We start from the raw sequence: 144,179 nt of genomic DNA, 5'->3' as shown, positions 1-144,179 counted from the left end.
TAGTCGCTGTATAATTTTTGTTTGGGAATATTTATTCTGTTAAAAGTTTGTCTACGGATATGCGTTGTAATTTAGTGGTTAGGCGTTGATGATCAGACGCTTTATGTTCTGTTATAAAATCTAGATCTGCATCTAAATATTTTCTTATGTCGATTTTAATAATCGAGTTACACAATATTGAACTGTACTGCTGATTTGTTATTAGTTTGACCGTATTGTTTAATAGTTTATTTATATATTACCCTTTTCCGTTATTTTATATATTATTAATGTCAGTGATATAGCACGGTAGTTCGATAGATTTGATTTGTTATGTATCGAGATACAAATCGCCGATTTCCATTTAGTTGGCAAACGGCTGTTGCGTGGAGACGGATTGAATAGTTTTGCTAATGATGGAGTAATCTGTGCGGAACACATCTTAAACATTATTGGGGTTATGTAATCTTGTCCAGGTGACTTGTGAGGGCTCATTACTTTTTTTTGATTAATTTCGTTTCGTCTGCCATGTGAACAAGTGGTTGAAAAGACTGTTCACGTATAGTAGAATAATGTTGTCAGTGTCCTTTGAGGTGAACGTGGTATGGCCGAGTGTTATAGTAATAATTCACACATAAAGAATTTAATAATAAAAAGCTTCTCTGAACTATTTTTCTGACGTAGAACATTTTAGTTTGAATATGAAATCTATTTGCTGTTTCATTCAACATATTTACACTACACCTCCGTCATTGTGTGTCACGCTCCCAAGAACCAGTTACAGCGAAAGTCGATTCATCTCGTCTTTGTTTACTAAGACAATTAAATGGAAGATTATCAAAGGCACAGCCGGTAAGATCTGTTGTCAAACTACGGTGGTCCATAAATACAATTGGTCTGCTATTTGAAAATCGATACTTTGCATCAGTAGACACCATTCCCATTTTCCAATTTATTTTTGTTTCAAATCCATTTCCATTTTCACTATTTTTATCCTGGTGACCTGTGACCTGTGACATGAAGCACCCAATCGTTCTTGACAGTCGTCATTCTTCTGGGTCTCAGTATGTACCACATGTAGACATTGAACAGCTAGTTCTATTCTTACATATCTGGTGAGTGCTGTGTTTGTATTTATTCATTTTCTGTTCGATGTGCTGACTGATTGATGCATATTTCGTAGTTTAATAACACATATAACTAGGTTGTGACAGGGAAAATCACTCGTACACAAATTTCAGAACAATCCCTAGTGGACATATATGTGGCGGTTTTATGCACAGTACTACAGTGATCCTGCTCACATTTATCAGTATTAACCTTAAGTACCTCTCCCTCTAACTAACCACGAGTTAAATCACATAATCGACGATTGTCATGCATAACCATGCCCCCAGTCTTGCCGTGCAACCGAGGTGTTTGGGCGCATATGAACAGGGGCTTGACGATTTAGCACGCAAGCCAAATTTTGGACGCTGTGAACTATATACGTACATGAAGTCCCTCAAACTGCCATTTGTTGAAATATTACGCATGCGATAGGTAAATAGAACTAGATCTCTATATTGGCCACAATTGTGAAATATAGTGCGGAACTAGTCTTAACTAGGGAACTGGGGGGGGGGGGGGGTTCTGACCACTCCTGGGACATGGATAAACATGGTATTTGTCATGATTATTGTTTTATCACTTTTACGTAAAAATGAAAAAGGTGAATTTTGATCAAGATTCTTACTAGACTCATACAACAGTCAATGTTTTTTTTTCTATTGCGGCCAGTTTTCAGAAATTTGATAAAACATGGTGGTGTATATTTATAAGCAAACTAATAAATTGTCAAAACTATACATCCAGGGATTGTCATAGTTAGAAAGAATTCGTGATGATTAAGTCCTATAGTTTCGATCGTGAGCAATTTTCGTGTTTTAAATTAAAAAAAAAATGTTGGTATAAAATGTTAACTTTTTATTTCAGGAATTGTCACATGGTAATGTTGGTGATATATAGTGTTGTCCTTTTTTTATTTCATGAACGCTGAAACCGACATGGTCAAAGATCCCTGGGAAAATCACTGCTGAGTGGAATACTTGCACGTTTTACTAGTTAGTTTACACTGTAAATCGTGGGAGCATTTTCATATTTTTTTATTAAAACACACTATTTTGACTGAAAGCACTCTGTTTTAATTGAAATCACACTGTTTAAATTAAAAATATCTGTTTAAGCCTCAAAACAGTAGAGTAGTATTTTTAGAAAAGTGTTTTTTGGGAGTTACTAAAACACTTTTTGATGAAAATTAAGCACATTGTAAACACACAAAAATACACTTTTTCAAAAAAACGGGGAAATAAATGTGTCAATAAAGTATGTGATTTGTTAGAAAATTTATGGATTGGTGCATCCAAATTTATGCAAGCAGTACTAACAACATTAAGTGAAACGAAAGTAAACTATAGTCTGGGATTCGAACTGGGAACTCGTATGTGAACATTATGGTATATATACCATATAACTAGACAATCGTCTAAGACGACGTGATTCAACGCACAATGAGAAGGTCATGACATCAGGAAGTAGTTTTAAATTATGTTTTATGATGTTGCGACGTTATAAAGTCCAATACTCCAATTATGGGAAAATTAATTGTATGTGTTGTATGTATCGAGACACGTGGCGAATTAATAACTCGTGGCCTGAAGGATTTTGATACTCCGTATTTGGTTAACGGTGGTTGTGGTACCAATCAAATCTGAGCATTCTCACAGGTGATTTAAACAATTTCTCCGAAAACTGTTCAATTTGAAACACTTTTACCAACGATGTGTCAACCCAAAATACCAAGATGCTATTGTATAAGGCACATTTGTGTTCATAAAAGTAACTACAACACTTTTATCCCAAATTGTGTTATCTTGAAGATTAACTAGAAAACTTTGTTTCTAAACTCTTTTATTTTGAAGCACTTCAGAAAACAATTATACATGCAATGTTTCAACCTAAAACACCCGACAATATACACATACCGTATCACTATCGTTGTGACGACACGCATTTGATTAACTTTTAATATAGTTGCGTTGTGTTTGGATTAAAACGCAACTCTATATAGTGTTGCGATTTAATTGGAGTTTAATTAAACTCAATTACAATGCAATTCAACATGGAATTGCTTTTTAATTCATGTTTAATTAAATAAAAGTAGAAATAACATCATACATCCTGTGACTTAACAAAGAAATGTTTGCGAACACTAAGCTACACAAACTTGACTTAAATTCGATTAAATATTAATATAAATTATGAAAAATAGTGACTTGATAGGTTTGTCGACACTTGGTAGGTGCAACGTCACATTGTTGATAAGACACACATAAGCGTTTATGTAAGGGATACGCACCAATAATACCCACAATGCTTATTATCGACTTTATACAGCATATTTATTCGAAAAAAATGCCCACACACGTCACCATTGTCAGCATACATACTCATGTATTTTGTGCGTGTGTATACAGTGTAACAGCCATAAGTTTAGTAACCAAAGAAATTAAACATACCCGATGCTGTTATCAAAGCTCGAGTTAGTAAGCTGCATGACGCAGCGCTAAATCTAATCATTAGATTCATTTTATTCATAACCATTTTACTATTATTTAGAAATACAATACAATATTAAAACTAATATTTAACAATAATTTAGGTTGCTACTTTTTTGGAGATACTATTATATGTTGCGTGTTCAAGTAACTAGTAACTTGTGTCCGGTGCTAGCTCATTCAATGACTGAAATACAATTTCGGGTAAGTGTTTGGGCGGGTGGCATATTCGTTAAAGAAGCAACACCCACTTATGCCGAATGATGCCTTTTAGAATTTCTGAGGAAAGAAGGAAACCGGAAGCTATCCTAAATAAAACTGAAGATATTGTTACTCTATTATGAAATGTATAGAAAGTGTTATTGACAGAGTCAGCATTGGCAGTTGTGTACTGCATTATCATTTACAGTGGCCTCCAATCATTTTGAAACATTTTTCATAGGATTTAATGTAAACACATTTTTCTAAGAATACTAGTATTCAAAAGTCTCCATTTTTTCGTGACAGTCTTATGTAGCCATCATTTATTTAGCATAGGACACCGAAAACAACTTTGAGATATGATGAAATGTTTCAGATATAGGAAATAAACTATTTGCTATAAACTGTTTTTGAGCAATTTTCGAGGTCATTTTGTGACGAGATATTTACAGAATTTTTAACGTTACAGTAACCCAATCCATCTTGCGGATTTCGGGGATCTCTGAATTTTTTAAATGGTAGCAAACTAACTTAATTAAACATTACTCAATGGATTTTGATAATATTATACTTATAATATTAAAAATCGGAGCCGAGAATATAAATTATTTTTGATTCAGTGTCTTTGTGATAATAGGCACTTTTCAATGATCCTGATGGACAAACTTTTCAAAATGTTTTTTTTTTTAGTAAAAGCACTTTCTATAGTGACATTACTATAAGCACTTTTCAATACGTGTTTCTGGTTTGTAATTGTATACTTTTTTCACCAATGACATTAAATCTAACGGGAAATAGAAATTTTGTTTTAAAGACATAATGTGAGCCACCTCGGTGTTCGTACTCGACTTTTGAACTTTCACAGAGAAGTGATTTTTAGCCCAATTATTCACTAACAGCTAACACCTTTGATGGGACTTTATTTTGTGACAAAGCATTTCAAAACCTAGACACACTCACATTTCTCAATTTCTTGTGAATCTTTAATACACTGTGGTACTAATGCAATACATTTACGGGCCAAGTGAGATATTCTTTATTCTAAGTTGAAAAATAACAGAAAAAGTACTAGCAACCACCAAACATTAATCATTTATTTTAACATTTCAGTAATATTCTTATAAATTGTACAAAAGACAGCAGTGTCTGTTTATTATTTCAAAAAAACTCATTTAGCATCCCAACAAAATGCAGAATTTACAATTTGTTATAATGATTCATATGAGATTGAAGAAAAGTTTTTATGTGTTTAGAAACATGTTAGAAAAAAGGAATTTGTCCCTTCTCGGTATTCAACATATATCTATTCTTAGATGTATTGTGTGCGTCATTGGAGAGGGGGATTTTGCTAATAAGTGACTCACGGGCAATACTGACATACCCACCATTACGCCTTCGTCTAAGTAATTGCACAACTGCACATACTTATGAAAACATTGTCATGGCAACCACGCTTTGTGGTCACATCGAGCTGTGTAATATAGAGTTGCGCTAACAAGTTATGAGCTGTTTAGCCAATCACCATGGAGACGAAATGTTGGCTTGATGTTTGTTTTTTTCGGTCGTATGCTCCGAATTTATTTTTCTATATTGCTGCAATATTATATGTACGGTGTTAAATAAGATAAATTGTCTCTGCCTTATAGTGCTTGATAAATATCAAGTTTTGGCTAGGCTAATATCTTGACAGATGTCGGATACAGTACAGACATAATTCTTGTTTCTTTGTGACACTTCCAGAAATGAACACAGTACAATTTATTTTGAAAATTGAACTTCGCTGACCCTGTCTTGTCGCTCGGTAAAATTTGCGTGACAAATCTTGTATTTATGACGCAACACGCGAAACTGTTAAAACATGTAGAATTGCCTAACACAGAAATTAATTATAAATTAGTAGTAGTTTTTTTTTCAGAAATCATGCGTCATCGGTACATGAATAAGAGTTTCATTACTTAATTATTTAATTCCTTAATGTATGAAGGTGGTATGAGTCCGATTGACGCACAGGATACAGATATAGTTTGTTCGCTTATTTCTTATTTACGCGTCCCTAAAGCACTATTGAGCAGGATTGTTCACCATATTCATATAATATGTAAACTATAATATAGTGAACACATTGCGCTTTCTAAATATCGATTATATTGAATTTAGGAATTACGTGTTTCATATTGTGTATGTACAATGTGTTTATCTTGTATTTAGTATGTTTATTTCCTTCAATTAAATTGACAAATTTCGATGACATGGGAACATGTATTATCAATTATTTTAGTTTTATAATGTGTTAAAAATTATCCATCATATGAGTTTCACACCTGCCTTATATCAGCAGTATATTAGGCTCTTAATAGCTATATATTAGTTGAATTTCAGATTTATTTATCAGTTTGATTTCTTCTTACAATCATCTATTAAATAGTCAAATAAACCCTTTCACACACACATTTATATTATTATTTTACTAGGTCTTAAACGTGCATGCATGATTTTGAGTTACAGTTGCATGGCAACCGTCAATATTTTGTTTATACTAGTGCACGGTTTTTCTTTTCTTGTGTAATCGATAACATTGCAATTGAGGGTTATAGATTTGCAGAAATAGTCCCGTGAGGCTGTCTTCTGGCATGATTTTAGTAAGGACAGTTGATCAAGAATGTTAATAGGATTGACTTTCAATTATGAATCATTATCGCATTAAATGAGTAAAATGAAAGGATTTGAGCCTTTATCCACCCTCCCACGCATGTCAAATTGACTACAAAAGCACCATGGGAACATTTGATAATATTTGAATGTTTAGTATACTATAGATGGAACCTTTCTAACACAATCATTATCACTAGTGCCACCATCACATATAACATCACGATCACCACTATTATGGTCTTTCTGTAGTGAATAACATTTGCAGTGATTTATATAAAAATCAAATCTATTTGCACATCCATGTATGTCTGTCATTCAAGCACTGGAATAGCTGAATCAACGGAACTGACATCTATATTCACCCAGCATGTCAAAAAGATCACATGATATTTTTAGTAAATTCGATTTAATTTGCTTTGGTACTTCAGGTTAACTTAACACTTTACTTCACAATTTCGTTAACGATCAAAAGAAGCGATGTTACGTGACTTAATTTGGACTGCTGGTCATTATAAAATAGCGGTATTCCTTAAAGTACATACGCTAGTTTACTTGAAACAGTCGTAATAAATGAGATCCGAGAACTTTGCCAGTGTTACCATGGCGATATTACACATTTCACCCTTCTCATGACTCATGACATATGTAAATTATAACCTTCATTGTCACAAGCTGGCATACGCAATAATTGTAAAGTACAGAAATGACTAGATGGAAATTCCAATTGGGCAAATGTGAAAGCTAACAGTACTCAAAACAACGCATTTGTTTTATTTTCTTAATTGAATATTATACACTATAGTCGTTGTATACGTGTGCGACTTGAATCGTATTTAGTGATGGGTGTTTTAATTATTTGTAAAACACCAGTAATTAATATCCAATTATAAACCTTTGATTAATGTAGACAAAACTTGTTTCATATAATTAAACATCGATAGTTCTGCGCAAAATAGGAAAGTTTCAAAGGGTATCAATGTATTCGCGAATAATATTATAATGTTGGTGTGTAAGTATGTGAAATCACACTGTTTGTTTTTTTAGTTTGCAAGCAATGATACCCGGTGCGATGTAAGGGAACGACCAATAAGGCATATTTCAAGATTTCGAAATTATATTTTCTATCATTATAAATCAGGCCATATGTGGTGTATTTAATGCATTGTGCATGTGTATTAACTATTTCACACGTGCTTGGAATATCAATTGTTGGATTTTTCGTCATTTACATATGCTGTACATGTCTCATTCATTTATGCATATAAATATTATGGTGAACCTAGCCAGTTAATACAAATATATCGTTAAATTTTCGTTAATAGAATGATTATTTAAAGTAGTCTACTTATAATTGTTAAGAACGTTACGTATAAATCTAATGCCAAGGCTCATCATTTTGGACCAGTTTCTACATTTAGTTGTTCCTTTTAAAAGTTTGTTTTTAAATAACTCAGGTTGGATGAGGTTATAACAATCAGCAAGCTGTGTGGCGATCTGCAGTGACCACACGCTTGTGTTATTACTGTAGGGTTCTGATAACCCTAGAACAGAACTGCAGTGATCATACACTCCTATGTTGGTGCTGCAGGAATCTAATAACCCTAGACCAGAACTGCAGTGGCCACACACTCCTATGTTTGTCTTGCAGGAATCTAATAACCCTAGACCAGAACTGAAGTGATCATACACTCCTATGTTGGTGCTGCACGAATCTAATAACCCTAGACCAGAACTGAAGTGATCATACACTCCTATGTTGGTGCTGCAGGAATCTAATAACCCTAGACCAGAACTGAAGTGATCATACACTCCTATGTTGGTGCTGCAGGAATCTAATAACCCTAGACCAGAACTGAAGTGATCATACACTCCTATGTTGGTGCTGCAGGAATCTAATAGCCCTAGACCTGAACTGCAGTGATCATACACTCCTATGATGGTGCTGCAGGAATCTAATAACCCTAGACCAGAACTGAAGTGATCATACACTCCTATGTTGGTGTTGCAGGAATATAATAACACTAGACCTGAACTGCAGTGATCACATACTCCTATGTTTGTCTTGCAGGAATCTAATAGCCCTTGACCTGAACTGCAGTGATCATACACTCCTATGTTGGTGCTGCAGAAATCTAATAGCCCTAGACCTGAACTGAAGTGATCACACACTCCTATGTTGGTGCTGCAGGAATCTAATAGCCCTAGCCCTAGACCTGAACTGAAGTGATCATACACTCCAATGTTGGTGCTGCAGGAATCTAATAACACTAGACCTGAACTGCAGTGATCACACACTCCTATGTTGGTGCTACAGGAATCTAATAGCCCTAGACCTGAACTGCAGTGATCACACACTCCTATGTTGGTGCTGCAGGAATCTAATAACACTAGACCTGAACTGCAGTGATCACACACTCCTATGTTGGTGCTGCTGGAATCTAATAACCCTAGACCTGAACTGAAGTGATCATACACTCCTATGTTGGTGCTGCAGGAATCTAATAACCCTAGACCAGAACTGAAGTGATCATACACTCCTATGTTGGTGGTGCAGGAATCTAATAACCCTAGCCTAGAACTGAAGTAATCATACACTCCTATGTTGGTGCTGCAGGAATCTAATAGCCCTAGACCTGAACTGCAGTGATCATACACTCCTATGTTGGTGCTGCAGGAATCTAATAGCCCTAGACCTGAACTGAAGTGATAATACACTCCTGTGTTGGTGCTGCGGGAATCTAATAACACTGGACCTGAACTGCAGTGATCATACACTCCTATGTTGGTGCTGCAGGAATCTAATAACCCTAGACCAGAACTGAAGTAATCATACACTCCTATGTTGGTGCTGCAGGAATGAAATAGCCATAGTCCTGAACTGAAATGATCATACACTCCTTTGTTGGTGCTGCAGGAATCTAATAACCCTAGACCAGAACTGAAGTGATCACACACTGTTATGTTTGTCTTGCAGGAATCTAATAACCCTAGAATAGAACTGAAGAGATCACACCCTCGTATGTTGGTATTGCAGGGTTCTAATAACCCCACACCAGAACTGCGCATGCAGTGATCACACACTTTTATGTTGGTACTGGATGGATCTAATAACCCCTGACCAGAACTGCAGTGATCACACTCTCTTATGTTGGTGCTGGAGGGATCTAATAACCCTAGGCCAGAACTGAAGTGGTCACACAATCCTAAGTTGGTACTGCAGGGTTCTAATACCTCTTGACCAGAACTGAAGTGATCACATACTCCTATGTTGGTGCTGCAGGAATCTAATAGCCCTAGCCCTAGACCTGAACTGAAGTGATCATACACTCCTATGTTGGTGCTGCAGGAATCTAATAGCCCTAGACCTGAACTGAAGTGATCATACACTCCTATGTTGGTGCTGCAGGAATCTAATAACACTAGACCTGAACTGCAGTGATCACACACTCCTATGTTGGTGCTACAGGAATCTAATAGCCCTAGACCTGAACTGCAGTGATCACACACTCCTATGTTGGTGCTGCAGGAATCTAATAACACTAGACCTGAACTGCAGTGATCACACACTCCTATGTTGGTGCTGCTGGAATCTAATAACCCTAGACCAGAACTGAAGTGATCATACACTCCTATGTTGGTGGTGCAGGAATCTAATAACCCTAGCCTAGAACTGAAGTAATCATACACTCCTATGTTGGTGCTGCAGGAATCTAATAGCCCTAGACCTGAACTGCAGTGATCATACACTCCTATGTTGGTGCTGCAGGAATCTAATAGCCCTAGACCTGAACGGAAGAGATCATACACTCCTGTGTTGGTGCTGCGGGAATCTAATAACACTGGACCTGAACTGCAGTGATCATACACTCCTATGTTGGTGCTGCAGGAATCTAATAACCCTAGACCAGAACTGAAGTGACCATACACTCCTATGTTGGTGCTGCAGGAATGAAATAGCCATAGTCCTGAACTGAAGTGATCATACACTCCTTTGTTGGTGCTGCAGGAATCTAATAACCCTAGACCAGAACTGAAGTGATCACACACTGTTATGTTTGTCTTGCAGGAATCTAATAACCCTAGAATAGAACTGAAGAGATCACACCCTCGTATGTTGGTATTGCAGGGTTCTAATAACCCCACACCAGAACTGTGCATGCAGTGATCACACACTTTTATGTTGGTACTGGATGGATCTAATAACCCCTGACCAGAACTGCAGTGATCACACTCTCTTATGTTGGTGCTGGAGGGATCTAATAACCCTAGGCCAGAACTGAAGTCGTCACACAATCCTAAGTTGGTACTGCAGGGTTCTAATACCTCTTGACGAGAACTGAAGTGATCACATACTCCTATGTTGGTCTTGTGCGAATCTAATAACCCTAGATCAGAACTGAATTGATCACATCCTCTTTTGTTGGTACTGGAGGATTCTAATATCCCCAGACCCGAACTGCAGTGATCACACACTCCTATGTTGGTGCTGCAGGAATCTAATAATCCTAGACCAGAACTGCAGTGATCACATTCTCTTATGTTGGTGCTGCAGGAATCTAATAATCCTAGGCCAGAACTGAAGTGATCATGCACTCCTATGTTGGTGCTGCAGGAATCTAATAACACTAGACCTGAACTGCAGTGATCACACACTCCTATGTTTGTCTTGCAGGAATCTAATAACCCTAGACCAGAACTACAGTGATCACACACTCCTATGTTTGTCTTGCAGGGATCTAATAGCCCTAGACCTGAACTGCAGTGATCACACACTCCTATGTTGGTGCTGCAGGAATCTAATAACCCTAGACCAGAACTGAAGTGATCATACACTCCTATGTTGGTGCTGCAGGAATCTAATAACCCTAGACCAGAACTGAAGTAATCATACACTCCTATGTTGGTGCTGCAGGAATGAAATAGCCATAGTCCTGAACTGAAATGATCATACACTCCTTTGTTGGTGCTGCAGGAATCTAATAACCCTAGACCAGAACTGAAGTGATCACACACTGTTATGTTTGTCTTGCAGGAATCTAATAACCCTAGAATAGAACTGAAGAGATCACACCCTCGTATGTTGGTATTGCAGGGTTCTAATAACCCCACACCAGAACTGCGCATGCAGTGATCACACACTTTTATGTTGGTACTGGATGGATCTAATAACCCCTGACCAGAACTGCAGTGATCACACTCTCTTATGTTGGTGCTGGAGGGATCTAATAACCCTAGGCCAGAACTGAAGTGGTCACACAATCCTAAGTTGGTACTGCAGGGTTCTAATACCTCTTGACCAGAACTGAAGTGATCACATACTCCTATGTTGGTGCTGCAGGAATCTAATAGCCCTAGCCCTAGACCTGAACTGAAGTGATCATACACTCCTATGTTGGTGCTGCAGGAATCTAATAGCCCTAGACCTGAACTGAAGTGATCATACACTCCTATGTTGGTGCTGCAGGAATCTAATAACACTAGACCTGAACTGCAGTGATCACACACTCCTATGTTGGTGCTACAGGAATCTAATAGCCCTAGACCTGAACTGCAGTGATCACACACTCCTATGTTGGTGCTGCAGGAATCTAATAACACTAGACCTGAACTGCAGTGATCACACACTCCTATGTTGGTGCTGCTGGAATCTAATAACCCTAGACCAGAACTGAAGTGATCATACACTCCTATGTTGGTGGTGCAGGAATCTAATAACCCTAGCCTAGAACTGAAGTAATCATACACTCCTATGTTGGTGCTGCAGGAATCTAATAGCCCTAGACCTGAACTGCAGTGATCATACACTCCTATGTTGGTGCTGCAGGAATCTAATAGCCCTAGACCTGAACGGAAGAGATCATACACTCCTGTGTTGGTGCTGCGGGAATCTAATAACACTGGACCTGAACTGCAGTGATCATACACTCCTATGTTGGTGCTGCAGGAATCTAATAACCCTAGACCAGAACTGAAGTGACCATACACTCCTATGTTGGTGCTGCAGGAATGAAATAGCCATAGTCCTGAACTGAAGTGATCATACACTCCTTTGTTGGTGCTGCAGGAATCTAATAACCCTAGACCAGAACTGAAGTGATCACACACTGTTATGTTTGTCTTGCAGGAATCTAATAACCCTAGAATAGAACTGAAGAGATCACACCCTCGTATGTTGGTATTGCAGGGTTCTAATAACCCCACACCAGAACTGTGCATGCAGTGATCACACACTTTTATGTTGGTACTGGATGGATCTAATAACCCCTGACCAGAACTGCAGTGATCACACTCTCTTATGTTGGTGCTGGAGGGATCTAATAACCCTAGGCCAGAACTGAAGTCGTCACACAATCCTAAGTTGGTACTGCAGGGTTCTAATACCTCTTGACGAGAACTGAAGTGATCACATACTCCTATGTTGGTCTTGTGCGAATCTAATAACCCTAGATCAGAACTGAATTGATCACATCCTCTTTTGTTGGTACTGGAGGATTCTAATATCCCCAGACCCGAACTGCAGTGATCACACACTCCTATGTTGGTGCTGCAGGAATCTAATAATCCTAGACCAGAACTGCAGTGATCACATTCTCTTATGTTGGTGCTGCAGGAATCTAATAATCCTAGGCCAGAACTGAAGTGATCATGCACTCCTATGTTGGTGCTGCAGGAATCTAATAACACTAGACCTGAACTGCAGTGATCACACACTCCTATGTTTGTCTTGCAGGAATCTAATAACCCTAGACCAGAACTACAGTGATCACACACTCCTATGTTTGTCTTGCAGGGATCTAATAGCCCTAGACCTGAACTGCAGTGATCACACACTCCTATGTTGGTGCTGCAGGAATCTAATAACCCTAGACCAGAACTGAAGTGATCATACACTCCTATGTTGGTGCTGCAGGAATCTAATAACCCTAGACCAGAACTGAAGTGATCATACACTCCTATGTTGGTGCTGCAGGAATCTAATAACCCTAGACCAGAACTTAAGTGATCATACACTCCTATGTTGGTGCTGCAGGAATCTAAATCTAATAACCCTAGACCAGAACTGAAGTGATCATACACTCCTATGTTGGTGCTACAGGAATTTAATAACCCTAGACCAGAACTGAAGTGATCATACACTCCTATGTTGGTGCTGCAGGAATCAAATAGCCCTAGACCAGAACTGAAGTGATCATACACTCCTATGCTGGTGCTGTTGGAATCTAATAACCCTAGACCAGAACTGCAGTGATCACACACTCCTATGTTGGTGCTGCAGGAATCTAATAACCCTAGACCAGAACTGAAGTGATCATACACTCCTATGTTGGTGCTTCAGGAATCTAATAACCCTAGACCAGAACTGAAGTGATCATACACGCCTATGTTGGTGCTGCAGGAATCTAATGGCCCTACACCTGAACTGCAGTGATCACACACTCCTATGCTGGTGCTGCTGGAATCTAATAACCCGAGACCAGAACTGCAGTGATCACACACTCCTATGTTGCTGCTGCAGGAATCTAATAACCCTAGACCAGAACTGAAGTGATCATACACTCCTATGTTGGTGCTGCAGGAATCTAATAACCCTAGACCAGAACTGAAGTGATCATACACTCCTATGTTGGTGCTGCAGGAATATAATAGCCCTAGACCTGAAGTGAAGTGATCATACACTCCTATATTGGTGCTGCAGGAATCTAATACCCCTTGACCAGAACTGAAGTGATCATACACTCCTGTGTTGGTGCTGCAGGAATCTAATAGCCCTAGACCTGAACTGCGGTGATCACACACTCCTATGTTGGTGCTGCAGGAATCTAATAACCCTAGACCAGAACTGAAGTGATCATACACTCCTATGTTGGTGCTGCAGGAATCTAATAACCCTAGACCAGAACTGAAGTGATCATACACTCCTATGTTGGTGCTGCAGGAATCTAATAACCCTAGACCAGAACTGAAGTGGTCACACACTCTTATGTTTGTCTTGCAGGAATCTAATAACTCTAGAATAGAACTGAAGAGATCACACTCTCGTATGTTGGTATTGCAGGGTTCTAATAACCCCAGACCTGAACTGCGCATGCAGTGATCACACACTTTTATGTTGGTACTGGATGGATCTAATAACCCCTGACCAGAACTGTAGTGATCACACTCTCTTATGTTGGTGCTGGAGGGATCTAATAACCCTAGGCCAGAACTGAAGTGATCACACAATCCTATGTTGGTACTGCAGAGTTCTAATACCCCTTGACCAGAACTGAAGTGATCACATACTCCTATGTTGGTCTTGTAGGAATCTAATAACCCTAGATCAGAACTGAATTGATCACATCCTCTTTTGTTGGTACTGCAGGATTCTAATAATCCTAGACCAGAACTGAAGTGGTCACACACTCTTATGTTTGTCTTGCAGGAATCTAATAACTCTAGAATAGAACTGAAGAGATCACACTCTCGTATGTTGGTATTGCAGGGTTCTAATAACCCCAGACCTGAACTGCGCATGCAGTGATCACACACTTTTATGTTGGTACTGGATGGATCTAATAACCCCTGACCAGAACTGTAGTGATCACACTCTCTTATGTTGGTGCTGGAGGGATCTAATAACCCTAGGCCAGAACTGAAGTGATCACACAATCCTATGTTGGTACTGCTGAGTTCTAATACCCCTTGACCAGAACTGAAGTGATCACATACTCCTATGTTGGTCTTGTAGGAATCTAATAACCCTAGATCAGAACTGAATTGATCACATCCTCTTTTGTTGGTACTGCAGGATTCTAATAATCCTAGACCAGAACTGCAGTGATCACACTCTCTTATGTTGGTGCTGCAGGAATCTAATAATCCTAGACCAGAACTGAAGTGATCACACACTCCTAAGTTGGTGCTGGATGGATCTAATAACCCTAGGCCAGAACTGCAGTGATCACACTCTCTTATGTTGGTGCTGCAGGAATCTAATAATCCTAGGCCAGAACTGAAGTGATCACACACTCCTAAGTTGGTGCTGGATGGATCTAATAACCCTAGGCCAGAACTGCAGTGATCACACTCTCTTATGTTGGTGCTGCAGGAATATAATAATCCTAGGCCAGAACTGAAGTGATCATACACTCCTATGTTGGTGCTGCAGGAATCTAATAACCCTAGACCAGAACTGAAGTGATCATACACTCCTATGTTGGTGCTGCAGGAATCTAATAGCCCTACACCTGAACTGCAGTGATCATACACTCCTATGCTGGTGCTGCTGGAATCTAATAACCCTAGAGCAGAACTGCAGTGATCACACACTCCTATGTTGCTGCTGCATGAATATAATAGCCCTAGACCTGAACTGAAGTGATCATACACTCCTATATTGGTGCTGCAGGAATCTAATAACCCTTGACCAGAACTGAAGTGATCATACACTCCTGTGTTGGTGCTGCAGGAATCTAATAGCCCTAGACCTGAACTGCGGTGATCACACACTCCTATGTTGGTGCTGCAGGAATCTAATAACCCTAGACCAGAACTGAAGTGATCATACACTCCTATGTTGGTGCTGCAGGAATCTAATAACCCTAGACCAGAACTGAAGTGATCGTACACTCCTATGTTGGTGCTGCAGGAATCTAATAACCCTAGACCAGAACTGAAGTGATCACACACTCTTATGTTTGTCTTGCAGGAATCTAATAACCCTAGATCAGAACTGAATTGATCACATTCTCTTTTGTTGGTACTGCAGGATTCTAATAATCCTAGACCAGAACTGCAGTGATCACACTCTCTTATGTTGGTGCTGCAGGAATCTAATAATCCTAGGCCAGAACTGAAGTGATCACACACTCCTAAGTTGGTGCTGGATGGATCTAATAACCCTAGGCCAGAACTGCAGTGATCACATCCTCTTTTGTTGGTACTGCAGGATTCTAATAATCCTAGACCAGAACTGCAGTGATCACATACTCCTATGTTGGTCTTGTAGGAATCTAATAACCCTAGATCAGAAGTGAATTGATCACATCCTCTTTTGTTGGTGCTGCAGGAATCTAATAATCCTAGACCAGAACTGAAGTGATCACACACTCCTAAGTTGGTGCTGGATGGATCTAATAACCCTAGGCCAGAACTGCAGTGACCACACTCTCTTATGTTGGTGCTGCAGGAATCTAATAATCCTAGGCCAGAACTGAAGTGATCACACACTCCTAAGTTGGTGCTGGATGGATCTAATAACCCTAGGCCAGAACTGCAGTGATCACACTCTCTTATGTTGGTGCTGCAGGAATATAATAATCCTAGGCCAGAACTGAAGTGATCATACACTCCTATGTTGGTGCTGCAGGAATCTAATAACCCTAGACCAGAACTGAAGTGATCATACACTCCTATGTTGGTGCTGCAGGAATATAATAGCCCTACACCTGAACTGCAGTGATCACACACTCCTATGCTGGTGCTGCTGGAATCTAATAACCCTAGACCAGAACTGCAGTGATCACACACTCCTATGTTGCTGCTGCAGGAATATAATAGCCCTAGTAGACCTGAACTGAAGTGATCATACACTCCTATATTGGTGCTGCAGGAATCTAATAACCCTTGACCAGAACTGAAGTGATCATACACTCCTGTGTTGGTGCTGCAGGAATCTAATAGTCCTATACCTGAACTGCGGTGATCACACACTCCTATGTTGGTGCTGCAGGAATCTAATAACCCTAGACCAGAACTGAAGTGATCATACACTCCTATGTTGGTGCTGCAGGAATCTAATAATCCTAGACCAGAACTGCAGTGATCACACTCTCTTATGTTGGTGCTGCAGGAATCTAATAATCCTAGGCCAGAACTGAAGTGATCACAAACTCCTAAGTTGGTGCTGGATGGATCTAATAACCCTAGGCCAGAACTGCAGTGATCACACTCTCTTATGTTGGTGCTGCAGGAATCTAATAATCCTAGGCCAGAACTGAAGTGATCACACACTCCTAAGTTGGTGCTGGATGGATCTAATAACCCTAGGCCAGAACTGCAGTGATCACACTCTCTTATGTTGGTGCTGCAGGAATATAATAATCCTAGGCCAGAACTGAAGTGATCACACACTCCTAAGTTGGTGCTGGATGGATCTAATAACCCTAGGCCAGAACTGCAGTGATCACACACTCCTATGTTGGTGCTGCAGGAATCTAATAACCCTAGACCAGAACTGAAGTGATCATACACTCCTATGTTGGTGCTGCAGGAATCTAATAACCCTAGACCAGAACTGAAGTGATCACACACTCCTAAGTTGGTGCTGCAGGAATCTAATAGCCCTAGACCTGAACTGCAGTGATCACACTCTCTTATGTTGGTGCTGCAGGAATATAATAATCCTAGGCCAGAACTGAAGTGATCATACACTCCTATGTTGGTGCTGCAGGAATCTAATAACCCTAGACCAGAACTGAAGTGATCATACACTCCTATGTTGGTGCTGCAGGAATCTAATAGCCCTACACCTGAACTGCAGTGATCACACACTCCTATGCTGGTGCTGCTGGAATCTAATAACCCTAGACCAGAACTGCAGTGATCACACACTCCTATGTTGCTGCTGCAGGAATATAATAGCCCTAGTAGACCTGAACTGAAGTGATCATACACTCCTATATTGGTGCTGCAGGAATCTAATAACCCTTGACCAGAACTGAAGTGATCATACACTCCTGTGTTGGTGCTGCAGGAATCTAATAGTCCTATACCTGAACTGCGGTGATCACACACTCCTATGTTGGTGCTGCAGGAATCTAATAACCCTAGACCAGAACTGAAGTGATCATACACTCCTATGTTGGTGCTGCAGGAATCTAATAACCCTAGACCAGAACTGAAGTGATCGTACACTCCTATGTTGGTGCTGCAGGAATCTAATAATCCTAGACCAGAACTGCAGTGATCACACTCTCTTATGTTGGTGCTGCAGGAATCTAATAATCCTAGGCCAGAACTGAAGTGATCACAAACTCCTAAGTTGGTGCTGGATGGATCTAATAACCCTAGGCCAGAACTGCAGTGATCACACTCTCTTATGTTGGTGCTGCAGGAATCTAATAATCCTAGGCCAGAACTGAAGTGATCACACACTCCTAAGTTGGTGCTGGATGGATCTAATAACCCTAGGCCAGAACTGCAGTGATCACACTCTCTTATGTTGGTGCTGCAGGAATATAATAATCCTAGGCCAGAACTGAAGTGATCACACACTCCTAAGTTGGTGCTGGATGGATCTAATAACCCTAGGCCAGAACTGCAGTGATCACACACTCCTATGTTGGTGCTGCAGGAATCTAATAACCCTAGACCAGAACTGAAGTGATCATACACTCCTATGTTGGTGCTGCAGGAATCTAATAACCCTAGACCAGAACTGAAGTGATCATAGACTCCTATGTTGGTGCTGCAGGAATCTAATAGCCCTAGACCTGAACTGCAGTGATCACACACTCCTATGCTGGTGCTGCTGGAATCTAATAACCCTAGACCAGAACTGCAGTGATCACACACTCCTATGTTGGTGCTGCAGGAATCTAATAACCCTAGACCAGAACTGAAGTGATCATACACTCCTATGTTGGTGCTGCAGGAATCTAATAACCGTAGACCAGAACTGAAGTGATCATACACTCCTATGTTGGTGCTGCAGGAATCTAAATCTAATAACCCTAGACCAGAACTGAAGTGATCATACACTCCTATGTTGGTGCTGCAGGAATCTAATAGCCCTAGACCTGAACTGAAGTGATCACACACTCCTAAGTTGGTGCTGGATGGATCTAATAACCCTAGACCAGAACTGCAGTGATCACACTTTCTTATGTTGGTGCTGCAGGGTTTTAATAACCCTAGATCAGAACTGAAGTGGCCACACTCTCCTATGTTGGTACTGGATGGATCTATTAACCCCTGACCAGAACTGCAGTGATCAAACTCTCTTATGTTGGTGCTGGATGGATCTAATACCCCTAGGCCAGAACTGCAGTGATCACACTCTCTTGTGTTGGTGCTGGAGGGATCTAATAATCCTAGGCCAGAACTGAAGTGATCATACACTCCTAAGTTGGTACTGCAAGGTTCTAATAACCCTAGAACAGAACTGAAGTGGTCACACTCTCCTATGTTTGTACTGGATGGATCTAATAACCCCTGACCAGAACTGCAGTGATCACACTCTCTTATGTTGGTGCTGGATGGATCTAATAACCCTAGGCCAGAACTGCAGTGATCACACTCTCTTATGTTGGTGCTGGGGGATCTAATAATCCTAGGCCAGAACTGCAGTGATCACACACTCCTATGTTGGTGCTGCAGAATCTAATCATCCTAATCCAGAACTGAAGTGATCACACACTCCTAAGTTTGTACTGCAAGATTCTAATAACCCTAGACCACAACTGCAGTGATCACACACTCCTAAGTTATTGCTAAAGGATTATAATTACCTTAGACCAGAACTGCAGTGGTCACACTCTCCTATGTTGGTACTGCAGGGATCTCATAACCCCAGAACAGAACTGAAGTGATTACACTCTCCAATGTCGGTACTGCAGAGATCTCATAACCCTAGTCCAGAACTGAAGTGATCATACACTCCTATGTTGGCACTGCAGGGATCTAAAATAACTCTAGACCCGAACTGCAGTGATCACACTCTCCTATGTTGGTACTGCAGGGATCTAATAAACCTAGCCCAGAACTGCAGTGACCACACACTCCATCCTATGTTAATTGTATCTTATAGCCCTGGGACAGAACGATACACGAAAATATAATAACCCTAGACCTGAACTGCAGTGACCTATAAATCTCCGTTGGTACTTCAGAAATGTCATAACCCTGTACCAGAATAGCAGTGCTTAGCGCTTTCCCATAACTACAGTGAGCACACAATTGTCCAGCGATATTGCAGTGATTTCCATAACCCACTCGTCACGCTACGTCACAAATATTTGTTTTCATACATTCATCAAATTTCTCGTGTATTTATTACTCATTCTCTACAACTGTAGTTAAAACCACGTGGTAACAAACTCGGAATTTGACCATTCTACTTGTTCATCTTTAAACAACTAACTGTGAATGCATTCCTGAATATTAAATTACACGTCATCCCCCGAAGCTGTGTGTCAATATTCCAATATGTGCCAGACATCGTTATTATAAATTTGCTGAAGGCTAAACATCATGCAATTCTAGCTCATACAGTATTCACACTGCACCCTGGTGAGAATTTCGAGTATGATTTTTTTTTTTGATATCAGAACAATCTGATTTCGATTATTATAGGATGTTCCCATGGCTACTGCGAATGAATATAAGTAAACTATGTTGTCTCTATATGTCTATGACATTATCTAAAGGTAAACATTGGCTCTATGGTATCAAACTAATTCAATTATTGTAGTAGAAACTAAACATTCTTACAATGCACACTGTTTATCAGTTTGCAATACATTTGTATAATTGAATATCTTACTGGTAATAGAATTGTTTCGGATAAAAAAGAAAGGAACTGGCAATTATGTTTCTCATTGACGGGCTATTACATCTTATCATTTTTTTTTTACATATTTGTTGGTGGACAATCGAATAAGAATTATAGAGATACATAGTAATATTCGAAATGAAAGTGTGCATTCAGTCGTTGGTTAGATTCAATTTTCGGAAATGTACTACGGAGATGAACATTAAATGAAATATAAAAACACACAAGCTTCTACGTTGAAACTTTTATAAGGTTTGCCTCTTCAATTACATCTCGAAGTCATTCGCATTTCTGCTAAAAGCAATCCAATTTCAAAGAGCAATTTTAATCTACGCTTGCAAAATTTATGCTTTTTATATTAAGAACTGACAGTTTGGTTTAGCACTGTCTCGATCACACTAAGTATCATTATAAAAGCATTTCGACGCTGGATAAAAAATACTGTTTGTAATCACGTGATGCATAATGGAGTAGACGGGCTTAAACAGTGTCCCACAATGCAATTGTTTCATGCAATATTCTCTTAAAATCCCGAGACGAGTACCCAGTATAATCAGGGCAGTGCTGCAATGGTAATCTCAAGAAACATAAATACGGTATTTAACTTCATTGCACGACTTCTCCGTGATTGCGTCACAGTCGTTAATTATACAGATTTGCACACACTCACACGTGAATATATATATGATATACAGTCGGGAGATTTAAGTGTATTAGTCTGTGTGTCTGCTGATCGTAATCTATAAATCTGACACATAATACACTCTCACTTGAATTACGTTTTCATTACTGTTCGTTCACCATACGGTAATCTTTTCCAAAACATAAACCAGACAGAAATAATAATCGTGTTTATACCGTTTGTTGCCAGACAATGATACCATATTTGAATGGGAATTTAAATGACGTATTACGATGACGTTATTTCTTTAGATATGTTTGCATCATTGCAAAACACATTTTACAACAAAAGTTTGAAATTAAGGCTTATTTTCTCCGATTGAAATAACTTCGAGATAACAATAATTCACTGTAATTTAGAATAATGAACAGTATCTATCTGTAATTACCAGCAACTCGTGTGGGTTGCATCACAGATAATACCTCCAATTCTGTTCTGTTACTAGTAGTGCACGTCCATACAGCCTCGTCCAATGAATATCTATTCTATAATACATTTAATCATCACTACACTAGTTGTTGGGAAGTTGACAACGTTGGGAAGCATTCAAAGAACGAAGCGATGTATCTGTATATTAACTAAAGTCATAAACGGCGTGTGCATATCAACGAAAGACGCAACAAGATTGCTAATTCAAAACACGTTTGTGCGAGTAATGTTTGACGACTTTAATATTAAATGAAGTTCCATAGCATGGTTTTCGACATTTATCGACATCCATATAGAATTCACATCCATCATTAAATTTAGAAGATAAAAGCTAAGCAGTGTGAACTGAGATAACTAAGACAATAGTCACGTTTGTACTTGATTAGTCGACATAGCCTGTGTATCTACATGTAACTATAGCAACGTATATATTTTCAGAGATAGTGTAAAATGACATCAAACTTGGATTCTAAAGCAAACAAATCTTGACGCCATAAATGAATGTTATGTGCCAATATGACATGTATGGTACAGTAGGTAAAATATGTTGGGAAATGTGTATTTTTCTAAAATGTTCCCCAATGAAATTTTAGTGACAGCCAGTGGATATTGGTTCAGAATTCCATGGGTTCAACGAATTCAATTTCTAAGCCACTTTCTGAATACCGCTTCCGGGATATATAAGAGATGTTCTCTTTAAATATACACAGTTAGTTCCCCAGGCAATAGCTTACTCGAACACAAAACCGTTTTAGTGGGACAGAGAATAGTATGGAATCGTTGAAAAGTGTGCTGGTGACTAATCCAAATAGCATGCAGTTCGAAAGATCACTTACGCACTTAGTGTACAATAACACGTAATTCAGTATATCAACATATATTATCATACATTAGTTGTTTTATATTTAATGATATGATTACGTATTAGACAACTCGTCAAATACGGAAAAACATTCGCTTTTTACCGCAATGTGGTTATACACCTGTCAACGGACTATGACCATTGATCGACAACTGTATATATATTGTTTTACTTCAGTCGGCTTAGAGATGCATCTATTGCGTCGATTACAATCATACAACGGCGTCGACAAAAAATGGAGCAGACAGATTTAGATTTAGTGCCCAGTGGGCAAGTTTTGATAACCTATGGTATAGAATTACAGTATCCCATGTTGATGTGTTATTGTATGTAAGTCAGTGTCCGTAGAGGGATATCAACAATAACATATTTAAACACGTGCCAAATAATAACTAGCCTACCTATCGTGTAGTATTTGTTATAAATTTGTCACCAAATGTACACCGGCAACTGAAACTAACATGAACTCTGGGATTGATAAATAATGAACATTTATTCCCAAGTCATTCATTGCGCCCGAAAGTTTATGTTTTTGCATCATCTATATCACTTTGTAAACACACACTTGAACTAATTTACGGTACCGATGGTGCTCAATATGATCAGAAATGTGTGATAGATTACAATAACATAGTGTAATGTTGAATGTAGTAAATCATTCATTCGAGGCTCTTGTGTGAACACATATAAAAAGCAAAATATTCTGTTCAACGTATACAAATACGTAAACGTTATAATCACTGTTATGACTAACACCAAATTAACGACACTGTTGTGACTGACAACAAAATACCTGTAATGCCATTTTGATGGTTGTCACTGAAATAATGTCACTATGAAATAATATGACTAACTTGTGACTGTTGTGGCCAACAGTAATTAACGTCACCGTTGTGGCTGACACCAATTAAATGACTGACAACAAAACTGTTGTCGCAGATTTCGCGTTTAGCAGAATCTCTCACGCGTCTTAACAAAACTCTGTCTCAATAATTATTAATGGGAAAATAATAATTTAGAAGAATATTAGACTTGCATGAGTATTAAAAATTAAGTATTGGCAATTTCAGTTTTTGGGCGTGACAGATCAATGGCACAGGATTTTTCTGTGTCTTGACATTTCACATAAAATTTATCAACTAAGCTCCTGTGTTGTGTCTTTGGTTAAAACACAGCGACATTGAATGAAAAACGACAGTAAATTACCTCATATTGCCTTTAACTCACTTAGGGTTAGTTAGTTAGTTCTTTGTTGATTGTATGATTGTGATTATACTTTGATGTAATTTTCTCACACAGAATAACTCATGTAGTGGTTACGGTATAAGTCGTTGTTTTCTAAACAGGCGCGTGTTAAAGCATCACCTATATGTCATTCTTAAAAGACACAATTTCCCCCAGAGAACATCACAACCATTTAGTTGATGTAGTAGAACCAAGCTGTTTATTGAAGGCGAAGTATATAATGTACACATGTCAATAGATCTACGTTAGCGCCGTCTTTTGTGCCACTACTTGTAATTTTCGATTTTAATATGAAATACATCATTCACGTGGTTGTACCCCTACATACAATGAATGTAACAGAACTCTTACAGAACTCTTGTTTTCAGGCGCATGGACTAGAGGAGTAGCAATGTCGACACAAACAGTAAAATTGGAATTTCTATCAGCTGTCCCGTCTGCAATTGGCGCTTGGGAAGCGGAAATGACTTTTTACTAATATCCGTTTCAATTTTTGTTGTCAGTTTTTTCCTGGTGGGAATAGAATACAAACTAGATTGGAGAATCTATGATGCTAATGCATGTTAACAACGTTATATTCAAAATAAGCTTACCAAACCATGTATGCGACCATATATTAGTTGGCGAACCCACGTGTCGCGTTTCCGATCTTGTTGTATGACAGACATAATGGGATGTACTGAAGCAATATGTTCCGATCAAGCACTACTGCTGACCCAATGCGTACTGTTATTTAAATTCAGCTTTATCCAAGTTTAATTTACCGTGGTACTTTTGGCTGACGTAGGATAACTAGCAAATTATTTCATATAGCGTAATTATATACAAGGTCTCAAATAATTACTAGGTTCATGACAGCCCAAGTCGTAATTACTAGGTTCATGACAGCCCAAGTCGTAATTACTAGGTTTATGACAGCCCAAGTCGTAATTACTAGGTTCATGACAGCCCAAGTCGTAATTACTAGGTTCCTGACAGCTCAAGTCGTAATTACTAGGTTCATGACAGCCCAAGTTGTAATTACTAGGTTCATGACAGCCCAAGTCGTAATTACTAGGTTCATGACAGCCCAAGTCGTAATTACTAGGTTCATGACAGCCCAAGTCGTAATTACTAGGTTCATGACAGCCCAAGTCGTAATTACTAGGTCCATGACAGCCCAAGTCGTAATTACTAGGTTCATGACAGCTCAAGTCGTAATTACTAGGTTCCCGACAGTCCAAGTCGTAATTACTAGGTTCATGACAGCCCAAGTCGTAATTACTAGGTTCATGACAGCCCAAGTCGTAATTACTAGGTTCATGACAGCCCAAGTCGTAATTACTAGGTTTATGACAGCCCAAGTCGTAATTACTAGGTTCATGACAGCCCAAGTCGTAATTACTAGGTTCATGACAGCCCAAGTCGTAATTACTAGGTTCATGACAGCCCAAGTCGTAATTACTAGGTTCATGACAGCCCAAGTCGTAATTACTAGGTTCATGACAGCCCAAGTCGTAATTACTAGGTTCATGACAGCCCAAGTCGTAATTACTAGGTTCATGACAGCCCAAGTCGTAATCACTAGGTTTATGACAGCCCAAGTCGTAATTACTAGGTTCCCGACAGCTCAAGTCGTAATTACTAGGTTCCCGACAGCCCAAGTCGTAATTACTAGGTTCATGACAGCCCAAGTCATAATTACTAGGTTCATGACAGCCCAAGTCATAATTACTAGGTTCATGACAGCCCAAGTCGTAATTACTAGGTTCATGACAGCCCAAGTCATAATTACTAGGTTCATGACAGCCCAAGTCGTAATTACTAGGTTCATGACAGCCCAAGTCGTAATTAGTAGGTTCATGACAGCCCAAGTCGTAATTACTATGTTCATGACAGCCCAAGTCGTAATTACTATGTTCATGACAGCCCAAGTCGTAATTACTAGGTTCATGACAGCCCAAGTCGTAATTACTAGGTTCATGACAGCCCAAGTCGTAATTACTAGGTTCATGAGATCCCAAGTCGTAATTACTAGGTTCATGAGAGCCCAAGTCGTAATTACTAGGTCCATGACAGCCCAAGTCGCAATTGCTAGGTTCCTGACAGCTCAAGTCGTAATTACTAGGTTCATGAGAGCCCAAGTCGTAATTACTAGGTTCATGAGAGCCCAAGTCGTAATTACTAGGTTCATGAGAGCCCAAGTCGTAATTACTAGGTTCATGACAGCCCAAGTTGTAATTACTAGGTTCATGACAGCCCAAGTCGTAATTACTAGGTTCATGACAGCCCAAGTCGTAATTACTAGGTTCCTGACAGCTCAAGTCGTAATTACTAGGTTCATGACAGCCCAAGTCGTAATTACTAGATTCATGACAGCCCAAGTCGTAATTACTAGGTTCCTGACAGCTCAAGTCGTAATTACTAGGTTCATGAGAGCCCAAGTCGTAATTACTAGGTTCATGACAGCCCAAGTTGTAATTACTAGGTTCATGACAGCCCAAGTCGTAATTACTAGGTTCATGACAGCCCAAGTCGTAATTACTAGGTTCCTGACAGCTCAAGTCGTAATTACTAGGTTCATGACAGCCCAAGTCGTAATTACTAGATTCATGACAGCCCAAGTCGTAATTACTAGGTTCCTGACAGCTCAAGTCGTAATTACTAGGTTCCTGACAGCCCAAGTCGTAATTACTAGGTTCCTGACAGCTCAAGTCGTAATTACTAGGTTCATGACAGCCCAAGTCGTAATTACTAGGTTCATGAGAGCCCAAGTCGCAATTACTAGGTTCATGAGAGCCCAAGTCGTAATTACTAGGTTCATGACAGCCCAAGTCGTAATTACTAGGTTCATGACAGCCCAAGTCGTAATTACTAGGTTCATGACAGCTCAAGTCGTAATTACTAGGTTCATGACAGCCCAAGTCGTAATTACGAGGTTCATGACATCCCAAGTCGTAATTACTAGGTTCATGACAGCTCAAGTGGTAATTACTAGGTTCCTGACAGCTCAAGTCGTAATTACTAGGTTCATGACAGCCCAAGTCGTAATTACTAGGTTCATGACAGCCCAAGTCGTAATTACTAGGTTCTTGACAGCCCAAGTCGTAATTACTAGATTCCTGACAGCTCAAGTCGTAATTACTAGGTTCATGACAGCCCAAGTCGTAATTACTAGGTTCATGACAGCCCAAGTCGTAATTACTAGGTTCATGACAGCTCAAGTCGTAATTACTAGGTTCCCGACAGTCCACGTCGTAATTACTAGGTTCATGACAGCCCAAGTCGTAATTACTAGGTTCATGACAGCTCAAGTCGTAATTACTAGGTTCCTGACAGCTCAAGTCGTAATTACTAGGTTCATGACAGCCCAAGTCGTAATTACTAGGTTCATGACAGCCCAAGTCGTAATTACTAGGTTCATGACAGCTCAAGTCGTAATTACTAGGTTCTTGACAGCTCAAGTCATAATTACTAGGTTCATGACAGCTCAAGTCGTAATTACTAGGTTCATGACAGCCCAAGTCGTAATCACTAGGTTTATGACAGCCCAAGTCGTAATCACTAGGTTCCTGACAGCTCAAGTCGTAATTACTAGGTTCATGACAGCCCAAGTCGTAATTACTAGGTTCATGACAGCACAAGTCGTAATTACTAGGTTCTTGACAGCTCAAGTCGTAATTACTAGGTTCATGACAGCCCAAGTCGTAATTACTAGGTTCATGACAGCCCAAGTCGTAATTACTAGGTTCATGACAGCTCAAGTCGTAATTACTAGGTTCTTGACAGCTCAAGTCATAATTACTAGGTTCATGACAGCTCAAGTCGTAATTACTAGGTTCATGACAGCCCAAGTCGTAATCACTAGGTTTATGACAGCCCAAGTCGTAATCACTAGGTTCCTGACAGCTCAAGTCGTAATTACTAGGTTCATGACAGCCCAAGTCGTAATTACTAGGTTCATGACAGCACAAGTCGTAATTACTAGGTTCTTGACAGCTCAAGTCGTAATTACTAGGTTCATGACAGCCCAAGTCGTAATTACTAGGTTCATGAGAGCCCAAGTCGTAATTACTAGGTTCATGACAGCCCAAGTCGTAATTACTAGGTTCATGACAGCCCAAGTCGTAATTACTAGGTTCATGATAGCTCAAGTCGTAATTACTAGGTTCCTGACAGCTCAAGTCGTAATTACTAGGTTCCTGACAGCTCAAGTCGTAATTACTAGGTTCCTGACAGCTCAAGTCGTAATTACTAGGTTCCTGACAGCTCAAGTCGTAATTACTAGGTTCATGACAGCCCAAGTCGTAATTACTAGTACTAGGTTCATGACAGCCCAACTGGAATTACTCAGTTCATTGTCTGGCCATAATCAATCGCTTTCATGTCAACCCAAGTCGTAATTATTTAGTTTCATGTCGAAATTACTTGGTGACATACCAGCCAGAATCGCAGTTACTTGGTTTTGTGCCGGCCCAGTTCAGAATTACTCGAGTTTTCAGATTTGAGAGACTGCTTAATGTCATAGCGGTCATAGTCTTGCACTGAATATACATCTCTTTAAGATTAGTATATCATCTAGAACTAGATCCTACACAGTAAAATGTAAAGAGGAATCATGTACGCACGCCAATTATTCCGGGGCTGCCGCTACATGATACTGCACAGGCAAGATATAATATGGATATGAGCCATGACGATGAGCGCCGTGCCTATACGAGTAATGAAACACAACGGTCAAGATATCACACAAAGAATGCCAGTAATGCCAGCTGTGCAATGCTGTAACGTTGCTAACGAAGCCGAGGAAAATATGAATGATCTGGGTACCAATGCTAACATGTCGTTCATGATAACGATGACGATTTTGTTATAATTTAGATTTTGTTTCTAAACTACTCTAAAAATGACTAGATTGCTTATGTTATGCCATAATAGATTACAACAAAATGATGTGATATGTTCATGTCAATGATGTGAGAGCAAATCGAGCTAACGTAAGAGATTATGACAGCCAGGTAGAAAAGACATCAGATAATGTATAAAGTACCCCTGTTTCTGGGATCGTTTTTCGTCACTCAAAACTGTGTTATAGTCTAGAAAAAAAGATACGAGTCCAATTCAATCTGATGTTTGTTTGTTTTTCTACACCGCTTTTTCTCAAAACTCGTACCTGTAATTGCCAATAGAAGAGCGCATTGGACTGTGGGAAAATCAATGTTTATCAAGACAAATATCTCACATGCGCGGTGCGACGACCACCGCCTAGTACAAAGACAGTACACTGTAAACACAAACATGATAAACAATAGTAGCTAAAACCAATAACAATTGCAAATAGTTAGTACGTAAAACACGTTTGAAAATTACTAAAATTTGGTCAAATGATTTTAAATGAGTTTATTTAATAGAGTAATCCTAGGTGTAGATGGACATTTATTTAATGAATGTAGTGATTTGTGTAACAATAATAAATGTAGAACATGTCTAAGGATTTGTAATGATTGCAAATTGAAATGTGTTTATAGAGATGAAATATCACGTGCTGACTTTTAAATGTTGCTTTTAGTGCATAACCTTGTAAATGTGTGTTGAATACGATCAATCTTCATAATTATAAATCGCTGTTAACGGCACCACACTTGTACTAATATCTGCTAAACTATCTGCTATTATCTTTATAAAGTCGTCGATTTTATTTGCAAAGTATGATTCGCATAAGTAACATGCTTTTTGGACACAATTAGTAAAGCAGTATTATGCGAGGTTTCATAGTAATGATGAAAAACATTACAATCAAATATTCTATTTATTAAGTTCAATTTAAGATTATGTGTGTTATTTGCCATGCAGATTTACAAATAACAAAGTGTTCAATGCGACTGCGTGTTATGGGTAAGGCTGTTTGTACCCGGATTTATACTACTGATTTACCAGAACCTCCCCAGTGGAAAACGAACACGTTAACTGCTGTAACATCGACCAGCTAACAAAATTATAATCTTTTCCTGATGCGACCAGAGATCGTACATGTATTACACCGGTTTGAAATTTTGAGCTAATTTGCAAGGATTGTTTTGGCCGACGATCACGGATGCCAACGTTAAATCATCTCATTAAAGTACATGCAAGTCGTATTTACGATATTCTACGAATCATGTAAAAATATAAGACTGACATGAGTATTTGAGTATGACATGTATTTAACAACAGACAACGAAGACATGGTATAGTGGATTGAATTAATAATGCCCGAGAAGGCATAGATGTCTTCTTTAATCAGATAACTGTATACATACGCATCGTATTCTTTCAATTTTCATGAAGTCAATAAACGACCCTAATTTCCACAGATAAAATCTTCCATCTGAAGGGTGTTCAAGTGTTGCCACTTCATATAGACATACATAATGTTTGATTAACTTGACCTTAATAACAACAAATTTTCATCACAAATCACATGAAGCGAATAACCCAATTACACGTCATTGTTTGAGTTTATTTCGTCAAAGGGATGGACGATATAGTAACCATTGCCACCATATATACGTTATTGCTAATCGAGTACAGATACAAGAGGGTTCATATTATGAAAACAACTCTAGTGTTAATAATCTCGAAATGAATGTGAAATGAACGAGGTGTATATAGCGAATAATAATGGTCTGTAATGCTCATCGTAGCATTAACTTCTGAAAAAAAATCATTACTGAGTACAAATGCATTACTACAGTTCTATTATGAATAACACATTATTGACAAAAATACTTTTACTTTTCACTAACATCAATATATATTGATTATTTTGGCGTCATAGAATGGACTTTAAATTAACGTAATCCGGATATGTACAGTTGACTGTTTTTGAAATCTCCTATTTTAAATTACTTTGTCGCCATGATTTGAATTGTTTCACTGGTACAAAGCACTGACATCAATTCTAACACACAGTCTGTTGTTGCACATGTCTTTATTCATTATGTGTGTATATAGACATTGCAACATTTAAATGCAGCCCACGACATATTCTCTGTATTCTATATTGGGATGAGAAACCTCTGTGTGCGAAGCAGCGTAAGTGATGCCAATGAATTCGATGTAAATAGCAATCTAAGAGTTTAAAACAGCTTCTAGTAATTAAGTCATGGAGGTGAAAAAAAATACTTTTCGTTAGGTGGGGCTCGGCGAAATTTGACAGTGGCCAAGCGTCTGAAACCCGCTGGGGTATCCAACATTCATTCAAAGGCGCTATGTAGAAGGAAAAAGTGAAGTCATCTCTAGATACCACTTTAAAAGGCTAAGTAATAGAAAGGTAATTCATTGACAGAAGAGGCGGATTGTTAAACGTCGTATCACTTGGCTTACTAATAAAGTCTCGTATCGCCGTAATGCCTCCTGTCGTAGAGGGTACAATTAGATGAAATGAAAAAGTTATGAACGGCAAGAAGTTGATCTGTCCAAATAAAGCTAGCTCTAATCTTAAAATGTGATTAACGTGTGGATATCATTTCAGGTAATGCGTCCACCCGCAAGCATGAATAGCGGTTCTACTGAAAACCCTAAAATAATCACCAGTTCTCAGTGTATAGTATTGCGCACGAGTAATTCGGTTTCTATGTCAATATCCATCCAATAAGCATGTCGTGGTTAAAAAAAACTATAGTGATTGGCTGCGGGGAATAGTAAATTTATTGTGTATGTGTCTATGTATACAATCGACGGATTATTCGAAATACATACCGTATGTTCGCAGTCGGCTGTTATAATCGTGGATGACATCACTGTATATGGGCACATTTCGCATACTTTCGACTGTATCTTTACACACAGTAGTATACAAATATTATTCCATACAATTCGGGGAAGTTCAACTAGAATAGTGTAAGTCCTTTTATTATAATGAAGTACCGCAAGAGCTGAACTATTCTGCATATTCACTAGATAATTTGAATACCGGAATTATTTCCCTCGTGTTTCGATTACACATAGGTCAAATAAGATGACGTCAAACACTCAAGTAGATTGTATAGCATACAATACAGTAATATTGTTGCCATTACTAATAAATTATGATCACGCTGTGTCCACCGTAAATATAACACACCCATTAAATATAGCAAGTCGAAATTACATAACTACGCAGAAACGCTCATAAAACAATTGAAATATTGCTGTCAGAAAGAAAGTTCCTTTGTCATTATGTATGACACAACCCTAGCCTACGTCCACATTGGCATTATCGATTCAAGAACGTTCTAAGTACTGGACGTGCAGTCCAGAATGTAAAGACTGTGCAAGTAATTTTCAAGTTGCCAAGGTGATTGCCATGATATGAGAAATGCACATCCAAATGTGAAATTAAATGCAAACGAGAAGCCACGAAAATGAGAGACGTCTTAATAATACCAACAACTAATAACCTAAGCTAGCTACACTAAGGCGTTTATGTACAGTCGATTGAGCTGAATGAAATAGCCCGCTGAGTGGCATTACTACATGGATGGTTTGAAGTCCATGCTTCGTTGGAAGACAATATGAACAGTCATTTGAAAACATCACGCCAGCAGGCAAAGGGACAAAGGAAAACACGGTTCAATCAAAATATTAAATTTCTGGGACTGTCATGCCTTTTGTGTGGTGAATATCGCAAACGCATGGTCGTTGTGCTCTCCTTGTATACCTTAATAATATTTGTTCACATTCATTTGAATAATAAAATAGCTAATAATTAACGCAATGCTAATTTAAATTAGCAAATAGAACCTGGCCTTTTGATAGTCTAATATCACATGACATTGTTATACCTTGCCATGGAAATGTCAGCACCAATGACACACCTTCTAAATAGAAATACAACCAATTAACGCAATATATCTTTATTCTTACTGTACGTTTGCAACAATCAGTGTCACCTCAATTTTCCACCGACCTGCGTCATATAGTTTGATTGGCAGTTACTGTGCTGTTAACGCCCTCTACTGGGATCCACGATGTTTGTACAAGACAGGTCTCTATGTTGGAATCGCTCTCACTCATACAAAGTAGGCGTTGACTGTTGGGCGAAGAGTTAGTTTATATTCTGGGGATGTTCACCAATCTGCAGTCACCGAAAAAGCTCTGTATCTGAAATTCCTGTACTCTTGTCCTGCACACAGTGTGTATTTGTACAGGTATGAAGATTAATCGAACTAGTTGGTTTTTCGTTAATGAAACCGTGTTGCCATTTTTCAACATCTCCAGCTTTAATGCCACAAGGAATGGAACTGGTAATTACATCGATGGTTACTTGCCTTTATATGGACCCCTGGCTTTTTACTCCATATTAGCAGTGCTTTCAACTATTGTCCTGATCACCGTCGTGTCAAATTCGCTCATCATTCTATCATTTATATACAACAAGAAACTTAGGAAATTGACAAACTATTTTTACATGAGTTTGGCCATTTCCGATTTATTGGCCGGACTGTTTGACATGCCGTTAGGGGTTTGGGAGGTGTTGATGGGATACGAAGACTGGCGATTCGGTAAAACTTTATGCACAGCTTGGATGGTGTTGGACTACTGGATCTATACTGCTTCGACGTACACTATGCTGGCAATCTGCATTGACCGATATTTCGCTATTTTACACGGTTTACGCTACAGAAGAATGCGTACAAATAGACTGATTAATGGTATGATCATATCATGCTGGGTTACTGCATTCCTGGTAGAGGTTCCCGGATTGGTGTTATGGGAACCCCTGTCAGGTGTGAGTATCGTCGACTATTCGTATTATTGTGATGTAGAATGGGCGGAGAATGAGACGTATGCTACAATAAACACACTACTCACGATGTTCATACCATTCTCTTTCATACTAATACTGTCATTTGCTATTTGGATCGCTCTACGGCATCGATCTAAAGCATTAAAGGGAAAAGACGGTGTGAATTTATTGGGTATAAGTGCAGCTTCGAGTATTTCAAAAAAATGCACAGATACGCAAATCAAAGTACGTACCATCGACGTCGGTGTGCAGACATCTGAGTGTGAGCAGTTCGAACGTAGCAACAGGATTCAGTATTGTGACAAGTCGGTGTCAACTGCAGATCTAGAAACATTGTGTTTCACTCAAGAGCTGGGCTTAGGAAATGGCAATGTAAAGGGAATTGAAAACACTGGGTTCGTATTTGAACACGAGTTGATCGAGGGTGAAATACTCCCAACGGACTTTTCTCCTGAGCAAAGTACACCGTCTTCAAACGTGGAGTGCATCAAAGTCATTCGTATTCACGGCGAAATGAATGGTAATGACGAAACTACCAGAGAGGTTGAAGCAGACCAAGACAGAACCTCACACGCGCAAACACGTAAGAAATACGAAGACGTTTTGGGTTCAAAGCAGGCGAGCACAAAGCATCTTGAAAGACTGAACACTTTGAAGACAACATACCAGTCGAAGAACAGACGCGGCGCCGATATGAGTCGTCTTGCTGGTGATAAACGGGCTGTCATGTCCTTTGCCATTCTGCTGGGTACGTTTCTAGTGCTGTGGACGCCTTGGTTCGTCATCGCAACTCTAGAATCAGTTTGTGAGGAAACGTGTGTAATGGGAGATACGCTGTATTACATTGCATCATGGTTGATCTATGTTAACTCAATGATCAATCCTTTTATATACGTGTTTAGGGACGCCGAATTTAAACGTACTATATCTGCTATTTTGTTGTGCTTCTGCTGCCGGAAAAAAAAAATTTAGCGTGTTTTCAATAATACTACATTATTAGTTTCACGGTATATTACATACAATCTGGTAAACATAATGCATATTCAAGAAACAATCCAATGTAGAAACCATACGGGTAAGGGTTAAACTGTCGCTCATGTGTTTTTAATATTTAATTACATATGTACTCACCGTAGAGAGAAAAATCAAATACATTCTCGTGTTAGTCATTGTTGTAACCTTCCTCCATTGGCGTAGCTGTGAATGTGCTCGTGATCGCAAGCAGTGCGTTAATCGAGAATATAGCCATGTTTGAATTCACTAAAACAATTACGTAGTATATTGTTTATATTCATATTGAATATTTAACATTACAAACTTTAACATCACATTTGGAGCATTAATGTATAATTTTACTTAGTATCTACACTCATTCATCAAACTATTATATAACTGAATCCCATTTGATAACCGCTTTCTTTTATTTGTGGTCAAATTAATTCTTTTTCATTTCGTCATATTTAATATACCCTAACCATTATAAACAGATTTAAGCAGTTACAAATATAATAATTGAGTTTGTTGTTCTTACACTATAAACACTCAATATGACGGTTTGCTCGAAAGGTAATACGACTTATCTGCCTCAGTCTGTTATCAGTCTAGAAACAGATATGCATACGCTCAGGAAAGCTATTGGGACTACTTTAGCGTTTAAAAAAAATAGTGTTTAAATAATTAAGTGTGTAATTATGTATTTGCGTGGTTGGTTGGTTGTAAATTGCCATTTTCGCATGGGAATAGACAAACAAACGAGCGCTATATATATACACAGCGTGTGCTCCATTAGTTTGTAATAATCTGTTTGCATAACGGATTGTACGTAATCTACCATGCACGTAACACCTGTACAGTCTGGCCTCAGGACACTGTTTTGTTTTGCTTGTACTGTCTATATATCTTACAAGTCACGGTTTCTATAGTATTATTAGTCGTGTTTCAGTCACGGTAATACTCCACTACGCCAGTACTCACTTCAGCGTGGTATCTGCGTACACTCGTTAAACTTCTAACGAGCTCTTGTCGATGGCAGACATAGTTGTTATTACAATATCAATATTGTATGTATGTATTTGTTACCCTGGCTTCAATTGTAGTTTTAAAAACAATCAAACAGTTTATATTAATTCTCTTGATGAATTTTAAATCCACTGTCTTTTGGTCACATGTAACAACAAATCAATAATATAAAATAGATTAATTAATCTAGTAACGAGACAATAAAAAAAGGATCCTCGATCGATGGTTTGACTGTGTAAACAGGTCTTGCCGTTGCTATTATTGGCAATGCCTTTAGCCCTTCGTCAAATGTGAAAGTAAATTACAATGAGTATTGAAATATTGTGTACCTCAGTTGAATTTGAATCGAGATTGATTAGTTTTTTGTTATATATACTCGCGGCGGTTAGTAATTGGGGTCGCAGATGGCAACGATTAAAACATACATTGTTGCAATATACTTTCCCAGTACTATGAAAACAATGTTGGATTTCAGTTTCCAGTGAATTTGCAGGTACATGTAGATTAATGTGGTTCTATAACTAACTTTATTTGCAAATTCGTCGATACCGTTAGTTTGGCGAATCTGCTTCACAGCGCACCTATTTTAAGCAGTACACACATTCGCATTCATTGAATGAATAAGGCATTACGCGAGTTTAGCATCTACATATCAGGCACCGGAATTCAATGCAATTCGAGTCAGTAAGTTTATCTTTTTAATAAAAATAAAAATCCTCGAAGGGTTTCCGTTATCTGAGGATTTGGCAGCTGTTCAATCGCAATACAATACATTCATATTGACATGACGTTTTTTTTTATTATCGCTGAATATATTTTTTGTAGATTTTATCTCCACAGTCCATTTTAGGTATTGCTGCATAATGTGTATATAATTCTCTGAGTTCTACATTCTAATGTATATACGGTATTTATTGAATACATGCTTTCGGTCGAGTTTGTTCGTGACACGGTCGATGTGTTGGGATTGAAGATGAGAAACTCTCCCAGGGATGGGGAAAACATGTGTAGTTTATCATTTTCTTCACTTTTTGCACTGTAACACTTTGTTTTGTTATTAATAAAACAGTTTCTTATACCATTGTCCTTGTAGTATATTATGTACACTGATTTCTTTCTTACCTTTTTCTTCATATTCATATTCATCGCATCAATTTCAATATTTTCTAACGACCAGCCCCTTATATGCCCACTTTACTATTGGATTCATGACTTGAAACTTTTCCGTGGTCAATTTCTCATGTTACCCCGAGCGCACCTCATGTGAAAGACACACTGGCATAAAAGAAGATTCGCCAGCGCGGTCTGACGACGAGTGAACAAACCCGCTGGTTGTATCTATATTTGTTTTGACAATAGTATTATAAACTGGATAACAATCAGACAACTAGGGGCGTTTACATTTGATGTTAACGTGTGAAACCATACATTGAAAGCACGATATCACGAGATGCGTTGGTCGTTCTGCTCCTCTCCATGGTTACCTTACATTACCTGACAGCTTTGCTTTGCTCGACATCTTTTATTTGTATTTATTGTCATATGTCAATCTATAGAATTATACTTATATTAAAAAAATCAATTTACATAGTCTTATACATAAAAATGTTACAAATGTAAATGCTTGTTGCCAGAGTCTTTGTCGTCCCGTGGTGGCGTTGGGACAAATCTTACACTCTCTATGGCGACTCTTTGGTGTGGTCTTTTAAGTAGTCCCAAAGATGGCAAACATTTTTCAAGTACTGTCGGCTTCCCGATTACACCAAAATCACTACTTTTGTCACGTGAAACCACAACTTTCGAACGTTTTCTTATTGCCGTTTTTACTTTTAGTACAGGTAAAAATGTTTGTTTTGTGGAAACTCTCGGAATAGTGTCAACAATATTGACAACTGGTTTTCTCCGACGCACAAAACGTTTCGATCGTTCGGCCATTGGAGGCGGGTGTGGCAAATGGTAGTACACCTTAGTGGGCGGGGGTTCAAGATTCGTTTTATTGATATGTTGAGAGGATCTCTGAGAATAACTAAAAATTGACACGGGGGATTTTGGGAGTTTTAATGCGGGAGCACCGATTACTATAAGGTCCCTGTATGGACTGGCAGTTAGCCGAGAATCTGATACAGAAACATTATCACTTGGAGAGTATTGCAATGTTAGTTCTTGAATATCCATATGGTGTTGAGATGAGAGAGATGACGCATTGCTCTCAGTTGATTGGCAACTTTTGATACTGCTTTGTGAAGTATACAATGCTTCGATATTGATTGATCCCAAACTTACGTCACTGTTATCGCTAAGGCGGTCTTCAAAGTCAGAATTACCTTCCAAGAATGTTAAGTGCTTGCGTATCATATCCCGCAGCTCGATCAGCGCCGGTAAATGGTCTGCAACGTCGCCAACTAAAGAGGATACGGCCGGACGACTACCTAACTCGTTATCCGAGATTTCTTCAATCACGCGAATTAAATGAATAGCCTGGTCTTTGGGCAAATGATACATCCATCCTGTCTTGAGGTTTTCCCTTACGCACCCTTGAAGCTACATCGGGGACATAAACATGAAGTGATTAGTCGTATCAGTATATGAAACATGTCACAATGTGACAAAACTAAAGTTATGTCAGTTTCACTTTTGACTGAATTGGAAAGAATAGGTTTAATTCTGAGTATGTCTGTATGTCTTATCGTGAATGACCACGGACGTAAACATGCCAAGCAAATACGAGTCTCAAGATAATTGCGTTGCGTCCCTAATAAACTTGGCTATTAATAAACATGGTAATCGAATACACAAATGGCGAACAGCACTGATATTCTGTTACAAGATAACTCTGCTCAAAAGATGGATAAAATGTAATCTCTGTTTACCCTGTATGGTGTGTCGTGCTCATGCTGATGTTTCGATCCAGTAATTACATCACATTTCAATAAGAGAATTACACTTCCTTCCCGTTCCTTGTGAAACCGCAAAGTTTTGTTATTACCGCATCGATGGCATCTGAAAACGCTGCTCGACTGTAATGGACCCGGTGTTCTGCTGATTCCTGGTGAAAGCTGTGTGACAGAAAGGTCGTCGGGGTTATTGAAGCATACGTGAATCTAATAGGATATTATGAGACATGATTTGACTACTATAACATTCCATTTTTCGTATAAAATTTGAAAGGATAAGATGCAAAGATAATTTTGTTCCATGTATGTTTCGTTCTGATCGTTGATTAGACCTATTGAGGTGGTCTGAACCTTATATCAATAATATCTTCAGCCATGTCGTACTTTTTTTATTTATGCAAATGTGTTCGTTTTCAATAACACTGAGTACAATACGTGTTGTGATAAAATACATTTTGCCGAGCATTGGTGGCATAAATCGCTCTCTTGGCAACTGCCGTTGCTAGGATTGGTGATTTGCTGTTCTAGGAATGGAGTGATTACTGGTTTCTACCAAGAGGGATGACGTCATCCTCCTTTTCTTGTATGACGTGACCCACCGCCTCTTCATATGACAATTTAATTTACCTGTGAGTAGTTCGTGGCATGTTTGCGTAATGATTTGGTATCTTTCTGTTGAACATGAATTTTCGTCATAAAAGTCAGCTTCTGTGGTTCGTCTTCGGCAGACCAGCCAAAATCTTCTTTCCAGAACCAGTCATCAGAGAATCCTTCATAGTATTCGGCAGCGTACCCGCCTTTCATCTCGTTTCTGTGGTAACCATTCCAGTAGTAATAATGCTTCTCTTTTTCTCCTTTACTCTTCTTTGCTTTCTTGGTTGACCCTCCCCCTGTTAATGAAACAAAATGAACTCCTTAGAATAATTATGACACTATCGGGGCACAATAACCATACTATGGAAATTACCATACATATTACTTTGATATGCGGAGCTCTTTATCAGTAAATAGAATTAGCAAACACGTTGAAATATAACTACTCCGTAAATCGCTGAGTTCAAATCTCCGTCTATCTCTTCGGAACTATTTACTGGATTTATCCTATGTCCAATTGAGCTGACCTCAGATATGAACTGTCTATATCCCTTACAATAAACCGGACGCAGTGCGGCGTTTGTGTGTATGAACTTGACAAACAGTGATTGAATTTAGATATCATCTCTGTAAATTGGCAGCACAATACATGCAAATTGAATTGCAATAATATCGTTTCATGTACTTCAATATACTTTGATTTAATTGTGAATGAACTGCAGTTGATGAAATTATCTTAGTAGTACATACACATAATCACTGTGTATTTTGTCGGTCGAAACTGGAGTATTGCATTGCTCTGTTTTGAGAATATATTTACATACTGGCTAATTTGATAAGTACTTAATCATATGTTATCCGTAAGACTGTAGAGGTGACGAGTAATCAGTATATGCACGGTATTCGCTGGAGATAACAAACAAACCCTGTAGTGTAATATCGGGGGATCTTTACTCACTTTTATATCTGGATTTATGATGTATTTCCTTGTACGCCGGGTATGTCGTCTTCTCCCGACCATAGAACACATCGTAAACAAGTTCTGCTACAACCTCACCACTAACAACTGAAAATATGTCATTTTTGTCTTCAACCGTCGACGGGCTTCCTTTCAAATTATTACATTGCTTTTTACGATTGCGTCGATGGTTCGGCTTCTTTCTGAGGTCATCTTTGAAAGAGTATTTACGTGATGCTGGTATTTTTATTGCTTTGTCTGTGTGGGTTTCGGAAATTTGTATGCAGTCTGCCTTCTCTCTTAACAACTCAGTGGTTTCGTGCTCGATCAAAGTAACTTTCACATCGTCCACTGAATGTAGATCGAAGTCTCTCACGCAAGAAGCGAACTCTCTGATTTTTTGCTGTGAGCAAATATATTGCTGTAATATCTCAGAGAGTAACCACCTTTTTTTCTTATTTAAACTGAATTTCAAATAGCCACCGTATTGTTGTTGATCACTCAAAAGTTGTGTATTACCTGGCAGGGGAAAAGACGTCAGTTAATATAATTGAATTAGGGTAATCTGAGATGGTAGTGATTATCTTGGGGCAGTAAAAATAGAAAAACTGAACACACACATGCAACTTTTAAGAGGCATTAAAGTCAATACCATAACAACTTATGTTCCAAGCACAATGGGACATACCGAAGCCTCGTGAAAGCCTCAATAAGTAAACTTGTCAATTGGCATTTATTGTGTCAGTGTGGTACGTACAACTAATGGGTTGTATTGACAACTGCATGCACTGACTATACATCACAGATCTCTTCACCAACAAGACAATGAAGAGGTACGCTAACGACCACAGAAAGCATGTAATTAGGAATCACATTAGTTTGCCATCTGAATCAAATAAATGTGCAACAATTCGCGCACCATTAGTTACGCGTCTATCTTCGCACGCGTCTATATTTGTTGTGGAAACGAGTGTGAAATTCATGTTGCCATTGTCCCGTTGTCCCTTCTCTCAGTCTTGTAAAATGTATTGTTTGTACCTGTGTGACATGCGAAAAGCTGGAGATTTCCATCCTCAACTGGATAACCATCTTGTAGATCTTGGATGAGACTCTTTTCCTGCCAGGCAGTGCAGTGACTTGACAGCTTCACGTACTTCGTCACAGAAAATAGACATCGACGGTGAACGGTTGGACAGCATCGTTTTAGCGTTCGGTTTGTCTCAATGCCAAATCTCGCGTTTCTTTGCACCATAATACCAATATATATCTGAGAATATAAATGTATTTAAGCTGTCGTGTTATAAACATATATGTACCACAAAACTCATTGAACACTTATTATATGTCAGTGTTAAAGACAGATGCGTTAGGCAGAGATGATATTTTCCTAGATACGTGTTATAATTCAAAAGATATTGACCACAGTCATCAACTCCGTAACATGTCTTCGCGTAACAATGATTTTAAGACCAATCGTAACGATTTCTAATTTAATATTTCACGATACAGTAAGATATATTTACAAATCTAACCAAATGACATTGTTAAACTACCCCTACAAGTTTGATATGAGATTCTTTGCAGGCAATCGGCTAAGTATATGTCGTTTACTGTGAGCGCTAAAAGCAACCCAACCAGAAATACTGCAATATATCTCACTGTTTGCAAAATAGCAATATTGATAGTTCAATAATATTTTGCAGCGATAAGCTAATATCAATATGGCCACTTCGTTAGTTAGACTGTGAGCTATTTTGCAATACAACTGGTTGGTTTGCCTTTTCGTCCAAAGCAATGCTGAAATGATGAAACAGTGTTGATTCATATTTTTTTTTGGAATGTATCATAATGTCTCCGCTCTTTGTTACATATACTGTTACGTTCGATTTTCTATTTTATGATGACTTGAAATGCACGTGTCTTTACTTTCACTGAGCGGCTGTCTGTTTCTTCAAACATCATTTCTAATTTCGAGATGGATAATATATTTAAGTAGATGTTATGACTAACGTTTGCCGCAGGGTTTTGTAAAAATGACAAATTTAATTACAATAACATTATCTCACCACACGTTCATGTAAAATATGATTCGATAAATGGCTAAGTACGAAATATGCATAACGTGGCTCTTTCTGAGATTACATCGGTGTGTATATATAATGTGAATTTCTGTGAAAAGTATGTGTATTTGTTAACGTCAATAACGTTTCTTATAAATTAATGAGAAAGTAATTCGCCGTCGGCGTTTATTAAGAACTCTGTGGGTGCTCTGTGAAAGCCGAACATAAGGTTTCTTCAGTGCCATGAATTAAAAATGAGGCCATATAGACCAATGTCGGTAAATTAAAAACTCTGTGATACGAACAAATTACCCCTTTGTATTCAGCAAATGGAAACGGGGGCAAATATTCAGGTCAGTGAATGAAATGATATTTTCACCGGCGATGGTTTGTCAAGGAAATGGCGATTCGCTGTAATTAATACGCGTAGGTGAAGTGTATTAGAGGGGTCACCGACCAAATTATCCAATTATAATTTATTGGATGGTCGCACAATGAATTAGTAGTCGATGTATGGTGGCGGTAATAACATGGAGCGACTGCAGTAAGCTTAACTAAGACGGCAATAAATTATTGAAGAGACTCACTACGCACCGGTCACTTTCTGTTCAGACAACGACTTCGTCGTCCGTCTGCTCCATTCTAAGTTCTATCCAGAACAAACGATCCACGCTGTCCACAAGTCTTCGCTACATGCTGGTGTGGTTGTTATAGTCGGTGGTTTTATGGAATGGGAGTATGGTTTCAAACATACAATGTGTATTCTATGTGACGCCTTTATTTATTTACAAATGGTATCCATGACTGTGAATTGTCTTATCGACCTTTGGGTCAAACGGCCTGACGCCCTCAGTGGCGTGACACCCTAGTAAATTATCACGTTCTTTTGCAAACCAAATGAAACTTTTTGGAACTACTTGTGTGAAAAAATTACACCGTGATTCGAGTAACAATTAGTTTGCTTGACGGGACATATTATTTGATGATATCGCGCGTACATACATACATACAGACATACTCACAGCGAACATTCATTTCCCTTTAACAATGCTACATTAATCTCAATATCCCAATATAGAATACAATTACATTAATTGTAGTATATCCACTGGCAGATCCAGAAACTCGGTAAGGGGGCGCTCCTATTGACGTGGGCTGGATTTGTCAGTTGATTTGTCATATTTTTTTGCTGGCTGAAGGGAGAGGGGCGCCTGGCGCGCCTCCTCCTAAATCCTCGCGTGATATCTAAAAAAAGTTTGGTGGGAAAATATTGGCCAACATTTTGGCGGTAAAAGTTCCTAAATTTGTTTGGCGGGAAGTATTATTTATACTACATAATGAGAACTTGAATAACGCAGCATTTTACAACACTATATAATAATTGAACAGTTTTGGAAACAGCTGGTTTGGTCAGTCTTAATTCTGTGCTCTTATTCCTTATTGTCTAGATGTTCTAGCAAAATGTTAAGTACATATATGATAGTCATACCGAAATTGACCAATAGAGAAAAGAAAAATGTTTCCCTCATATATCGTAAGGGCAAGGTAGAAGCACGTGTTAAAACACATGGGTTTTCAATCAAAACAGTTATAGTATTATCAGGGGGAAAATTCTCTTCTCTCGGGTTCTCCACACTTGTCAGGGGGGGGGGAAACTCGTCTCGTCTCTCTATCTCGTCCCCTTGAGGTACGGGATCGGGAAAGTCACTTTAACTTTACAGTCAAATAAGGCACACACAACGAAATACGTTTCAACTCTCGTCTTAGTCGATCTTTTGGAGCACTCTATAAGACACAGCGCCCTGGGGAAAAGTCCCCAAGACTCTCACAAAGCTGAACCAAGACTCGCCCAAGACTGGACTGCCTCAAGGCTCGCCCCTGGACTGGACTCTCGACTGCCCAGGACTGCACTCTCTCTCTACTGCGTCTATCGTGCTGTGCTCCCCAAGACCAACTCAAACTCTCTTTATTCATTTTCACAACTCTAACCAATTACAAAGCAGTAAAAAGACTCTAGGGCGTAACCTTCAATCATAAAGCCAATCACACTAAGTACTGAATACGTCATATCTTTTGATTAATCGTTCACTACATTAATAACTATGGATGTAAACTGTCAGAATGAGTAGTCTAAAAAGCGGCGGTTATCTGGTAATTAGTTCCAAATCACTGAGCTAAGTTCCGTCCAAAACTTCAAATAGACCCGAACGATGACAGACATAACACAGCAATTCAGCTAATAATCAACTAATTAAGTCGGTCAACAGATACGCGAAAACAAATTCATGACAGTATTTTGAAAAAGCGTTCGTATTACGACAACGGATAAGGGCAACTACTTAGCATGTTCCTAATGAGTGGCGGCGGCAAGGGGGGATGTTTGGGACGTTGCTCCTCCAAAAACAAGCTGAAAACCCTTGTGTCACCAAAGTTTGCCACTCAAAATGTAAGGGTGAGCATGCCCCCGGACCCCCTAGGTCGACGCAGATCTTACCCACCCATGCACAATTTCGTGCCGCCGCATCTGGTGATTGCTGCTATATTTCTGATTCAACTCAACTTTGCTTTGAAAATATTTTATATTTTGAAAATGAATTCCAAGTTTTAGTGTATTTTCAAAATAAATTTGCAATTCCAAGTTTACTTACAATACACGTATAATATGATCGAGTCATCAATCCTCAAGCTAGTAATTTGGCTACACAGAAGGTACGTTCCCATGACCTAATAAATAAACTCTTTTTTCTCATAGCGGATATTTTATTGTCGGAGTCTTAATCTCGAATGCCAGATAATATGATGATTGTCACACGCCTTTGTGAAATTGAATGTAATCTTAACTACATGTCGTGATTATAAAAACTCAAAAAACGTTCCAATCAAGTCATTGACAAAAAGTGTTATGCAGATTTTTTTAAACACCAAAAGGACAAAATGTTTCATTTTAACTTGAAAATTAGGTGTTTTTTTAATCACAACAATTGATGTGATTTTATAATGGGGAAAAGATATTTTAAAACAATTGGATGTAGGGTGTGTCGGAATGCTGTAGGTGCTGGAACAATTCAGTAATGTTGTTATACGTAGTTATTTGCCCCGTGTCTCACGAACAATACAATAACTATCGATAATGTTAATTTGTATGCCCGAAGTCTAAGATTACGTGCGTTCTACTCGCCAATTAATTATGTATACATACATTATTACATCGTCCCCGAAAGACGTGACTTCGAGTTGCATTATTTTTTTTCAATACTGTAAAGAAATCCCCACTGGGGGGTCTCGTTTAGGCTACGTTCCACCGATGCTGATATATCATAATCCACTCAAAACAAGTGTTGGTCTAGGATATCAGTTGTAATCAGTTGTTTGTGTAATTAAAGCAGAAGGGTCATCACCTGCGCACGCGCGGGAATTGAGTCCCAAGCGACGATAACAACACACGCTAAAAACGCAAAGGCTCATGGGTAGATGCTTGTTTGTTAGCAATGACACGCTATGGCCATCTGACGCATGCCCAGGTGACGACTCCCCCGCTTTAATATAACATAATGATTGAGTTTCACATTTCAGTCAGATTTTCGACAAATTGTGTTTGTCATATACCTCGTGATCAGCTACAATACAACAACACTCTGATGCGAAGGAAACAAATGGCGTACCAATGTCATGATATAGCATCTGCAAATCATTATTAAGATTGCGATAATAGACAGCCCGTGGCTATTCAAGATTTCAGGTTCATTGGATTCTGGGATTGCTTCTTTTTCAATTAGATGATATTACGTGGATATGTAAACTTTCATGCGTATACGTAGTGTTTACGTCAGGGAACGGATAAAAATGCATTCACATACGTTTAATTAGAAAATGTCAAGAAACATATGAACTGCACGTCTCCCGATTTGTGATATGCTGGACGGTCATAAAACTGCAGAAAGTAGCATCCGACTACATCCTAGTCATAGTGAGCATCACGTCCATTGCCTTTTTTTCTAGATAAAAAAAATTCCTACGCATACACGTATTCCCATAATGCAATGCGCCAAGATGACACACGCCGCCAATCAAAAATATTCAATCCCTGGTCATTAGACATACGAAAGAGTGATTGTAGTTCTAATTCTACACAACAAGGTCCACCAAACAATCGGTGATTAAAGTATCAAATCTGATAGCGTAAGAATATTTATTACCCAGTATTACCTAATGTGTATATAATAAAGAATAACCGCTCAGAGTAAGCCACTCAACAAACGTGATGTAACTCGCCTACTACACTATATACCCGGATGCAGTGTGGAGGAATGTGTATCATTCACTCGTCTTCAGGACACGCATTCTATTCCGTGGGGCCTGCTCTATATTCTATTAGTTACTTAACTATGCCCGTCACACGTCTCAGTCGGATTTAGCATGTTTTAAACTAAATCCCTTATATTATCAAGTGGGAAAGCTATTTCACGGTGTACAGTCCAGTAACACATCGAAGCGATAATCTAATTGTTATATTAGTATGGCTTGTAAATAAGCTTTGTCAATCACGAATTCACACAAAAGTGTTATAATACAGATTTGCGAAAATCGCTAAAAAAAATGGCGTATTGCACTCTGTTGTTGATATGAGTAAAGATGGTAGTCACTGTCGGGTAGCGCTTTCAAATTCCTTGTTTTTTTGCGCATCGCTCGGGATTTATATTAAACGCAACGCGACGCGACGCATAAGACTCATATCAAACACGACGCGTCGCATGGGACTCGTATCGAAAGTAACGCGTCCTATGGGTTCTATATGGAACACAACGCGTCCTATGGGTGCCATATCGAACACAACGCATCCTATGGGTGCCATATCGAACACAACGCGTCCTATGGGTGCCATATCGAACACAACGCGTCCCATGGGTGCCATATCGAACACAACGCATCCTATGGATGCCATATCGAACACAACGCGTTCTACGGGGGCCATATCGAATACAACGCGTCCTATATGTGCCATATCGAAAACAACGCGTCCTATGGGTGCCATATCGAACACAACGCGTCCTATGGGTGCCATATCGAACACAACACGTCCTGTGGGTTCTGTATCGAACACAACGCGTCATATGGGTGCTACATCGAACACAACGCGATATATGGGTGCCATATCGAACACAACGCATCCTATGGGTGCCATATCAAACACAACGCGTCCTATGTATGCCATATCTAACGCAACGCGTCCTATGGGTGCCATGTCGAACACAACGCGTCCTATGGGTGCCATATCGAACACAACGCGTCCTATGGATGCCATATCGAATACAACGCGTCCTATGGGAGCCATATCGAACACAACGCGTCCTATGGATGCCATATCGAACACAACGCGTCCTATGGGTGCCATATCGAAAACAACGCGTGATATGGGTGCCATATCGAAAACAACGCGTCCTATGGGTGCCATATCGAACACAACGCGTCCTATGGGTGCCACATCGAACACAACACGTCCTATGGGTGCCATATCAAACACAACGCGTTCTACGGGGGCCATATCGAAAACAACGCGTCCTATGGGTGCCATGTCGAACACAACGCGTCCTATGGGTGCCATATCGAACACAACACGTCCTGTGGGTTTTGTATCGAACACAACGCGTCATATGGGTGCTACATCGAACACAACGCGATATACGGGTCCCATATCAGAGACAAACAAATATCTGATAATATAGAGGTTCGGACCGATCTGAAGATTATATGTCATCCTTTGTTTATTGTTTTTCTTTTAATGGGATAGTATCGTTAGGATGCCGAAAATGAGTAACCTGACAATGTTTTAAGAACAGAATCTGGAATCGCACTGAGATTCAAACACGGCCAGGGTATGTGTCTATATGTGGGAATGGTGTCAGTTCGGAACGCCACAACGCTGTACAAGATGAAGAGCCGACCACTTGTGGATGTATGTTGAGAACCAACGAATTTAGGAATCAGCGACAACCAGTGTATGTAGATGAAGTGTATTAACAATTTAATAGTTCAAGTGTAACCTCCAAATGTATTGCGTACAACTAATATCTCCATTATAGATTTTCAATATTGTATGCAACGGTTGGAAATTTAAGTTCATAAAGTTCTGACTTCACCTCCACTAAAATAAGAAGTGAACTCCACAATAAGCCATCAACATTAATCAGTCTGATTGTAATCGAAATGTTTTATTCAGTGGGGCGTACTGTGAGATTGATCATGACCTCACTGCTCGCGCAGGCAATTCAAGAATAATAACATAATTATATTCTTTACACTTGTCGAGAATGTGTATACTTCACAGGTGCAATATAATATTCAGTTGTCAAATGTCAGACCATTCAGGAAAGCGTACATCATTATCATCCCCACAACTAAGATATTCATCCTGTGTTAATGAACACATGACCTATTTACATATTATTTTCGTTCCAGTGCATCATTGACGTGAACACGTACAAACTATGTATACATTTTACATGGGTGTGAGAGAGATCTCCCCGTGGATCATATGATTGGATTTTACAGTAAATGATTTATAAATCTGAATATCAAGTGATCCTCAGGGTTTGTTTTTTTTCGAGTATGTTTTCGCGAATGTGATATTTAGAATTGTTTCACGTTACCCGCGCGGTAGTAAAATGTCATGTTTTAATATATTAATGACATTAATATTAATATTTATTTGCGAAGTTTCAGAGCATTGGTGTGTGATATCACTAATATAATAACACATTTTAACATCATAATCATATATTAATAACTTCAACATTGTTAATATTACAACAAACACATCTACTATAATATAAAAAACTACTACGCGCGGCATACTTAATATAATACTTGCGTTTAAACTAGATATACTGTGTGGCAAAACAAACCACTCTTTTTTTAATATTCAGTACTCGATTCTAAGTATTGATGAACCTTCTTGATCAGGGTCTATTTTAATTAGTTTAAAGCTAGAGTAAGACAGTGATTAAGACGAGGGAAATTTCAATTGAGTTACATTCAAGTTTACAATTCATAGTGAACTGTAATCCAAATCACATTTCCCATTAGCAGGGAACTAATAGAGTGAGGAGGCCACAGCGGAGACAGAGCATTGTGGAGGGGATGTCGGTTTCCCACTGTTTGTAACTTTATTGTACCATGTACAATGTATGATTCCATTTCTACCTTATAAATAGTACAACCCCACTTTAAATATAACGAGTTTTTTTTAAATGTTTATATTTCATGAAAGTGATGGGTCACGTTTCTATTCCAAATTAATTCCAAAATGGGTACAATTACGATAACTGAAACAAATGAACAATCATTTTGTGGTTGGACAAAAAAAAAAGATTGTGAAATGGTTGAAGTTACCTATTCATAATACAAGCCGGGGATGTGTGCCCGGTATAACGTATTCGCCACACATCAAGGAATAACATGTGGCGTTATTAGAAAGATATGTATTCTCACAATTCATTGTATACAACATCTGGTATTATATTCTCAATATCTCCAATGAAAAATGAACGTGAAAAAATGACAAACAATACCTGCGTCGAACACTCAAAACACTTATTTTCACTCAAAATACTACAACAGTGTAGTGTATAATAACAATGTCGGCTGTAACCATGGTAACCAAACATTGGTTTTCTCCCGGTCTTCCGAGATTTAACACCAGTGTGAAACATTTCGTTCAACCACGCAAGATTCCGTGGCAAGGTTTGAACAGCTGCCAGATGAGTTTTGTATTCTTTTGCGAATGGATCGATATCGATAAGTAGATCTGTTTTCAATAGGTTTGTACTCGTACGCCAGTGCATATGGCGTGGTTACCTGTAAAGTAGCTATACCCTTAACTGTGTCAAACTTTGATAAGTTAAACATACTACCGTGATCAAAGTAATAAGAAATGGTGATCATAGAGGGATATTGCTTCGTGAGATAACGTTGAACTAAGACTGTACACGATATTTAAGGGTCGCTAATACCATATTAACCCGCGCAGTTCCCCCCCCCCCAAAGGCACAGGCCTTTACAGTTTATTATTATCCTACATCGTGGAGAATTTGTCATGCATCATGTTGCTGCTATAGCAACAACGTTCAGGTCGTTTCTCGTAGCTCGTACGAGAAAATAACAAACATAACGATATATCAAGTTATTCAGAAACAAATCATTACAGACAGATATTTCATGCAAGTTGAATGCAGGGAGTTTTGTTGCTGTTGCGCAACTCGATATCTGATATAATTATGCTCCGCTTATACGTAAATTTGAAGCGCATTGCTACGTATCAAGTAACATGGCGTAATCGGGGGCCATGTGCTGCTTTGGTATTATCATTTCCGATACTGAACTGAGACAACACTAATAATGAGCAATATTTTAGCTATACTTACTCGGAATTGAGACTGCGAAAGGTCAAATAAGTGTAAATTATGCACAAATTAAAATGTTGTTGGATATATTTCTTCGTTGGCAAGAAATTTGACTCAGACGTTGGGTTAACTTTTTCGTCAGAAACGACATTTAATTTGTTTGTGGTTATATTTTGGCTAGGCAATTTTGTACAAACTTGACAGGTACTACCTACACCTGCAGATAGGTGGAAACATTTGAAAAAAATCTTATTCTACCGTTGCCGTGACAACGTCCAAAAACCTGATTATGTAGACGTGACTTTGGACAAAATAAATGTCAGATGTCAGTGCATACACTTGGTCAGTAATACACGTATATGCATTACACCAAATTTTCAAATGACAAGATATCTCAACATTTAGTTTAACAGGCGTTCAAATGTTCAAGTCTATAAAGCATTCAGCTTTACCTTGTCATGGAGTTCATTAAACGTTCAAGTCCATTAGGTGTTCATTGACAAGTCCATTAGGTGTTCAAGTCCATTAGGTGTTCAAGTCCATTAGGTGTTCAAGTCTAACAAACGAGTTCATTAAGTAATGTTCTGAAGACGTTCTAACTTTTTAACTTTTTCCGGAGATGTTTTTGCCCTTTTTAGGCTCGTCACACCTGCACTCTTGTTAAGTAACAAGATTTGTCAAAAAATCTGTCCTACATATGTCATGGCAAGGGCATAAAACAAATGTACGATGTACTCCAATCGAAAGCGAGGATGGTTAGATTAAAGCGCCACGGTACTACGCGGTGTGTCTTGTTTGATGTTTGAAAATGTGTTTGTTTGTTTGCAGGGAAAACACGGTGAGCAACGTTTTTAAAGTGTCAGATTAAATCCTGGCTGCAAAATTAATCAGTGAAAGCTTAGACAGAACTCCCGTGTGCTGTGAGTATTTGAGACACAATAAAAAATAATTCTAAATTACCTGTATCTGAGATATTGATGGAAAAGCTGAAAACTAATTATGCAAATCAGAAAATTAATATGAACAGATTTGAGTGTAAAACTAATAAGGTCTGTGCAATGTAACATACCATCTACATGTATGTACCAAGTTTCATTGAAATACGATTAGAAAAAAAATTATGAATTATTATGCTAATTGGAGAATTAACATGAACAGATTTTAACTTGAAACTAATTAGATTTGTACATTGTCCTAAAGAATCTTTGTAGCAAGTTACATTGAAATGAAATAATTAGTACTTTAGATATCAGTGTGAAAGCTTACAATTGGTTAATCATGCAAATTATGTAATTAATATGTACAGATTTCAACCCAAAGTTAATCAGGTCTGTCTATTCTACTAGAACATCTATGTACAAAGTTTCATTGAAATGTGAAGATTAGTGCTTGGGATATTAGTGTGAAAGTTGAAAATTGATTAATTATGCAAATTATGTGATTAATATGCATAAATATATACCAAAAACTAGTTGGGTCTCTGCATAATCCTAGATTCATTGAAATGTTATGATTAGTACTCGAGATATCAGTGGAAAAGCTTAAAATTCAATTAATATGCATGGATTTCTACCAAAACCTAATCAAATCTGCGCATTGGCCCAGAACATATATGCACCAACTTTCATCAAAAGACAATGTATGGTTCTTGAGATATCAGTGGAACGGATAGATATACTCACACACACACACATACAGACACACTAACTGCAAAGACTTCTATTGTGTGCTTCGCCCACGGGAGTCAAACATGACCCATTTCAGTCTTTTCAGCCAGAAAATCAGCCCCTTTTAGACTTGCGCTGAGTGAGTGTTTTTTTTTAAATCCCCACTTATCAGTTTTCACAGACATGAGATTTTTTAACGAAATATCTTTGCCCCTCGAAATTTAGAACGCCCATGCGCATCTCCTAACTAGCTATGTGCCCTACTCAGAACAGCTATGTCAACATATTCCGTAGTTTTGAAGCATTTTGTAGATATAGAATGACTTCGTTCCGTTATCATTGAGAGTGCTGATGGGCCGCCGTGACGGTTGACATGCAATCTATTTCTCGAAAAGTTGATACAGCTAAGGCACAGATGTACAACACTGAGATAAGTCACGAAGCGACAGTTAGAGTCCATAAACAATTATGCAGCACCAGCTAAATTAAGTTGACACGACACGACGAATCAGATAAAAGTAATCCGGTATATGAGAACTTCGCTAATGAACTGTCAAAACTAAACGGATAACCAACGGTTTAAACTGCGAAATAAAAAACAAATAAAGAAAGAATTGAATCAATCAGGATAATTAGATACCTCCCGGTGGAAATTAGTGACACGTTCGTAAACAAGCAAAATAAACGAGGCAAGCTTCACATCGTGCAATTTATATGCCAATATTGGGGTATAATTTAAGATGTATTAAGTATTGTGGTGTTTAATGAAGCACTTAATTTAATCTAACATACATATATATGGTCACGTGACAATACGTCAATTGTGGTTTGGATGGTACTCAGAAATCTATTTGCAGATTAATTCTCTCATGACAATTGCAAACAGTATGCGTTGATGAGTGACACAGTTTATTCCCCGTGAATATCATATATGTTAGCATGACAGAAAATAATTTGTCAAGACGCCTCAATTAAGAGCGAGAAGTGCAAACCGCGAGAGTGGACTCATTTGATGGGATGATGAGATAATATCGCGTCCGCGTCATTGCAGTTCACCCAACAAACCGTTTATATATAGTGGTTCACTGAAAGTAGTTGTTTCAACACCGTGTACATTGACAAGGTTGACTGAAAGGTGTCAGCTTCATCTGATCCTAGTCTTAACAAGATAAAATTCCCGAGAATTGAAAGCTATCCCCATGTGTGTTTAAATCTCTGTATTTCAAGACGAAACATAACCTCGAATTTCAATAATAAAGAGAGCGATCAATGGTCTAGGTGAAGTAGTTTAAAGCTTCGGTCGCACTGATCATGTTAAGCGTACCACTTTTAAAGAAAGCGCTGAAATGACTGTCCTTTAGAAACACGGTCCGTATAACTTGGATAATCAGGCAAATATATCAGTGCGACTTGTTATAAATGTCACATATATGTGTTTTTAGTCGTGTAGGAGTTTGAATTATGTCGAAAAGGCATTTTTTTCGAAAGATACATTTGAATATGAGCTTTGATTTCTGCTTAATTACTTCGTGGGATCATGGCGAATATACCACAAACTTTGCACGAAAGCAGTATGGTGCTCGTATCGACCGGAAAGAGTGTTAAAAAAAGAGTATATAGCACCGACGTTGATTGACCTGTCTGTTCGCGTGTTAGTAAATAAATTATCACTTAAACTGGGAAAATCGCAGTCACAATGTCTTTGGACAACCGTGTGCGTCTAGATTCAGTTCAGATTGCCTTTGTGCTTAGCTAAAACGCTGTATATTATACAAATAATGACACAAGTGCCGAGATCAACATTCTCATTTGCCTGCACTGGTAGCTACTGCATTAATTTAAAACAATCCACAATCCAGTTGAATCTATCAATGTACCACTGTATCAAATCATATGAAAGTCTACAATATGACTATTATTTTACTCATTTGCTCTTAAATAGATAGCTGTCGACTATGTATATACTGGTACTATATATGGACAACATCGGACCTGCAGTGGACAACATCGGGCCTGCAGTGGACAACATCGGGCCTGCAGTGAACAACATCGGACCTGCAGTGGACAACATCGGGCCTGCAGTGGACAACATCGGGCCTGCAGTGGACAACATCGGGCCTGCAGTGGACAACATTAGGCCTGCAGTGGACAACATCGGGCCTGCAGTGGACAACATCGGTGTTTTGGCCAGCGCGTTGCTTTAGATCGTCTGTCTTTAGACGACAGCGACATATAAAACATTTACATGTGTGGTAAGGAATATTTTTGAAGACGGGTAAGTCAATAACTCCAAATAATCCCATTCGAGGCATTATACATTTTTCATGAATCAGCGGTCGGCAGTGGACATGAGGTGTAATAATGTGTTTATATTGCCTTCAGTGAACTTAATAATGTGTCGCACAGCATCTCGCAAGATTTAATCATATACGTCATCCCACGTAACATCGTGCATTTTGAGAATTGAAGAGAGTGAAACTATCTCACGTGGATAAATAGCATTAATTACCACGAATAAATTAAAAGTCGAATTCCGAGGTGAAAAGTTGAAACTAACGAGAGGAAACTGCGCAGCTATACGCAGGTATGTTTGCGTGATGACGCAGTACAAAAAAAAAAAAAAAAACATGCCACAAGGTTTCACAGTACTGAATACAAATGATGTTATTAACTTTAGGTTGTTCAGCACCGTGGGGGTTTACTGACACGTCGTGTCGTTAAAGATTTAAACACGCCATACTTGATATCAATACATCGGTAAGGTAGCTGAGACTCGATCGGTGCAAAATATCATACATTCCCCTGCAACAATCACATGTACAAGTCTCCACATAACCACCATCGTGAAATATTAATCATCACAGATACACATATTTTACGAGCACGGGAAAGTGGGGTATTTTCATCGGAAAGATTGTGTAAAGCGAGAAAATGCAGATGAGTTTTTAAGAAGTGTTATTTTGATTTAAAACACAGTCACGCAAAACGCACATCTCGGTTATTTAAATATAGTAGGAGAGAGTTTTAAAGTGCTTAGAAATAGAGATCTATTATACACGTGTGAAGTGCATCTAGTGCTGTCTGTTAATGCAGTCGTTACAAAGTTCTCGAAAGGATCTAACAACAACAAATATGCATACAACCTGGTGCCAGGTGATAGCTAATGGATTTTCTATCCGCTGACAATTACTTTATCTTTCGTTTTATGTTTGTTGTATCGGTTTTCAGAAATCGGCAAAGGCTGTTGCAATATTCCACAAATAATCTTACTAAGGCTCTATACTCCATTAAAGCCTCTGACCGTGACGGTGACTAAATAACGTGTCCGCCATTTCAGAACCATTGTATATTCTTCTACATAGTTCATTTCATCTTTTCGAGTAATCACAGCTCATGGTGTATTTCTCAGTATGTCAATAGTTTCGTTTGAGTAGAAAATAGTAAAATATTACCAGTTTATTTGAAGTTGTTTATTATGTTCCAGGTAATGCCGCTACGTCATAATATAATGGAAAGTGTACACTATATAATGCAATTACGTCATTATAAAAGAAACTTCCCCGTTATATAATGAAGCTACGTCGTAATATAACGAGAACTCGTCACTACATGATGAAGTTACGCCATATTATCATGAATATTGTTAATGAATAAGTACACTGTATAATGCAATTACGTCACAATATAATGAAGTTTCACCATAATATAATTAAAACTCATTATAACAAAATGGTGTTAGTCTATAATTCAATGAATATTTGCCATTGTATAATGAATTTACGTCATAATAAATGAATAATGTACATAATATAAAGGATACTACCACATAAGGCTCTTCCATACAAGTGTGCTACGATGCGTCTATTTTATAACAACTTCCTATTAACAATAAAGTCCCACGAGGATTACGGGGAAAGTTTTAATATATATTCTAGAATGAATCCTATATTCAGATGACACAGCATATATTGAAGTTATCAATGTTATTGTGAAGTTAACACTGTCATTGGTGTATAAATTGAGCTAATGGAGGTATGTCCACTGGGACTAGTTATATGCGTGTCCATGAGATACGGACAGATTAAATGCAATACAGAAAATAATAGGAGTGTAAACTTCTACGATCTTCATGGATTTAGAGTAATTACTGATTGTTAAATCCAAGTTCACGGATCACATCCTACAGCGCCGTGCAGCTTCGGTTTCAAGGTTTCAACATAAAGATGATTACTCAGTTCACTTCTCCTGAGACTAAAGCTAAGCGTCAGCCCCGCTGTCAACGTAATTGAATTTCCATTTCGCCTAAGGTATTCATTCGTATGAGACATTTAAAACAAGGCCACTTCGCAAGTTCACTTCGATACAATACATTTTGTCCAGTCTTGAACCCATATTTAAAGGTGAGCAATTATGAGGCATCAGACGCGTTATTTATACATCTCTCTTCTATCACAGTCCTTCTATAGAGTGAATGTGCTTCGATATATACCAAACCCGAGATAGCACCCAGATGAAGGTCAAGTTAACTTTCATGGCATATTTTATTAACATTATGTCATTGAGGATGATTAATTAGTGATGAAATATATAATAATATAATGATGTGTAAAATCTCTGCATAATCCGGAGAAGGAAAGCTTTACAGAATGTATAAAAAGATGTCGAACCCAGTCTCTTTTTTCGTAAATCGAGTTCTTTCTAACAGCGCCTCCAAGTGGTGGAATCAGTATACACCGTAGGTGGCGTAGTCTGTCATGGACAAATTCAGTCCGGCGATTATTTTGTTTACAATATAAATAAGCAAAAAAGTGAAGTAATTCTTAACTACGTCGTCATTTTTCACTTTCACTAATTTTCATTTATTTTTGGTAAAACAACAACAATTAATAAATGGAGGGCGGAAGGGGGAGAGTCTTTTCAAAAGTTTTAGTTTTCTCTAACAATAATAATAATAATAATAGAAAATATAAACAAATAAGAATAAACTTTTCTTTGATGCAATCAATTGTACTGTATATTGCTGAACGTCACAACTGCGAATGATGGTCACGTGACTTTATTTATATATTTTTCTAATAGTTTTCAAAAAAACAACAACAATAAAACCAGTTGCCTTCTTTAAAAATTGCTTTGAAAATCTATCATTCTACACCAAAAAATGGACACTAACAGTCAACACGAAGAAATAATAAGTAATAATATATTTTTCTGAGGAAAAAAGGGAAACATTTAAAATCTTAAATTATTGAGAATAGTTTCGAGTGTAAATGAAAAAATCAATGGAAGTCCTGAAGGTTTTGCGAATAGCGCATTGTGGTAAGGGGACTCAGGCGAGTGTGCAAATAACTGTAGAGGTACTAGTGTCGTACCCAAAGGAAATCACATTAGTTCATTACAGATAGTCCAGCTTTATTCATCTGAAGTGACGCCTCGCTGTTCCCTTCTCTTCTTAGCTCTTACAAAATCTTACAAACTCCCAAATAAACGGCATGACAGAGTAGTAAACATGCGTTCATTCATTGGCACGAACACGTGATTACAAAGGATGGAATTATATAGTAGCATGTCTTGTAATTAAAATGTAATTAAAGACAGTAAGTTTATTTGACATTACGAACTTTACTAATCTAAAATAAACTTAAATTTATAATGATAATGAAAATTATAACACAGGTGTACTCATTGTACTGGCTAAACTCCTAAAAAATAATATGCAAGCAACACCTCGCAATTTGAGTTCCCCTCATGTCAAGTTCTGGATGGACAATCGTTTCATTTATTTATTTACAAGACTTAAAACTTTTTAATAACAGCTATTGGAACTGCTTTATATATCACTTTCGTTAGTGGATATTTGCTTGTCTAGTGTGATTGAATTTTATTCTCCTTGATTTTAAGTTTCTTGGGGTGTTGATTAGTCATTTTCGGTTAAAGGTCGGTGGTCGTCGCGTCATGCGTGCTCGAGATATGGGTCTCATATAAACAAAGATGGCGACTTTGACTGTTGTGTACACCAACGAGTAGAAATTGAACAGTTATCAAGCTTTAATTAGGCTATTTGTTGGTGATTTTAATACATCAAATAAGTTGCCGGTAATTAGTGCAAGTGACACCCAAGTCAAAACTCGTACTCGTGATTTCATTAGAATTGGATTGTGGGAAAATTATTTATATCAACACAAATGTCGCAAAGGTCAATTGAATGTATTTCGGTCATGCTGTTTTCTTGTCCTTCAATTAAAGGGCGGTAGTCGTCGCGCCACGCATGCGCGAGATATATGGGTCTCATACGCACACATATGGCTGTTGCGCAGATCAAAGGGTACAACCCGAGACGTTACCAATCTTTAAGTGAATATTTTTAGGTGATTGGAAGGTATCGAAAGAGTCACGGTAGTAATTAATGCAAGTCGCACCCAGGTCAAACCTAATATTAGAAGAGCGCATCGAGTTGTGGGAAATCAATGCTTATCAACACAAATGTAGCACATGCGCGGCGCGACGACTACCGCCCTTTAAACTGTTAGTGTTACGTAGATAATGTAACCCTTTCCGTCAGTTTTTTTGTACCGTTGAATTGTACGCGTTTCAACACAGGGAGCCCAAGAACTATGATCAACTGTACGCACTCCCTATGAGCGGGGGGGGAGGTATTGGCTGGTATCTAGTGTAAGAAATAGTCTAGACATCATCAATCACCCAGTGCCACCCAATCAGCATCCAGTATGCAGAGAAACATCTAAATCATTTGGATGGAAGAAAGGTTTGTCAGTTATTGCTTTTTGAGAAAAAGATTTTATTACAAACAACAACTCTAATGTGCAGAAATTTTATTTTCTACACAGGATTGTTTTTTACTTATTTTCAAAATTGATGCACTTTCAATAACCTGACCTTGCTTGAGTTTGCATGCCCAACTAGAACTTGACTATTTTAAGGAGTTCTTCCTGTGTCTAGTTGGACATGCTGCTGGACCAAAATGGCAATTTGTACAATAGTTCCCAATAACAGTATGGGGCTGCATCACAGCAGCATTGTGTTGACAATAATTTGTTATAAGATTAATTTTTACAAATATTATAAAATAAAAAGTTATTCCAACATACCTACTCTATTTCTTCTTACATTACCAAAAACACACTTATTTCTTATCTATTTAATTGAGCTTATACCAACATTTATTATCATCTGTGACCATAACGACAAAAACACCATATGTACAATTAAAGCAGAACAGTAGCTGTGTTATGTTGTTTGATATTGGTCCTAAGTGGCATTACATGTACCTCTATATTGTTTGTTTACTGTAAAATGACTAATTTTCACTGGATTTACCATTTCAGGCATATTCACTGGGTTTAAATTTCACGGTTTTATCATCTAGATAATGTGTTCTATGCTAAAAATTACATATTCACTGGGTTTTAATTTAGCGCATTTTCCAGTGAGCCAAATAAGCAAAATTAAAACCCAGTGAATAATTAATCCTTTTACAGTAAATAAAATTTGAATGTGTGCTACATGGTGACTGTTACAATTTGAAACATCCCCAGCTGCAAGTCTCCACAGATAGCCAGAATAAAAGTGATGTGTCAGGAGAGTAGAACCACAGATAGTAGGTAAACAATGGTAGTAATGGAGTATAATTTGTATGTTCCTGTTTTTACTTTTACAGACTTTGCTTATTGTCACAAATCAGCATGCAAATCAAAGAGCGAAAAAGTTCACAACTATATGTATTGGCATGGACATAGCATTAATGAATTGAAGACCATGCGTAAGGAGCACATTGATGACCACATAGATTATGACGTTTATATAGATACTAAAAATTCCTGCCAGAAACCAGACATGCCGAGCATCAGCAGTATTATGCATAATGCCCTACAAAGAGATGAACTTGTGAATAACCCTGCAATTACATTACAGCATAGAAAACTGATTGAACATTTACCAAACAATACTAATATGGCAACATCTACTCCCATAAAAATGCACCACAAAGGATCTACTGTATTTTTTGAAGAGAGAGAAGTTGAAACAAATATCCAAGAAAGTAAAGATGAAGTTCAAGATCTAAGCATTATTGTGCCACCAAAACAAAGTGATGCTGCCATTAACATTGATAAACCTAGTATTGTTCTAAAGGCTCACTCAGAAAGTCTCAACCTGAAAGAAGTAATTAATGGATTTGGTGATAGTTACTTAGAAGGATTCTCAGTTCCTCATAAATTCAGCGTTGATATCACTTCATCTGTTATTGCTTCTATGTATGACAGAGGGGAGACTAAGTTGGCAAAACAGTTACAGGATTTTGGAGATCCATTATATACAGTGTTTGATGAAACAGGAATGAGAGATGATGACGATGACATCAAGAGAATAAGGTACATATAAAAATGTTTTTATTGTTGTTAATAATATCATTTACTTTGTGTTTTAAAAAAATATAATTTTATATTCTAATTATTCTTGTATTATGTTTTTGTTTATACAGGGTTTCTTTATTTGGTTGTAAACATTCTTTCCACGATCATTTACAAACTATGTTGGATAGTTATTACAAGGTCAATCATGTGTATACTATAATTGAGATGATGTTGAATGTGATTGAGTCATCACCAGTACAAAGGTAGGATATTTTCAATTTATGTACAATTTGTAAGAAGCTATATCAAACCTAGGAATGCAAACATTTGTTGCTTTTCACAAAATAATCATAATTTTGTCAAAACCTATTGCCAAATTGTTCAAACTAGATAAAAATGTACCAAATCTTATTAAGATTGCCAGTGTATTTTTATTTGGAAAGAATATGAATTTCTCTTGTTTGTTTTTTTTAGTTAATCTTGATAAATTTAGTTCAATAAATGAACTGACTGTCATTTTGTCATGTCTTACAGTATCATTGTGAATTATGGCCCAGTTAAAAGAATTCCCAGTAACTTGGCTGATACAAATCTTATTAAGATTGCTAGTGTAATTTTATTTGGAAAGAATATGCATTTTACTTGGGGTTTTTTTTTTTTAAGTTAATCTTGATAAATTAATTCATTAAATGAATTGACTCATATTGTCATGTTTTACAGTATCATGGTGAATTATGGCACAGTTAGAAAAATTCCCAGTAATTTGGCTTCCAGCTGTATAACATTTGATAGGTTAAGATCAGTTGCTGGATGGCACACAGAATCATTAACTACCTACCAAGCATATCAAGATAATATAAAAGCTTCTGCTAATGAGGTGAGTTTTTGAAAAAATCAATTTTTGAATAAATTAGAAAAATTCAGCATTCTACAGTGAGAAACAAAATGTAACTGTTAGGCAATTACTTAATTCCTGCGCATACGCAGATGACGACCCTCTCGAAAGAAAGAAAGAATTGCATTTATTTACATGTACGTCTGATTTAGTGCAACAGTCTTTGCACCATTTCTTTCTGTATAAGACTCCCATATGACACATAAAAATCATGTAAAATACATTTTCTATTTACATAAAATTTAATCGTTGGTGCTCTAGGGTTCGTATTTAATCACAATGGCATATGAAATAAATGATTTTGAAATTCCTTTCAGAATGAACACCAGAATATAATCAATGTAGACATAACAACTCAACAAGAATACTGTGCTATTTGTTATGATGATATCAGTGACCATGATGGTACTTGCCTGATGAGATGCCGACATTGGTTCTGTAATACATGCTGGAAAATGCATCTTGCTTCTAGAGTCAGACAGGGGGATATGAAAATCATGTGTCCCGTAAGTATGACCCCCTGTATTAGGTGTATATCTATAACTGACAATTGAATGTGAGCTAAAATATGGTATTTTAAGATCATCAAACTTGAATCATTTGACTACATTCTGATACATCAAATATAAGCCTTCAAGTAATTCATGAGTCAAGACTGAAGTTACATGTCAATAAATTTTGTGTGAAATATTAAATGTTTAAGTTTCTCTTCTTAAAATTGTTTATGGTTTGATTTTATCAACAGGAATACAAGTGTGGTGAAGTTGTTGACAGAGTAACCTTGATGTCTTTGATGTCAGTCCACCAATACAACTCGTACATCAGACAACAGAATGAAGCTTATCTAAATAGTAATGATAAATACCAGTGGTGTCCATCTCAAACCTGTGGTAGAATAGTCAAGGTGGATTGTACATCTACAGCTGCTGTGCCTGTCAACTGTGTATGTGGCAGAGCCTGGTGCTCTAAATGTAAAGAAGAACCACACTGGCCAGCAACATGTCAACAGGCATTTGAATATTTAGAGCTGAGAAAGGATAAAGGTAAGTGGAATTCCCAGTCTTGATCTTAGAACAAATCATATACCGGTATATCAGGGACTTTTTTAAACAAGGGAACAGAGGGCGCAGCACCCTCATGCCATTGCCATGCGCCCACTTACCCTGGGGAGCAGATCCTCTGGCAACCATAAAAGGAAGCCATAGAATGGTCTATTTTAACTTAGAATTATCAAAAACTCTACACCCTGGTAGGGAGAACCCTATCTCCGCCACTTGGTGGCATCGATGAATTGCAGTGCTCCCTTTTGCAGTGCTTTTCTAGAAAAAAGTCCTGTATATTACATGTATCAATTGCTACATATGAACTGTATGTTTAATTCTATTTACACAGGTGACGATAATACATTTACTACTCGTGTCATCAATTATGTTAGAGTAAAAAAATGCCCGTTTTGTAAACTGCAAATGGAGAAGAATGGTGGCTGTCCGCAAATGAGTTGTCGCTGTGGAGAGTCCTTCTGCTGGTCATGCCTAGCTGCATGGTCGAAACACTATGGTCGTGGTGGTTGGAAGTGTCCTGTATCGTCACATGACAATTTTGAGGTATGTACATGTAATATACAAATATTCATGCATATGTATGATTTACAACCAAAAAATGAGTATCTAAAAATGAGCTAACACAATGTTTTCCATGTTCATAAAATATCTGAGTGCTTCATGGAGAGAACATATTTATGTATCATTATTGTTTATTAATTGATTTAAGAGACAATTTGGGAGCTAGTTATTCTCAAGTCCATAATGTATTTGTCCAATAGAAGCATAGAATTGAACATGAAGTAAAAATTTCATTTATTGTATACTGGAGCATTAAAATTCAATTAATTTTATCATCATTACATCTCTGTAATTTACCGAAGCACATAATATTTGCATATTACTTATACAGAAAATATGGTTTGTGTCATTATTGATTATGATTAGGGTAAAATCCACATGGATCAGCAATCAGCTTTTGTTGACCAAGAATAGATAGATTTATAAGTTACAGTGAATATTTAAATAAGAGACACACATACTAACCTTTTCACCACCAGACCTTCTAGCCCAAATTTTCCTACACTTCAATATTTCTGGAAATGAACCATAATTTTGGACCCAACGGACAAAATTTGAGTAAATTTTTTAGGTTTTACTCAAAAAATTTGGCTATATTTGTCCCAATATTCTGAAGAAAAGTGCAGACTATAAACAGTATTATTATTTTGTGAATTTGTGATGAAAAGAAGGAACTGGTGGTTAAAAAGGCTAAAGTGCAAACAATAATAACAATATTTGTATTTACATTACGATTCAATTTTACAGACTGTCTACCTTGTTGATGCTACTAATGTAAGGTTCTGTGTTGAGTTTTATAATATTTCAATTCGACATCATAAAGCCAGGAGGTATGATAAGCTGAGAAAATTTAAAGTCGCCGCACGTAGTCTTTGCTCAATTTTGGTGAGTATAGCGAGAATATTTTATAATAACTCAGATTGAAAATGCTATTGTATTTTACATATATTCGTATATGAAAGTACACTGCAAGCAAGCTGTAGTTTCACAGAATCGTTTTTATTTGGTCTTTATAATCTGAAAATGTGGTAATCATTGTTATTTTATTATCTGCACTAGAAACTGTCTTAGCAAGGTGCATGAGAAATATCATTCAAATATCATTCAAACAGTATATGGTTTCCCATATCCTTATACCTTACAATAGTCAAGTAGTCTAGTTTGTTTTATGTAATTACGTTATTACTGTTTTCTTCTTCATAGCAATCTAAGAAAACAAAAGCTTCCAGAAAACTAAGTAGGAAGGTGTACCCATCATTTGGATCTGTTTCTGATGTAAGCAGTGATACATCAGGATATAGTTCATCTTCTGATGATGAAGAGTTGGGTGACTACAAACAACTGGCTACTAAGATTTGTAAATTATATTCTGAGGTAAGAAACTGAATTGGTTTTATCATGTTTTATAATTCAATCAATAATTAATGTTGCTCACTGTTAATAGATTACCGGTAGTTTGTGAACTTGGGAAATGTGTTGGTGTTAACCAACAAACCAGAAATACAGACATCCGTCATCCAGTCATTGTGTGCGAGTATTAAACTAGTGAGAGTCATGTGACAGCTGTCATAGCAGTATAAGTTTATGTAAATTTTAACTAAATTTCACAACACTGTAACATGTTGCATAGTAGTCTTCATACATATCATTTATAAACAGATGATGCAGTGTAACCTGTATCTAAACTTGATGAGTACTAGAGTCTAATAATCAATTCAAATACAATTATGAATAAAAGACATGTATATTACAAAGTCGTACTCGCTGTATATTGCAAAACTCTTGGCATCTTCATCTAAGTCATTTAGACATGTGGTTATATAGCAGAAAGATATTAATTGGATGTATTATTTTTTTACAGATGGTCTACTTAGCAGAGCACATTGCTGTTCTATGTGGTAATTGCTCTAATAGGATGAGAAGTAGCTCTGTATTACTGATGATGTGGGAAGTGGAATTTATTATCACTAGACTCACCCAGGTGTGTTGAATGTTTTGAATTATTTTTAAGTACAAATAATTAAGGGCTGTTCTAGACCCTCAACAAAAGCTAGAAAACCCATACCTCAGATATGAATTATCTCTTCCATTGTGACAGACTTTACAAAGACTTAACCTTGCTTCATCTTGAGCATTTGTTAGGTTCAAAAAATGTGTAACTGTGAATTACCAGCATGAAATTAATAGAAGAAAACCTGCCTTCAGAGCTGATGGCACAGTATGATTTGTCATACACTGATAAGATTGTGTAAATTTACGTTGACACTGCTGGGACATTCTCTATGTGGTTTCCTAAATTTGTGTAATTTTCTTGAAAACTAGTATGTTGTTTACCAGCTTTTTTGTTGTGAATACGTTTGGAAAGTTATTGAAAAATTTAATATTGTTGTTTCAGAATTTATTGTTATCACTATTAATTTCATATTGTGTTTTATTATTGGATATTTCTTTAATTCTGTTGTTTACATATTATCTAACATAAATGTTAAGCTGAATGTAACATATTTTGTCAATGTTTCAAGATTATAATTACATATAATTGAATTCTATCACATTTTTAATCTAAACCGTCACATTTTTGTGATTATTTAAAATTTGGAATAAAAAGTTGTGAAATTAGTTTTTTTGATTGAAAACAGTCATAAATATAAATACGGCAAATATCAAAATCTGTCTAGTTATTTGTTAGAGGTGAGGTATCAATTCATCTTGTAAAACAATTGATGAAACAATTTGATATGTAGCAATAAATGTTTAGATTTGGATATGTTTTGGATATATAACTAGGAGAAATAACACATTAACCACAACATTTTGTGATATGTTCAATACATGAGACAATCACATACTTTCTTCATTTAGGAAGAGAAGAGGGGTGAACAGAGGAGGGAGGGCTGAAAGCCAATCATTTCATGAAAGGTATAATGAAAATATCACAGTAGTAATGAATTCATTTGTTGTTTTTTTACAGATTGTCACTGATGGAGAGGGTAAAACAATGGACAATTTACACCTGACATTGAACAACTTGTGTAGGATGAGTGAAAAAGTTATAAAAACATTGTTAAATTCTGTACCATACATACATGATAGATTGGGCAAATTAAACCAAAAACCTAAATCCATTTCTAAGTAAAACATGAAATGTTCACCAATTTATGAAGTGCAATATTCCCGCTAAGGAATGATACTATTAAAGTAAATTTTTATTACTATATTTATACCTTTTGTATTCTTTCCAGCAATCCATATGAGAAAAACTTACAGTTATACTTTTCAGATGGCATCATGTAAGGTATGATTGGAAAAACCAACAATGCAAAAAACAATTGTCTGTTTTTACTTTTGTATTAGAAAGTCTTTTCTTCTTGGATTAATAGGCATTTAATTTTTAGTTACATTCATATCTATAGTACTGGTATTTGGCTTATTGTGCTCACAGTAAAATAAGCTGGCACACTCAAACAATATCATTTGATACTTCCAAATGTTTTCTGGTAAATACTAACTATTCTAAGCTGTTGGAAATGTGTGTGATTTTTTTTTTATATTATTTATTTGAACTAAATCTCACAAAAGCAATTTTATGTCTGAATAATCCATTTTTTTTACGTGATTTTGTTACCTCTTGAAACATTAAGTAGTTAACAGTAGTGGCATTTAATGATTTTCGCAAAAGATTTCTGACTTTTCATTCATGTACTGTGTACTTTTAGCTTTCATTTGTAAGAAAACATATGGTGTTAGTAAAGTTAGGATAAGTGTTGTAATGGTTTCAGCATGTATTGAGTTGTTTGGTATGAGTGTGACAAATTTCTTTTTAACAGACTAGTTTAAATCTCAGTAAATGTTTTGCAAACTAGGTTGCATCATAGTGTATCTGGCGGTGACAGGCTAGTTTTGTATTTGCAGAAATGCGTAATATATCATCATCCGACACTGAAAAACAGGTTTTGATGCTGTCTTTTTTTTTATTACCTTCCATTTTATCTGACTTTCAATACTTGTTATTAATGGTATACATTTGTAAAACATACATTTGTACTAAAGGCATATCTGTCATTCTTGAAAGTAAATGACTGCAAGATACAAGCTTTTGCTAATAAACTTTATAGTAAAATAACATTTGTGTATTTATTGATGTGTGTCTGAAAGTTATGAAAAATATGTTATTACTGCAATAATGTTGCCAATGCCTAACCATAAACCAGATGCAATGAACCAGAAAATCAACTAAATGATTTGTCTTTCCTTTTTCTGTCAATGTACCTGTACTGTCAAGGTAAAGCTTTATACAAAAATTTATAGTGAAATTGAATGCTCTTCAGGCAGAAATGCAAAGAGCGCCCTCTTGAGATCTATGTAGAAAAAACAAAGTAAAAAGTCACAGAGGGCGCAACATCTGAAAGGTACAGTTTTTTAATTTGAAAATAAAACACTAATGGGTTTGGCCTGTGTTAAAGCTGACAATGTTAAATGTGCAACAAAATTAAAACTGGACAAAAAACCATGGAAAGCAACTGGGGTTTATGGTGCAATTGCCAATTGTACCCGTTGTCCCTATATTGTTATATACCCTATTGAATGGTGAACACATGCATTTATAAATAAACTGTAGTTTGCGAGGTTATTTGACCACGAGCATCAAGACGTAGAAACTAAGTAATCTGTCAATGGCCTAGATATTGTAATTGGAGTTGAAGTTGCAAGGAAGAGGAGGTCCAAGGAAGTTGGAGATTATTTCACACAATAAATATGGAGCAAATATAATTGTAAGATGTCTATTAGGAAGACAAAAAAGACAAATTGTACACATCACAAAAGATGGCTATACAAATCATTTGGAAGTACTCTGAAGGTTCACAGAAAATCGTTATTATTATTGATTCATCAGAAATACATGACAGAAACTGGAAAACTAAACTCAACTACATATCAACAAATTTGTTTATCTATATATAGATTGTTTATGATAAAAACAGTACATGAATAAATATTAGATAATGACACAAAGCTATTTAAAATAAATAATGTAGTTCTCGATCTCTAATTTTGGGAATGCATGAGTATTGAATGGTTGCATTTCGAAAAAAATATCAATTTGAACAAATAAATGTCACCAGTTTTTTTTTTTTTCAAATAAATTGTAATACTAAGTTATTATGAGCACAGATTAATGTGCACTTTAAAGGATACATTATGAATATATGCTCACTTACAATTCTGCCCAAACTTCTAGTAGTTTTATTGCGTTGATACTGTTTTGTCATTGGTTTCCGACGGCGCACGCGTGCCGATAGCGCGCCGAGCATAACCTTATCACTGTTAGGTCAAAGTTCATTGACCTGTGCGGAACTTCACTTTTCAGAGCACGAGTTGTCAGACTGGCAAGCATGGCTGACAAAGAGGGGCGTGTGAGTAACGGTGGAGCGGCTGCTCCAGCACGAAAGAAGAGACAGGGTAAACGCAAAAAAAGAGGGAAGACGGATCCTGGTACGTATTTTGTTTTAAATAATATGTACATGATTTCAAGAGTTTTAATAGCGAGAAGGAGAATGTTATGTCAAAAACGATGTCCCCGGCCTTGGCGTTTCGGAATTCATTGACATTGCTGTAAAATCGGGGCTATGATGAGTATTAAATCTTGTATGAAGATGACCCGTTTATTTGATTTTCCAGGCTTTTCACATGGTCGTATACGCGATTTGATGGAGCAACCAGACTTTGTTTCTGGAGCAGGTAAAACGTGTGTCGTTTTGCATGGATGGCATGCACACATAACCCGGTCATCTTCTCGGCACCAGGTGCACAACTAAACTTGAAAAACGTCATAAATATTGTAAAAAATTGTCACAAAACTTTATTATCATGGCTGTCGTACGTTAATAATTGAACTGCATCAACCATGTTGTACATTTCCCGTATTTTCTAACGTGTCACACCGGCTGTGATGTTGTGGAGATGTCATTACAGCTGCTATAGTCGTTTGTTTTGTCATCCATTGAATATATGTATATGTTTGCTATGATATATATATATGATGGGTGAGAGAGACGACTCCAAATAACAGAATTTCTAAAAATCTGACATAAATCACTATATACACAAAATACATCAAAATAAAACTTAATTTAGATACTATACTGATACCATACATTTAAAAATGGACTTAACTTTTGACCTTGGTGTTGTAAAGAAACCCCCAACCAACACAAACTAATGTCACATTTTTTTGTTATTATTGGTTTGGTACAAAGCTGCTGTGCATGTTGTGTAGATTTATACTTAATGACAAATGTATTGTCCCACCTATGCAGGGAAATCCTCAATCCTCATGGCTGTCTTAAATTGGCCAATGAACATTCAACAGTTGTCATGGTGTTAATATGTTATGCTGACATGGTGCACAAGATCAAAGTATTACAACACTTCCAAAATGAAAATTAATTGAATGCAGGATGGAACACTCCATAGTTTGTGCCAATTGTGATACATGTCCACAGGGTCGCACTCTTGATTATATGATTAACCACCATGTGACCATTGTTTTTACCGGTATACACATATTCGTTCCATACCATTGTCCAAGTTTATAGGGCTTGTGCACTGTCGTAGTTGCAGCTTATTTGTAGAAAACAATTGTTATGAAATAAATAAAATCTGCCCAAATAACTTAATTACTTAGAATCATGTAGTATGAATGCATTATTAGATGTTAGCATTTATGTAGTGTTATATTAATACACTGAACATACCAATACACATGTAATTTAATACACTGCTTCTTTGGTATGTGAGATAGCATTTATTTCAAGCTGTCTGTAGTTTATCACATTAAGTAAGAACTAAAAACTTGTATCAAGTAACTAGAATTTATTAAAGATTGGTAACTATAATTTACTAAATATAAGTAATTGGAAATAAATCCATCCAATTTCATTTTTAAGCTTTTAAATTAGAAAACAAGCAATTGGTTAGATAATCTAAATTCCTATTACTGAAATACAAGGACCTACATCTACTGTTTAATATTTGTGTATTCATATACAGTTTATTTTTATTCTAGTTGGGGGCCAGAGTAAGGAGATTTCTACATCATTGGACAATGATCTCCATAAAGAAAGCCTGTATAGTAAAGCACATGGTGAAGGTGATGCAGCAAACTTAGTGTCCCCAAAGGTAAATGCACTTTATAGTAACTTGCATAGCATTGTCGCCATGGATATTGTATTATGCTTCTATTACAGGTATTATTTCTATTTGGTTTGTTTCATAATGCAAATCATAAAAACACATTTCTGAATGAGTGAGTGAGTGAGTGAATAAGTACATGGTTTCATGATGGCATGAAATTTTTTTTTAAATATAATATATTTCTAAATTTCAAATGACGATTGAGAACAAGTTGATCAATTACAACACCTTAACAAATAAATACCACCCAATATATACAATATCTTTCGCGTACATGGCAGTAAATCGACCAAAGATTGAAAGATATTTGCAAAGGCTCATGGGTAGTGGAAGTTAACCAAATGGCTTCTTTAGAAATTAATGAAGTGTGAGCATCTTCAAGGGAAAATGTTCCCATAAATAATTTATAAACTTCTATAGAAGTATTGATGCCTTCATGAAACCGAGTGCAATAAATAAATTTATTTATTTATTGTTACAGCTCTAGTAATAAAATATAGAATAAAATATCATTCAAAGACAAGACTTTCCTTGTATTGATAATACTAATAGCCGGATAGACTCCCTTGACTTACTCACTTTATTTAAAATATCATGCCTCAATATCATGTAGACCATAACATCTCATTGTTATTCCAACCAATTTATAGCGATTTTGAGAATTATATGGACAGTCAGTTAACAAGGTAACTTTCAACTTTGCATATTAAACTTGTATTTTTTTTGTTCAATCAAGCTTGACGGTGCATTTCAATTATTGCGTGCATAGTTCAGATCATTCATTATCGTACTAAACAATGGTAAATCAGTTTTTTCTAAATGACTATCGTTCGCTAGAATACATGAACAGGTTATTTTGATTTGTTTTAACAGTCCTGAGTCACATACAATTGTAGATACTCAAGAAATTAAGGATAGTTATTGAATACATACACTGTTGATAATCCCCCATAGTAAATCCCACACTGTTGATAATCCCCATAGTGAATCCCACACTGTTGATAATCCCCATAGTGAATCCCACACTGTTGATAATCCCCATAGTGAATCCCACACTGTTGATAATCCCCATAGTGAATCCCACACTGTTGATAATCCCCCATAGTGAATCCCACACTGTTGATAATCCCCATAGTGAATCCCACACTGTTGATAATCCCCATAGTGAATCCCACACTGTTGATAATCCCCCATAGTGAATCCCACACTGTTGATAATCCCCATAGTGAATCCCACACTGTTGATAATCCCCATAGTGAATCCCACACTGTTGATAATCCCCATAGTGAATCCCACACTGTTGATAATCCCCATAGTGAATCCCACACTGTTGATAATCCCCATAGTGAATCCCACACTGTTGATAATCCCCATAGTGAATCCCACACTGTTGATAATCCCCATAGTGAATCCCACACTGTTGATAATCCCCATAGTGAATCCCACACTGTTGATAATCCCCATAGTGAATCCCACACTGTTGATAATCCCCATAGTGAATCCCACACTGTTGATAATCCCCATAGTGAATCCCACACTGTTGATAATCCCCCATAGTGAATCCCACACTGTTGATAATCCCCATAGTGAATCCCACACTGTTGATAATCCCCATAGTGAATCCCACACTGTTGATAATCCCCATAGTGAATCCCACACTGTTGATAATCCCCCATAGTGAATCCCACACTGTTGATAATCCCCCATAGTGAATCCCACACTGTTGATAATCCCCCATAGTGAATCCCACACTGTTGATAATCCCCATAGTGAATCCCACACTGTTGATAATCCCCCATAGTGAATCCCACACTGTTGATAATCCCCCATAGTGAATCCCACACTGTTGATAATCCCCATAGTGAATCCCACACTGTTGATAATCCCCATAGTGAATCCCACACTGTTGATAATCCCCATAGTGAATCCCACACTGTTGATAATCCCCATAGTGAATCCCACACTGTTGATAATCCCCATAGTGAATCCCACACTGTTGATAATCCCCATAGTGAATCCCACACTGTTGATAATCCCCATAGTGAATCCCACACTGTTGATAATCCCCATAGTGAATCCCACACTGTTGATAATCCCCATAGTGAATCCCACACTGTTGATAATCCCCATAGTGAATCCCACACTGTTGATAATCCCCATAGTGAATCCCACACCACACTCAAGAAAAAAACAGTGTTTCGCAAAGTTGCTGACTTGACTTATAATTCTCATGATTCTCAGAACCACTGTAGATGCTCGTTGACTGTAACTGTTTTTAAATTCATAATTTTGCCTTTGTTTGTAAAGCAATTTAGGGAAGTGACCGAAATCAAACTGGGCGGTTTCCCGCGGTGCTCCGACAACACCTGGGAAGTCAGCAGAAGCTCCTTGACCGGCCGAGAGTTCCCGTCAACACTGGCACATTTCCGGGGTTAGCCGGCGCTCATTGTTCATGTGAATATTCGACCCGGTTCCTAGTCAAAATAAAATAAACCACCCGCGTACGCTAAATATTTGCAATTTGACCCGGATCCAAAATACTTAATCTTCGCGGATGAAATATACAAGTGTGTCGTATCTTGTCAGCAGTAAATGTAAATACATACACATGTATGATGGGCATTTACTGGAAGCGCCAAGTCAGAGTTTGATAAATTTCGGCATGTAACTGTTTGAAACGGCAAGCGGCGGGAGGTTCGACGCTTGTATAAAACTAAGAAACTGGGCGTCTTCATTATTTGCCGGTGAAGGAGAGGGTAATCCAGTTTGTTTTAAAAATGACATCGCTCTCTCGGCTTGAATGGGATACATGTTGCAGTGGTCCCATTCAGGGTATTCACACTTTGTAAATATAATCGTTCCTCGCTTCATAAATTTTCATTCCCTTAAATATGTCGGCGTTTTCTGGTTGATTTAGTTTTCTCGCGCTGGCCTTCTGTGTGAGGTCATGAACTCGTTTGTAGTCGCCATATAAACGCTGGTTAGCACTATAACACTGTTCAAAGCTTGGCAGTTTCATATAGTAAAAACTTTGTTCATGTTGTCGCATGATATAACCACGCAAGAATCACTATATTTTGCAGAAAACTCCATGCAATGTTTAACATGCGAAAAATAATAATGTGCATTCTTGTCTTCTTTTCTAAAATTGTTAGCTGATCCACGTACAAGTTTTGCGTCTATCTCACCAGTATAACACTTCGCTGCCTTGAACTTTTTGTTTAGGGCAACCATCCACCTTGAAATAGTTGACAATCCAACTTTTCGTTGTTCCAACGAGGGGTCATTCTTGTACAGAGCCTGTCGTATTTGTTGTCTCGTCACACCACTGCTACCAGTTGTTGTTCTTCGCCTACGATGTGCTTCAAAACCATTTTCTTCAATAAATGAATGTAGTCACAGCGTCGGGGTATAGCTGTTACAAGCTTGGTTGCTCAGCGCCTGGTCGGTTGCCACCTCTCGTAAGACTTTTCTTGCACGTACGTGCAGTTGTTGACGTCAGGGCATTTTCGACTTCTTCACAGTCTGGGCCGTCTAAAAAAACAGTATTTTCCGAACAATCTTCAAACATCCAGTCATACTCCATTTTAAGAAAGTTGAAATGTAGTTTACCAATCAAGCACAAGGCAAGAATAAAGCAGGAAACCTTAATGACATGAACTTGAATATATACATTTAAAAACGTTCATTAGCATATTTTTTTAGACAGTCACAAATTTGAATATACCACAGAGGGACTGTGAATAGACATTGTTTCATAAATAAAGTTTTATTATCACTACATAATAATGTATTTGCTACATTACACCAACTAATTTCCCTTGATGTACATTTCTGTTGTTATAAAATGCATTCCTCATATTTTTGTACGGGGAACCGCCGGTCTTGCCGGCGAACTGACGCACATACGAGACCTGTGAACAATTGACACCTCAAATTAAGTGTGAATCACTACTCTTGGGGAAGCTCCGGTTCGGGAAAACTACGGTATTTCCGTGCCATGCCGTGTCGGTTCAGGCATTAGCGGAGTCCCGCAGCAAACTGCCCAGTTTGATTTTGGTTTCTTCCCTTAGTTAAAGGTTGGTTGGTGTATGGCATGTTTGAATTTCATGCAATGTATTTTACATATGTTGTATTCGTCAAATAAGACAAACACTGTGTGCCATGACCGCTGCCGTTTAATTACAAAAAAAACCATTAATATCAAAACATACTGTACCGCTCTATTAGTAGCACTATGTTCAAAATAATTAATGTTACAATGATTTAATATACAGTCAATGCAATTTCAGGTTTATATATGATTCTATGGGAGTGCTTCCAAATACTAATAGAGCAAATACGGTATATAAAAACATTTTAAAATAATTCAAAATTGTTACAGGTGGTGAACTTTGATTCTCTTCTCACTTAATTTGTTCCTATTTCTGTTTCTTCTTTCTTCTCTCTCTCTCTCTCAAAACTAATTACTCAAGAAAAAAAGATCTAAACGTAAGGAAATCTTTAATAATCCTTTGTCAGAAGCAAAAAGTTTTGATAGTCTTGACTTCAGTGGTAAGGGAGTTAATTCAAAGGAAGTGTTGAAACGTAAAGAAGAAATTGAAAAACTCAAGGAGAGAGTGGCTGAAAAAGAGAAATTGTCTATTGGAAAGACTTTTAAATTAGAGGAGAGACATCGGAAATTTGAACGTCAGCGGCGTCTCATGAAAGAGAAGGAAGTCTTGGAACGAAAAATACTAGCAGATAAAATGGCAGAAAAAGAAAAATTAGAACAACAAATTCTCAAGAAGATGGAAGAAATTACTAGTCGCAAAATTGAAGCTGATGCCAAAAAAAAGGAAAGACTAGCTAAGTTAGAAGTCTTGCAGGTAGAATTAGAAAATGCTCGTGAAAAAGCTGAATATGCGAATGGAGCAGAGTTGATTGGCTTACAAGATGAAATGGGGCAGATTCTAGCTGAGTTAGATAAATTAAAAAAGGCTGTTAAAATTGACCGCAAAACTCAGCCTGACCTTATTAAATCAGTAAACCAAAGCATAGAACAGAATTTATCACAGGAGCATTTAGTTGAGCAGTCTAGCATGGAAAAGACTGTCAGGAGTGAGGATGAAGACAAAATAGAAGTTTGTGAACTTGGAAACAATGAGTTTGAAACTGCCACTCATGAGCAAAATAGGGAATTTAAGGATAACATTATAGACAGTAATACTGATGACGACAAATCTGGTACTAGTGAGAATAGTAATAATGCTGAGTACCAACGTTTTGATGACTCTGAGGATGGGAACGGGGAAGAGGAAGTGAGAAAATATGACAGTGATGCATATGATGAAGTCTCGGCTGGTGCTGCTGCTGCTGTTGGATTTACTATTGGCACTCCCCAAACTCTTGGCTTTACGGACTGTGATTATGTACAGCAAATGAATGCTGAATGGTATCAACAGGTACAGTGTGTAATGCATGTGATAAACTGCCATGCACTGATTTGGATAACCTAAAACATGACTGTATGCTGCAGTACAGTGTGTAATGCATGTGATAAACTGCCATGCACTGATTGGATAACCTAAAACATGACTGTATGCTGCAGTACAGTGTGTAATGCATGTGATAGACTGTCATGCACTGATTGGATAACCTAAAACATGACTGTATGCTGCAGTACAGTGTGTAATGCATGTGATAAACTGTCATGCACTGATTGGATAACCTAAAACATGACTGTATGCTGCAGTACAGTGTGTAATGCATGTGATAAACTGTCATGCACTGATTGGATAACCTAAAACATGACTGTATGCTGCAGTACAGTGTGTAATGCATGTGATAGACTGCCATGCACTGATTGGATAACTTAAAACATGACTATGCTGCAGTACAGTGTGTTATGCATGTGATAAACTGCCATGCACTGATTGGATAACCTAAAACATGACTGTATGCTGCAGTACAGTGTGTAATGCATGTGATAGACTGTCATGCACTGATTGGATAACCTAAAACATGACTGTATGCTGCAGTACAGTGTGTAATGCATGTGATAAACTGTCATGCACTGATTGGATAACCTAAAACATGACTATGCTGCAGTACAGTGTGTAATGCATGTGATAAACTGTCATGCACTGATTGGATAACCTAAAACGTGACTGTATGCTGCAGTACAGTGTGTAATGCATATGGTAAACTGTCATGCACTGATTGGATAACCTAAAACGTGACTGTATGCTGCAGTACAGTGTGTAATGCATATGGTAAACTGTCATGCACTGATTGGATAACCTAAAACGTGACTGTATGCTGCAGTACAGTGTGTAATGCATGTGATAAACTGCCATGCACTGATTGGATAACCTAAAACGTGACTGTATGCTGCAGTACAGTGTGTAATGCATATGGTAAACTGTCATGCACTGATTGGATAACCTAAAACGCGACAGTATGCTGCAGTACAGTGTGTAATGCATATGGTAAACTGTCATGCACTGATTGGATAACCTAAAACGTGACTGTATGCTGCAGTACAGTGTGTAATGCTTATGGTAAACTGTCATGCACTGATTGGATAACCTAAAACGTGACTGTATGCTGCAGTACAGTGTGTAATGCATATGGTAAACTGTCATGCACTGATTGGATAACCTAAAACGTGACTGTATGCTGCAGTACAGTGTGTAATGCATATGGTAAACTGTCATGCACTGATTGGATAACCTAAAACGTGACTGTATGCTGCAGTACAGTGTGTAATGCATGTGATAGACTGCCATGCACTGATTGGATAACCTAAAACGTGACTGTATGCTGCAGTACAGTGTGTAATGCATGTGATAGACTGCCATGCACTGATTGGATAACCTAAAACATGACTGTATGCTGCAGTACAGTGTGTAATGCATATGGTAAACTGTCATGCACTGATTGGATAACCTAAAACGTGACTGTATGCTGCAGTACAGTGTGTAATGCATATGGTAAACTGTCATGCACTGATTGGATAACCTAAAACATGACTATGCTGCAGTATAGTGTGTAATGCATATGGTAAACTGTCGTGCACTGATTGGATAACCTAAAACATGACTATGCTGCAGTACAGTGTGTAATGCATGTGATAGACTGCCATGCACTGATTGGATAACCTAAAACATGACTGTATGCTGCAGTACAGTGTGTAATGCATATGGTAAACTGTCATGCACTGATTGGATAACCTAAAACGTGACTGTATGCTGCAGTACAGTGTGTAATGCATATGGTAAACTGTCATGCACTGATTGGATAACCTAAAACGTGACTGTATGCTGCAGTACAGTGTGTAATGCATATGGTAAACTGTCATGCACTGATTGGATAACCTAAAACATGACTATGCTGCAGTATAGTGTGTAATGCATATGGTAAACTGTCGTGCACTGATTGGATAACCTAAAACATGACTATGCTGCAGTACAGTGTGTAATGCATGTGATAGACTGCCATGCACTGATTGGATAACCTAAAACATGACTGTATGCTGCAGTACAGTGTGTAATGCATATGGTAAACTGTCATGCACTGATTGGATAACCTAAAACGTGACTGTATGCTGCAGTACAGTGTGTAATGCATGTGATATACTGCCATGCACTGATTGGATAACCTAAAACTTGACTGTATGCTGCAGTACAGTGTGTAATGCATGTGATAAACTGTCATGCACTCATTGGATAACATAACCATTTGCTGCAGTACTATTCTCGTATAGAATATTAGGTGTATATTAATAATGCATTTCCCCTCCTCCAGCAGTTCAATGCATTAATAACATATATAAGCTACAGCCTGTTAACTCAACACAGTGACTTTATTTTACTGCCTATAAAGCTGCTTATTTACTTTGGTGATATTGGGTAATTGGTGCTGCTGGTATATTATTGCAAAAAAACTACAAGATTATTGTCTGATACAATATTCGCCACATTCCAAATTTTTTCTTTTGTAGGAAGTTGTTGTTCATACTTTAAAATTTACTTGCAGAAACAGTGTTGATTTGTTAATTTATCTATCGTCTAGCTTCAAACTTGGCCATTGTTTTCATATACCGGTAGCTATACATTGATTAAGAAAAATGTATAGAACTGGAACAGGTGGTTTGAACTAGATATACTGAATGTGTAATTACATGGCCAGTTATTAGATTATATTGTTAAAGCATGGTGTTGTTAGTAACATTAATTTTTTTTTTATTGGATTATAAGGACAGATTAGTTGTTTAAACAACAAAAAACGATAGTATCCCATGATTCCATGGTGCAATACCCAGGATTGAGGAGCCCACACTAGTTAAATTGGTCATTGCATATGAATACAATAAAGATGATTCCACAAACAGACAAATTCTTGTGTGTGATTGAAGTTGTCCAATATTGTGCCTAATATGGAATTATTTATTATGTGTTTTTTGTGCATGATTGTTTTAGCTGCATGGGTCAACTTGTATATTCATCAGTTGTTTCTATACAGTAATATGTATGTAATATGTTTTTCTAATAGGTAAGCCTTGAGTCTGTTCAACCGCTTATTACTGTCACTGGAACAACTGAGATTAAAGAACATGGCAATAATCACCACCCTGTTGAAGAAGTTGGTGCAGGTGGTCTTGTCACCATGGGTACGAATGCAACTGATGAAGAAAAAGACAAGGGCATAGTTGAAAAGAATGTCATGAAAATAGAGAATAATACTTCAATAGATGAAGTAAGTTCTGTTGATGATGTTGCTATGGTTACTACCAATGGATGTGATGTTAGAGCAGTCAGCGATGCACAGCAAGTGAGATGTGGGCATGATGATCAAGTGGTTCCAGTTGTGGTTGAGGTGCCACCCACACCTGATGAAGTGAGTGAGGATATTCCAAGTGATGGTATAACAGATTTACATTCACAGCCGTTAGATATGGTTTCCCCCGTTATAAAAGACACTAGCGACCTTGAAGACCCTATGAATCTGATGTGTGCCACAGACAAATTATTGGAAGAAGCCGGAATACGCCAAATTGTTGGTGACTCGATGTCGCCTCTACCGGTTCATCTACAAGATAGAATAGCTGCTTTCCCGGTTTCACCATTATCCGCTGATCTCCTGGAAGAAGCAGGTGTCCTCACTGAAAATACTTCTGCAGAGACCATGCTTGCTACTCCAAAGGCAAGAAAATGTATGATGGACATCGAAGCTGAGAACAAATGGTCCAAGACAACATTGCTGTTTGAAAGTGAACAATCCAATATGGCCAGGGAGGGGGTGATATTTGATGGAAGCATAGAAGTTGAAGTGATGCCTAATACAGAGTACACAGAATCTGCTATGAAGAGTACTCCACCAGAAGTTGCCATGCCAACAGATAGCGAGAAAACCTCAAATTTGACGCATCAAGTACTGGCTGAAGAGCAGACAGTTTCTCACTCGCCCCCCATGATGGATGTATCACCACAGCCTTTTCTTGAAAGCACGTCATCAGTGTCCTCTAACATCCCAGTAGATGCTTTGCAACCAACGTTGACCCCAGTCTTGCAAGCCACGGTCGGAAGATACAAGACCCCTGAACATTTACTTGAGGATGGCCCAGCTACACCTGCCGTCATTGATCACATTATACTTCAGAAGGATGGCTACAATGCTGAAGTTGTTTTGACAACTCCTAACACAGAAATTAAAATAAATGAGAAGTCGCCATTGGTAACTACAGATAAACCGGTTGAATTTCTACAAGAAGTGATAGCAGAGTCAGACCAAGAAGACCAAGAGAAGTTGATCCAACCAAATAAGATGAATTATGATGATGATGATGAGGTGACTTTCAAACCTGATAGATCGAGAGAGGTGAAGTCCGAGGATAAAACCCCAATTTCAGTTACAGAAGCAAGAGCCTCCGAGCAAGCACCACTCTTGGGAGCAGAAAATCAAATTACTGATGAAAATAAATTAGGTCCATCATCGGGATGCTGTAGTGGGTGTGCCATATTGTAAATTCATGTAGGATTTTATTACCCAATCAATTAGACACATTGTTCCTAGTAATATTATATTCCATACAAACTCGTATTAATTCCCACGTATTTTCGTCTGATTGGTTAATTAACACAATACTAATTATCATACTTATAAGTACGAACCATTAAGTATTATGCAACTTTCAAACATCTTTAGGGTTGATCTGATATTTCACATAGTATCATTTTTTTCTTTTTTGTAAAATATGTTTAGTATTGAGGGTACTGTAAATGCATTAATTAATCACTGGGTTTTAATTTTGCTATTTTCACAGATAAGTAAAATCAGATAAAATTAAATGTGTGTGAACATTAAGAAAAACAACAGAACTCATTGTTACTCAGCCAAGTTCACAAACTTAAAACCTGTGAAATTGTTGATAACACCAAAATAGTGAAATTAGATGCCAGTGAAAATAAATGGTTTTACAGTATGGTTTAATTCAGTTGTTGCAGTGTAAATATTATGAATGATTTGATAATATTAGAATTTATTCAATTTAAAAATGCTCCACCTTGTTATAGTGGTACGAAATATGGAATGTGGTTTTGCTAGACTTTCTGAATGCATTTACTAGTACTATGAGGTTATTACAAAGATACCTCAAAGTATGCACGAAGACAGTACAGCGGCAGTATCGACCGACACGCAGCAGAGGTCAATGCGCAGCGTACTATCTGAGTGCATACTTTGAGGTATCTTCGTAATAACCTTATTATTATACATCTTTTATTTATAACTTTGTCTTCAGTGAAAATATGCATTATACATTAACTTTGCAGATTTGCAAGACAACTTTTGTTGGTTGCTTGCTGAGACTTGATGGTCTTCTTTTGTTGCATGCTTGGTAACTTAGAACTTGATCTTCTTAGTGTGCGACTCCGGTGGCTTATGTTTTGTCAGTCAGATTGTCGTTTTGGCTCATAACATATTTTGTCAGTCATAATGTCGTTTTGCATATTAACTCACTACAATTCACTGCCAGTTTTGTATCATACAATTTACACTGCCTTGTTATTTCTTTCAGACCCCCTAGTGTGTATTTATTTCTACTTTGTATTTTGGGAGAGTGACCATGTTTTGTTTTGTTTTGCATTTGTTATTCATACTCCAATCCTAGTGGCAAAAATTCCCCCCCCAAAAAAGAGAAAATTATATAAAAAATATATTGTGGCAGTGTTTCCCTCTTTTATTTTTTGTGATATTAGTCATTTGAATAATAGATTCACAATGGCATAGCTTGGCTTATAGAAAGTGAGTGCATTTTAGTAGTAATTCTAGTATGCAAGTTAAATAGTAAGTCACTTTTAGCAAAAGCTATTCAGCAAATGGGTGAGGGAAACGATACGACTTTGCAGATATTAATTCATATTGAAGGTATTGTACACCATTGAAATGGTCATTGAAGTGTACTATCTCATGGATAACATGAAAAAAAAAAAAATGGTCTCGTGTGCTGTATAAATGCCATTGTGTGAGAAATTCCATCCAAGTACGGTACATATAAGTTTAGTATAAATTATCTGAGAATTCTGTTTCTGAATTATATTTATACTTTGTACAAATAAAATTTTTCTGCTCCTAATTGTATTCATTTACGTTGATTGGGTGTATGATTGCTTTGAGATTGTTTGGTAGCGCTTGTTTGAGAACTCTCCAGTCGGTGCCCCTCCCCCTCAATATTCACTGTGGTAGAAAAATTTGTTCATTGATTCACACAAACATTTGAACTTTTTTTTTCAAGATCTTTTATTTAATTTTTTTTTGCAGCAAAATTGTTAACACCTTCCCAAGGGTCAAAGGAGTGATACATTTGTTTTTGCCCTGAATAGAACAAATATTACATTTCTGAGATCAACTACAAAATTTAACCAATCCCACTCTTGGCCAACACAAACATGTCCATGGTAAAAATTAATAGTGTAGAAGATATTGTCAACCATGCACTTATGGTAACCTACTGTGATCAACCAACATAAGGTGACACTGTAATCGTGCATCATTGTTTGTATTTAAACTTGTTATTCCAACCTAAATTTAGTAGAGTGTAAATTTTCATTCAAGCTTGGTTAAAATATAGCAGAAAAGTAGCAATTTGCTAAAATGCACTTCAACTAAAACTTGTATTATATTGGAACCTCTTGTGTACCGTGTTGCAAGTAATCTACACTCTGTGGTATAATACTACTGGTAATATGCACTGAAGAAAACCTTTCATTGTACAATATATGATCACAGCAGCTGGTTATTTCCCTATGTCATATTTTAACAGACTAGCGTGTGTAAAAACATGCTTGGTTGTACACTGCATCATGAGGATGGGCTACCGACCTGCATAGTTAGGTCATTGATACCCAAATTAACAAAATGCCCCGATTGTGAAATTAATTTGAATCGAAATGGTCTATAACTTGTGCCAATTGATAAGAATCATTGGGTGGAAATATTCAACTACGAGTGAGCTTTGTGCACATTTCTACACCCAGTTTCTGGCAATGCTAGAGCTCTGATTTACTCGATTCACATGGGGATAAAAACCATTTGCCAAGATTAAACACTGAAGGTTTACTCTGCAGCCAATATGCACATTGTGTATCAGAATGGGACAAAACAATTACAGTCTACATTTTCTCATTGGCCATGAATTTGAAATAAATTGCATTGGGGGAGGTTCACTGGTTTATTGCCCATTCCTTTATTAACACTAAGATAGTATGCAGGAGATCTCAATCAAGTGCTGAGCAGTTAGAAGTGGAATTATAATGAAATTCAATATAAAAAGACCCTTGGAAATTTTCAACATTATTTAAAATAGAGTACTGTTTGACAAAAAGCATTCATTCAACAAATTTATATGTACATAGAAACTATGACGAGGGATAAATAATCACTAACTCAAACAATAAGTACAGTAAAATCTGTATTAAAAACCGCAGCTTCTAATAAAATGGTACAATGCAACAGAGGGGATGCAACTTCTATTAGAGCATCTACACATATGAGAAATGGTGTATTTTTTTTGTTCTAAATTGTTCAAAAAGAATGGGTGCAGCTTCTATTAAGGATGCCGCTTCTAATACAGATTTTACAGTAACATTTAAAGATATAGTGCCCTCTGTTGTGGGGAGGGGGGGGGTTATGATAATTTGTGATCTCCTGTTAAGGCGTTGCAATGAAGACTGTTCAGTTCAATAAAATGCAATGAACCAAATGATGTAGTCTACAATCTGCCAACTTTGCTATACCCTGCAAGATGCATGATTTTTCATTTGGTTGAGTTTACCAGCAGTGTCCAAGTATGAAAAATAACATTTCGCTGAAGACTGCCCTCTGCAAAAATTGTATTAAAATAAGCTTGCTGCAAGTACAATGTGTGGGGTTGTATAAATTACAATGAGTTGTGGAAAACTAATATTCTAATATAAGAACACTTTACAATTAAAAAAAAAGTCATTAAAACATGGAATGCTTTGCAATGGAATTATAATAGCAAAAATGCTTTATTATATTGCTGCGTAATACAGAGCAGTGTGACTGCATTCTCATGTCGGGAAGTTTGAAATGAAAGCATTGAGTTGAAATCACCAAAATGGTATGCAGTTATTTCAGTGTTTTACCAGTAATAAAGTCGAATATTTTCACTGTAGGGCAAAATCAGCGACAATAAAATCCAGTGAAAATGTTCATTTCCCTATGGTCTTCATGTAGTTTATGACAAATTGGTGAAAATAGAATTGCATGTGTCAATCCAATTACTAGTAGCAGTTTTCAGAGAAAATAAATTCCAACTCAAATAAAGTAAAGTATTCACAATATTTTCAATTTATCATGATTTTACATATCACTTTCCATTCCAGTCTTCTTTTCCATGAATAACACCCAACAGACCTAATTTAGAAATGGCCGCCGAGATCTCATCGAGAGTGAGAGTGTCACACAAGTTGTTTTTGCCCCATAAAATAGTGTTCATCCTCTATCGTCATTGTCTCCACTGTTACACGTAGCTATAGCATCCATGGTACTGTATTTGCTCAATTAGAAGTGTGTATGAACTCAATAATAAGATTGGCTGTATACTGAATCATTGAAATATTACTTATTTCAACCATAGAAATACTTAATCTACAATTTACCTAAACATATACGCCACTAATAGAGCAGATTTCTGAAACAGTGCACGTGATAGTAACAGAGAATATTATTTATTAACATTATTTAGGGGCAAAAATAAGTCATGTGACTTTCTCACTCAACAAAATAATAGTGGTCATTTATCAATATGGTTTATTATTATCTACAAAATTACCTAAAACCTGAGCAATAATGTTTTTATATCGGTAATCGCAGCTGGATGTACAGGTGGCAACAATTAGCAATTAATTATAACAAGTAAAATCAAATTAATATATACATTTACACTTATAATATTCATCTAAATTGAAACATTAAAAAAATAATGCACCATATATATCTACAGTGATGTTGTTTGTCATGTTTTGATTGGTACATTAAGTAGACTGGGAGTTGACTGTGTCTTGGTGTCTGGGAATAATGTTTGCTCTGCTTTAGTAGTCCAAAATTCAAACAATTTCAACTATGAAAAGTAAGAATTTGAGATCTTGATTATTTCAGTGTCTGAGTGAAATTTGAATAGTGAAGCCAGAAAACTTATTTGATTATTGGTAAAAGCAGATTTGGTTTCACAAAATTGAGTTTGAATTTTTCATTTTCATGTGACACTGCACCAAAATGACATAACAATAAGATTCTCACTATGCAGATATTATATGGAAATTACCATGTGTACAGAGAAATACAACACTGGACATTATGAATAATGTATGCAAACAAATTCAAACAGTAAACAAAGTTTGCTAGTATGAGTACAAAGTTAAAAAATATACTTGAATCAGTGTTTCAAAAGTGCACAGAATTGCTGTACTGTACTCACATGGCAAAAAAGAAATACACACATATATATATATACTACAAAACACCACAATCTGTCTTGAAGACAGGAATGAGAAAATGATCAAAAATACAAATTATCTTAATTTACACACACACAAAAAAAAATATTTTATTGCTAAATTATTTTTCACTGAAGGTGACACCAGGTACATGTATGTCTTATCGTCATAGTAACATCCAAGTGATGTATACTGACATGATGTTGTTATCGTCAGAGCCTTTAGAATGACGTTCATATAATATTGGCAGACATGGTTGCTAAATGACGCTTAAAAACATCACCTATCACATGTACATAAAAGAATTTATACTAAAGAACACCAATGCTATAAAAACAAAAGTACTGACATTAGTTGACACTGAGGGCAGTCCACACAATATACATTTAGTAAATAACTTCTATCTCTTCATATATATTTTTATTTCTTTTGTGAATGAAGGGAGGACTATCAATCAAGGTGGGTTTGTTGTGACGTGCAAGATACTTAATACTGATTCAAAACAAATTATAGCAGTAAATAATCACTGCAAACTCAATATTGAAAGCGACATGCATGATGAAATTTCACACTGTGGGTCATAGTGAGTATTCTCAATTTGTTGAAGTTCGACATAATATGTTTGGAGGGGCAAAAAGGGGTTTTGTGTAGCTGACAAAATATAATTTTTGTGGTCGCATTTTTATTTAAATTATAAAATGTTAATGTCAAAAATTTTGTGTATTTAAGCTGTGTAGCTGACAAAATTCAATTTTTGTGGTAACATTTTCATTTAAATAAAAAATTGTTGATGACAAAACTTTTATTGTGTATTAAAGCCTAGTGCATTAAACATTTCAACCAAGCGAAGAAAATATTGTTTGAGTTTGGATCCTAATATGAAACATACATTTTAAATTTAAAGTTACCGATACCCCATTATTATATGAGAAAGGAGAACAATGTCTGGTTCTACATGAAATATCTTTTGTTTTTGATGTACATTGACAAATTGAGAAGACCCCTTATGTAAAGGACTGCAGCATACACAAACAACTTGCTCATTAACTATCCACACTTCAAGATTCACAATTATTTAGAAACTCAAGACTGCCAGTAATACTGAAACTTAACCCTCACACCAACTACACAACTGTACATGTATTTCAGATCAATTTAAATATCCGTTAGAGAGCCAGATTTATATTCGGTCAATGTAGCAAAACCAGCATGCACTTAAAAATAAAGTCTGTCACAGATGAGGTTACACATGGCCTAACACCTTTGGTAACACATCATCATGGCATCTATATGTGATATAATAAAAGCTGTAATCTAATCAGTTTTCAATCCATATAATCTGACCCTAATCTGACCCCCATCATGGCAGTTTTTCTGTTTTAAAAACTTGATATATATATATACACATTGGTACATCTCACCATTTAAAATTGATCACCTGAAATGTCAATAACAAGCAGATAAATACTACCAGTCCTACTGACATACAGGAATTCATGCAACAGGTCATTTTACAAGATTATAAATGGTTTTGGTAGATGTCATTTTCTTCCTTCAAAAGCATAGTGTGTCTGATGCGCTGAAACAAATTTAAAAATAAAAATGTATTTAAAACTTCATTTTTCATAAACTATGTAGAGATCACAGTCACAGAAATGCTTACTGCAACAGAATTAGTTAAAACAGAGATATAGTAGTATAGTCAAAATGTGAGATTGCAGGCAGTCAACCATCTTTGATTCGATTGTGACACTAATTGTCATGGACATGTATCCTGGTAAATAGTATTGAACAAATCATGGCACGTTTATTTTTTCCCCGAGCCAAACTTGAAAAATAAATACAATTTGATTTGATATCTAGATTCCAAAACCTAGCTAGTTTTGGATAAAATCACTTAGTCAATTTGGTTTTCCATATTATGAGGAAGCATTTCTCCCCATGGCACAAACATGTGAAATATTACACTGCACATATCAAAGCTTGTTTCTAGCCCCACCCTCGTAAACTAAAAAATTAATATAATTTGATCATACCTAAGAAAAATCTTCCATAATCTAAAGCTAACTTTTTGTAAAATCACTCAAATTCAATTTGTTTTTCCATATTTCTTATGATTGATCAATGATTATACTCACATTTATAGAAAACTGTAATAAACCTGACTTTAGGAAGTAGTTCTTTGACTTTATCCATGACAGTAGCATCATTAGATACTGTAGCATTGACATTCCAGATTTGTACAATATCATCCCTCTCTCGGATACTCACACTAAGTCCACATATATCATCACCTGCAAAAAGTATACAATAAACACATTTCAGACATAGCAGTGTCACAAGTTGTTAGAATTTATAAATCACTTTACTTTTGAGAGAGAAATCTTGCAAATTGTGTGAGTATAGGAACATTTTTGCAGGCAATTTTTCACTGCGGTCCTTAAGACGCTCAGTGACTTTCATTTTGGTATTAAAGACAGTTAATGACTTTCATCGAGGTCCTTAAAACACTAAATAACTTTCACTAAGGTATTAAGACACTCAATGACTTTCACTGGGGTATTAAGACAGTCAATGACTTTCACTGGGGGTATTAAGACAGTCAATGACTTTCACTGGGGTATTAAGCCAGTCAATGACTTTCACTGGGGTATTAAGACAGTCAATGACTTTTACAAAATTGTTCCCTCACCAGTTGATATGACGTTAGTGACACACAGTAATTTCTCATGATAAAACTTACTAAGCTCATTCCCTGGCACACCAATGGTGCAACAAAAAATCATACATTGACGTAGTACACACCTTACAAGCATTAAAACAAAGGAAATCAAGTGCCTTTGTTAATTCGTGCATTCAGAAGTTTGTACAGCCACAAATATGTACAACATTTTTTTCTTGAATATCTCCCACCCTAGAGGTCACCAAGGTGACCTCAACTTCATTTTTTAAATTCTATTGTGACTCTAGACCCTGTTAGAATGAACACTGACCCTCATAACCATCCTTACCATCAAATCATGAAAATTTCCCAGCAGTGAAAATTAACCGCACACACACCAATGCATACCAAAAGTGAATAAATGACAACATTGTAGACTGAAACATGCTTTGGAAACCCTCCAATAAAATATTATAGGTGTAAGTTACACATTTCATAAACAACATTGTTGAAATGTTTATTTGACAGCATTATACCTTGGGGATGTCATAGAACTGAGTCACTGAAGTTTTCAAATAATATAGAGGAGAAAAGGTCAGCTTGTGTTGTCCACCTTATAGTCATTTAATCACAATTATTACGTTAATACTAGCGTTAGTGGAATTCATTGATCATTGAAATTTATGAACTGTTCATGATTTCAATGTAGGCACACAATCTGAATAAAGCACCAATAATAAGTACCGTAATTTGTACAATGACTGCTGTGAATTTGCCAATTCTAGAATCCCCAAGTATATGCACTGTTATAACCTGGTTATGACATGGTGCATAAGATCAAAGTACTAACAAATATGCGACATGTTAAGCTACGCATATTTACAACAATATTTCAATATTGGTTGAAACTCCACAATTCAGTACAGCTGTGGTAAAAATTAGATAAATCATGGTCACGTGATGATTACAGAGCATACAACCATCGTAATCATCATCTGACCCTGATTTAACTAGTATATAGACATTTAACGTTCAATGTTCCCTATTATGCAGTTACAACATGACTTGTCCTATGCATAGATTCGATGTCAGCAAATTACTACCCCCTCCCCAAATAACATTAGTCAATGAAAAGAAGCTTATGACACAGATATCTATCGAACATTCGCATTTGGTATATGATGCAGATTACAACATAAATCAAGGGCTTTCAATTCATTATAATACAATACAATTTTAAAAGATGCATTGGGTATATATGTATTTCTGAAAAACTAATGTTTTTAAAATAAGATTTGAGTGGCTTCAATATGATTCCTGCAGGATAGTCACTTCTTGTTCTTACAGAACTTCAACAGGATACAGGTATTCCAATTTAAACATGTTCTAAAATCATAAAGGAGATGGATTCTTATTGGAATCCAATATAATCATTTTGTATAACTAAAAATTCATTGACTTAGCTGAATTCACGGGGAATTCAGAAGATATTCAGTTTGGATCAATACTTACAATGTAGCTGTTTGACCAATGTCTAAATTATACTTTTTAGAACATTCTATGCAAAACTAGAATGCTAAAGTGACAGCAATTACACATGGTTAACTTAAGAGTTCCACATTCAACACACTGTTACATATTTAATATTGTTTGTTTATTTACTTACCGGGTAGTATAACAATACTTACTTATTTCATTATTCATTTAATTATATTTATTCACTAACTCATTTATTTAATAATTAATCATCTCCCCAAGCCATTATGGAGTATTGAAGTAAAGTAGATGTGTACATGTATTACGAGGGGTGTTCAATAAGTAATGCCCCTGACCTACTTCCAGTTGTCTGATCTAGATGAAATTTTGCATGTGTAATGATTTACATCTCTATGGGTCACTGTAAAATATGTTGAAAAAGTTATCAGTTATCACCTCCGTAAAAAGAAAAACTGTCAAGTGTAATTTGATTCTGATTCATCAGAGATTTGAAAAAGCCCATATCGTTGCTGCGTTACATCTAGAACATTGACCTTTCATATTGGGACTCAAAGATTTCCGTAATAATATATCAGTATCACTTCATTTATTTATTTTCATTGAAATAATGACTACAATTAATATTTTTATTTTTTTGTGTTAATTTACTTTTCAACAAGTCATTGAAAATGACACAGTCCCTGTTAAATTTTTGAAAGTTCTCTCTGTGCTCATCATATTAAAAGGGGAGGGGTTGTCGCCAGCGTGTCCTTGAAACTTGAGTCCCAATTGGCGTATACAACAGAATCTTTATTTACATCAACTTCGAACACGTGTTGCGTGACGACCCCTCCGGTTTAAGACATAGCAAAGAAAAACATAGATCACAAGTGAAAGCAAGTTATCACATTTTAAACAAACAAGATGGCCACCAGTCGGCCATATCTGATCAAATTGCAAATTGAATTGACATGTGCATGTATCCTTTTATAACATAATAAATATCAATGAAAATGATACATGGGTGACAGATATATAGTAATATGGCCAAAAATAAAAACAGCCGTTATTCGGGCATCTTTGATCTGATTATGAAACTTGACATGTATGATGTATGTGCCAAATATGAATGAAAATGCTACATAAATCTTGGAAATACAGTAGTAAGGCCAAAAATTCAGATGGCTGTCAATCAGCCATCCTTGATCCGATTTTGAAACAAATTGTCATGGACATGTATAACATGTATAATCTATGTACGGTACTAAATTTGAATGAAAACTGACAAAGCATGTCCAAAATACGACATTTAAAAAAAAACAAGATGGCTGCCAGTCGGCCATTTTGAATCAAATCGCTAAACCACTGCATGTGCATATGTCCCACATAAAGTACTAGGCACATGCAAAGAATGAACAAAATCGATCCAAAGGATTCTGAAATATGACTCCGGACGGACGGAGACCAAATTATAAGTCCCCGTTCGGACGACTAATAAAATGTATTTACCAGGGTATCATGTCAGTACCTTTTTTTTGTGTTGTTTACAAAATGTGTGTCTGGAGAAAAAGACGTTTTGGGGTCGCCATTTTTAATTTATAATGAAGTCATTAGCTACATCTTAAATTAGCGAATTAGTTCTCTTGCTAAATTTGCTAAAAAGACATGCTCGCGAAAAAGACATGTTTTACAGTATGTTGCAAAAAACAGCTCTGCACTAATTGTTGTTTCTGATTTACAGGTGTTGGAACTGAGTCAGGTGTGAAATGGAGCCAGTTGAGTGTCGCGCAGTGATCTGTTTTTTGTATTTGAAAGGACGCACGCCAAAAGAAACTTTTGATGAAATGAAAGAAACTTATGGTGATGATGCCCCATCATATGATGCTGGCATCTAGAATTCAAACATGGCTGGAAGTCTGTGGAAACAGCTTCCGGACCTGGTCATCCCTCTTCAGCCATTGATGAGGCATCTGTCCGTAAGTTGAGGCAGCCATTTTTGAAGATCAACGCATTACTGTTCGCCAAATAGACCAAGAGGTCAAGATTAGCACAGGGTCTGTGGAAACTATCATTCATGACCATTTGCATATGCATAAGGTGTCTGCCAGATGGATTTCCAGGTTGCCCACACCTTTCCAGAAGCAAGAACGTGACTGCTCGAGGATGAATTTGGAGCTGTGCCAAGAAGATGAGTCTAAGTTTTTCAAAAGACTGATTACACAGGATGCAACTTGGGCCTATCACTATGATCCAGAGACCAAAGCCCAGTCAATGCAGTGGAAGCACTTGGACTCGCCTCCTCCAAAAAAGGCAAGGGTGCAGCCCTCCGCTGGCAAGGTCATGCTCACAGTCTTCTGGGACAAAGACGGAGTAGTGATGACAGATTTCCTGGCAAATGGTACCACTATCAAGCTATCAAAATCAAGAGGCGGGGAAAGATCAGCAAAGGTATTCTCCTCCTGCAGGACAACGCTCCGGTTCACAACTCACATCTCGCCAGATCAGAAGCACGGGCGCGTGTGGCTATGAAATCCTCCCCCATCCCCCTTACTCTCCTGACCTTGCATCCTCTGACTATCAACTCTTCCCAGCGATGAAGTTGTTTTTAAAAGGAAAGCATTTCCCAAATGATGCAGCCTTGAAGTTACGACGTGGTTGGAGGACCAACCTGGGGTGTTCTAGAGAAATGGTGTCCAGAGCTGCATCAAACGATGGAAAAAATGCATAACTCTGGATAGTTCCTACATTGTATGTAGAGAAAGACTAATAACTGTGCCAAGTTTCATTAATCTCCTGCTATGGGAAATGGGTCAGGGGCATTACTTATTGAATCTCTCGTACACTAGAACTGTAAGTTTAATTTTCACTGCTAGAAATGTTTATGATTTCAAGATTGTTCATTTGTAAATACAACAATTTGTGAAAGTCACTAAGACTCAAGAGAAATTTTCCCTGCTACAAAATTTTCCAAAATTGTTTCTTGGTAAATTAAAGTCATTTACAGAAGAAACTTAGTTTCACACTCTTACACAATGAGATTGACAGACCATATTAGATTCAAGAGCAATTTTGTATTTTTTATATTGAAAAGTTGGTTAATTGTTGAGTTATTCACCCTAGAGTTAGAATACTTTCTGATACAGTTGTTTCTGGCTACTTTAAAAGCTGGAAATATCAACCCATTATGCATTTCATCATCTGGATCACCTAGCATACACAGAGGACGAGTACCGGTACTATAAGAATGAGTTATCTGAAATCTGCTCTCACAGACTGGTAATTAGTGACACAACGATATCTGATACACATGTTTCCATGCCCAATGCTTTTATAATCCTGTTTTAAATATTCTAATTATACTAGTTTATTTGTCAATATATATTGTGTAGCCTATATTCTATATCATATGATAGCTTTTTATTAAATTTATCCTCATTAAATGGTGATGCTTTTCTGAAAGATAAAACAGTATTTCAGCTACCAACCTGTTCCAACATGATCAGAAAACTGTTCACCAATAGAAGCCAATAAAAGCTCTTTCCAAACAGTGGACTAAACAAAAAAAAAAAAAAAAAAAATCAGTCAGTTGAGCATACTAGTGAAAATTTTGTGAAATCTATGAATATTATACATTCAAATTGTGCAAATAGAAAAGAGCCTTTTACATAGAGATAGACTATTAATTTATGAATGAAAAAGAATGTCTTTGTTTAATTGTGGGGCAATTTGTCGATATTACTTGAAGATGGCAATAAATGATTGTTTTGCACCTTCACTACATCGAAAACACTAAACATACAATCATTGTGCAAATGAGTACCAAAATGGTATCCTCAGATGCTGACATCAGAAGTACACATGTAACTGTCATTTGACAAGGTTGAGACAATAGAATCACTTACAGAACAGTAAATATATTCCTACAACTTGCAAGGTAAATGAGATTGACCTTGATGTGCAAAGCATGTAGCCATGCAGCTGAAACTGACAACTTGGTCATATTTAATACAGTCTACAACTCAACTGTCTGATTCAATCCTTCTCAATTGTATTCAATGAGGCAGAATTACAATGCTAAGTCAACTCTTGTCATCACTCGTGAAATAAACCTGCACAATTTTTGTTATGTCCATTTGCCCTAAAATTGCCTTCTGTCAATATGTCATACACGTTTAGAAATCAAAAAAATCAACACAAATAAATCTAGTCAGAAATGCTAGCAAATTCTAATAACACAGATAGAGTATATAAAATGTACTGGTACGTCCTGAAATTTCAAAAATTATAGAAGACAAGATCATATAGCTTCATGATACAAACTAAGGACCACATGTATTTTCAGTATATTCTTATTGAGTTCCATACAGATACATGTCGGTATATAATAACTATTCAGATGTTTGCATAACCTGAAAATCCTAACACTAATTTTGTTATTTGGTATAATTATGTTTTTTATTTAGTTTTGGGTACAATATTCAAAGTTGTCATTTGATAGGTGTACGTATGTATATATTACAGTGTCTTCCTTGCCACATTTCATCTTCCAGTATCCACCATTTGCATTCACAGATTCTTCCCTGCAAATAACAAATACAAAATCTAATACATTGAACAGTGTAGGTTGAAGTATCACCATCGACTAATAGAACACGGAATAGTAATACCTGTTTTGATCTTAGTGCAATAATATTGATGGGACCCGATTTGTGATTTCTTATTCCAAAACAAAACAATACTAAATCTACCAAGTAAATTACTTGTATGCTACAGTATTCTACTGAAAATTGGTTCAAACTGAACTGAACTGAATGTTTATAATTTATATATATTTATGTATGAGGTAATCAAAATATGTTCTGTACTATCATTATATAACAGATAGAATGAAAGAGATCTTAATTAGTTCCAGTATAAATAAAAAAAATGTAAATGTGCATGTATTCATCTGTCTGGACTTGAATAAACATCTTGAATAAGCCTGCATTGATTATTTTCAAACTCCACATGTAAATGTGCACAGTATATCACAGATACCAGCATTGCTTTCTTGGTATGTCAACGAGTGTCAATTTAGCATGAAAACATGCACCCAAACCTAGCATTTTTACTTATACTACCGGGTACTTTGGAACTAATTCTCAAGCATGCATAAGTGAAATTCACACCAATACTCAATGTAGCTGTATGTATCCCCAATATGTTTGCTCCCATGAATTATATTTGGATGTAGATTCCTATCATGGAATATCAATCATTGCAGAACCAATCTAATAATCCAGCTTTTGAGCCATAAATACTTAAATACATGATTCTCCAGTACACTGATGTTTTTATCCGAGATGACGTACCATAGCGGCTTTCTTTCATCTCTCATTAAATGGTAACTGTATCTGACAGGTACTTCCTGGATATCAGGAATATTATTATACACACTCCAAAAACTCTGCAAAAAATTACAAAAAGTTATTGTTGTTGTTGCTACAATGATTAGTATAGGGTTGGTGTTAAGGGCAACAATAAATGGCTGGAGATTTAACTGCATGGTCAGTATGAGACTAGTGTGGCTGCTGTGATCAGTATGAGACTAATGTGGCTGCTGTGGTCAGTATGGACTAGTGTGCCTGCAGTGGTGAGTATGGGACTAGTGTGGCTGCTGTTGTCAGTATGAGACTAGTGTAGCTGCTGTGGTCAGTATGGGACTAGTGTGGCTGCTGTGGTCAGTATGGGGCTAGTGTGGCTGCTATTGTCAGCATGGGACTAGTGTGGCTGCTGTGGTGAGTATGGGGCTAGTGTGGTTGCTGTTGTCAGTATGGGACTAGTGTGGCTGCTATTGTCAGTATGGGACTAGTGTGGCTGCTGTGATCAGTATGGGACTAATGTGGCTGCTGTGGTCAGTATGGACTAGTGTGCCTGCAGTGGTGAGTATGGAACTAGTGTGGCTGCTGTTGTCAGTATGAGACTAGTGTAGCTGCTGTGGTCAGTATGGGGCTAGTGTGGCTGCTATTGTCAGCATGGGACTAGTGTGGCTGCTGTGGTGAGTATAGGGTTGGTGTTAAGGGCAACAATAAATGGCTGGAGATTTAACAGCATGGTCAGTATGAGACTATTGTGGCTGCTGTGATCAGTAAGAGAACAGTGTGGCTGCTGTGATCAGTATGGGACTAATGTGGCTGCTGTGGTCAGTATGGACTAGTGTGCCTGCAGTGGTGAGTATGGAACTAGTGTGGCTGCTGTTGTCAGTATGAGACTAGTGTAGCTGCTGTGGTCAGTATGGGGCTAGTGTGGCTGCTATTGTCAGCATGGGACTAGTGTGGCTGCTGTGGTGAGTATAGGGTTGGTGTTAAGGGCAACAATAAATGGCTGGAGATTTAACAGCATGGTCAGTATGAGACTATTGTGGCTGCTGTGATCAGTAAGAGAACAGTGTGGCTGCTGTGATCAGTATGGGACTAATGTGGCTGCTGTGGTCAGTATGGACTAGTGTGCCTGCAGTGGTGAGTATGGGACTAGTGTGGCTGCTGTTGTCAGTATGAGACTAGTGTAGCTGCTATGGTCAGTATGGGGCTAGTGTGGCTGCTATTGTCAGCATGGGACTAGTGTGGCTGCTGTTGTCAGTATGGGACTAGTGTGGCTGCTGTGGTCATCATGGAACGAGTGTGACTGCTGTTGTCAGTATTGGACTAGTATGGCTGCTATTGTCAGTATGGGACTAATGTGGCTGCTGTGGTCAGTGTGGGACTAGTGTGGCTGCTGTTGTCAGTATGGGACTAGTGTGGCTACTGTGATCAGTATGGGATTAGTGTGGCTGCTGTGGTCATTAAGGGACTAGTGTGGCTGCTGTTGTCAGTATGGGACTAGTGTGGCTGCTGTTGTCGGTATGGGACTAGTCTGGCTACTGTGGTCGTTATGGGATTAGTGTGGCTGCTGTGGTCAGTATGGGACTAGTGTGGCTGCTGTTGTCAGTATGGGACTAGTGTGGCTGCTGTTGTCAGTATGGGACTAGTCTGGCTACTGTGGTCAGTATGGGATTAGTGTGGCTGATGTGGTCATCATGGAACTAGTGTGACTGCTGTTACCAGTATGGGACTAGTGTGGCTGCTATTGTCAGTATGGACTAGAGTGGCTGTTGTCAATATGGGACTAGTGTGGCTGCTGTTGTCAGTATGTGACTAGTGTGGCTGCTATTGTCAGCATGGAACTAGTGTGGCTTCTGTGGTCAGTATGGCACTAGTGTGGCTGCTATTGTCAGTGTGGACTAGAGTGGCTGTTGTCAATATGGGACTAGTGTGGCTGCTGTTGTCAGTATGTGACTAGTGTGGCTGCTATTGTCAGTATGGGACTAGTGTGGCTACTGTTGTCAGTATGGGACAAATGTGGCTGCTGTGGTCAATATGGGACTAGTATGGTTGCAGTTGTCAGTATGGGACTAGTGTGGCTGCTGTGGTGAGTATGGGACTAAAGTGGCTGCTATTGTAAGTATGGAACTAGTGTGGCTGGTGTGGTCAGTATGGGACTAGTGCGGCTGCTGTTGTCAGTATGGGGCTAGTGTGGCTGCTATTGTCAGTATGGGGCTAGTGTGGCTGCTATTGTCAGCATGGAACTAGTCTGGCTGCTGTGGTCAGTATGGCACTAGTGTGGCTGCTGTGATCAGTATGAGACTAGTATGGTTGCTATTGTCAGTATGGGACTAGTGTGGCTGCTGTTGTCAGTATGGGACTAGTGTGGCGGCTGTGGTCATCATGGAACTAGTGTGACTGCTGTTGTCAGTATGGCACTAGTCTGGCTGCTGTGGTAGGTATGTGACTAATGTTACTAATGTGGCTGCCATGGTCAATATGGAACTAGTGTGGCTGCTGTGGTCAGTATGGGACTAGTGTGGCTGCTGTTGTCAGTATGGGACTAGTGTGGCTGCTGTGGTGAGTATAGAACTAGTGTGGTTGCTGTTGTCAGTATGGGACTAGTGTGGCTGATGTTGTCAGTATGGGGCTAGTGTGGCTGCTATTGTCAGCATGGAACTAGTGTGGCTGCTGTGGTCAGTATGGCACTAGTGTGGCTGCTGTGGACAGTATGAGACTAGTATGGTTGCTATTGTCAGTATGGGACTAGTGTGGCTGCTGTTGTCAGTATGGGACTAGTGTGGCTGCTGTGGTCATCATGGAACTAGTGTGACTGCTGTTGTCAGTATTGGACTAGTATGGCTGCTATTGTCAGTATGGGACTAATGTGGCTGCTGTGGTCAGTGTGGGACTAGTGTGGCTGCTGTTGTCAGTATAGGACTAGTGTGGCTGCTGTGGTCAGTATGGGACTAGTGTGGCTGCTGTTGTCAGTATGGGACTAGTGTGGCTGCTGTTGTCAGTATGGGACTACTCTGGCTACTGTGGTCGTTATGGGATTAGTGTGGCTGTTGTGGTCAGTATGGGACTAGTGTGGCTGCTGTTGTCAGTATGGGACTAGTGTGGCTGCTGTGGTCGTTATGGGATTAGTGTGGCTGCTGTTGTCAGTATGGGACTAGTCTGGCTACTGTGGTCAGTATGGGATTAGTGTGGCTGATGTGGTCATCATGGAACTAGTGTGACTGCTGTTATCAGTATGGGACTAGTGTGGCTTCTGTGGTCAGTATGAGACTAGTGTGGCTGTTGTCAGTATGGGACTAGTGTGGCTACTGTTGTCAGTATGGGACAAATGTGGCTGCTGTGGTCAGTATGGGACTAGTATGGTTGCTGTTGTCAGTATGGGACTAGTGTGGCTGCTGTTGTCAGTATGGGACAAATGTGGCTGCTGTGGTCAGTATGGGACTAGTATGGCTACTGTGGTCAGTATGGAACTAGTGTGGCTACTGTGGTCAATATGGAACTAGTCTGGCTACTGTGGTCAGTATGGGATTAGTGTGGCTGCTGTGGTCAGTATGGGACTAGTGTGGCTGCTGATGTCAGTATGGGACTAGTGTGGCTGCTATTGTCAGTATGGAACTAGTGTGGCTACTGTGGTCAGTATGGGATTAGTGTGACTGCTGTGGTCAGTATGGGACTAGTGTGGCTGCTATTGTCAGTATGGAACTAGTCTGGCTACTGTGATCAGTATGGAACTAGTGTAGCTAATGTGGTCAATATGGAACTAGTGTGGCTGCTGTGGTCAGTATGGGACTAGTGTGGCTGCTGTTGTCAATATGGAACTAGTCTGGCTGCTGTGGTCAGTATGAGACTAGTGTGGCTGCTGTGGTCAGTATAGGACTTGTTTGGCTGCTGTGGTCAGTATGGAACTAGTGTAGCTAATGTGGTCAATATGGAACTAGTCTGGCTGCTGTGGTCAGTATGAGACTAGTGTGGCTGCTGTGGTCAGTATAGGACTTGTTTGGCTGCTGTGGTCAGTATGGAATCAGTGTGGCTGTAGTGGTTACTATGGCACTAGTGTGGCTGCTATAGTCAGTATGGGACTAGTGTGGCTAATGTGGTCAATATGGAACTAGTGTGGCTGCTGTGGTCAGTATAGGACTTGTTTGGCTGCTGTGGTCAGTATGGGACTAGTGTGGCTGCTGTTGTCAGTATGGGACTTGTTTGGCTGCTGTGGTCAGTATGGGACTAGTGTGGTTGCAGTAGTCAGTATGGAACTAGTGCATGTGACTAGTGTGGCTGCTGTGGTCAGTATGGGACTAGTGTGGTTGCAGTAGTCAGTATGGAACTAGTGTATGTGACTAGTGTGGCTAATGTGGTCAATATGGGACTAGTGTGGCTGCTGTGGTCAGTATGGGACTAGTGTGGCTGCTGTGGTCAGTATATGACTTGTTTGGCTGCTGTGGTCAGTATGGGATTAGTGTGGCTGCTGTGGTCAGTATGGGACTTGTTTGGCTGCTGTGGTCAGTATGCGACTAGTGTGGTTGCAGTAGTCAGTATGGAACTAGTGTATGTGACTAGTGTGGCTGCTGTGGTCAGTATGGGACTAGTGTGGTTGCAGTAGTCAGTATGGAACTAGTGTATGTGACTAGTGTGGCTGCTGTGGTCAGTATGGGACTAGTGTGGCTGCTGTGGTCAGTATATGACTTGTTTGGCTGCTGTGGTCAGTATGGGATTAGTGTGGCTGCTGTGGTCAGTATGGGACAGGTGCAATGGGGTTGGTATCGCTGCCATGGTCTATACATGTGGCTGAGGTAGTCAGTACAGGTACATGTTGTAGGTGTAGGTATAACTGTAAAGGTATTGCCTGAAATTATTCTGACAATCTTCTTATATAGCACAATCAGACGATATTTTGACAAGGCATAATTTATCACATAAAGTAATCGTGATTTTGATAACTTTAATCTGGTCACATTTTTAAGGTACATGTAGCTTATCTAATGTTGACAAACTGGGCATATTCAATGCTTACTGTCTAAGAAGCAGCCACCAATTCATTTGTATGGGTTGTTACCTGGCCTAGGGAGTTTGATTTTTCACAAATTATGTTAATGCAACACATAATGTCATAATGATGAAAATTCAAAAAATTGAAGACAATGCCAACCTCATGCAAAGACAATATAAAAATTTCTAGACAATGCCAACTTAATGCAAAGACAATATATAAATGTCAACACAATGCCAATCTAATGGAAAGATAATATAAAAATGTCAACTTAATGATAAAATACAAAAAAAACACACTCAAATACAAAACCATGTAAAGCAAATAAAATTAGCTTTGGCACTGACCTCACCCCATATCTAGATGGCAGCCAAACCATATGACTGATCAAATTTATTTCATTATACATGGCAGAAAAAGTCACATGATTGCTAAAGTTTTTTAATTGTTATATTGGTCAAACAATAATAATAATGTTACAAAAAAATTCAGAATGCTCAGACTCTCAGAAAGGGTTAAAAATAGTTACTTCCGATTTCACTTCAATCCAATATGGCTGCCAAACCAGTTGACCAATCAAAACTCTGAAAGTTAGGTGAGACCATTCAGTGGTTTTGACATAAAAACACCAGAAAAAGAAGTGGATTGAATGATAATATTAAGGCTCCAAGCCCGAAAGTTTTGGATATATAATGTATTGGAAAGAAAACTACCTCACTGTAAATTGGAGCAGGTTTTATTTAACTGCAGATGATTAAGATCAACGAAAATGACAGTGGTAAGTCAGGTACCGATGATCGATGATAAAATTGACCATGGCATAGCAATGTTGTCCCCTGGCAAGGTTTATAATAGATTACCGGTAATAAAAAATGCTGTTGAAAAGTTTTTCACAGTGCATGTAAACCAGTGAATTATGTCAGTGAGGAGTGGCTTCCAGTGCCCATGACTATTATTTAGGACTGCGTGGACACACCATGTCAGTGATTTGTGGCTTCCAGTACCAAGAACCAGTATTGAGGACTGTGCAAGACACACCATGTCAGTGATTTGTGGCTTCCAGTACCAAAAACCATTATTGAGGACTGTGTAAGACACACTGTGTCAGTGATTGTGGCTTCCAGTACCAAGAACTATCCAGTACCAAGAACTGTCCAGTACCAAGAACTATTACTGAGGACTGTGTAGGACACACCATGTCAGTGATTGTGGCTTCCAGTACCAAGAACTATTACTGAGGACTGTGTGGGACACACCATGTCAGTCATTGTGGCTTCCAGTACCAAAAACCATTATTGAGGACTGTGTAAGACACACCATGTCAGTGATTGTGGCTTCCAGTACCAAGAACTATTACTGAGGACTGTGTAAGACACACCATGTCAATGATTGTGGCTTCCAGCACCAAGAACTATTATTGAGGACTGTGTGGGACACACCATGTCAGTGATTGTGGCTTCCAGTACCAAGAAATATTACTGAGGACTGTGTGGGACACACCATGTCAGTGATTGTGGCTTCCAGTACCAAGAACTATTACTGAGGACTGTGTAGGACACACCATGTCAGTGATTGTGGCTTCCAGTACCAAAAACCATTACTGAGGACTGTGTAGGACACACCATGTCAGTGATTGTGGCTTCCAGTACCAAGAACCATTACTGAGGACTGTGTGGGACACACCATGTCAGTGATTGTGGCTTCCAGTACCAAGAAATATTACTGAGGACTGTCTGGGACACACCATGTCAGTGATTGTGGCTTCCAGTACCAAGAACTATTACTGAGGACTAAGTAGGACACACCATGTCAGTGATTGTGGCTTCCAGTACCAAAAACCATTACTGAGGACTGTGTAGGACACACCATGTCAGTGATTGTGGCTTCCAGTACCAAGAACCATTACTGAGGACTGTGTGGGACACACCATGTCAGTCATTGTGGCTTCCAATACCAAGAACTATTAATGAGGACTGTTTGAGACACACCATAACAGTGATTGTGGCTTCCAGTACAAAGAACTATTACTGAGGACTGTGTGAGACAAACCATGTCAGTGATTGTGGCTTCCAGTACCATGAACTATTACTGAGGACTGTGTAAGACACCATGTCAGTGATTGTGGCTTCCAGTACCAAGAACTATCACTGAGGACTGTGTAGGACACACTATGTCAGTGATTGTGGCTTCCAAAACCAAGAACCATTACATAGGACTGTGTGGGACACACTATGTCAGTCACTGCGGCTTCCAATACCAAGAACTATTAATGAGGACTGTATGGGACACACCATGTCAGTGATTGTGGCTTCCAGTACCAAGAACTATTACTGAGGACTGTGTGGGACACACCATGTCAGTGATTGTGGCTTCCAGTACCAAGAACTATTACAGAGGACTGTGTGGGACACACCATGTCAGTGATTGTAGCTTCCAGTACCAAGAACTATTAGTGAGGACTGTGTGAGACACACCATGTCAGTGATTGTGGCTTCTAGTACCAAGAACTATTACAGAGAACTGTGTGGGACACACCATGTCAGTCATTGTGGCTTCCAGTACCAAGAACTATTACTGAGGACTGTGTAGGACACACCATGTCAGTGATTGTGGCTTCCAGTACCAAGAACCATTACTGAGGACTGTGTGGGACACACCATGTCAGTGATTGTGGCTTCCAGTACCAAGAACTATTACTGAGGACTGTGTGGGACACACCATGTCAGTGATTGTGGCTTCCAGTACCAAGAAATATTACTGAGGACTGTGTGGGACACACCATGTCAGTGATTGTGGCTTCCAGTACCAAGAACTATTACTGAGGACTGTGTATGACACACCATGTCAGTGATTGTGGCTTCCAGTACCAAGAACTATTACTGAGGACTGTGTGGGACACACCATGTCAGTGATTGTGGCTTCCAGTACCAAGAAATATTACTGAGGACTGTGTGGGACACACCATGTCAGTGATTGTGGCTTCCAGTACCAAGAACTATTACTGAGGACTAAGTAGGACACACCATGTCAGTGATTGTGGCTTCCAGTACCAAAAACCATTACTGAGGACTGTGTAGGACACACCATGTCAGTGATTGTGGCTTCCAGTACCAAGAACCATTACTGAGGACTGTGTGGGACACACCATGTCAGTCATTGTGGCTTCCAATACCAAGAACTATTATTGAGGACTGTGTGGGACACACCATGTCAGTCATTGTGGCTTCCAATACCAAGAACTATTAATGAGGACTGTTTGAGACACACCATAACAGTGACTGTGGCTTCCAGTACAAAGAACTATTACTGAGGACTGTGTGAGACAAACCATGTCAGTGATTGTGGCTTCCAGTACCATGAACTATTACTGAGGACTGTGTAAGACACCATGTCAGTGATTGTGGCTTCCAGTACCAAGAACTATCACTGAGGACTGTGTAGGACACACTATGTCAGTGATTGTGGCTTCCAAAACCAAGAACCATTACTTAGGACTGTGTGGGACACACTATGTCAGTCACTGCGGCTTCCAATACCAAGAACAATTAATGAGGACTGTATGGGACACACCATGTCAGTGATTGTGGCTTCCAGTACCAAGAACTATTACTGAGGACTGTGTGGGACACACCATGTCAGTGATTGTGGCTTCCAGTACCAAGAACTATTACAGAGGACTGTGTGGGACACACCATGTCAGTGATTGTAGCTTCCAGTACCAAGAACTATTAGTGAGGACTGTGTGAGACACACCATGTCAGTGATTGTGGCTTCTAGTACCAAGAACTATTACAGAGAACTGTGTGGGACACACCATGTCAGTCATTGTGGCTTCCAGTACCAAGAACTATTACTGAGGACTGTGTAGGACACACCATGTCAGTGATTGTGGCTTCCAATACCAAGAACCATTACTGAGGACTGTGTGGGACACACCATGTCAGTGATTGTGGCTTCCAGTACCAAGAACTATTACTGAGGACTGTGTGGGACACACCATGTCAGTGATTGTGGCTTCCAGTACCAAGAAATATTACTGAGGACTGTCTGGGACACACCATGTCAGTGATTGTGGCTTCCAGTATCAAGAACTATTACTGAGGACTAAGTAGGACACACCATGTCAGTGATTGTGGCTTCCAGTACCAAAAACCATTACTGAGGACTGTGTAGGACACACCATGTCAGTGATTGTGGCTTCCAGTACCAAGAACCATTACTGAGGACTGTGTGGGACACACCATGTCAGTCATTGTGGCTTCCAATACCAAGAACTATTAATGAGGACTGTTTGAGACACACCATAACAGTGATTGTGGCTTCCAGTACAAAGAACTATTACTGAGGACTGTGTGAGACAAACCATGTCAGTGATTGTGGCTTCCAGTACCATGAACTATTACTGAGGACTGTGTAAGACACCATGTCAGTGATTGTGGCTTCCAGTACCAAGAACTATCACTGAGGACTGTGTAGGACACACTATGTCAGTGATTGTGGCTTCCAAAACCAAGAACCATTACTTAGGACTGTGTGGGACACACTATGTCAGTCACTGCGGCTTCCAATACCAAGAACTATTAATGAGGACTGTATGGGACACACCATGTCAGTGATTGTGGCTTCCAGTACCAAGAACTATTAATGAGGACTGTGTGGGACACACCATGTCAGTGATTGTGGCTTCCAGTACCAAGAACTATTACAGAGGACTGTGTGGGACACACCATGTCAGTGATTGTAGCTTCCAGTACCAAGAACTATTACTGAGGACTGTGTGAGACACACCATGTCAGTGATTGTGGCTTCTAGTACCAAGAACTATTACAGAGAACTGTGTGGGACACACCATGTCAGTCATTGTGGCTTCCAGTACCAAGAACTATTACTGAGGACTGTGTAGGACACACCATGTCAGTGATTGTGGCTTCCAGTACCAAGAACCATTACTGAGGACTGTGTGGGACACACCATGTAAGTGATTGTGGCTTCCAGTACCAAGAACTATTACTGAGGACTGTGTGGGACACACCATGTCAGTGATTGTGGCTTCCAGTACCAAGAAATATTACTGAGGACTGTGTGGGACACACCATGTCAGTGATTGTGGCTTCCAGTATCAAGAACTATTACTGAGGACTGTGTAGGACACACCATGTCAGTGATTGTGGCTTCCAGTACCAAAAACCATTACTGAGGACTGTGTAGGACACACCATGTCAGTGATTGTGGCTTCCAGTACCAAGAACCATTACTGAGGACTGTGTGGGACACACCATGTCAGTCATTGTGGCTTCCAATACCAAGAACTATTAATGAGGACTGTTTGAGACACACCATAACAGTGATTGTGGCTTCCAGTACAAAGAACTATTACTGAGGACTGTGTGAGACAAACCATGTCAGTGATTGTGGCTTCCAGTACCATGAACTATTACTGAGGACTGTGTAAGACACCATGTCAGTGATTGTGGCTTCCAGTACCAAGAACTATCACTGAGGACTGTGTAGGACACACTATGTCAGTGATTTTGGCTTCCAAAACCAAGAACCATTACTTAGGACTGTGTGGGACACACTATGTCAGTCACTGCGGCTTCCAATACCAAGAACTATTAATGAGGACTGTATGGGACACACCATGTCAGTGATTGTGGCTTCCAGTACCAAGAACTATTACTGAGGACTGTGTGGGACACACCATGTCAGTGATTGTGGCTTCCAGTACCAAGAACTATTACAGAGGACTGTGTGGGACACACCATGTCAGTGATTGTAGCTTCCAGTACCAAGAACTATTAGTGAGGACTGTGTGAGACACACCATGTCAGTGATTGTGGCTTCTAGTACCAAGAACTATTACAGAAAACTGTGTGGGACACACCATGTCAGTCATTGTGGCTTCCAAAACCAAGAACCATTACTTAGGACTGTGTGGGACACACCATGTCAGTCATTGTGGCTTCCAATACTAAGAACTATTAATGAGGACTGTTTGAGACACACCATAACAGTGATTGTGGCTTCCAGTACAAAGAACTATTACTGAGGACTGTGTAAGACACCATGTCAGTGATTGTGGCTTCCAGTACCAAGAACTATTACAGAGGACTGTGTGGGACACACCATGTCAGTGATTGTGGCTTCCAAAACCAAGAACCATTACTTAGGACTGTGTGGGACACACCATGTCAGTCATTGTGGCTTCCAATACCAAGAACTATTAATGAGGACTGTTTGAGACACACCATAACAGTGATTGTGGCTTCCAGTACAAAGAACTATTACTGAGGACTGTGTGCGACAAACCATGTCAGTGATTGTGGCTTCCAGTACCAAGAACTATTAGTGAGGACTGTGTGGGACACACCACGTCAGTCATTGTAGCTTCCAGTGCCCAGGACCATTATTGAGTACTGTGTGGGACACACCATGTCAGTGATGAGAGGCACACCTAACTGACCCGGATATAAATAAAACCTATAACCTTACCTCAACAGTGCGTACTGTGTAAATCTTTTTCAGATTAGCTTCATACTGAGCTGCAGTAGCACCACGCACAGACCTGAAAGAACAAATTGATTTGTGTTATTTTATATTGAGGAAATCAATGTAAACTGCTATAATTTGGTGTGGGGTTGGGGTCGTTAACTTTTTCACTACTAGACTTTCTCGCTCACATTTTTCTGCACTTTTTTCTTTTATTTTTTTTGAATATTTCAGGAAATGAACCCTTATATTAGAGCCAACAGACAAAATTTGTGTCAATTTTTAGTTTTTACTTAAAATATTTGGCTATTGTTGTCCCGATCTTCTGTAGGAAAGTGCAGATTAAAAATAGAACTATTTTGTATATTATGCACTCTGTGAGAAAAAGTAAAATATGACCCTTTCAAGTATAAGAATCATTGACATCCTTTCAAAACTTTCACAGAAATTATTATTATACTCAGACATAAAATGCAGTTTCTTCTAACTAATATTATGCTTGCAGTTGTATGAGCCTGTATTCAAACTGATGTTGCCTACATATATGCTGGCTTGTTTTATGCATAAACCCTGAATGAAGTTCTAGCTGTTATGCATTATAGAACATAAACATGTTTATTGCCTTTGGCTAATGCCAAACAATAAAGTAATACACCATCGTCTGATGGAAAATGCGCTAAATTAAAACCCAGTAAATATGTAAAATTTAGCCTAGAACACATTATCTAAATGATAAAACCGTGAATTTAAAACCCACTGAATATGCCTGAAATGGTAAATCAGTGAAATTTAAACCCAGTGAAAATTAGTCATTTTACAGTATTGCGAAATGGAGATGTTAGTGCTAAATCACCCAGACTGGTCGCAATTTCTGTGGTGAAAGCACAGTATGTACGGTAGTGTGTTTTCATACTAGTTTTTATGTTAATGAGCAGAATGACAAGCAAGAACGTTATCCAATCAGAATAATTTGACCTTTAAACTACCCTATTTATTCGGGTATAAGCCCAGGGTCCTGAATATGGAAAATTGCCAAAAAGAAGGGGTGGGCGTTTGCCAGGAGATCCCCGGCAAAAAAAAACCGAGAATTTGCAAAAATTGACAACACGCAGATTGAACTGCGGCAGGGAATAGAACGGCAAATGAAAACATGCAACAACGGAAATAAATGAACAATATGCAACATCAGAAGTAAAACAAAATTAATGTATTGCTTATAATGTGACAAATAAGCCAGAAATAATAAAAATCGTCAGTGAGGAATCATTTGAATTAGGATCAATAATAATTTACAAATTTACACAGTAAAAATTATAAAAATTCATAGCTGTTTGAAAAAACATTTGTACATTCATTGCCATCTTCGTCAAAATCAAAACCCTCAAAATCCAAGTCAGCGTCACTGTAGCTGTCGAACAAAATCCCTACAACTTCTTCCTGAAGTTCGTCGATATCGTCCCACACAATTTGGACTTAGCACCTTTAATCCACGGATTTCGCAGTCTGTCTGCTTGGCACTTTTCATTCATGTCTAATCACAATAAAGAGACAAGAAAAATGGGGTCGCTCTGCTGCGATGGCACACGATGATTTTGTTTACAGTCTAGCAATCATCTTGAGCCAAAATAACGTGATTTCAACCACTCTCCCCAGGTACGGGTTGCTACAATATTGCAACATTGGTTTCATTGTCGACGACGCTAAAGCTGTACAAGTGCGACACTTGCTTAGCGGCTCTCCTCATACGATTTGCTTGAATCATTTCTAAGGAAGCACAAACCAAATGGCCGGCCCTTTTTAGGGCCACGACATATTTAAAAAAGAGAACTACCGTTTCTGCTTTAATATATATTTTTATAGACTTGCTGACCGTTATGATTCTGAAAAAAAATCAGCGGTGAACGCGCTGCCCTGAAGGCAGAAAGCTGTCACAGCTACTAGTATTTCGCATTCACCCCTTGTTTTACGCAATTAACAATTATATTTAACGAATTTTTATAAGCATCACGACAGACTTCAAGAAAGTCAACTGTTAATACAACCATAGTCAACGAATTGAAAATAGTTTGTTTTTTTATTTTTTGTGTAGGAAAAGACCACCTGGGCGTGTGCCTGAATATGACCTCAACTTCTTTATTGTGTCAAAAATGGGGTTGGGTATTTGCCCACGCATGGGCTCTTACCCGGATAAGTACGATATATCCAGTTAACCATTGTACGTGAAGATTGTTCACTTTTCTTGAAGTTTCTCAATCATCAATCATAACAAACGATCACGAATTACTATTTATAGCATTCCCTACAAATTTTTTTCAATGGAGAGAAGTAGCCTGCGTGTAGCTTTATCTCGTCTGGGTTACAGTGAAGCGCGATCTACACAGAAGACAATAATTAATGATTTTACTGAAGGCCATGATGTTTTCGTTGCCCTACCGACCGGAAGCAGCAAATCGTTTGCATTTGAAGTAGCTCCTTTCTGTTTAGACAAAAAACAGTTTAATTTCTCTACCTTCTTGATCAGTGTAGTCTGTTTCGTATTGGCTTCATACTTGTGGCCGGTATCACAATTAACTCAACTTTAACTCAACGCACAGACACATAGATGCAGAGGTCAATCCATAAGTCCCGTTTTCAGACTGCGTCCGAACGGGGACTAACTAAAAGCAATAGATTAGTTGCAAATAAGACCAGTCTGTGGTGGTTTCGCTTTCACCCCAAATTTTGCAAAACTTTTTTTTATTATTATAATTTAACTGAAAAAAATCACCATAGCTGGGTCAGTCTACAGTCTGACAATATATAGCAATGTTCAAATAAAGGCAAAGACATGTTATAATACACAAAAATCATCATACAAAAAAAAAACATTGTCTATTGCAATTGCAACAACAATAATTGGAGTTTGTCACCTACATAAAACACAAATTACTTTTCAGTTGTTGCTAAATTTGTATTAATTGCAAACCATTAACTGGTTGATATAAAATGCTATCATGAAGCAGTGCCACTTGTGGAGTTCGCAGGATATGGGGAAATTTTCTCTACATGCCTTGGTTCAGCTTTGAGGAATATAGCCAGTCCATAGCATGTGAAATTTGATTAAATTTACATTGGCTTATTATAAGATAAACCGGGCATTGCAGAAGAGTTCTCAGAGACCATGAAATCTGTACAGATTTCCCAAGACAAGTCTTATGACACATTTTGGTATATTTTGGTATTTCCCATAACAAGCTGCATTCTAACTATACTGTAAACGTCAATACTCAGACCATTAGTTGTGTTTTTTTGCATGCCGATTTGCTACGTTGTGAATTGTGCGACGCCCATTACAATAGTTGCATGGCGTTCCCGGCCGGGACCGTCGCGCCATTACGGAAATTTTCGTTGCAAACGTTGAACAAAATATTTATTCGTAAATTCATGTGTCGTGTCGACGCTCGAGACGTTTAAGGATTAAACACCAATATGTGTTCAAACTAGTGCGCTTGTAAAGAATTTAACAAAATAACAGACGAAAACGTTTATTTGACACAATGATGACAGGAGAGGATGACCGTGACCCAGCTGAGCTATTCAATGGCGATACATCAAACAGGAAGTAGACTTCTTATGCTCACCTATCCAGCCAGAAAGTCCATGGCGAGTTCAATGGTATACCAGATTTCTCCTTGTCATTGATTTCTGTGATAGCATTTGGTGTTAGTTCCGCACGATCGTCTGCGTTCATTTCTGACGCAGGAAGTTTCTCCAATGTTGGTGCGGTGGCCGCCATTGTGTTGGCAGTCAGCAGCAACAACAGAGGAAAGTAAAGGTCACGTGATCAAAACATTGCGCGTCATCAGTGAGCCAGCTCACATCATTATACGCTTTTTATGATCATGTTCTTTTGCTAATTAACCTACATTTTGTTTTTATATGCCTTAGTTTACAATTACAAATAATAATAGTAACATAATGCAACATTTTGTATCATTGTGATATTGTCTGGCTCCATCTGTTTATCGTAAATAATTAATAGTAACAAAAATGTATTAGATTATAAACATTATTTTGTTGATGCTCAAAAATCCACGTATGATTTTGTTTATAGTACCTCCCTTATCTGTTATTTGTCAAGCCTTCCATGTATGCTAATCTGCCCTGCCATAATCAATGGTATGGCCCATAAGCAATGATGTCACCTTGTCACATGATCACTGCGTCACGTGAGCCATTTAGATGACGTGAAACCCTTTGCACGTATTGCAGACCCAAAAATTGGCGAGGGAAATGGCAGAATTTTGGCAGTTCGTTTTCCTGTTCTTGACTCTTTGTCTTCCAGTGGTCTCTGCATTTGATGCAGGAGACGCAATCGCTCTCATCGTGGGCCTTGTCATCGGAATTCTTGGTATATTTGCCTGTTTAGGTGTGTACGCAAGAAGGAAGTCGGGACAATAACTACATGCCTATGGCCGCCGCCATGATGGACATGGTCACTGAAATTTGTGTTTTTCAGTGAAGCAGACTTTTGACCACATTGAAAAACTCGTAACGACCACGGAGGAATTTTTGTATCTAGATTAATTGCATGAAATTAGTTGGAAATGAGAACAATTCGTGCTCTGCTTACTGTTCAGCGTGACTGGTGCAGCTATATGGGGGGAGGTGTTGTGTTCACATTTGGTGGTGGATCTGATCATGGAGGTAGAAAAGAGATGATCTGACTCAGTTGCGTGCTATAAGGTATAACCATTAGTGTACTTGAAGACTACAACCCATGATCTGTTACCTCCACTGGCCATCAGAATATATCTGACATTAGCTCGAATACTCTTGATCGAAATAACATCTTGTTGAACTCCTAATGATATAATCACCGTTTAAAAACGTACATGTATATACTGCATAGAAGAAAACAGCATCAGCCGCACGAGTTTATTACATTGAGAACTATGCTATGACGTTAACAGTTAACATCCGCTACATTTAGACATTGACAATCAGCAGATTTGGTGATTTATGGAAATTGTATTGAATTGTTTATAAAAATAATTTGAAGAAGATTGCTCAACTTGTTATTTAGTATCTAGTATTTATTTTATTACCTTGATTCTCTTTACCACTGCATAGTATTTTCTGTTGAGGGTGGCCGATTATTTGTGTAATACTGTAAATGCATTAAATATTCACTGGTTTTTAATTTTGTTAAGTAAAATTCGCTAAATTATATACATGTGTAATAAAAAAAATAACCCTGCCAAGTTCATGAGCATAATGAAATTGCTCAAAACATGAAAACAGTGAAATTAAATTCTAGTGAAATAAATGGTTTTACAGTATAGTGCAAATATCTAAGACAGACCTGTGATGCAACCCCCTAAACAACCAGCAAACATTTCCACAACTCTTTTGGATTAACACCTACCCTTTCCTCTAAACCTAACCCTGGTTTCATGCAAAAAATCTTTTCCTGACTTTCTGTTTGGCTGTATACAAGAGAATACAAAGTCAACCTGTCTTAAAATGTTAACTGTTTTCTGTAACAATCTAGTGCAGTGAAGATTAATTTGTCAGATCATATTCAAGTGAATATGCGCTAGTAATACTAGTACTAGAAGTAATATTCCAAACAACAGTTGATTGCCACATGTCTGTCTGTTTATACATGATAATCTCCAATGTTAACATAGCATAATCAGCAAAGGATTCTTTATAACATGTACCCAGTAAATCATGGTGATGGGTTTTGTAGAAAAATGGATAGTTTTAGGGTTAAAATTACATTTCTTCTTTCGAGTATACTTTTATACATTAATCTAGTCAGCCACATGTACTTTTACACTCAATTGAATCAGATCACATTAGGTTAATACAGACCCAGACAACAAATAGTATTTATTAATATTTATTAGTTGTCTGAGATACAGAAGAAACCTAAAAAGGATCATGTCTATTCAATCAGACACTGATTATGTGTTGTGTACACTGTTGTGTATAACTTAAATTCTGAATGCTCCAATCCTGAAAAACATGTAGGCCTTTAAAGCCATGCCATGCACTTAATTTGTTGTTCAAGATGTCTTTACCACATTGTCTGTTAGAGGCCTCCACAGAAATATTTAAATCAATGGGCAAAAAAGGAATCAGCAGGCAATGTGTTAATAGATACAAGACAAATAGACACTTGGTGTATCTTTTTTTGTTATGTTATTATTATTGTATTGACTGCACAGATTGTCTCAACGAAAACGATGTTGAGTCCTATAATAATTTAGGTGGATACAGAGAAACAAACCATCAATAGCCTGACCATCTGGTTAAAAATTACCCTGTTTTGTATCCTCTACACCCATGTGAACTGATGCTGTGCCTGTGAAGCCTACTAGCGACTCTGATGATACTAATTTTTTTTTTGCTACAGGAGAAATTTTTTTCATAGAGATGTAGTAATGCGCATTAGTTGTAATGTAACATGGTCTGTTATTGTTTTTATTTTTGAATTTGCAAGAAAAATATTGTAATGGTGTGAATTTTTGAATGAAATTATCGCAAGGAAAGCATATTTGAAGAATTTGATACAAATAAGGGAAATAAATTTTAGGTATAAATAATATGAAATACGAGTTGTGGATATAAGTATGCAGCACAATGAATAACACACTCTGAGGCCGTCGTAAATATAGCCCAAGTTGATTTGTACTTTGATATACAGAATAGAGCTATTTTCATTCAAAGCTAAAATGATTGCTATTAAGAAAATTCACAAGATACAAACCATGAGTTGTTACTTAAAGCGGGGGAGTTGTCACCTGCGCATGCGTCAGATGGCCATAGCGTGTCACTGTTTACAAACAAGCATCTACCCTTGAGCCTTTGCGTTTTTAGCACGTGTTATCGTCGCTTGGGACTCAATTCCCGCGTGTGCGCAGGTGACAACCCTTTCGCTTTAATTATAATGCAATGAAAATGTTGAAATTGAAAATTCAGCAATTTGATTAGATTACTTGAACAATGACTGATTAATGGCATAAATTAAAAAATGGTCAGTTTTGTGCATTGTTCGAACCTTATCACCCACAGTGATGAAATGTACCACTTAAAGCGGGAGGGTCATCACCTGCGCACGTGCGGGAATCGAGTTCCAAGCGATAACACATGCTAAGAACGCAAAGACTCATGGGTAGACGCTTGTTTGTAAATTATGTCACGCTATGGCCACCTGGCGCATGGGCAGTTAACGACTGCCCGCTTTAAAGCGTGGTAGTCATCGCGCTGTGCTTGTTTGACATTTGTGTTGATAAACATTGATTTTCCCGCAATCCAATGCGCTCTTAAAATGTGTCAGTTCATACTTGTTGATCTGCGCAACAGTCAAAGTCACCATCTTTGTTTATATGAGACCCATATATGGACAACTACTGCGCTTTAAGTGATCAAGTTTTTGCATCTCGTACAATGTTCAGACTCGAATTTCCAGTTTTCACTGAATATTAAGTAATAAACAAAGTGACCTTAGATATAATAAATAAATAAAATACAAATATAACTAAATAAAAGGGGATATGTTTGATTGTATAGTATAGTATAACTGAAAAAAAAAACTTTCATTCATATGAAACTTGCCCAGGTCACATGTATGACTGAACTCTAATGCAGTTTGGGGGGGGGGGCACTTATCTGTCCGATGACCCAAACCGTTCATATGCCGTAGTATGGCAACTACTATGTAATTCGACCGATTCAAACAATGCACAATATAACCGTTGTTCAGTACGTGTCGAAATAGGTGATACTTAAGCTGTGGCAAAAGAAGCATCATTTAGCTCTGACCATGGAGGTACTTTTCTACCTCCATGCTCTGACAGAAGAGAGACCGTAATTGGGCACACTCCACTTACGTTTCTATCTACCCTTAACGTCCAAATAATTTTGCATGAAATAGAAATAATGTTGAGGGTTTATGTAATAAAAAAACATGGATCCCTCAGTCACGCTTATTAACCGTGCCTCAGTTAAGAATGTTTCAGATTGCCGACTTCAGACTTGATAAAAAAAAATGTGTAGACTTCCGCCCTAATCGGGTTTGTTGTTTTGTGTTTCAATAATTATATTTACAGGTTTAACAGAGTTTATTATTATTATTTTTTTATGAAATACGATTTAGCACAATTTTAGTAACGCATAGGGAAACCTTACCGAGTGGCATCGCACATGGATTTCTCTTGCGTAAATACAATACGGTCCCGAGGCGATGAATACGCGCTATGCATGAAATTATAAACCACCAATAGCTTTACAATAGTGTCGTGTACCTGAGAATTATATATGGAGGTGAACGTGTGTTACACAATATTTTTGGCGTAAAATGAAATTGGCAAAGCAAAAAATATCAGCCATACCAAAACAGGCAGCTAGTAAGGCCAGACTTTTTTATTCCTTGTTTCTCGAGTTTTTATAAGGCAATTTTTTTGAGGAGGGCAGGAAAAAATTGTGTGATTCTCAAAGAATTGTAAGTGAGATCATTGATTGGAGAGACGAAATGAAATAAAATTGTATTTCATGTATAACCATAGACCCTCTGTTAGAGGGTCTATGGTATAACCTTGTTTCTCATCTGCGCGAGACTTCGGTATTTTGATCATGATACTCCCACGAAAATGCAACTTGGATTTGTTATGCGGCGGGTGGTAAAAAATGAAGATAAAAATAATATTTTTTTAGCATTTTTTTGCGCTTACAAGTCGGCGGGCGCGAGAAATTACGCTGAAATAAAATTTTATTTTTATTTCAATTTCGGCTCCTGTTCATTCGGCGGGTTCGCGAAACAAGGGATAATAAAAGCCTGGCCTAACTCTAGTTTCACAATAAATTTAAATTCCAAGAGGAGACAGTGTGACAATCCGTCAACCAAGGCATATAACATAGTGACCGCTGGCGGAGACAGAAAATGCGGGCAAGGACTGGCGACGAAACACCCCTCCCCTGACCCATGTCCACCTATAATACGTAACCCATGGATTGTAATTTTTAGAAACTGTCGCTTTACCAACCTGTTATGTTATTTCGCGCATCTTGAAGTTATTACAAATATGTTGTTTCTCGATTCTCGAACGAATGACCATTGAATGTCATTCACTATTCATTACTGTAACACAAGTATTACTATTGATTTTTTTTTTTTGCACTGGCGTTCATGTTTATAAGTCATTAGAATTCTTAATTGTAATCCCATCCTGAAATGTATGTTTGGTGTGGCTTATAGCACAATATCGCGAGGAACATGGAAATAGTGCCTCCATTTGTCGGGAATAGACAGACACAATGTCTGTTACCACGTTACGTAACTTGCAAGGTTATTTAGATGTGATTGTTGTGGTTGTTCGATTTCCATCAGTTGTTCGGCTTTCTTCAGCAGTTTGGTAACTTGTGTTCGATGACAGCCTCGTTTTTTGGTAGCATCTTGTACCGCTTCTCTGTTAACGGTTTGCACGGCTTCGTTATCAGGCATGATGAGTGGTTAAGTAGTTCACAGGGACTGTGAGTAGTTATAGGTTTTAGTGCTATAACGTTTACAGTTGCAGATCCTGGTCTCGGCACCAGAAATGTGGGTGATAGTAGAGAAGTCAGTCAAGACGATATTTACGCTTCTGAGGCTAGTGAACAACTAACTTTATTTCAGATACTACACACTTAAATACAATAAAAACAGATGTCAAAGTCATTACTGTAAACTTGAAAGGGTGCCGCTAATGGACACTAAAACAGTAGTTGGTCCAACCCGTAGTTGGTCCGGAAAGCAATCAAGCAATGTAAATAACCTTGCATGTTACGTAACGTGGTAACAGACATTGTGTCTGTCTATTCCCGACATTCTCCGGGCGGCCAAAGTGATCGCAGATTTGAAGTTTAACATGTAGTAAAATCAAAGTAGAAAATTCTATAATCTTTGTCGACGACGGATATGTCGAAAACACATGGAATAGGTTAATCGAAATAAAGAACGTAATAAAAATGAAATACAATAGAATAAACGAAAAAATATTATAAAATAATCATAAACGATAATATATAATAAGCTATATCCATCAAGATTGTCTAGAACTGTCTCGTATAATTGCATTACAGTTCAACAAATGTATAAAGAGTCACAGGACTTAATCATTACTGTTATTATCAAAAGTGTCCCGTATTTTTAATTCCGCGATAGCAGCAGCGGTTCTCTTAGGACGTTGCGATGTTACAGGCATGTGGTCAATATTTTTGGAGGCGGTTTTGCAGTCCGAATTGTCTGTCACACTTAGTTCTAGTGGGTACAACTTACCCGGTATCAAGGCAATCGTTGAGACTTTGCTGATCGCGGTATTTGGCACTGCAGTTGTATACGACTCTTATCGGTGTTGTTATCGAATCCTTTTTAACGGGGTGATGTGGAATATAATGACCACGAGTTGTGTCATCATCAGTGACTTTCTCGATAAAGTCCCGCTTTAGCTGATCGTTTATGATGGAATTGTATATATCTCGCATTTCGTCTGATAGATGTTGTACCATTGACCTGGTTCTTTTTTTGGCTAGCGAGTAGTTAGTTGGAAGGGGAGGGTGATTTTCCTTCCACGGCAATCCAGCGATATACTTGTTTCCTTTGCGTTCGATTTTGGTATCACGGTATAGTTCAAAGGAACGTTCGTCAGTGTTCTCATTTTCGCCCGCGGCCGATATCCCGATGGACTCTAAATCCCAGTATTTTGTGACGAGCTGTTCTTCTGATGAGGTATTTGTCAGGATTTTCATGACCGTCGCGTTTAATACGGAAATACTGTCCAGTTTCGACGGTCCAGATAGCAGATATCCTAACTTCGACTTGACTGCAGTGGGTCCATGACCTCTCACGACATGGTCTTGTACAATAGACCAATAGTAGTCAGCCCCTATAAGTAAGTCGATCTCCATTGTGTCTGATTGTACATGTGGTGCAAGTTTTAATCCCTGTAGATATCCATGCTTACGTACGGCTGGTTCAACGTAGTTACATATAGGCGAGCTTATGTTTGGTACAATTAGGGATCGTAGTGTAATCTCACCACAGTTTAACTGGAGTGATATATCAACTGTTTTAATCGTACGCACTCCTGTGTTTTCTTTCCCAAATGCACCTAGGCTCAAGTGTTCGACGTCACAATCATCACTATTCACACGTAGACGGGTGGCAGTAGATTCGGTAATAAATGTTCGCTGAGCTCCGGAAGGCAATCAAGCAATGTAAATAACCTTGCATGTTACGTAACGTGGTAACAGACATTGTGTCTGTCTATTCCCGACACCATTCCCGTAGTCCGTATCTCGTAATTTTTATTATCCTGAATTTGGAAAGTAAATAAGACTCGTGTATATTTCTAGAATCCTGAAAAACAGGAACCATTTCAGTGGCACGGTCCCAAGAGGTAGTGTGCCCGTCCCCATCCTGATGATTCCGTATGCGCCATCTGCGTACGACTTTCGTGCGAACTAAACCGTATCCATAAAGTAAGCAAATAACACCGAATAAACGGCAAGGTAAAGATTATGTCTAATTATAGTAAACACATACTGCGTGCGTGACTCGAACCGGCGCTTGCGTACGGCACCTAATCGCCTAGCTTCACGCCACTACACGTCTTCTCCTCGGCCACCGGGCATGAAACCCGTCCACGCGATCCGCGCCACACAGCGTGGCCATAAAGGTCTATTATAGGTCTATAACTAAATTCGGGACAACGACGTTCGACCCACGCGTAAATACACTGTGACGCTGGACTCATAACATTTATGCCTAAATAAATGATTATTTGACCATGGCCAAACAAGAATTATTTTTAACAAGAATTATTTTCTACTAGCATACACGCATACAGTCATAATAATAGACCATTTTCCGTTCACTGCGAGAATCACGCGTTATGCGTGAAATCGAGCGTAAAAACAAGACAAACAAAGGTCATAGCGTCGTAGTCGCGTCAAACATCGCGTGGGATTCGACAAACGCGAAAGTATTTTGGGGGACATTTCCATGCTTAATAATGTGCTGTCCACATTTGATGATAGGCAATTTCGATTAAGTGAGGGTATTCGGAAGCAATATTCCTCTGTCGAAGATCGGCCGGTCGATGTGAGCTACGAAATAAAGAAATTCGAGTTGAAAATCAAATCGTTCGACGCGCGTCTTTCATGCATCTCGCGAGATCTCCCAATTGTACGGAAAATCACCTATTTAACCAGATATTGGGTTGTCGGAACATTGGGTTGTCGGACAGATGATCCTTCTTCAGATATTATCGTAACAAATGTCCACACCATTGTGTATTTCCTTATTGTACCAAATTATAACAAAAACAGTGAAAGTGTGTCTGCTCGAGAAATGCTTAGATGCGTGGATAGAATTATCGTGAAAATAGATGACATGTATTTGTAACTGACCATGTGTTACTGTGACCACAAGAAATAATGGAACGGCAATATTACAGTGAGTAAAACCATGTAGAAATGAAAACAGGCGCACTGATTGATGACTACATTGAAACAAATGGGCATATGAATTACATTATGTATTGTCTTTGTACCCACTTTGAGCAAATTCGGTCAAAGTACTCCAGAGAAATTGCCAAAGACACGTGAAAATAGAATTATAAATCCCTGTTTCAGACTTCGTTCTATGAAGACTAAAAACTTATTTAGGTGCTCATAAAATAAAGTGTTATACTCCATCTACTCGACTTGTACTAATGATCATTTTCTCATACCCCCACTACACTCTCAAAATCCTCTGAAGTTCCCGCACCCTTAACATATCATCACGATCACACGCCCGTTCTGAGTTGCGCGTTGCCATTCACTGTTACTGAAATGAGAGTATTCATCGCTAAATTGTAAAGCACATGGTGGAACAATTAGCACAATAACATTTTGAAAACTTGGAACACAGATATTTTACTAGTACCAGCACCAATTGACATATGAAATTGTATAGAAATTATCAATTTACGAAAAAAGATGCCACGAAACAGTTTGCGAATATCTACACCACCATAACTGAATACTAGTATGTTTGTTAGGATTTTTTAAGGTTGAAGAACACTTCAGAGTCAGCGACAACAAAAGGAACAAGTTATAATGTATAACTTCAACACCGATTTTTGCAAATTATGTTGTCATTTCAGGCAATTATGATACTATATGTGACATTTGACCTTGGTGCAAAAATATGTGCTGAGATTCGGTAAGTTCAATTTACAATGTATGAGACAGGCAACGCATGGACGCACGATTGCCCTGGCGAGATGTGAGAATGTGGCTCAGTTTCCCATTTACATTTGTTGAGTTTTAAAGAATTTCCTTTCACTATTAAACATTATAAACACAATGAGTTAAACAAATTGTGTTTTGTTTAGATATAGTGTGGTAAGTTTGTACGTGATTTTCAGTATGCAGACAGTATGCCCGGATGTAGTGTGTTTACGTATACTGGTACAAGTTACAGCTGTGGCCGTTGTTAACACCACTCAATACATTCATAAACTGCATATGGTAACACAATTGGGTTTATTTACCTCTCACATTAGTATATGTCTGTTATTTGAAGGCTATGTGTTTGAATGTTGTCAACACATCGTCAAAGTCACAGATGGCATTCATACGATATTTAGATTGAAGGGTTAATTGAAATTCCGCCCTCTATGCCTGAATGCGGTAGAGGAGCTAATGTGACAATAAAACACACGGAGACTGCGCACAGCGTTCGCCCCTCATACGCTCATTACAAGGTGATGCAGTGGTGTGCATCAGGGATGTGTTTTTTCGTCAGCTGTGAGGGGGAACGACGACGATCAAGATGAACAATTACATCAACGGTACGTCTGTTTTTTTGTTTTATTATTTTGATGAAATGTAATCGGTGACTGTCTATTTCAAAATATTTTACTTTCAATCTAGATTAGACGGCAACCAGGACAGACAATAAATAATGCATGCATATTGATATTCACAAATTCGATAAAGCTAGCCTTTGTGATCGAAGTTGAAAATATTTATTAGCCTTGCTAGAATAAAACAGTACCGAATAACATGTGCTTCTACCGTTTATTTCTGAGTATGTACATTTCAGTCGAACAAAAGAATTGGGCACAGGAAGGTATATTATAATTAGATTCTAGAAAGGCACGTACAGCCTGTTTTTTTTTAATAGGTTGATGGAAATTTGCACCCAGCTGGTTATTATGTTTAGTAAACACGCTTCCCAATTTACATTAAGGTTGTATGCGCGGAAATGCACTGCGCATACGTTCTGCGCATTTGAAGCAGACTTTCAAGATGGCTGCCACAACAAACAAGTACGCTTCGCGATCGCCGAATGCACGCAAATTTAAAGGATTTTTGACCGAGAAAGAGAAGAGAAGAAGATTGGCAGTTATCCAGGCGAACCGCCAACATAAGAAAGTTGCTGAAGTAGTTTTAGAATCAAATTCAGGTACGTACGTACGGTGTCAGTTTACGACGTAAACTTTGGTTGAGTCGTCTGCAACTGTTATCCACAACTCGAATCAATATATTTTCACATTTTATTTGTTTTTATGAACATCAGATTATGCTTATTTTGGGGGAAACAGTGTTTATTTTTTCCTAATTCCTGTTTCACTAAATACAGAAATTGTGATAAAAAAAATATTTGACAACGAAGTTTGTCTGTCGCGTCGTCTGCAGCTTTCATTAATTATGACGAGGTGCCTTCAACGCGAACTGGTAATTTTAACTATACGCACAAAACCCCCAATTTGAGGGCATGATTGTCCTCACACTTCCATATAACCAAGGGGATACAATTTTAACTATGAATAAACAGCATGTTCAAATATTTTCTATATTTTGCTGTTTTGAAATCCATATTTATTTTCCCAGTGTTATAAATTTAGAGCATTGAAATTTCATCTGTTTACTCTTCAGAAAAAAATTAACATGTAACATGATGAACTTGCGGCTGTGTTAAGGAAATTAAAATTAAAATACTTGCATATTATAGTAGATACTTGAATTTTATTTTTTCTATTTGTTATTGTGTCAAATATTTTTGTTCTAAATACATTGTAATATATATTTTTGGACATTTTCTCCCAATAAATGTTTTTTCTGAAAATAAGCCATGACCTAAAAATTATTGTTATTTTTCACATTATCTGAATGTGAGAGAGTTTCTGTTTTGCCTATGGCTCCTTTGGAAATGATGATTTTGGAATAATGGTTTCTTTTTATTTCTGTAAATATTCATACATTTCTTACGAATAGCACAGATAGTATGTTAACATCTTACTGTTGTCAATATCTGTTAGCCAGTATAGTAGTGCAAATTGCATGAAATTTATTTACATGATGACTGTAATGATAATCTGATTTATCTTTACAGAAGTTACTTCAGAAAGTGCTATAAATTGGAATGTTGGACGCAGAATAGTACAGCTGTCTGTTCTAGCTGAGGGATTAAAAGCCTGTGCTGTGTGTTGTGAACACCTTGTTCTGGTGGATTGCCAGGAGGAGAGACGATATGGTCTTGGTAGTGTACTGTATATACCTTGCCAGAGATGTGGTGCTGTAAACCATGTGTATACAGGTTCGACACATAGGAATGCCAAATCAAACCAAGGATTACCTATATTTGATGTAAATACCAAATTAGCCACCGGTAAGATTTACAGGCAAACTAAGGATTCATCTCAATTATTAACCTCTTATGGTCATATATTGGTGATCATACTTTTAGTAATGTAGGGCAGCAAAAACTAATCTTATAAAATGTTAATCTAAGTTGTTTCTTATTTCATAACATAGGAATGGTACACAGTGGAATGGGAGAGACTCATGTGAATAACTTCCTTGCCTCACTGAATATACCGGGTATACACCACAAGACATTAAAGAAAAGAGAAAGAGAAGCAGGTGTTGGTATTGAGAATGTTGCAAAACGACTGTGTGTTAAAGCTCTTACTGAAGAACAAAAACTTAGTTCACATGAAAATCAAGTTGATATTTCCTTTGATGGTGCATGGCAGCGCCGTGGCTCTGGCAAAGAATATAACAGTCTGTCAGGTCATGGTGCTGCTATAGGGGAAGCAACTGGTAAAATTATGGGATATGCTGTGCGTTCAAAGGGATGCAAAATTTGTGAAAATGGGGATATGAACACAAGAAAACATGACTGTCGTAAAAACTGGACAGGGAGTTCCAAAGCTATGGAAGGAGATATTGCTGTTGAAGTGGTAAAAACTATTAACAAAACTAGTGCTAAAACAGTATCTTTAACTATGGATGATGATACAACAACCATTCATAAACTAAGAACAGAAATTAACCAAGATATTGAAAAGAGACCAGATATGAACCACACCAAAAAAGGTCTAGGAAATAAATTATATGAACTTTCAAAAACTCACAAAATATTAACACCACGTGTTATCAAGTATTTTCAAACATGTTTTTCCTATGCTGTTACTCAGAACAAAGGTAGGCCAGCTTTAATCAATAAAAACTTGCTTGCCATTGTTCCCCATGCATTTGGATCTCATGAATCATGTGATCGTAAATGGTGTGGTTACCAACGTCAGCCAGATACTTACTGCCACAAACGTCTTCCATATGGTAAAGATCTTTCTGGGGTAGAATTGCGTAAAGATTTAAAATCTATTTTTGAAATTTATGCTGCATGTGCAAATAAACTTTCTCTTATGAGTTCAACACAAGCCAATGAAAGTTTTCATAACACTGTTGCTTCTAAAGCACCAAAAAACAGACATTACAGTAAATCAGAAAGTTTAAATATCCGCATTGCAGCAGCAGTTTCACAGAAAAATAGTGGATACACATATGTTTGTAGTGTTAACAAAGAAAATGGACTATCTCCTGGAATTGTTTCACAGGTGAGGGGAATAAAACTAGACAATAAAGCAAGAAAAAGAAAGATGCAGACAGAAAACAAAAAATACAAACTTAGACGTATACAATTAAAAGAGGAGCGAAACAAAAAATGTAATGCTACTGAGTTAAGAGAAGGTGACACATACAACACAAACATTGCAATTAGAAATGACATTGATATTACATGTATTCCTGAACCAGTTAATGCTCCTGTAAGTTTTCCAGTAAAAATACTTCAAGATTCTCCTGTTGTTGTATTTGATCTTGAAACAACATCATTTGGTATTGATTCCTCAATTTGTCAGATTGCTGCATCTTATGATGGTAAAATATTTGATGAGTATGTTGACCCCTGTCAGCCAATACATCCAGCAGCATCCAATGTAACTGGGTTGACATATACATGTGGTAAACTGTTTCATAACTTTAATTTAGTACCAACATTATCACAGAAAGATGCTCTTGAGAGTTTTATAGAATGGATTCCATTAAATTCTGTGTTAGTTGCACATAACTGTAAGAATTTTGATGCTAGGATTCTGGTTAGTTCTGTGCAAAGATATGGTCTTTTAGACAAACTGAAACATAAACATTGCTGCTTTTCTGATACGCTCTCTGTATTTCGTGAAATTTTACCACCTCGATCATCTTACTCTGAAGAAAACCTGGTTAATGATTATTTACACACTGAATACAGTGCTCACAATGCAAAACATGATGTACATATGCTTCAACAATTGATTGGTAAATGTAATGTTGACATCAGCCATATTAGTAAACATAGCTTCTCTGTTGATTTTATTATAGAAGCTCTTGAATTTCTATTGTGTAAAAAGAAAAATCTGTCTTCTCTTAGTCAACTAATAAGTAAGAAGGTAATTACAAAGTGTATGGCTGAGAAAATAGCTGCTTCTGGTCTGGCTTTTTGTCACTTGAACTTGGCTTATAGCAGAGGAGGGATAGATGGATTGGTGAAGTTGCTTAGTGAAGATTATTTTGGTCATCCACGGGTAACCAAACATAAAAAAACATTCTTGTCACTATCGCAGTTTTTTGAAAAGAAGTAACTATATTTAAAACAATGATTAATGACTCTTGTGATATTTTTTTAGTTCACTAATCCATCCATTCATTACATGACTTCTTTGAGAACACTAGACTGATATTTGGTATGTAAATGTCTCATAGGGTGAAAATGGGATTATTCATGCAATGTTGGCATATTTTCTGAAAAGAAAACACTTTTTTTGTCCATTGAAGGTTATTGTATCTAAATATGTGTATTTATATCCAGATTTAAAAAAAATTAAATACATACAATTGTATATTAATAAAATGATAAAGCAAGTGTTATATGATTTTAAAATATGTGAAATATTTAATTATATTAGTATTTATGGACCACTTTTATTTATTTATCGATATATGAATATTTAAAAAAACAGAACACAAAATAAATATTACTTACAATTAAACAATACTGATCTTTTTGTCACTTCATGTATGGTAACACTAGTCATACTCTGCCTTGTATGTATGTTACAGCACACCACACCCCTCCCCACCACCATACACACCTGTGCCCTAACTGAGAATACAATGCTTTCATCAGTATCCCTCAGAAGAAAATAATACTTCAGTGCATTAATAGTGGCTTGACTTTGAATTTCTATATTTCCAATGAAAGGTAAGAATATTCTCCCAAGCACCCAGCCAATATATATAAACTGTACTTCATATATAAAACAATATAATCTACTGATGTTGGATGTACATGACCATATTTGATGTACCCCGGTATGTATATTGACAAGGGGACTGGCAAAGGTCAAAGGTCACGCAAATGATCCAACATGGCCACCAAGATTATTGAAACTGACAATTAAACTAATTATTTCTCAAAAAGTAGTGCATTAACATACCATTTTCAATGTATAATATGGAATAACTTCATAAGCACTCGACATATACACAATTTCAAGAGATTTCCATGGATGAAATTTTTTGTAGGACAGTTTCTATGAATTTTTTTATCTAAAATACAAAACCAAATGAAGGAAACTATTGTTTTCTTTAAATAGGTAATTTCTTAAATTCATTAGAATTGAATTTAAATATGAACTCATATTATGTGCTGATAGGATAAAACCAATTTCAGTAAAAATGTGGATTAAGACCGAGTATAAATGACAACTTAAGTTATTTATTAAAGCTACTTAAAAATGCTGACTCAGCATAATTGTGAGTTGTGTATCTTAAAAATTAGTACATTAACCCCATGTTTTTTTCTTTTCTATGAGTTTAGAGTAACATGTCCTGTACACCTGTAGTATTTTAAACGATTTTCCATGGGTTTTTTATTTTGTAGCATACATCCTTAAAATTGTCACTCCAGATTGCCCATTGTCTATTATTCGGGTGAGTAAATAAACCTAACGTGCTGCACAGAACGGGTTTTGCTTGTCATCGCTTGCTGCATGCATAGTGCCAGTATAATGCCGTAATCATGTTTTACATCGGTGAAACGAAACGAACGTCATATCGTCATTTTGGGCCTGCAAATGGATTTACGAAACACAGCAGACAGTTGATATCGCCTCGGTAACGTCGAATTTCAATACCAAACACACCCGGATACCCATCAACATTAATGATGTTAATGTTTTATTTCGCTTCTCAACAACAAATATAATATTTTTTAATTCATGCCAGTAATCATGTCACCATCACGAGAATACACGCTAAAGCCACGGAGTTGACCCGAATAAACGAAAACAAATATATACCTCATTATTTTTGTTCATGCAACAATGAACTTTGTTTAAAATATGCAATAGAATATGTAAATGAGACAGGGTTAATAGACACAATTTATTATTGATATGACATTTATTTTGATCGCCGGGAACTAAGAATGGAGAGAAACATTGACAAATATGGTGCTAACTGATAACGACGGTGTTCCAAATCACAACCCTTCCAATATCACACACATCCTGTAAACTGACTTCCTGCAATTCTTAACATTAATTGTTTCAGGCTGTTCTGTCTGTGGGGCCTGTATGTAATTATTTAATTATGTATTTATTTTATTTTCTACTGTTTAGATTACGATGCGAGCAGTCACGCTGGGATAAACGAGACACACAATGAAACGCGTTCGCTACTTTCGTGCACAATGAAGTAGAAGAAAGAGGGCCAGATCGCAACGCAATTACTGTACGACAAAGAGCTGAATATCTTCAAAATGGTGGTGTCGAATACGACAACAACAACACAGAACTGTGATAATTCTTCTTCGTCAGTGACGGCCATAATGGCGGTTGTAGCTGGGTTAGACAACAGACACGGCAGCGATGAGACAATGGGCTATGATAAACCACAGACTGAACTAGCGGTGTTTAAAACCTTCACGCTTATAGTCATAATAGCTGTGTCGGTGTGCGGTAATGGGATCATGTGCTTCATTGTTGTTAGGGACAAAAGCTTGCATCGCCCGCCATTTTACTTTCTTCTTAATATTGCATTGGCTGATATGTTGAGAGCACTACACTGCCTATCTTTCACTGCATCAGCCGTGTCACACCATGGCTGGATCTACGGTAAAGCAGTCTGCCAAGTAATAGCTTTCTTCAATGTGCTACTCACGTTTGGGAGCGTGTTCACGCTGTTCGTGCTCGCAATCAGTCGATATGCTGTTTTCAGGTATCACAAATTTCACCGGCTCAAAATGTCATTTTTAGCGTGTTTACTTGTAATTCTAGTAGCGTGGGCATTAGCAATCGTGATGGCATTTCCCCCAGTGTTTGGATTGGGAAGTTACACGTATATACCGCGGGAATACCAGTGTAATTACGACCATCGTTTTTATAAGTCTAACGACACTTTGGGTTTTATTTTAGTTTTGGTTATATCCATTATTTTGACGCATTTAATGTATCTCAAATCATTGATATTTTTGCGACACCATCGCAAGATGACTCCGATTAATTTTGTCCCCGCCAGTTCTAACAACTGGACGTTTTATGGACCCGGCGCAACGGGACGTGCTGCTGCCAACTGGGTAACTGGTTTTGCTGGACTGGGTCCCCCTCCTCCAACTTTGGTCGGATTCTCGCAGTACGCCAGGCGTTCTCATCTCCACGCGCATTTCAAAAGGGAGTCGGAGACCACACGAACTACATACATAATTACCCTGGCCTTCCTTGTATTGTGGCTACCCTACATCATTTACAACTACATCATCATCTTTGTCCGGGACTACAATTTTTCGGAACAATTTGTTGCCATGGCAACCTGGATGACATATCTCCAGGTGTGCGTCAACCCGATCATCTGCTTCTGTTGTAACAGGAACCTACGCAAGTCGCTGATGACCGTTGCTAATTGCATCAAAGGTCGGAACACGTGGATGAACAACGAACGACAACAAGCATACCAATACACAGGCGAGAGGTGATAACGTTACTCGCCGCGTGTTTCTCGTAAGGGAAGCGACACTATTACAGTTATATAGTATACTCAACGCAGGTGGACTAAATCTGTTTCCTCGTTCATATCTGGCTGAACATTTAATGTAATTTGTGGATAGTTAATAGTGTTCTATACACTTCTTACGCGTCGTTAATGTAAATGGTCAGTGTCCATTTTTGTAGAATTATCATGCAGGGATACCGCTGCTCGTTTCTGCGTAAAGCATTAAACAGAAGCCGTCGCATGGACGTAACATTTCACAACACGTTTAAATTGCACGTACCATCCAGCCACTCAGTTGGAAGTTCCTGTAAATACAGATACATTTCATATTGTGATACCTCATTAGCGTAATGATTTAGAATGCGTTGACGGCTGTGAACCGTACAATAGTGTATACCTGATACACTGACTATCATTTTGTTCTTGTTGAAATTTGAGATAACAACCTTACGCGATTAAATCTCACAGCAAAATAGTGGCATGGACATATTTTATAAGGTCAATTATCACACAATGCGACGACCAAATATAACGGGCGTGGGTACTTCCATGAACAAAGTATTCTGAGATTATAATCTTTCGACGATTATATCATGGAGCTAAAAAACGAGCCCCATGATTTAATTAACTTGACTTTCCCTCTTTGATATCATGCTTCACAGGGGGTCTTTTTTTAATTGGCGCCATGGTATACACTTAATTGGCTAGCATAAGTAGACTTAAAGTCCATGAGAAACTGTCTCCTCTAAAATGTCACAAACGTGCATTATTCTATTTCTGTAATCCCGGACACAACTATTTATGTCTTATCTACGCCACCACAACACAGTTTGTACAACTGCAGTGACGTCATGGCGGAATTGTCACTTTTAGTGTTCTTAACGCTCATGTTGTTCTGGGGTAAAATTGATACTGTGAATATGCAGATTAGTTGCGATATATGTTTAAAAAAATATATATTTACAAAATGTTTGCTTTATTTAACATCCCACATAAGGTGCCATAACTGAAATAATTAAATTAGAGAAATTACCTTTGGGAAAATAAAGAAATTTTAAAATTAACACTGCCTCTGAATTTGGGAATGAAATCTATTCTAGCTTATCTCATGTTCTTTAATTTAATCTCAGGTGACCCTCTTGTGCGTTTTATAAAATGTGTAAGTTCAGCGAATCGGAATTAATGCCCTGCAACTGTGAAACGCAGACGGTGATATATATCCGGGTACAATCGGTACTTTGTTCTCCGCACAGACTGTTTTTAAGGCTGTGGCCTCTCTTTGTGGTGATGGTGGACGACCTCAGAGTCCAGACTGTTCTAATGACAGACTGAATTTTAATGATTACTCATTCTGCTGAAGGCGCAGTATCATTGATACGACTTGTCAGGTTATTCAGTAACCGACGCAGTACAGCTACTCTACAAATCAAAATCCTTCGATATAAAGTGACTGCCATCGTAATTAATCAGTCCACAAGTCTTTCAATAATACGACATAAGATGTATAGAACAGTCATCGCTTAGGGTATATATTTGAAATGCCGGTCGAATTTTAAAAATAATATCATACCAGTGATGAATAATATCAGTTTTGTAACTTTTTGACTCGCACCGGAACCTTGCATTGTACTCGCGTGGACATGATTTACCATGTATCCAATCTACTCATACTAATTGGGTCACATGTCATTCACCGGTTGTACTAATCAGTTCATGGTGACCCAATCGTCCACTCTCTTCCAGGATGTTTAGTATTTCGGTTCCCCTAAGGACTTATTATAGTGTAAGCTTCTTGTATTCGTCTTGCACTGAAATACGTATGACGCAACTGAAATGAGTCACAGTGTTCCCTAGCTTCTTCTTCTTTAAGAACTGTTTTTTTTAATCTGTATCTGCCTATTAATTTATTCAAGAGAGTTCAATATTACATGTTGCTGAAAACGCTCATTTATATTTATTTTATTGATCATGTTTTGATGCTTGTACGGTCACTGTCGTTATCAGTGTTTTACCCAAAAATCAAATAAATTGATATTATACTGTAAAATAAACTATTTGTATGCTGTTTTTTATTACATCCCGTTTTCCACACGATGTTTATGATAAATTACATGGCGACGTGAGCGTCGAGTGCATTGTATAAACTTTGTATGGGTATATCTGGAATCAACCCTCGTGTGCATGCAAATCGCCGGTTGATTACTCAACACACAGGCACTCATCAGCGCTTGATTATTCGACAATGGGCGTGTGTGGATTACAAAGAAATCACACTTGACTGCAACCAGTTTCATTAAATGGGAATAAGCACATATTCCACGCCGTCAAAATCTGCTTGCACAGGCGTAACGGTCGCAGACTGGTTTCAAATTGACTATAGGTACCACCCGGGAGGACATTATTCAGACATCGTGCGGGGAAAAGACAAATTTCGGTTACAGCAAGTTTCAGATAGGTTTGAAAATTATGTTTTGTTTTTCATTTTACCAAAATCTGTATCATATAATACGATAAATCAAAGTAATTTTTTTGAGATATTATTTTTAGTTCAAACTTTTCGCGTTTTTAATTTTTTATGAATTACCTAAAATGTCATTTATTTACACTAAACCCAATATATCAAAATAAAAAGCCGAGGTTTAAAATTTGATAATTTGTTATTGAAATATGCCTACTATCATAAGCAAACATCATAATCGCATAATATGTACCTGGGTGCAAAGAATGGCCAATACTGTTAGCCAAATAGTGTATGAACTTATACAAGTAAATTGTAAAGTTTGAATGGCTGACGACTTAACACACAAAAAAAGTACAATTTCCATTTCAGTAATTTTGTCAAAAAATCGCGAAAAGTTGGAATTAAATTAATAATATATCAAATATTACTTTGATTTATGATCTTATTTCAGATTTGAATTGTTGAAAAAAAGAAACGTTATTTTGGTGGGAAAATGACGCAGTTTGACACAGAATTTTTCAAACACACTCGAAACTGCGGCGATTACTAAATTGTTCTTATTAAATGACGGTATGTAACAACTTGATCTTGTCGTGAAGTGCAAATTACTAAACCGAAATTACCAAAGCACCCGGATGTCAATTCCCGCACCATAAAAAGGTATAAAATAGCCAGGATTGCACTATAGACATACAAAAGCCAGGATTGCACCATTGACATAAAATAGCCAGGATCGCATCAGTGACATAAAATAACCAGGATTGAACATAAAATAGCCAGGATTGCATCATTGACATAAAATAGCCATGATCGCACATTGACATAAAATAGCTAGGATCGCATATTGACATAAAATAGCCAGGATCGCATATTGGAATAAAATAGCCAGGATCGCATATTGACTTAAAATAGCCAGGATCGCATATTGACATAAAATAGCCAGGATCGCATATTGACATAAAATAGTCAGGATCGCATATTGACATAAAATAGCCAGGATCGCATATTGACATAAAATAGCCAGGATTGCATATTGGCATAAAATAGCCAGGATCGCATATTGACATAAAATAGCCAGGATTGCATATTGACATAAAATAGCCAGGATCGCATATAGACATAAAATAGCCAGGATCGCATATTGACATAAAATTGTCAGGATTGCATATTGACATAAAATAGTCAGGATCGCATATTGACATAAAATAGCCAGGATCGCATATTGACATAAAATAGCCAGGATTGCATATTGGCATAAAATAGCCAGGATCGCATATTGACATAAAATAGCCAGGATTGCATATTGACATAAAATAGCCAGGATCGCATATAGACATAAAATAGCCAGGATCGCATATTGACATAAAATTGTCAGGATTGCATATTGACATAAAATAGACAGGATCGCATATTGACATAAAATAGCCAGGATCGCATATTGACATAAAATAGCCAGGATTGCACCATTGACATAAAATTGTCAGGATTGCATATTGACATAAAATTGTCAGGATTGCATATTGACATAAAATAGACAGGATCGCATATTGACATAAAATAGCCAGGATCGCATATTGACATAAAATAGCCAGGATTGCACCATTGACATAAAATTGTCAGGATTGCATATTGACATAAAATAGCCAGGATCGCATATTGACATAAAATAGCCAGGATTGCACCATGGACATAAAATAGCAAGGATTGCACATTGACATAAAATAGCCAGGATCGCATATTGACATAAAATAGCCAGGATTGCACCATGGACATAAAATAGCCAGGATTGCACATTGACATAAAATAGCCAGGATCGCATATAGACATAAAATAGCCGGGATTGCACCATTGACATAAAATAGCCAGGATCGCATATTGACATAAAATAGCCAGGATTGCACCATGGACATAAAATAGCCAGGATTGCACATTGACATAAAATATCCAGGATCGCATATTGACATAAAATAGCCAGGATTACACCATGGACATAAAATTGTCAGGATTGCACCATTGACATAAAATAGCCAGGATTGCATATTGACATAAATAGCCAGGAACGCATATTGACATAAAATTGCCAGGATCGCATATTGACATAAAATAGCCAGGATTGCACCATGGACATAAAATGTCAGGATTGCACCATTGACATAAAATATCCAGGATCGCATATTGACATAAAATAGCCAGGATCGCATATTGACATAAAATATCCAGGATCGCATATTGACATAAAATAGCCAGGATCGCATATTGACATAAAATAGCCAGGATCGCATATTGACATAAAATAGCCAGGATCGCATATTGACATAAAATAGCTAGGATCGCATATTGATATAAAATAGCCAGGATTGCACCATGGACATACAATAGCCAGGATTGCACCATTGACATAAAATAGCCAGGATCGCATATTGACATAAAATAGCCAGGATTGCACCATGGACATAAAATTGTCAGGATTGCACCATTGACATAAAATAGCCAGGATCGCATATTGACATAAAATAGCCAGGATCGCATATTGACATAAAATAGCCAGGATTGCATATTGACATAAAATAGCCAGGATCGCATATTGACATAAAATAGCCAGGATCGCATATTGGAATAAAATAGCCAGGATCGCATATTGACATAAAATAGCCAGGATCGCATATTGACATAAAATAGCCAGAATCGCATATTGACATAAAATAGCCAGGATTGCATATTGACATAATATAGCCAGGATCGCATATAGACATAAAATAGCCAGGATCGCATATTGACATAAAATAGCCAGGATCGCATAATGACATAAAATAGCCAGGATCGCATATTGACATACAATAGCCAGGATTGTACCATGGACATAAAATTGTCAGGATTGCATATTGACATAAAATAGCCAGGATCGCATAATGACATAAAATAGCCAGGATCGCATATTGACATACAATAGCCAGGATTGTACCATTGACATAAAATTGTCAGGATTGCATATTGACATAAAATAGCCAGGATCGCATATTGACATAAAATAGCCAGGATCGCATATTGACATAAAATAGCCAGGATCGCATATTGACATAAAATAGCTAGGATCGCATATTGATATAAAATAGCCAGGATTGCACCATGGACATACAATAGCCAGGATTGCACCATTGACATAAAATAGCCAGGATCGCATATTGACATAAAATAGCCAGGATTGCACCATGGACATAAAATTGTCAGGATTGCACCATTGACATAAAATAGCCAGGATCGCATATTGACATAAAATAGCCAGGATCGGATATTGGCATAAAATAGTCAGGATCGCATATTGACATAAAATAGCCAGGATTGCATATTGACATAAAATAGCCAGGATCGCATATTGGCATAAAATAGCCAGGATTGCATATTGACATAAAATAGCCAAGATTGCATATTGACATAAAATAGCCAGGATTGCATATTGACATAAAATAGCCAGGATTGCACCATGGACATACAATAGCCAGGATTGCACCATTGACATAAAATAGCCAGGATCGCATATTGAAATAAAATAGCCAGGATCGCATATTGACATAACTTTGTGGTTGTGGGATTTAAACAAGATAATTAAACAATCATTTAAAATCAATGTTATTGGAGAACATCGTTCCAAGTAACTGTCAGGTGTAGGTTTTTTCTGTACACTTTGCAGCAACATCCATTGTAAACTTCATGACCAGTGCAAGACAATTTCTCTGCTTATTAGCTGTCGTAATGTTACACGTAAATGTAAAACCAAAACGCCAATGTATTCAATGTTCATATGGAAGATTTACTTTATTCATAACCAAACACTTTCTAAATTTGTTTTGGCATTGTTTTGTAAGCGTATAACTAACATGTACACCTTCATAGTTGTTGCATTGAGTAATCCTAGTTAAAATGACTGAAGAGTTTTGTATATCCCTAACATTTTTGGGCGTTCCTTAGCCCTTGCTAACACTGTTTCCTCCCGCGCGTGAACACAATTTGGTCTATCCAATATGCAAACATATGACAGTTTGTATATTGTAGCCTGTACTCCGCGTAGCGTGGGCACTACAAATGACCTAGGCCCAACACTTGCTTGTTTCGTTCATCGATGCTCATTTCTTTTACGATGAAGCAGAATTTATCCCGGAATTTACAACTTCATGTTCATAAAAATAGGTGCATAGTTAGATCATTTGTACAGACACAATTGTGTTCAGGAATTAAAGCTTAGAAGAAACAACAGGGACAATAATATTTAAAAAAAAGGTTTAGTTGGTATTCAGTTATACTGCAACCAATATTGCGTTTTTTTAGTTAAAAAAATACAATTTAGCAATAGATAGTATTTCATAACAGGTAGTCTGGATGTTTTGTCTGATATTCATCGCGATTTGGTCCATTGAAATGTAATTTTAACCACGAACCATACTATGCCCATGTTGGGAATTGAATTTCACAACTTTGTTTTTACCATTTACTCATAAACAGGCAAGCTATGCGTTGGATCGATATATCGACCGAGTACATCCAAGGACATTCAAATTCCCCCACATCCGCGTGTTTTATCTATTCTAGTTCCCTCTCCCGCAAAGTTTCATATCTTAGAGCTCCTGCTGCAGTAGGTCACACATTACACTTATAATTTATATCAAGGACATCTCGCTCGTCACGGTTTGAGGTAGTGCAATCACTATACAAGCCACAATGTGACGTCATTTATTTCCATTTTGCCTGTCAGCATGCAAATGTCTGATAACGGATGTCGTCCACTGATTATAACTAACTCGAGATCTGTCACAACAACGTTACCCATATAGTTATTAACAGATACAATACATGTACATGTGTAATAAAAACAGCCCCTCCCCCCCCCCCAAAAAAAAAATCCGATATTTTATCTTTGGATGTAAACAACCGGTTCTTTCCAATCAGTTACTGCACAAAGCGTAAACAATTGCGACGGTCTATATAAGCGCGTCCAATCTCTATGTCAATGTATTGCGACGCAGGTGGGTACAATTAAAAATACATACCTCATCATATTGATCTCATCGTATGATTAATTCATTCCTATAGGGAGCTATAAGTCTTAACATTTACTTCACGTCACGTGTATTTATACATGCGCTATATGGTGTATTATTATTATGCCATATATTTATCATCCCAGTCTACTTTGTCGTCAAAATAGTCGTATTTTAGAAAACAGCTATGCCAATTTTTTATTTGGATGCATTCGCCCCAGTAATTGTGATGTCTTTTATGGCGACATATGTTCTACTCAGAATCTAAAATAATATATTTTAGCTGTCATACAGCAAATTGTATTCTCAGGGGTGGACATCCGGGCTATTTCACCGCCTGGCAACCATCGCGGTGAAAACAAAGGCCGAAAACTCTCAGAAAACGGTACTTTGGGATGGTTTTTGAGTCTCCCCAGAACAGTGTAACAAGATTATCCCCGCGTGTGTAACATATATAAATTTGGTTGTTCAGGATTACTTCGAAGTACTGTTTTCTCGAATTTAGCTATTTTCACCGGCTCTTCGAACGGCGTTCCACAGCAGCGCGCACAGAGTCCATAGAAATGCATGTACAGTGGTGCGCGTCTTAACTACGTGGAACGTCTTGTGACGTAGCTCCGCCCGATGATGGGACATGATGAGGGCGGGTTGCATGCACACGTAAAAAGTGCGTTATTAAGAGACACTAGGTCATAACGTGGCAATAGACCCCAAGCTGCGGGACCCGCTAGAACAGAACTGATTCTGATTTTTGCTACTTACACAAATCGATATGATTTCCACTAGTGATTTTGTAAACAAGTATAACTTTGTACCAACAAAACTTATATTCGACACATTCTTCTGTAATATACCGCAATAGTGGTAATTATAGCAGAACGACTTTTCCTAATTTTGTTTTTACGAACGATTTGCCAATGACTATTCAGTATTCGCCAGAATCACTTGGATTGGCTATTCAACTTTGTATATCATTTATGATGGAAATAACGTATTTTTATGAATGTGTTTTCGTTTTTCGACTTATAAAGTTTCAGCTGGCATATTAAAAGCACATATTTTAGCTTAACAGTTTTCCAATTTCTATGTCGTAACGACTATCTACACTGAAACATCTACTGTACACATACTGTACTATATTTCCGCCATGATGTGTACACATAATGAGCCACAAGGGTTAGGCTGACTGTATTCAATAATTTTCCTCAAAATTTGATGTTTTCGCAGAAATATATTCAGATGGTTCATAACTGAAGGTCCATGGTATGTTGTTTTTGTATCGGTCGAAAAGACCAGTTGTTTTCCAAACTGCCAATCCTTCACAAAGTCAGTCAGTCGGCCTCGGACCGATGTACTGGTGTCAATTTCGTACACTCAAGGGTCCACCTACATAGAAAAAATAAATAAACACAATGCTACTGATTATAAACTGTGAATTTTACAACCTCCACATTAATAATAGAGTAGTTTTTACAATCTTTATACCAATGTAATTTGCATGGCCAAGTGTTGGTATAAAGTGATTTATAACCTTACGGTATAACCCGGAAAGTGTCGCTCGACAGGTGCCCGGATGCCATCACTGTTGCCGAGGCACCCGGGTGAGATCCCTGGACGGTAACCGCTACGTGAACTTTTTTTGATAAGCTTGAATAATGCTTAATTACTTTTTTATCTTTCTTATGTATTAAAATGTATATGAAGGATAACGGATAGTGAAATATGAATAACAACATATTATTCGTACATTATAGTATACTGGACAGGTCTTCAAGGTAGTCTAACTTTATGGCTGCTAGAAGAGAATTCAGTAATGTCGGCTTTTGCATCCCGGATTAAATTGAAAAACATTTTTTTAAACCACATGTGTACAAGTTTCCCTAATGATAACAACAACAAAATAGGTGAGACACAAATAATGATGACACCAGAAAGGGCGAAACACAAATAATGGTGAAATCAGAATAGGTGAGACACAAATAATGATGACATCAGAAGGGGCGAAAATACAAATAACGATGGAACCAGAATAGGTGAGACACAAATAATGATGACATCAGAAGGGGCGAAAATACAAATAACGATGAAACCAGAACAGGTGAGACACAAATAATGATGACATCAGAAGGGGCGAAAATACAAATAACGATGAAACCAGAATAGGTGAGACACAAATAATGATGACATCAGAAGGGGCGAAAATACAAATAACGATGGAACCAGGATAAGTGAGACACAAATAATGATGACATCAGAAGGGGCGAAAATACAAATAACGATGGAACCAGAATAGGTGAGACACAAATAATGATGACATCAGAAGGGGCGAAAATACAAATAACGATGAAACCAGAATAGGTGAGACACAAATAATGATGACATCAGAAGGGGCGAAAATACAAATAACGATGAAACCAGAATAGGTGAGACACAAATAATGATGACATCAGAAGGGGCGAAAATACAAATAACGATGGAACCAGGATAGGTGAGACACAAATAATGATGACATCAGAAGGGGCGAAAATACAAATAACGATGAAACCAGAATAGGTGAGACACAAATAATGATGACATCAGAAGGGGCGAAAATACAAATAACGATGAAACCAGAATAGGTGAGACACAAATAATGATGACATCAGAATGGGCGAAAATACAAATAACGATGGAACCAGGATAGGTGAGAAACAAATAATGATGACATCAGAAGGGGCGAAAATACAAATAACGATGAAACCAGAATAGGTGAGACACAAATAATGATGACATCAGAAGGAGCGAAAATACAAATAACGATTAAACCAGAATAGGTGAGACACAAATAATGATGACATCAGAAGGGGCGAAAATATACAAATAACGATGAAACCAGGATAGGTGAGACACAAATAATGATGACATCAGAAGGGGCGAAAATACAAATAACGATGAAACCAGAATAGGTGAGACACAAATAATGATAACATCAGAAGGGGCGAAAATACAAATAAAGATGAAACCAGGATAGGTGAGACACAAATAATGATGACATCAGAAGGGGCGAAAATACAAATAACGATGAAACCAGGATAGGTGAGACACAAATAATGATGACATCAGAAGGGGCGAAAATACAAATAACGATGAAACCAGGATAGGTGAGAAACAAATAATGATGACATCAGAAGGGGCGAAAATACAAATAACGATGAAACCAGGATAGGTGAGACACAAATAATGATGACATCAGAAGGGGCGAAAATACAAATAACGATGAAACCAGGATAGGTGAGACACAAATAATGATGACATCAGAAGGGGCGAAAATACAAATAACGATGAAACCAGGATGGGTGAGAAATAAATAATGATGACATCAGAAGGGGCGAAAATACAAATAACGATGGAACCAGAATAGGTGAGACACAAATAATGATGACATCAGAAGGGGCGAAAATACAAATAACGATGAAACCAGGATAGGTGAGAAACAAATAATGATGACATCAGAAGGGGCGAAAATACAAATAACGATGAAACCAGAATAGGTGAGACACAAATAATGATGACATCAGAAGGGGCGAAAATACAAATAACGATGAAACCAGAATAGGTGAGACACAAATAATGATGACATGTGAAGGGGCGAAAATACAAATAACGATGAAACCAGGATAGGTGAGAAACAAATAATGATGACATCAGAAGGGGCGAAAATACAAATAACGATGAAACCAGAATAGGTGAGACACAAATAATGATGACATGAGAAGGGGCGAAAATACAAATAACGATGAAACCAGGATAGGTGAGAAACAAAGAATAATGACATCAGAAGGGGCGAAAATACAAATAACGATGAAACCAGAATAGGTGAGACACAAATAACGATGACATCAGAAGGGGCGAAAATACAAATAACGATGAAACCAGGATAGGTGAGAAACAAAGAACAATGACATCAGAAGGGGCGAAAATACAAATAACGATGAAACCAGGATAGGTGAGACACAAATAATGATGACATCAGAAGGGGCGAAAATACAAATAACGATGAAACCAGAATAGGTGAGGCACAAATAATGATGACATCAGAAGGGGCGAAAATAGAAATAACGATGAAACCAGAATAGGTGAGACACAAATAATGATGACATCAGAAAGGGCGAAAATACAAATAACGATGGAACCAGAATAGGTGAGACACAAATAATGATGACATCAGAAGGGGCGAAAATACAAATAATGATGGAACCAGGATAGGTGAGAAACAAATAATGATGACATCAGAAGGGGCGAAAATACAAATAACGATGAAACCAGGATAGGTGAGAAACAAATAATGATGACATCAGAAGGGGCGAAAATACAAATAACGATGAAACCAGAATAGGTGAGACACAAATAATGATGACATCAGAAGGGGCGAAAATACAAATAACGATGAAACCAGGATAGGTGAGACACAAATAATGATGACATCAGAAGGGGCGAAAATACAAATAACGATGAAACCAGGATGGGTGAGAAATAAATAATGATGACATCAGAAGGGGCGAAAATACAAATAACGATGGAACCAGAATAGGTGAGACACAAATAATGATGACATCAGAAGGGGCGAAAATACAAATAACGATGGAACCAGAATAGGTGAGACACAAATAATGATGACATCAGAAGGGGCGAAAATACAAATAACGATGAAACCAGGATAGGTGAGAAACAAATAATGATGACATCAGAAGGGGCGAAAATACAAATAACGATGAAACCAGAATAGGTGAGACACAAATAATGATGACATGAGAAGGGGCGAAAATACAAATAACGATGAAACCAGGATAGGTGAGAAACAAAGAATAATGACATCAGAAGGGGCGAAAATACAAATAACGATGAAACCAGAATAGGTGAGACACAAATAACGATGACATCAGAAGGGGCGAAAATACAAATAACGATGAAACCAGGATAGGTGAGAAACAAAGAACAAAGACATCAGAAGGGGCGAAAATACAAATAACGATGAAACCAGGATAGGTGAGACACAAATAATGATGACATCAGAAGGGGCGAAAATACAAATAACGATGAAACCAGGATAGGTGAGAAACAAATAATGATGACATCAGAAGGGGCGAAAATACAAATAACGATGGAACCAGAATAGGTGAGACACAAATAATTATGACATCAGAAGGGGCGAAAATACAAATAACGATGAAACCAGAATAGGTGAGGCACAAATAATGATGACATCAGAAGGGGCGAAAATAGAAATAACGATGAAACCAGAATAGGTGAGACACAAATAATGATGACATCAGAAAGGGCGAAAATACAAATAACGATGGAACCAGAATAGGTGAGACACAAATAATGATGACATCAGAAGGGGCGAAAATACAAATAACGATGGAACCAGGATAGGTGAGAAACAAATAATGATGACATCAGAAGGGGCGAAAATACAAATAACGATGAAACCAGGATAGGTAAGAAACAAATAATGATGACATCAGAAGGGGCGAAAATAGAAATAACGATGGAACCAGAATAGGTGAGACACAAATAATGATGACATCAGAAGGGGCGAAAATACAAATAACGATGAAACCAGAATAGGTGAGGCACAAATAATGATGACATCAGAAGGCGCGAAAATAGAAATAACGATGAAACCAGAATAGGTGAGACACAAATAATGATGACATCAGAAGGGGCGAAAATACAAATAACGATGAAACCAGGATAGGTGAGACACAAATAATGATGACATCAGAAGGGGCGAAAATACAAATAACGATGAAACCAGGATAGGTGAGACACAAATAATGATGACATCAGAAGGGGCGAAAATACAAATAACGATGAAACCAGGATAGGTGAGAAACAAATAATGATGACATCAGAAGGGGCGAAAATACAAATAACGATGAAACCAGCATAGGTGAGACACAAATAATGATGACATCAGAAGGGGCGAAAATACAAATAACGATGAAACCAGGATAGGTGAGACACAAATAATGATGACATCAGAAGGGGCGAAAATACAAATAACGATGAAACCAGGATAAGTGAGACACAAATAATGATGACATCAGAAGGGGCGAAAATACAAATAACGATGAAACCAGGATAGGTGAGAAACAAAGAATAATGACATCAGAAGGGGCGAAAATACAAATAACGATGAAACCAGAATAGGTGAGACACAAATAACGATGACATCAGAAGGGGCGAAAATACAAATAACGATGAAACCAGGATAGGTGAGAAACAAAGAACAATGACATCAGAAGGGGCGAAAATACAAATAACGATGAAACCAGCATAGGTGAGACACAAATAATGATGACATCAGAAGGGGCGAAAATACAAATAACGATGAAACCAGGATAGGTGAGAAACAAATAATGATGACATCAGAAGGGGCGAAAATACAAATAACGATGAAACCAGAATAGGTGAGACACAAATAATGATGACATGAGAAGGGGCGAAAATACAAATAACGATGAAACCAGGATAGGTGAGAAACAAAGAATAATGACATCAGAAGGGGCGAAAATACAAATAACGATGAAACCAGAATAGGTGAGACACAAATAACGATGACATCAGAAGGGGCGAAAATACAAATAACGATGAAACCAGGATAGGTGAGAAACAAAGAACAATGACATCAGAAGGGGCGAAAATACAAATAACGATGAAACCAGGATAGGTGAGACACAAATAATGATGACATCAGAAGGGGCGAAAATACAAATAACTATGAAACCAGGATAGGTGAGAAACAAATAATGATGACATCAGAAGGGGCGAAAATACAAATAACGATGGAACCAGAATAGGTGAGACACAAATAATTATGACATCAGAAGGGGCGAAAATACAAATAACGATGAAACCAGGATAGGTAAGAAACAAATAATGATGACATCAGAAGGGGCGAAAATAGAAATAACGATGGAACCAGAATAGGTGAGACACAAATAATGATGACATCAGAAGTTTGCAAAAATACAAATAACGATGAAACCAGAATAGGTGAGGCACAAATAATGATGACATGAGAAGGGGCGAAAATACCAATAACGATGAAACCAGGATAGGTGAGAAACAAAGAATAATGACATCAGAAGGGGCGAAAATACAAATAACGATGAAACCAGAATAGGTGAGACACAAATAACGATGACATCAGAAGGGGCGAAAATACAAATAACGATGAAACCAGGATAGGTGAGAAACAAAGAACAATGACATCAGAAGGGGCGAAAATACAAATAACGATGAAACCAGGATAGGTGAGACACAAATAATGATGACATCAGAAGGGGCGAAAATACAAATAACGATGAAACCAGGATAGGTGAGAAACAAATAATGATGACATCAGAAGGGGCGAAAATACAAATAACGATGGAACCAGAATAGGTGAGACACAAATAATTATGACATCAGAAGGGGCGAAAATACAAATAACGATGAAACCAGGATAGGTAAGAAACAAATAATGATGACATCAGAAGGGGCGAAAATAGAAATAACGATGGAACCAGAATAGGTGAGACACAAATAATGATGACATCAGAAGGGGCGAAAATACAAATAACGATGAAACCAGAATAGGTGAGGCACAAATAATGATGACATCAGAAGGGGCGAAAATAGAAATAACGATGAAACCAGAATAGGTGAGACACAAATAATGATGACATCAGAAAGGGCGAAAATACAAATAACGATGGAACCAGAATAGGTGAGACACAAATAATGATGACATCAGAAGGGGCGAAAATACAAATAACGATGGAACCAGGATAGGTGAGAAACAAATAATGATGACATCAGAAGGGGCGAAAATACAAATAACGATGAAACCAGGATAGGTAAGAAACAAATAATGATGACATCAGAAGGGGCGAAAATAGAAATAACGATGGAACCAGAATAGGTGAGACACAAATAATGATGACATCAGAAGGGGCGAAAATACAAATAACGATGAAACCAGAATAGGTGAGGCACAAATAATGATGACATCAGAAGGCGCGAAAATAGAAATAACGATGAAACCAGAATAGGTGAGACACAAATAATGATAACATCAGAAGGGGCGAAAATACAAATAACGATGAAACCAGGATAGGTGAGACACAAATAATGATGACATCAGAAGGGGCGAAAATACAAATAACGATGAAACCAGGATAGGTGAGACACAAATAATGATGACATCAGAAGGGGCGAAAATACAAATAACGATGAAACCAGGATAGGTGAGAAACAAATAATGATGACATCAGAAGGGGCGAAAATACAAATAACGATGAAACCAGCATAGGTGAGACACAAATAATGATGACATCAGAAGGGGCGAAAATACAAATAACGATGAAACCAGGATAGGTGAGACACAAATAATGATGACATCAGAAGGGGCGAAAATACAAATAACGATGAAACCAGGATAGGTGAGAAACAAATAATGATGACATCAGAAGGGGCGAAAATACAAATAACGATGAAACCAGAATAGGTGAGACACAAATAATGATGACATCAGAAGGGGCGAAAATACAAATAACGATGAAACCAGGATAGGTGAGACACAAATAATGATGACATCAGAAGGGGCGAAAATACAAATAACGATGAAACCAGGATGGGTGAGAAATAAATAATGATGACATCAGAAGGGGCGAAAATACAAATAACGATGGA

The 144,179-nt window shown here is 37.7% G+C and overlaps 9 protein-coding genes across 12 annotated transcripts; 6 read left to right on the top strand and 3 right to left on the bottom strand.

Moving 5' to 3' along the window:
• Nucleotides 1-33,330: 33,330 nt before the first annotated feature.
• On the top strand, nucleotides 33,331-34,899 carry LOC102808668 (muscarinic acetylcholine receptor M4-like). Its single transcript, XM_006816149.2, has one exon. It carries the CDS (start codon nucleotides 33,331-33,333, stop codon nucleotides 34,897-34,899), a length of 1,569 nt encoding a protein of 522 aa, XP_006816212.2.
• A 2,549-nt stretch (nucleotides 34,900-37,448) lies between these two features.
• On the bottom strand, nucleotides 37,449-43,221 carry LOC100369616 (uncharacterized). Its single transcript, XM_085496572.1, has 6 exons — nucleotides 43,047-43,221; nucleotides 41,431-41,659; nucleotides 40,393-40,911; nucleotides 39,468-39,730; nucleotides 38,817-39,002; nucleotides 37,449-38,487 (listed from the first exon to the last, which is right to left on the bottom strand). Exons 2-6 carry the CDS (start codon nucleotides 41,642-41,644, stop codon nucleotides 37,555-37,557), a joined length of 2,115 nt encoding a protein of 704 aa, XP_085352698.1. The 5' UTR covers nucleotides 41,645-41,659; nucleotides 43,047-43,221; the 3' UTR covers nucleotides 37,449-37,554.
• An 11,252-nt stretch (nucleotides 43,222-54,473) lies between these two features.
• Nucleotides 54,474-66,730, top strand: LOC102808906 (uncharacterized). The gene is made up of 12 exons (XM_085497447.1): nucleotides 54,474-54,704; nucleotides 59,158-59,281; nucleotides 60,194-60,905; nucleotides 61,016-61,150; nucleotides 61,608-61,764; nucleotides 62,100-62,288; nucleotides 62,528-62,825; nucleotides 63,175-63,386; nucleotides 64,152-64,289; nucleotides 64,608-64,778; nucleotides 65,266-65,385; nucleotides 66,376-66,730. The coding sequence occupies exons 1-12, from the start codon at nucleotides 54,474-54,476 to the stop codon at nucleotides 66,538-66,540; spliced, it is 2,652 nt and encodes an 883-aa protein (XP_085353573.1). The 3' UTR covers nucleotides 66,541-66,730.
• Nucleotides 66,731-68,707: 1,977 nt separating this feature from the next.
• LOC102807355 (uncharacterized) lies at nucleotides 68,708-82,215 on the top strand. 3 transcript variants are annotated; one of them, XR_014928982.1, is made up of 5 exons: nucleotides 68,708-68,897; nucleotides 69,084-69,143; nucleotides 70,471-70,583; nucleotides 79,134-81,216; nucleotides 81,326-82,215. XR_014928982.1 is itself a non-coding variant. In XM_078009038.2 (4 exons), exons 1-4 carry the CDS (start codon nucleotides 68,798-68,800, stop codon nucleotides 80,604-80,606), a joined length of 1,746 nt encoding a protein of 581 aa, XP_077865164.2. In that variant the 5' UTR covers nucleotides 68,708-68,797; the 3' UTR covers nucleotides 80,607-82,215. The 3 variants fall into 3 exon arrangements, 2 of the variants coding, with proteins under 2 accessions (XP_077865164.2, XP_006816203.2); XM_078009038.2 differs by having other exon boundaries at nucleotides 79,134-82,215; XM_006816140.3 differs by lacking the exon at nucleotides 69,084-69,143 and having other exon boundaries at nucleotides 79,134-82,215.
• Nucleotides 82,216-82,361: 146 nt separating this feature from the next.
• LOC100370061 (eukaryotic translation initiation factor 4E type 3-like) lies at nucleotides 82,362-110,387 on the bottom strand. Its single transcript, XM_002734497.4, has 7 exons — nucleotides 110,192-110,387; nucleotides 106,575-106,647; nucleotides 95,090-95,184; nucleotides 94,258-94,318; nucleotides 93,224-93,290; nucleotides 87,739-87,894; nucleotides 82,362-87,179 (listed from the first exon to the last, which is right to left on the bottom strand). Exons 1-7 carry the CDS (start codon nucleotides 110,344-110,346, stop codon nucleotides 87,142-87,144), a joined length of 645 nt encoding a protein of 214 aa, XP_002734543.1. The 5' UTR covers nucleotides 110,347-110,387; the 3' UTR covers nucleotides 82,362-87,141.
• Nucleotides 110,388-110,783: 396 nt separating this feature from the next.
• LOC146747741 (small integral membrane protein 30-like) lies at nucleotides 110,784-113,171 on the top strand. Its single transcript, XM_085497046.1, has one exon. It carries the CDS (start codon nucleotides 110,844-110,846, stop codon nucleotides 111,009-111,011), a length of 168 nt encoding a protein of 55 aa, XP_085353172.1. The 5' UTR covers nucleotides 110,784-110,843; the 3' UTR covers nucleotides 111,012-113,171.
• Nucleotides 113,172-116,870: 3,699 nt separating this feature from the next.
• Nucleotides 116,871-117,503, bottom strand: LOC102809036 (uncharacterized). The gene has a single exon (XM_006816152.1). The coding sequence runs from the start codon at nucleotides 117,501-117,503 to the stop codon at nucleotides 116,871-116,873; it is 633 nt and encodes a 210-aa protein (XP_006816215.1).
• Nucleotides 117,504-120,326: 2,823 nt separating this feature from the next.
• Nucleotides 120,327-130,015, top strand: LOC100313612 (G protein coupled receptor 85-like protein). 2 transcript variants are annotated; one of them, XM_006816138.3, is made up of 2 exons: nucleotides 120,327-120,436; nucleotides 126,596-130,015. In XM_006816138.3, exon 2 carries the CDS (start codon nucleotides 126,736-126,738, stop codon nucleotides 127,945-127,947), a length of 1,212 nt encoding a protein of 403 aa, XP_006816201.1. In that variant the 5' UTR covers nucleotides 120,327-120,436; nucleotides 126,596-126,735; the 3' UTR covers nucleotides 127,948-130,015.
• On the top strand, nucleotides 120,830-124,966 carry LOC146747740 (uncharacterized). The gene is made up of 3 exons (XM_085497045.1): nucleotides 120,830-121,053; nucleotides 121,984-122,259; nucleotides 122,406-124,966. Exons 1-3 carry the CDS (start codon nucleotides 120,843-120,845, stop codon nucleotides 124,553-124,555), a joined length of 2,637 nt encoding a protein of 878 aa, XP_085353171.1. The 5' UTR covers nucleotides 120,830-120,842; the 3' UTR covers nucleotides 124,556-124,966.
• Nucleotides 130,016-144,179: the final 14,164 nt, after the last annotated feature.

The sequence above is a fragment of the Saccoglossus kowalevskii genome, chromosome 3 (assembly GCF_978046115.1).
Source record: "Saccoglossus kowalevskii chromosome 3, keSacKowa6.1, whole genome shotgun sequence".
NCBI classification, from domain to species: domain Eukaryota; kingdom Metazoa; phylum Hemichordata; class Enteropneusta; family Harrimaniidae; genus Saccoglossus; species Saccoglossus kowalevskii.
Note: the sequence above shows the minus strand (reverse complement) of the source record. Positions and strands in the feature narration are given on the sequence as shown.

What these genes read in the sequence shown, in the direction of transcription:
- LOC102808668 (XM_006816149.2), top strand. Translation starts at nt 33,331, where the DNA reads ATGAAGATTAATCGAACTAGTTGGTTTTTCGTTAATGAAACCGTGTTG.
- LOC100369616 (XM_085496572.1), bottom strand. Translation starts at nt 41,644, where the DNA reads ATGGTGCAAAGAAACGCGAGATTTGGCATTGAGACAAACCGAACGCTA. An exon ending in TCATAAATCCAGATATAAAA is followed by an intron (nt 39,731 to 40,392) that starts GTGAGTAAAGAT and finishes TTTCATTAACAG; the next exon opens with GGGGAGGGTCAACCAAGAAA. An exon ending in ATGCCACGAACTACTCACAG is followed by an intron (nt 39,003 to 39,467) that starts GTAAATTAAATT and finishes TCTGTCACACAG; the next exon opens with CTTTCACCAGGAATCAGCAG.
- LOC102808906 (XM_085497447.1), top strand. Translation starts at nt 54,474, where the DNA reads ATGTATATACTGGTACTATATATGGACAACATCGGACCTGCAGTGGAC. An exon ending in GAGTCATCACCAGTACAAAG is followed by an intron (nt 61,151 to 61,607) that starts GTAGGATATTTT and finishes CATGTTTTACAG; the next exon opens with TATCATGGTGAATTATGGCA. An exon ending in TTATCACTAGACTCACCCAG is followed by an intron (nt 65,386 to 66,375) that starts GTGTGTTGAATG and finishes GTTTTTTTACAG; the next exon opens with ATTGTCACTGATGGAGAGGG.
- LOC102807355 (XM_078009038.2), top strand. Translation starts at nt 68,798, where the DNA reads ATGGCTGACAAAGAGGGGCGTGTGAGTAACGGTGGAGCGGCTGCTCCA. An exon ending in AGACTTTGTTTCTGGAGCAG is followed by an intron (nt 69,144 to 70,470) that starts GTAAAACGTGTG and finishes TTTTTATTCTAG; the next exon opens with TTGGGGGCCAGAGTAAGGAG. An exon ending in CAAACTTAGTGTCCCCAAAG is followed by an intron (nt 70,584 to 79,133) that starts GTAAATGCACTT and finishes TTTTTCTAATAG; the next exon opens with GTAAGCCTTGAGTCTGTTCA.
- LOC100370061 (XM_002734497.4), bottom strand. Translation starts at nt 110,346, where the DNA reads ATGGCGGCCACCGCACCAACATTGGAGAAACTTCCTGCGTCAGAAATG. An exon ending in ACACAGTACGCACTGTTGAG is followed by an intron (nt 95,185 to 106,574) that starts GTAAGGTTATAG and finishes AATTTTTTGCAG; the next exon opens with AGTTTTTGGAGTGTGTATAA. An exon ending in AATGTGGCAAGGAAGACACT is followed by an intron (nt 93,291 to 94,257) that starts GTAATATATACA and finishes TTTTTTGTTTAG; the next exon opens with TCCACTGTTTGGAAAGAGCT.
- LOC146747741 (XM_085497046.1), top strand. Translation starts at nt 110,844, where the DNA reads ATGGCAGAATTTTGGCAGTTCGTTTTCCTGTTCTTGACTCTTTGTCTT.
- LOC102809036 (XM_006816152.1), bottom strand. Translation starts at nt 117,503, where the DNA reads ATGGAGATCGACTTACTTATAGGGGCTGACTACTATTGGTCTATTGTA.
- LOC146747740 (XM_085497045.1), top strand. Translation starts at nt 120,843, where the DNA reads ATGCGCGGAAATGCACTGCGCATACGTTCTGCGCATTTGAAGCAGACT. An exon ending in AGTTTTAGAATCAAATTCAG is followed by an intron (nt 121,054 to 121,983) that starts GTACGTACGTAC and finishes TTATCTTTACAG; the next exon opens with AAGTTACTTCAGAAAGTGCT. An exon ending in AAATACCAAATTAGCCACCG is followed by an intron (nt 122,260 to 122,405) that starts GTAAGATTTACA and finishes TTCATAACATAG; the next exon opens with GAATGGTACACAGTGGAATG.
- LOC100313612 (XM_006816138.3), top strand. Translation starts at nt 126,736, where the DNA reads ATGGTGGTGTCGAATACGACAACAACAACACAGAACTGTGATAATTCT.